At 36.4% G+C, this 121896-nt stretch overlaps 10 protein-coding genes, 1 long non-coding RNA gene and 1 pseudogene across 12 annotated transcripts; 10 read left to right on the top strand and 2 right to left on the bottom strand.

The window, feature by feature from the left end:
* Window positions 1–1316: 1316 nt before the first annotated feature.
* LOC106448373 lies at window positions 1317–3566 on the top strand (annotated as a pseudogene).
* A 1962-nt stretch (window positions 3567–5528) lies between these two features.
* Window positions 5529–7606, top strand: LOC106454760 (F-box/kelch-repeat protein At2g22050-like). Its single transcript, XM_013896873.3, has one exon. It carries the CDS (start codon window positions 6331–6333, stop codon window positions 7516–7518), a length of 1188 nt encoding a protein of 395 aa, XP_013752327.2. The 5' UTR covers window positions 5529–6330; the 3' UTR covers window positions 7519–7606.
* A 9054-nt stretch (window positions 7607–16660) lies between these two features.
* On the top strand, window positions 16661–19039 carry LOC106453530 (putative F-box/kelch-repeat protein At2g41360). Its single transcript, XM_013895771.2, has one exon. It carries the CDS (start codon window positions 16733–16735, stop codon window positions 17228–17230), a length of 498 nt encoding a protein of 165 aa, XP_013751225.2. The 5' UTR covers window positions 16661–16732; the 3' UTR covers window positions 17231–19039.
* Window positions 19040–21294: 2255 nt separating this feature from the next.
* On the top strand, window positions 21295–23540 carry LOC106454761 (F-box/kelch-repeat protein At2g22050-like). The gene has a single exon (XM_013896874.3). It carries the CDS (start codon window positions 22318–22320, stop codon window positions 23467–23469), a length of 1152 nt encoding a protein of 383 aa, XP_013752328.2. The 5' UTR covers window positions 21295–22317; the 3' UTR covers window positions 23470–23540.
* A 934-nt stretch (window positions 23541–24474) lies between these two features.
* Window positions 24475–25905, top strand: LOC106454762 (F-box/kelch-repeat protein At2g22050-like). Its single transcript, XM_048741002.1, has one exon. It carries the CDS (start codon window positions 24707–24709, stop codon window positions 25817–25819), a length of 1113 nt encoding a protein of 370 aa, XP_048596959.1. The 5' UTR covers window positions 24475–24706; the 3' UTR covers window positions 25820–25905.
* Window positions 25906–26104: 199 nt separating this feature from the next.
* On the top strand, window positions 26105–31071 carry LOC125578403 (protein PHLOEM PROTEIN 2-LIKE A10-like). Its single transcript, XM_048741003.1, has 3 exons — window positions 26105–30442; window positions 30557–30662; window positions 30745–31071. Exon 1 carries the CDS (start codon window positions 27226–27228, stop codon window positions 28249–28251), a length of 1026 nt encoding a protein of 341 aa, XP_048596960.1. The 5' UTR covers window positions 26105–27225; the 3' UTR covers window positions 28252–30442; window positions 30557–30662; window positions 30745–31071.
* A 1107-nt stretch (window positions 31072–32178) lies between these two features.
* Window positions 32179–35824, bottom strand: LOC106454766 (phytosulfokines 3). Of its 2 annotated transcripts, XM_048741004.1 has the most exons (3): window positions 33653–35824; window positions 32943–33071; window positions 32179–32376 (listed from the first exon to the last, which is right to left on the bottom strand). In XM_048741004.1, the coding sequence occupies exons 1-2, from the start codon at window positions 33767–33769 to the stop codon at window positions 32949–32951; spliced, it is 240 nt and encodes a 79-aa protein (XP_048596961.1). In that variant the 5' UTR covers window positions 33770–35824; the 3' UTR covers window positions 32179–32376; window positions 32943–32948. The 2 variants fall into 2 exon arrangements, with proteins under 2 accessions (XP_048596961.1, XP_013752329.1); XM_013896875.3 differs by having other exon boundaries at window positions 32221–33071; window positions 33653–33844.
* Window positions 35825–55804: 19980 nt separating this feature from the next.
* LOC106453531 (basic leucine zipper 4-like) lies at window positions 55805–57971 on the top strand. The gene has a single exon (XM_013895772.3). The coding sequence runs from the start codon at window positions 57078–57080 to the stop codon at window positions 57648–57650; it is 573 nt and encodes a 190-aa protein (XP_013751226.2). The 5' UTR covers window positions 55805–57077; the 3' UTR covers window positions 57651–57971.
* A 133-nt stretch (window positions 57972–58104) lies between these two features.
* Window positions 58105–64165, top strand: LOC125578402 (actin cytoskeleton-regulatory complex protein PAN1-like). Its single transcript, XM_048741000.1, has 2 exons — window positions 58105–58453; window positions 58725–64165. Exon 2 carries the CDS (start codon window positions 60718–60720, stop codon window positions 62782–62784), a length of 2067 nt encoding a protein of 688 aa, XP_048596957.1. The 5' UTR covers window positions 58105–58453; window positions 58725–60717; the 3' UTR covers window positions 62785–64165.
* Window positions 64166–64280: 115 nt separating this feature from the next.
* Window positions 64281–66728, top strand: LOC125578172. Its single transcript, XM_048740507.1, has one exon. It carries the CDS (start codon window positions 64281–64283, stop codon window positions 66726–66728), a length of 2448 nt encoding a protein of 815 aa, XP_048596464.1.
* An 11241-nt stretch (window positions 66729–77969) lies between these two features.
* Window positions 77970–79668, bottom strand: LOC125578401. Its single transcript, XR_007316503.1, has 3 exons — window positions 78968–79668; window positions 78729–78850; window positions 77970–78276 (listed from the first exon to the last, which is right to left on the bottom strand). It is a non-coding gene; the product is annotated as an uncharacterized LOC125578401 (long non-coding RNA).
* Window positions 79669–115200: 35532 nt separating this feature from the next.
* LOC106399326 (ethylene-responsive transcription factor ERF012-like) lies at window positions 115201–116295 on the top strand. Its single transcript, XM_013839799.3, has one exon. The coding sequence runs from the start codon at window positions 115368–115370 to the stop codon at window positions 116079–116081; it is 714 nt and encodes a 237-aa protein (XP_013695253.2). The 5' UTR covers window positions 115201–115367; the 3' UTR covers window positions 116082–116295.
* The last annotated feature ends 5601 nt before the right edge of the window (window positions 116296–121896 follow it).

The raw sequence follows: 121896 nt of genomic DNA, 5'->3' as shown, positions 1-121896 counted from the left end.
GTTTGGAATTCATGGAAGTCTTCTGACGAAGTCTCCCTTTCATAATAGATCTGAGCGTTTTGGTAAGTTCTTATGTTTGATTTTTCTTCATTTGGTAACTTCTTGTTGTATAAAGTTCTTACTTTTTTCCCAAACTAAAACTCTCCAAACCCACTCTAATCTCTTTGACTTAAAAACACCAAACTTTATATGAATTTTTCAGTTTTGTCTCATGACTTTCTTACTAATCTATCTTTTTTGCAGGTTTTTAATTAGATGGTACTCATCTTCCACTAATTTAAAGGTAGATCTATTATTTTTAGATATGTATTTTTGTGTGTTCTGTAAAGGTAGATTTATCTAATCTTCCACTCATTTTTTCTGTTTTTAAGCCATTTGAACGTTTTTGGATATGCAGGTTTTTCAGATCTGGATTTGATATGCAGGTTTTTCAGATCTGGAAGACTTCTAGGACGACTTACTTGTTAGTCGTCTGGAAGTCGTCTGGATTTCTTGGAAGTCTTCTGACAAAGTCGTATAGACTTCCTGGAAATCGATTTTAGAATCGTTAGCTTCTATGCTTCTGACCCACCCAGAATCGTTAGCTTCTATGACTCTATGAACCATAAAAATTTTAGAATCAAAATCTTGGGTTTTTTAGCTCATTGTGGAGAGAAAGTGAGAGATATGTTGTGTTTAGTTCACAAGAATGGAAAAAGAAGAAGGGTAAATCGATTTTGGGAGCATTAAGAGCTTCAAATTGGTTGTTCATGGTGGTTGTGGTATTGATGACAATGGCAATCTTGTAATTACTTAAAGATGATGAGGGTGAGAGAGTAAAAATGTCATTTTCGAAAAAAAAAAAAATTGATGGCATTTTCGTAAATTATATGAACTTATGGGGTGAATAGGGCAAAACCAATTTTCAAAAAAAAGGAGGTTAGTTTTGTGTTTGACTTTAAGTTGTAGGTCAATTCTGCAAAAAGCTCGGATATATATGTTCAAATCAAAATAATAATTTAAAATTTATTTATATCAAAAATTAATTCAAAAATATACATATATTCAAAATTTGATTTTTACTAACATATTTTTCAATAACTATTATAAAAATGTTTTCAATATATATAATAAAAATACAATACAAAACCCAATTTCAAACACCAACTTAAATTATGGTTTTTATATTTCACATTAAATTTTAAAATATAATATATTTGATTATTTATATGATTGTACGTATAAAATATTATTAATTATAAGAAAACTTATTTGATGGTACGTATAAAATACGATTAATTATATGATAACACATATTTTGTAACCTATGATGATACATATATGATATATATATATATATATATATATATAATGATTAGGGGTGGGCGTTTGAGTTCGTTTTCAGGTCTTTTGGGATTTTGTGTTCAGTTTAGATTTTTCAGGATTTGGTTCGGATTTGGATAATCAATTTAAATAGATTTGGTTTAAATATTTAGATAGAGAATTAATAATTATTTTAGTATTTTTGGAGTTTTGAGTATTTTTAACTATTTAAGATATTTACGTTTAATTATTTGTATATATTTTCAAGCATTTATGCGAACTTAAAAGTATCATATATATTCTCGATGTTTTTATATATATTAAATCTAAAAATAATTAATATATATAAGTATATAAATCTATTTTGGATACACAAAATACTTCGGTTCGGATCGGATTAAGTTTCAGTTCTTCAAATACCAAAATTTTGAATAATTCAGATATTTAATCAATTCCGGTTAGGATTTAGTACTATTTATTCGGATTGAGATCGGTTCGATTCTTCGAATTTGAGTTTTTTGTCCAACCCTAATGAACGTTGTTTTATCACACAACATGCCGTTTCTTCTCGCAGTTCCGTAGTTTTTTTCTTTCTAATTTTACAAACCAGTGAACATCATGCTGTTTATCCCCGAACATCTTGCCGGTCTAGGGCTTGTTTGATTTTCATCATCTTAAATCTTAACGCAAGACCGAACTTTTTCAGTCTCTCATGTTGAAACAATGTCTAACTCCAAACACAATAACCATCTTCCTCCTCCTCCTCCACCGCCGTCGCATTTTTCATTACCTGAAGAAATCGTTTTGAGTTGCTTGGCCCGCGTCCCCAAAATCTATCACCAAAACCTCTCATGTGTCTCAAAAAACCTAAGAGCCCTTGTTCGCTCCCTGCCTGAGCTCAAAGGACTAGGATCCGTCCCCCACAAGAGCTCCCTCTATGTATGTTTCCGTGAAGACGACAACTCATCCTTCCACTGGCTTACCCTCACAACCACAACAACGGAGGACCATGGCTTAGTTCTGAACCCAACTCCCTTCCCTTCTCATCCTAAGTACCGTTCTTCAACTGTAGCAGTTGGGTCAAAGATCTTCTTCATCGGCGAACCTTCCACGGATCTATGGATCCTAGATACCCGATCTGGTAACATGACTCAGGGACCGAGCATGAGCGTCCCTCGAGTAGGTCGCCATGCAGCTGTGGGAGTAATCGACGGAAAGATATACGTCATCGGAGGCGGAGGGTTTCATGATGAGATCGAAGTTGAAGTTTTTGATCCAAAGTCGGAGACATGGGAACTTGCGGGGGTGGAGTACGGACGTAAAGCCTGACGGTGTAGTGCCTCGGTGGAGGGGAAGGTGTATATGGTGGAGAACAACGAGATAGATGTGTACAACCCGCGAGAAGGTTAAAGAGAACGTATGGTTCATATGGTAAGCAAGACACTGGCGGAAGGCGGAAGAAAGGATAGGTTAAAAAATGTTACGGTGGGTTGCGTGTGTGTGGTGGAGGATGTTCTCTTTGTTTTCTTTGACTGGAATGGGATTATGTGGTTCGACACAAAGCGCAATGTCTGGAGGAGATTGGTCGGTGGTTGGGAGAAACGGTTATTCTTTTCTGTCAAGGCCCTGGCGGAACACGACGGAAAGCTAGCGGTTTTGTATCTGTATCATAGATATGAAATGGATTCAACCATTACCGAGGGTGTTTGGTGTGAGATGGTCTCATTGCATAGAGCTGGAGACGGGATTTGTTGGACGGTCGATTGGTCTGGTATTGCTGGTACAGTCCCGTCTTCGTTTCGTTTTCTGCATTGTTTAGCTGTTTCCAATTAATTGCTCATAGTATATTATATTATTATTATTATGTGTTCTTGAAAGCATGTGTTTGTAAAACTCATTAGTGGGGTTACTGTAAGAAAGTGATAGGTGATCTCTTGTTTGTTCCTCAGTTTGGTGTCATCTTCTGTTAATCTAAATTGATTTTCACATCATTGATAACACACCTGGAGGAAGATATTGATATTCAGGAGTTTAACTTGAGTTTCAAGTCAATGATGACAACATTCCTACAAAGTTACAAGAGTCTCAACTTTTGATTGTTTTGTGGAATGATGAAGGGAATGCATCAGAATCGTATAGTTGTGTTGTCCTTGGCGGCTTCTTCTTGATTCCTACAAAGATCATTTACGAAATAAAGAGCTAGTTCTTTTAAGAACATTACAAATACAGACAGAGGTTATGAGACTAGACCCCTATAGATTTAAAATGTAATCAAAATGAAGCCAAAAACCTTTACCAAGAGAAAAGAAGTGACCGTAGTAGCATGGTTTGAGTCGGAGCTACAATTTATCATTTTTATCAGCTTTTAACATCCCAATAAACGAGTCCATTTTTGACTCTTCCATTGGCATATTCGAACTCAAAAATTAAAATTCTAAAAATTTCTTTTACCAACATTCCAAATCGGTAATCTTTCGAATACATTTCTATCTATTATCTACATAAAATTTTCTCTTTTTGACTATGACAAAGTAGTAATTTGTTAGGAGTCTGACGACCAGCCAACATCGAGTTTAAAGCGATTTTGGTAAGTTTTTCGGTGAGCCTGCCCAACGAACTACTTGCAGGTTCCAAACTAGTTTTCGTCAGGTTCAAGATGAGTTCGACGAATTCCACATGAGTTTCTGTGATCATGAGTTCCTACAAGTCTTCCGGAATATTTTGTTAGCCTTCTAGTAATTTATCGCATCTTTCTCTTTCCATTATATTGGTTTTGGTTAGCTTGTCGGGGTCCGACCCTACTGATTCGGTCGAACTGAGTTGCCATTTCAGGTAGGATTACCAAGTCCTCATCTTCTTCTTCATGTTCCTCTAGGTTAGTCAACATTATGTTTACATGATTTTTGTTTATTTGGCTTTCGCTTGACATCTTGAGTCAATTAGTAAAGACAAACTAAAAAAAGGCAAACTCATAGATTCTCAAAAGGCTAAGTGGAAACTTCATGTAAATTTAGCACTCATGCTCAGGCCCGGGTTTGACCCCATACATGTGATACAAACGTTTGGGGCTAATTCTAAGGCCTATTTTTCATTGTTGTTATTTGTTAATATATCAATGTGTTATGTATATAATGTGTTGTCGGACAAATTAAGAGAGTGATGGGACATCTCTAAAATACAAACACAACTAAATCATATATATCCTTTTGTGTTATGTAATAGAGTGAAATAAAAGGAAAATGACCTATTTAGAATAATTGGCTATGTTATTGATTAAAAAAGATATGATCAAAAACTTTGATTATGAAAATTTGATGGATAATTTTGCAAAAAACATGCAAGAGTATATATATATGAGAACTGATATTCTTTTAATAGTTTTGAGGATATTGCAACTTTTTATTATAAACTTGAGTTTTTATCGATAGAGTTTTTTTTATGTATTATTTAAGGGTCTCATTTGTGTATTTCGTATTGGACTTCAAATTTCTCAAGACTGGCACTGCTCATGCTAGACTGGTATAGTCTTCTCTTCAGGGATGTCTAAGCACACATGCTAGCGTTAATAAAATATCATTAAGGAGGGATTCGTAGATATCCAAAAGAGTTGAGTAATTTGTTGTCCTACATCAACCGGCAAGAAGATAACTGAATCAAAACTGGGAAACACCTTGAGGAGGAGGAGCACCAACGGGATGTTCTTGATCTTGATACATCTTCTTCTCTGCTAAGCTCTTAGAGTCTTATCTAAGGTGTGTCTTTTTATTTATATTGAAATCTCTGGCTTGATTATAAGTACACATTTTCAACAAAAACGAAAACCACAATGTCCTATCTCTTTTTTATTGTGTCTGAGAGAGTATATCATAATTTTAGGTTTGACTAGCTATCGGTTTCTAAGTGCTGTGAGATCAATATAAGTGAAATTGATGATTACACTGTGAGATCAAAGATATAGTGCAATTTTTTGAACGTGTTCAACCAAGTACCACCAACACACTACTAAGGTTTAAATAATTAAGTAGAGGATCTTAATTTCGACTATGTTTCAGATAATTGAAAATGATGATTACACTGCCGCCAAAAAAAAAAATTTGATGATTACACACATGGAGAAAAAGCATAATTTTTTTTGGTCAAATCTTTTTTTTTTTGCCAAAATTTAAACTGAATCCTCTCATTCAAAATCTATTACATTAATACGTACCTGCAAAATCAGCATTGAGAAGTTACGGGGGTGATTGACAGTTGCTGTAGGTGCTGTTCACAGTCCTATTTATTTCTACAGCACCAAATTTAAAGCAATCAAGCTTTAAATTTTTTTTTGAAACCACAGTTCTTGAAATAATCTACAGCTGTACAAGTGTTCTGCAGAGCCAAATATCCAAAGCAATTTTTTAGTGCTTTCCATAAAATTCTACAGCAATAAAATTTAATCCACAGCAAAAAATTTACAGATTTTTTTTTACAACAAAAATTCTTAAGCTACAACAATTACCAATCGGACACATCTAAAACAAAACTGATAATCTGAGATCTTGTTGATATTTTGTTTTGTAAAGTAGCATCTTATTAAAGCCAGAATTAACGGGTCAATTTCAAGATACCATATACGATGTAAGACAAATCCCAAATACAGATTTTTTTTTGAATCTTGTTGATTAACGCTGATTCTTTTAGCATTTTTGAAATTAAGGTTTCAAAAGTAACGTAATATATAAATTATTATTTTTATAAATGCTGTCCATATCTGAATCATAACCTAAACCCAAAATAAGGTGTTTACTTCTCTCTCTAAAAAAAAAGGGGTGTTTACCTTTTTTTTTTGTCACTGAAAAGGGTGTTTACCTTAAGTTAAGAGTCTATACGAGATTGCTGCCGTGTTTGAAACTAATGAACATCTTGCTGTTTTCTCGCACAACATGCCGTTTTGTTGTTTTTTCTTTTACCCTAAAATGCTACTACATGCCTATTTAGGGCATCATCTTAATGCAAAGAGGAACATTTTGAGTTGAAACGTCCCCAACAATGTCTAACTCCAACGCCGTAGAGCCACCGAAAAAACACATTACCCATCCTCCTCCGCCACATTCCCTTTCTTCATTGCCTGATGATATCGTTTTGAGTTGCTTGGCCCGCGTCCCAAGATGCTATCACCTAAACATCTCATGGGTCTCAAAACACCTAAAAGCCCTTGTCCGCTCTCCTGAGCTCAACCTCTTGCGATCCACCCTCCCGAAGAGATCCCTCCATGTATGTTTCGAAGAAGAAGAGGACCATGAAGATGACGAAAACCACTCATCCTTCCACTGGTTTACTATCAACGAAACATCAACTACAGCTAGGACGATGGAGTATGGGTTAGTTCCGAACCCAACTCCTTTCCCTCCTCATCCTAAGTACGGTTCTTCAACCGTGGCAGTGGGGTCAAAGATGTTCTTCATTGGTGGTTCTACAGAACCTTCCAAGGATCTATGGATCCTTGATACACGATCGGGGAACATGACTCAGGGACCAAGCATGACCGTGGCTCGAAAACAGCCCAAAGCAGCTGTGGGAGTGATCGATGGGAAGATATACGTAATCGGAGGTCGAGACTTCTCCTTCTCCAACGGAAGGTTTCATGAAGAGGTCCAAGTTGAAGTTTTTGATCCAGAGTCGGAGACTTGGGAGCTTGCGGGGCAGGAGAGGGTGCGTAAGTTTTCACGGTGTAGTGCCTCCGTGGAGGGGAAGGTTTTTATGGTGGAGTACACGAGGACAAGTGTGTACAATCCGAGAGAAGGTGAAGGAGAACGGATGGTTCATATGGTAAGCAAAACACTCGCGGAAGGCGGAAGAAAGGATAGGTTAAAAAATGTTACGGTGGGTTGCGTGTGTGTGGTGGAGGATGTTCTCTTTGCTTTCTTTAACCCGACTGGGTTGATGTGGTTTGATACAAAGCTTTACGTGTGGAGAAAATTGGTTGGTCGTGATGGGAAGGAACTACCCTTTATCTTACGTGCGGATGCCATGGGGGAATACGAGGGAAGGCTTGTGGTTTTGTATATGTTGGCTGAAAAGGAAGTTCATAACCCCGTTGCCAAGAGTGTTCGGTGTATGTTTGTCTCACTCGACAGAGCTGGAGACATGATTTGTGGGACGATCGATTGGTCTGGTATTGTGGCTACTGTCCCATTTTTGTTTCGTTTTCTTCATTGTTTAGCTGTTTCCGATTGACTGATCACAGTATTTGTGTCTTTGAAGCAATTTATTTGCAAACTATAAAAGATTTATCGTGAAACCAAATAAGGAAACAAACATGTTTTAAAGTTTGTGGAATGAAGGCATATGTTTGTAAAAACTGTGCTTGCTTGTAAGAACCATAGGAACCATCACTGGACGGATCTTCTATCAGATTTAAGCTGATTCTGTTTGTGTGTTTCCGTTGCCCATTCGCCAAAATTAACTGGGTGAACAAAACAACCCCATCACGTACTGTCTCTTGGTAAACTCTTACTTCCTTCTTTCTTCTCCCTTTAGGTGTTTTGAAGGGAATCCATCAGAATCAGATGGTGGTATTGTCCTTGACAGCTTCTTGTTGATTCCTACAAAGACCACTTACGAAATAAAGAGCTAATTCTTTTAAGAACTTTACAAAATGCGTACATGGCTTATTAGTATCGATGAGTTTTAAAAAGCAATTAAAAAGCCAATAACCTTTAGGAAGAGAAGGAGCAAACTTAGTAGCATGGATTAAGCTGGAGCTACAATTATCATTTTCTATCATCTTTTAACATCCATAACCTGATAAAAGAGTACATTGTTTTTACTCTTCCATTCGCCTATTCATACTTTAAAATGAAAAATCTAAAAATTTATTTTACCAAAATTCTAAATCTCTAATCTATAGAATTTACTTTTCTATCTATTCTATACATAAAAATTTATCCTTTTTCCAACAAGACATAGTCGTACTTTTATATGCAATTCATTAAAACTAAATTTAATTTAGAGATGAAATTCATTTTGAAGACAAATATATAAAAAAAAAATGTGTGTATGTTTATATAAAATTTATATGTATGGTAATTATTAATTCATGATTTTAATAGGACCATATATATACTAATATACCTAAGAGTTTTGTAAATATTATTATTTTATTATTTTATCTAATAGTGTCAAACTTTTATACCGGCCCAAGAATTTAGTAGTTTATAGTGTTTGTTAATTTATCGAGTATTAATTTATAGAGTTTTATATTGTATTCAACACATATCAAATAAAAAAATAGTAACATTCAAAAGTTTATAACACTAAAATACTTAATAATGATGATAATCCAAAACTCAAAAATTGTAACCCGTAACACACATGGTATGCATATTGTATACAGAAGAACCTCTATAAATCAATACTTGATAAATTAATAATTTCTATAAATTAATAAAATTGCCGGTCTCAATTTGGATTGGTTCAAAATTTGACACAAATCGATAAAAATAATAAGATAATATTTTTATAGAAAATTCTATGTAATTATATGATCCCACTAAAACTATAAATAAATAATTTATATGTATACATATTTTATATAAATAAGAAGATGTTATTATATTATTTATTTTATATTCACAATGAAATTATCTTTATATATTGTCTTAACACTTAATATATTTTTGATGAGATTTAGTAACATTATATCTAAAATCACATTTAAGTTCTATGCACTTAGTACTTTTTTACACACCAAATAATATAATAAAATTAACATAAATGTCAAATTTCAAAAATAACAATTAATGCCTATACAATAAAATCAAATATTTTTTTATCTTAGAATAAACATATCTTAAAATAAAAAATCTAAATAAAGAAATTTTTGTGAATTAATATTTTTATAAATTAATAAACTTTCAAAACTCCAACATTATTAATTTATAGATGTTCTACTGTACATAAATATTTGTTTAGTTTAGTTTGAATTATGTTTTGGTTATCGGGTTAAACCAAACCAAATCCGATATCCGAAGCATCACAATATGAAACCCGATCGGTAATTTGCTGGATCCGAACCAATACAATACCTTAATTTTTAGTCGGCTTTTGGTTCGGATTTTAATTTTTATGTCGAAAGAGCATACATCTTTGATCAGCTGTTTTCTCGCACATCATGCCGTTTTCTAGCACGTTTCTTTTCCTTTTAGCCTAAAATGCTACACCATGCCGTTTAGAACATCTTCTATCAACGCAACGATGCCGTTGAGCTACGACGCCGACGAGCCACCGGGAAAATAAAGTACACATCCTCTTCCGCCGCCGTAGCTTTCTTCACTACCTGACGATATCGTATTGAGATGCTTGGCCCTTGTCCCAAGAAGCTATCACCTCTCGGTGTGGTGCCTCAGTGGAGGAGAAGCTTTCACTACAAGAAAACATCGGGATACTGAGGGAAAAAATCGTCGGTATGTCGTCGGAATAACGTTATTCCGAGGACATACCGACGAAAAAAGTCCTCGGAAATAACTCCTCGGAAATTCATAATTCCTCGGAATTCCGTCGGAATTTTCCGACGGAATTCCGAGGAAACAAAATTCCGAGGAAACTCCGAGGACACAATGTTCGTCGGAAGGTTCCTCGGAAAATACCGAAGGAATTCCGATGGTCCAATCCTCGGAAGTTTCGACGAAATATTTCTCGGAATATTTATCGGAAAATTCCGAGGGAAGAAAGTTCCTCGGAAAATTCCGAGGAACATTTGTTCCTCGGAAAATTCCGAGGAACTTTCTTCCCTCGGAATTTTCCGAGGGAATTGAGTTTCTCGGAAAATTCCGAGGAATCCTTTCCCTCAGACAATTCCGAGGAACTTAATGTTCGTCGGAATTTACCGAGGGATAAAAGTTCCTCGGAATTATCCGAGGACCTCCATTCCCTCGGAATTTTGAAAAAAATTATTTTTTTAAAAAATATATTTTTTTAAAAAATTATTTTTTTTGGAAAAAAATTAAAATTTTTAAAATTTAAAATTAAAATTGAATAAAACATAAAATAAAACATAGTAGATAATATTCAAATTTAAATAAAACATTCAGAGTTTTTGGAAAAAAAAAAACTACTGGTCTTGAATGTTCGGGAACGTCTCGTTCGGGTACATCCTCTTCATCATGTCCATCATCTGCTCGTTCAGCCTCTTCTGGGTCTCATAGCCCGCCTGTTGAGCTGCCATCTGAGCCTCCAACGCAGATATCCGATCATCCTTGTCCTTCAGCTGAGCCGTAAGAACTTCTGGATCAACATACGCATGTGGTGCAGAAGAAGGAGCAGCCGACCGGGAGCGACGACCCAAACCGACCAAACGTCCCTTTTTCTTTGGAACCGACTGAAATATAAATAAAACGAAGTTAAGATAATTTAAATTGATGATAAAATAAAAATCAAGAAATAATTAAATTGAACTTTTAAAAAAAAAAACTTACCGATTCAACGATTTCGTTGATTCGAACCCGAGACAAGTTGGTCGAGGCCGTCGAATCGTCATCATCGGTTTGAAGCTGAGACACTTCGTCATACACCTGAGTCTGGACCAGGTCGACCACGTCCCTCACAAGACCATCATCAATCTGGCCGGTCTTCTTGTTGGTATACGCCCTTTTCATAAGGGCGAGATCATCAACTGGGTGGCCTTCATTTTCTTCCGCCTTGAAAAAAAATAAATTAGACAAACATTAGAGATTTGAAAATGCAAAAAAAATAAAATTCTGAAACTTAAATAATTGAAGAAAAAGCGGTTGAGCTTACCATGCGATCCGCCAGAGTGGCAATAGATTGAGCACCCAAGTTATGCTTGTAGATGCCCTTTCCTTTACGGTCGCTCCTGCGGTTGTTGGAGTTGGTGGAAGAAGTTTCTTTCGTCTCTTCTTTATCCCAATGCGCACACAACTCCTTCCAGACCGTGCCGTTCATCGACTTTGGGACCTTTTAATTTAAAAAAAAAAAGTTTAATAATTTTAAAAATAGTTTAATAAATTAAAAATTGTTAATAAATTAAAAACTACCTTGTTTACTTCCCACTTCTTCTTCCACTCGTACATCTGCTTCCCATAGTTGTCCATAACTTTATGGACAAAATGGTGATAGATAGAGAGCGTATCATCGGCATTCCAGTTGAATTCTTGCTGAAATAGTTTAAAAATAGTTTTTAAGCACAAAAATATAATAGTTTAAAAATTACAAAAATCGTCGTTTTAATAAATAAAAAATAGTTTAATAATTAAAAAAATAATTTAATAATTACAAAAATAAGTTTTAATAATATTTAAAATGTCTAATAAATATATAAATTAGTTTAATAATTACAAAAATAAGTTTTAATAATATTTAAAATGTCTAATAAATATAGAAAATAGTTTAATAATTACAAAAAATAGTTTTAATAATATAAAAAATATAATTTAAAAATTAGAATACTTACCGCAAACTGCTGAAACCACAGATGCTGCTTCTCGACAGGGAAGTGAGTGAAAGTCGGATGTCCGCTGTCGAGGGCCGAGTACATCATACGGTTGATCCATGCGCTGATCCCGTTCCCGGATCGGTTGAACCTAACAAAAAAAATAAATTATTAATAAAAAAATAGTTTAAAAATTAAAAATAGTTTAAAAAATAAAAGTTTAAATTACCATGTTTGACCATGTCCATGTGGATACTCAGTGAGATAGGGAAGATGGTCACGACCGGGCTGTCGAACCAACTCCGCAACCCTCATCACTCCCAGAGGACCAGGTGCAGCAGCGGGACCAGGAGCGGGTGCAGCAGCGGGAGAGGGAGCAGCAGGAGCGAGTAATGGAGAGGGAGATGTTTGGTATGAGCTGTGGGGCGAAACGGAATCCTGAACATGGCTGGAAGAACCCCGAGACTGGCTCCCCATACCACCCCGGCTACGACGCTGGCGAGGCCGGATCTGATCATCATTAGACCTGTAAATTAAAAAAAAACATATTTAAAAATTAGTTCTAATAATTTTAATTAAAAAAAACAGTTTAAATTAAAAATAGTTTAAAAACATAGTTTTTAATCACAAAAATATAAATAGTTTAATAATTAATAAAAAAAGTTTTAATAAATAAAAAATACTTTAAAAATTTTAAAAATGTTTAATAAATATATAAATTTATATTTTACATATAAAATACAAAAAAAATGTTTTTAAATATTATATAAATGATTTTTAATCTTAATGAAGGTTATATACGTGTTATTCAATCCGTAAAACGTTGTTTTCGATTTAAAACCCCCAGTTCCTCGGATTTTCCTCGGAATATACCGAGGAGATTCCGAGGAAATCCTTATGTTCGTCGGAATTTCCTCGGAATATACCGAGGAGATTCCGAGGAAAAAGAATCTATAATCAAATCCCCATCTCCTCGGAATTTCCTCGGTATTTTCCGAGGAAATTCCGACAAACATAAAGAGTTCCTCGGAATTTCCTCGGAATTTTCCGACAGAATTCCGAGGAACTTGGGGTTTTCAATCGAGAAGATCTATTCCGAGGAAATTCCGAGGAAAACCTATCTGTCCTCGGAATTTCCTCGAAATTTTCCTTTAAAAAAAAAAAAAAAAGGTCGAGGCTAGTCTTCTTCCGAGTCGTCATCACCAGATGAATCTGAATCTGGATCTTGGTGAAACTCTCCAATCACTGGTTCATCCTCTTCGTGAACGGCGGCTTCTTCTCCGAAGTCAGTTAAATCGACTACAAGGCCAACTCCACCTAAATCTTCTGCTGCACTTAAGTTGCCGGATGTGCTTGGTTGTAGTGGGTCTTCCAGCTCAGAACTTCCCTGAACTCGGCCTCTCGGGTTGAGTCTTGTAACAGTAACCCATGGATCATCTCTGTTCCTTACCCGGGGGTACTTGATATAACAAACCTGATCGGCCTGAGAAGCAAGAATGAAAGGATCATAATATTGCAGCTTCCGTCTTGAATTTACTGATGTAACACCAAATGCATCTGTTCTCACACCTCGATCTGGAGTGTTGTCGTGCCAGTCACAATAGAAAACAGTACAGCGCAATCCAACCATGCCCAAATACTTGATTTCCAAAATCTCATTTATGTGTCCGTAGTATACATCATCTCCTGATGCAGAACAAACACCAGCATCGTAAGTCGTACTCGAACGTCTCCTCTTCTGAGTTGTGAATGCATATCCTCGAGTACAAAATCTCGGATATGACTTCACAACAAAGTTTGGTCCAACGACCATCTCGCGTATCCAATCGTCAAATGTTTCACCTCTGGCCAAACCATCACTCACATAGGTAAACATCCATCCACCAAATTCTCTCTGCTTCATTTCTTCTAGTTCGTCCTCTGTGGCGTATCTATATTCTAACCGCTTTTCTGCCATGAAAATCCTTTCATATTGAAGAACATCTTCGCAGTTGGTGAGTAAATATGTTTGCAAATGACTGCGCTCCTGATCAGTAAGTCGACGGTCTTTTGGTTTTCCGCTAAGTCGTCCAACGTCTGTGAAAATGTCTGGAACCTTCCAATGATATGTTGCCCGTTCGCCTCTATCATCATGCCGAGCAGGTCTTCTGTTTTTGGTCTGAACTTCTGCTGGAAAGTAGTACTCGGCAAAGTTTGAAGTTTCTTCATTGATCATCTGTGCGACTATAGACCCTTCCACCCTACTTAAATTTTTCACCATCTTCTTCAAATGGAACATATACCGCTCATACAGATACATCCATCTATACTGCACAGGACCACCAAGCTCCAATTCTCTTACCAGGTGAATAACAAGATGCTCCATAACATCAAAAAATGAGGGAGGAAATATCTTCTCAAGGTTGCACTGAATCACAGCTATGTTAGTCTTCAAATTTTCAATACCTTCAAGAGTCACTGATCTTGTGCATAAATCGCGGAAGAAACCACTTATCCCTGCAATTGCTTCATGAACATTTCGTGGTAATAGTTCCTTGAAGGCAAACGGAAGGAGACGCTGCATCATTACATGGCAATCATGGCTTTTCAAGCCAGTAAACTTTCCTTCCTTTCTGTCGATACAGTTACGCAAATTAGATGCGTAACCGTCTGGAAATTCCACATCGTTTGAAATCCAATCAAAGAACGCATCCTTTCCCGCTGCATCAAGTCGGTATATGGGAAAAGGAGCCCTACCACTCTCATCAACATGAAGTTCTGAACGAGCACATATATCGACTAAATCCAGTCTTGACTTCAAATTATCCTTTGTTTTACCTTGAACATTAAGGATCGTGTTCATCAGGTTGTCAAAAAAGTTCTTCTCGATATGCATGACATCTAAATTATGCCTTAGTAGATGATCCTCCCAGTATGGCAGATCCCAAAAAATACTTTTTTTGTGCCAGTTATGTAGGTTTCCAACACCATCTACCGGAAAATGCTCATGTCCACCGACGTCTGGCGTTCTTTCTGCACCAAAATCTCTAAGTTGTGTCTTCAAATCTTTCCCACGAATTTCCGGAGGTGGACTGTCAAACACCCTCTTGTTCTTCGTAAACAAATTCCTACTTCTACGATATGGATGATCTGGTGGTAGAAATCTCCTGTGACAGTCAAACCAACACGTTTTCCTTCCGTGTTTTAGTTGGAAAGCATCAGTGTTATCTTGACAATATGGACATGATAGCCTTCCATGCGTTGTCCATCCAGATAACATACCATATGCTGGAAAATCACTTATTGTCCACATTAGTACTGCCCGCATTTGAAAGTTTTCTTTATACGAAACATCGTATGTTTCAGCACCTTGAGTCCATAGTTGTTGCAACTCATATATTAGTGGCTGAAGAAACACATCAAGTGATCTCTTAGGATGCTCTGGTCCGGGAACGAGAATCGAGAGGAACAAAAACTCTCGTCGCAAGCACAAGTTTGGGGGTAGGTTGTATGGTGTAAGAATGACTGGCCATAGAGAATACTGTCTTCCACTCTTGCCAAACGGGCTGAAACCATCAGTACATAATCCAAGGTAGACATTTCTTCTCTCATACGCAAAGTCGGGATACTTTGATTGGAAATGCTTCCACGCTTTTGCATCTGAAGGATGTCTGATCTCACCATCTGTTGAGTGCTCCGCATGCCATCTCATTGGTTGCGCTGTGCGTTCAGACAGATACAGCCTCTGCAACCTTTCCGTCAAAGGCAAATACCACATCCTTTTATATGGTACTGGAATTCTTCCACTCGTATCTTTATAACGAGGCTTCCCACAAAATTTGCATGAAACCCGCTGTTCATCCGCCCTCCAATAAATCATGCAGTTGTCTCTGCATACATCTATTACCTGATACGATAAACCAAGACCAGCTACGAGTTTCTGAACCTCGTAGTATGAGCCAGGAGCTACATTATCTTCAGGTAGAATACCTTTTACATAATCAGCAATCGCATCCACACAGTCTTCAGCCAAATTATAATCCGTCTTAATGCCCATCAATCTTGTAGCAGATGATAAAGCTGAATGACCATCTCTGCAACCTTCGTACAATGGTTGCTTTCCAGCATCCAACATATCATAAAATCTCCTAGCTTCGGCATTGGGTAAATCTTCCCCTCTAAAATGATCATTTACCATCTGCTCAGTACCTACACCGTAATCTACATCCGTTCTAATTGGATCTTCTAATCTAACCGGTGGCTGAGGTTCGCTAGTACTACCAAGTTCATAATCAGTTTCTCCATGATGATACCAAATTTTGTAACTTCGTGTAAACCCACTCAAATATAAATGAGTCCAAACATCCCATTCTTTAATAACTTTTTTATTTTTACAATTAGAGCAAGGACATCTTAACATACCTGTTTTTGCTTCCGGTTGTCGGTGAACTAACCCCATGAATTCGGTTATACCTTGTTGGTATTCTTCCGTAAGCAATCTCGTGTTCGGATCCAAATGAGGTCGATCGATCCAAGAACGAAAATAATTGGAAGAAGACATGTTTTTTATGAATCAAATTCGTGTGTAAAGAAAGTGAGAGGGAGGATGAAGATATGGTGTGAATGAAGAGGAAGAGGGGTGCTTGTATTTATAGGTGAAATCCTGCCGACGGTCCGAGGAAATTCCGACGGAATTCCGATGCAAACGGCTAGTTCGTCGGAATTTCCTCGGAATTTTTAAAATCCCCCCAACGGCTCTCCAACGGCTCTCTAACGTCTATAATATTTCCTCGGAATTCATCGGTTTTTTCCGAGGAATACTAGTTTCCTCGGTATTCCGTCGGAATATTCCGACGAAATGTGTTTTCCTCGGAATTCCGTCGGAATATTCCGACGGAATTCCGAGGAAGCAAAATTTTGTATTTCCTCGGAATTGCCTCGGAAATGCCTCGGTATATTCCGAGGAATTCATTTTCCGTCGGATCGTCCGTCAGAATACCGCTGTTTTCTTGTAGTGTTTATATGGTGGAGTACGAGGAGACAAGTGTGTACAACCCGAGGGAATGTGAAGGAGAACGAATGGTTCATATGGTGAGCCAGAGACTCGAGAAAGGTGGAAGAAAGGATAGGTTAAATGATACGGTGGATTGCGTGTGTGTGGTGGATGATGTTCTCTTCGCTTTCGTCAGGTGGAATGGGATCATGTGGTTCGATACAAAGCTCAGTGTGTGGAGAAGATTGGTGGGTCGTGATGGGAAGCAACTACCTTTTGTCTTACACGAGACTGCCATGGCGGAACACGACGGGAGGCTTGTGGTTTTGTGGGACGGCTTGCGGGGTGAAAATGAAGTTGATAATACTTACACCAAGAATGTTCAGTGTATGTTGGTCTCACTCGATAGATCTGGAGACAGGATTTGTGGTGTTGGAACTGTTTTTTGGACAAATGGCTATGGCCAATATTCCGGTAAATTTTTCGAGCAATTTGATTGTCGAAATGACCGGATTGTGGAATCGTAGGATTCATTGTTATGAGCACTATGGTATAGTGTAATCATATATCAAAAACGAAGTTCGTTTGAATGAGAAATGAAAGTCTAAAATAGATTATTTGTAAAATATCTATATTAGAATTGTGAGGTAAGAAACCTCTTGTGTTTAAAATGGAGAAGTTATAACAAAGTTATAAAAAAACTTTATAGACACTTTGGTGTATTATAAAAAGAGATATTTGGGCTGGATCAAGTTTTGGAATTAATCAAATAAGATTAATCTTGTTAGCCCAAATTCATTTGCTAATTATTTAAATAAATAATACAAGCATATTATCTCTTGGTGTAGAGAATGATTCTCACGTTTTTGACCAAGGCTCTTCATTACTACTTGACTAAATCTTTGACCAATGTCAAGTTGATTTTGTGAATTTATTTTCGTAACATATGAAAATCAATCACCTCTTAATAGTCATTATGAAGGAATCAAAAACCACCATCTCCATTTAGTGCTCGCAGTAGCACACGTTAGACTTTATATTCTATATAAAGGTCATGCTCTTCTCATTCTCAAGATATACATCCAATACAAACAAAACCACTTTCTCCTACTTCTTTTTGTTTTGTGTCTGAGAGTATAACATAGAAATAGGTTCGACAGGCTTTGGTTCTCAAGTGCTGTGAGACTGAAGATATAGACAGTTGTATCCTGGGATTCTTAAACGTATCAAACCGGCACACTACGGGCGTTTAAAGGATTAAGGAAAGAGATCTAATCTCGACTCTGCTTCAACCTAGTTCTTTTCCAACTACGGTATTATTTTGTTGTATTTTTATTTATGTTATTTGTAAATTTTTTGCTTTACATATCAAATTTGCCTATCTAGTAAATTTGGTGCCTACATGTGGGACGGTCGATTGGTCTGGTATTGCGGCTACTGTCCCATATTCGTTTCGTTTTCTGCATTGTTTAGCTGTTTCTGATTGATTGATCATAGTATGTGTTCTTGAGAGCAAAGTGTTTGGTAATTAGAAAGGATTAACCAAAGTAAGAAATGAACATGTTTTAAAGTTTGTGCAATGAAATAATATGTTTTGTAAAACTGCTGCTTGCTTGTAAGAACCATCACTGGACGGATCTTCTATCAGATTTAAGCTCCTTTTTTTTGTGGGTTTCCGCTGCCCATTCGCCAAAACTGGGTGAAGAAACCAACTTCCTTCATTATATTTCTTCTCCCTTGTGTTTTGTGGAATGAAGAAGGGAATCTATTAAGGGATATGTATCCCACATTGGAAAATCAATGGGACATTAAATAATATATAAAGGGTTAGGACCAATCCACTCATTACCAATTGGTTTTAAGTTGGAAAGCCCATAATTAACTCGAATCTAACATGGTATCAGAGTCCAGATCCTAATAAGTTCAATACATATTTAATATTAACCCTACCCGACCGAGTATAACTGTATTAAAAAGTTTCTGAGATTTCTGACCGATAAGAGCCATCATCTCGAGAAGAGGTATTAAGGGATATGTATCCCACATTGAAAAATCATTTCGAAAAAAGATATTAAGGGATATGTATCCCACATTAGAAAATCAATGGGACATTAAGTAATATATAAAGGGTTAGGGCCAATCCACTAATTGCCAATTGGTTTTGAGTTGAAAGCTCATAATAAACCTGAATCTAACATGGTATCAGAGCCAGGTTGAGGGAGGGTATTGGGATATCTACAAGATCAATCCAATCCAAGTGGTCAATATTAAGATATACATCAATTTGTCAGAATCCATCACACAGTGGTATTGTCTTTGACAGCTTCTTGTTGCTTCCTACAAAGTAACAAAGACCATTTACGAAATAAAGATCATAAAATGCAACTAAAAGCTGAAAACCTCTAGGAAGAGAAGGAGCGAACATAGTAGCATGGATTAAGCTAGAGCAAAAACTATCATTTTCTATTAGCTTTTAACATCCATAACCCAATAAACAAGTCCATTTTTTTTACTCTTCTATTGGCCCATTCAAACTTAAAAATAAAAATTTATTTTTCCAGAATTCACATTTCTTTCTATTCTTTACATAAAAAATTATCTTGTTTCAACAAGACAAAGTAGTAATTTGTTAGGAGTTAGACAATCAACCAACAGCGATTTAAAATGATTTATAGTTTTTCTTTCGGTGTAATTCTGGGTGAGTTTGGTGAACGAAATTTTGGCAGGTTCCAAACTAATTTTCGGCAGATTATAGATGAATTTTTGGCGAATTCCACACGAGTTTCTGGTGAACTTTTGTAAAATTTCCGGCAATTTTTTAATTAACCTTCTAGTAATTCGTTGCCCATATCTATTTCTGTTATATTTGTTTTTGTCAGCATGTTGGTCCAGCCCGGATCAGCCGGTTGAACTAAGTTGTCCATTTCAGGTAGGATTATCAAGTCATCATCTTCTTCTTCATGTTCCTTTAGGTTGATCGACATTATGTCTACATCATTTATTTTTGAATACTAGGAGGTTCGTGGCCGAAGTCTGTAATATTAGCTTCGTCATGTCAGTCGAACTGAGCACCTCTAACACAACAGTGAGGGTCCTTTTGAGTTGAGCTAATAATATCTGGTTACATGATGTTTGTTTGTTTTGCTTTCGATTGTCATCTTCAGTCAACTAGTAAAGACAAACACACACACAGAAAAAAAAAACTCTTAGATTTTCAAGAGGCTGAGTAGAAACTTCATGTAAATTTACCACTTATGCTAGCTTGGTATAATCTTCTCTTCAGGGAAATCTAAGCACACTTGCTAGTGTTCAAATAGTATTGTTAAGGAGGCCTTCGTAGATATTGAAAAGAGTTGAGTAATCTGTTATCCTACATCATTTGGTAAAGAGAATTGAACAGAACTGGAAACACCTTGAGGAGGAGGAGCACTAAAGGGAGGTTCTTAATTTGATACATCTTCTTCTCTCTAAGCTCTTATCTGAGGCGTATCCCTTTATTTTTATTGAAATACTAGCTCCATTATAAGCACATATTTTCAACAAAAAGCACAATCTCCTATCTTTTCTTTTTATTGTATCTAAGAGTATATCATAGGTTTAAGGTTCAACAAGCGTCGGTTTTTAAGAGCTTCGAGATCAAAGATATTATATCTTGAGATTTTTGAACATATGCAAACTGACACACTACTAACATTTAAAAAATCAAATAGAGAAATCTGAACCTCGACTCTGTTTCTATCCATTTTTTAGTCCGACAATGATATTATAATATTTATTAATCAGTTCTAATTGTACTTATGTTGGTTTACTTTGAGGCTGTTTGTTTCACCATTTGTCATCTTCATCCAAATGATTCATTTGTATTATCTATTCAAATGATCCATTCAGATTTTTGTGATTGTTTGTTTGTCCATCCACATAGTTCATCTAGATGAATAAACTAAATGGATCTTATGTTTGTTTCTTTATTTTCATTTCCATTCAAATGAGTTTAGTAAACAAATTACCAAAATACCCTTTTGTTGATTTAATCATATAAAATATATATATTTTAACTATATTACATTTAATTATTTAGTTTAATATATTTACATTAGAATTATTTCAAAATTAACGAGTTTTGTTTTTCCGGTTTGGGCGAGAAAACAAGATTTTTCGGTTTTAGCGAAAAAACACATTTTTTCTGTTTTCGCGGAAAACAAGATTTTCGGTTATGGCGGAAAAATGAGATTTTTCGGTTTTGGCGGGAAAATACAAATTTTCGGTTTTGGCGAGAAAACAGGTTTTTGCGGTTTTGGCGGGAAAACACGTTTTTGTGGTTTTGGAGGGAACCACGTTTTTGCGATTTTGGCGGGAAAACGCGTTTTTGCGGTTTTGGCAGAAAAAACGCGTTTTTGCGGTTTTGGCAGAAAAACACGTTTTTGGCGCGAAAACGCATTTTTTTGGGTTTTTGGAGGGAAACATGTTTTTTGCGTTTGGCGGGAAAACATGCTTTTGCGGTTTTGGCGGGAAAACGCTTTTTTGCAGTTTTGGCGAGAAAATGCGTTTTTGCGGTTTTGGCGAGAAAACACATTTTTGCGGTTTTGGCAAGAAAACACGTGTTTGGCGGGAACACATTTTTACGGTTTTCGCGGGAAACGAGATTTTTCGGTTTTGGCGGGAAAATAAAAATTTCCGGTTTTGGCGAGAAAACATGTTTTTTTTTTTGTTTTGGCGGGAAAACACGTTTTTGCAATTTTAGCGGGAAACACGTTTTGCGACTTTGGCGGGAAAACACGTTTTTTGTGTTTTGGCGGAAAATATATTTTGGGGTGTTAGCGTGAAAACATTTTTTTGTGATTTTGGCATGAAAACATGTTTTTCGGTTTTTGTGGGAAAACACGTTTTTGCAATTTTGATGGAAAAACATTTTTTTGCAATTTTAGCGGAAAAATGCGTTTTAGGGTTTTGGCGTGAAAAAGTAGTGTTTTGCACGGGAAAAAGTGTTTTTGTAGTTTTGTTAGTTTTCGTTTGTGACAAAAATGATATTATGTTTAGGTTTGTGATATGTGAATTACATTAAGGGTATAATAGACATTATACCATTTTGAATGAACCATTTCCATTCAAATGATCCAAATTGGTTCAGCTAAATGGACTTAAAAATTAAGTCTAAATTTCCAAAAGTCATCCGGATAATCCATCTGAATGAGTTGCACTTTTAGTGTCTAAACAAACAAAACTCTCATCTTCATCCAGATGGTCTATTCAGATGGAAAAACAAACATGCCCTTTACATATTGGATGGACCATCTTATAAAATGGTGTTTACAACTTGTGGAATCATTTATCATTCGTACTAAAAGGCTATAGAAATTTCAACATTAACAAGAAATATGACTTGCAATCTAGTTATTACGTCATACATCATTTTGCATAATTCAAGTTGATATTAATCTATACTCTATATAGTAAGCTTCACATCAAAATAATTAATGACTCTACACCACACGTGGAGAAAAAGCATATATTTGATCATGTTGTTTTCTCGCACAACATGCCGTTTTCTAGCTAGCACGTTCTTTTTCTTTTTTTACCCTAAAATGCTACATTTTTCCATCTAAGGAAGGCAACGATGGCCAAGCCACCGAGAAAACACACTACCCATCATCCTCCGCCACCCTCGCTTTCTTCACTGCCTGAAGAAATCGTTCTGAGATGCTTAGCCCTTGTGCCAAGAAGCTATCACCTAAGCCTCTCATGGGTGTCACAAAACCTAAGATCCCTCGTTCGCTCGCCTGAGCTCAACGGCTTGCGATCCACCCGCCACAAGAGCTCCCTCTATGTATGTTTACGAAATCATTACAACGACACATCCTTCCACTGGTTTACTCTCTGTCCGACTGAGGAAACAGCAACGACGACGACAGAGTATCGATTAGTTCCGAACCCAACTCCCTTCCCTCATCCTAAGCACGGTTCTTTAACCGTTGTAGCGGGATCAAAGATCTTCTTCATCGGCGGCGGATCTAGCGAGCCTTCCTCGGATCTATGGATCCTTGATACACGATCTGGGAACATGACTAAGGGACCAAGCATGAGCGTGCCTCGAGAGAAAGGCGAAGCAGCTGTGGGAGTGATCGACGGGAAGATATACGTCATCGGAGGCGGAGGAGGTTTACAGGAGGAAAGGTTTAACGAAGAGATCCAAGTGGAAGTTTTTGATCTGAAGTCGGAAACGTGGGAGCTTGCAGGGATGGAGAACGTGCGTAAAACCTCACGGTGTAGCGCCTCGGTGGAGGGGAAGGTTTATATGGTGGAGTACGGGGAGATAAATGTGTACAACCCGAGAGAATGTGAGAGGGAACGGATGGTTCGTATGGTAAGCCAGAGACTCGAACGTGGTCGAAAGGATATGTTAAATGATTCAGCGTTTATTGTGTGTGTGGTGGAAGATGTTCTCTATGCTTTCTTTTATCAGAGTGGGGTCATGTGGTTTAATACAAAGCTCAATGTGTGGAGGAGATTGTTGGATCGTGATGGGAAGGAACTACCTTTTATCTTTCATGTGGATGCCATGGCTGAATACGACGATGGTAAGCTAGTGATTTTGTACATGCTGAGTGAAAAGGAAGTTTATCACACTGTTACCAAGAGTATTCGGTGTATGTTGGTCTCACTGCATAGATCTGGAGACATGATTTGTGGGACGGTCGATTGGTCTGGTTCTATGGGTACAGTCCCAGATTCGGTTGATTTTCTGCATTGTTTAGCTGTTTCCGATTGATTGATTGATTGATCATAGTATGTGTCCTTGTCTGTTTCTCGTTGATTCCTGCGAAGACCATTTACTAAATAAAGAGCTAGTTCTTTTATGAACATTACAAAATACGACCAGCGCTTATTAGTAATTAGTAATTAGTATTTGATAAGATTAGATCCCAAGAGATTTAAAAAAATTAAAACGCATTCAAAATGAAGCCAAAAACTTTTAGGAAGAGAACACATGCTGGAGTTTAACTTGAGGACTGTCTGAAGTCTGAACACAGATGCTAGAGTTGATAAACTAGTGAGCTTGGACCAAGAACCACAGTCTCTTGTTAGGAACTATAATTTAATGAAATTTAGGAAAAAATCATGGTAAAAATTAGTTGCAAATAGAGTTGTCAAAATTTGGCCCTGTCTGAAAATATGGTTAGGTAACACCATATTTGCTGTTCTCTCAGAAGTGGATCTCTCGTTTTCTACAGATATGCCTTCAAATCTCGGCAATATGATGAGTATTCGGAATCAAGTTCGTGATCGAACAATACATGAACGATTGAAAGCGGATTTGGTTGAGCATATATGGCAAAAATTTGGAACAAATTAAGATTTCAACTAATCTGTTTTTTCTCGTCTACTGTTTATATTTGTATGTTTAATATGCTCTTATGTCATTTTTAATAAAAATGTTATGTATCAATTTCTTTCATATCATTCAACTTAAAAAAAAAAAAAAAAAAAACTTAAGTACCCCAATGTGGTCCTGCCAATGGAAGATGGAAAAATAAAATAGATTAATAGAGGTACTTAACCTTTCAAATCACTACATTATATATTAATTTAATTTTAAGTACCCATTAGGGGTCCTAATGGATGGAGGTGGTCTAACAAACAAGACAAAGAGAGATGAATGGTATGGAGGCCCAAGTATGAGTTGAAGCCCATCGATAAAGAAACGCTTGCTGCAACTTATCTACATCAACAGCCACCCAAACAAGAAGACAAAAAAAAAACAGAGCAAGTAATGAAAAAGCAGCAGAAGAAAGAAACTGGTACGAAAAAAGCTTACTTAAATCCCAACCACAAAACAGATTTGCTGTTCTCACAGAGGATCAGGATCATGCCATCTGTCTTCTTTACTTTAGGGTATCATTGTGTGTAGGGTTTTTGCATTTATCTATAAATAAATCACAAAGAGAAACTGAATAGTTGAAACAGTTTTCTTACAAATTTTAGAGTCTCTCTTGTTGAACGCAGCAATGTCTAACTCCAACGCCGACAAGCCACTGGAAAACTACACTACCCATCCGTCGCTTTCTTCCCTGCCTGACGAAATCGTTTTGAGATGCTTAGCCCGCGTACCAAGAAGCTATCACCTAAACATCTCATGGGTCTCAAAACACCTAAGAGCTCTTGTCCGCTACGGACTACGATCTATCCGCCACAAGAGCTCCCTCTATGTATGTTTCCAACAAGAATACAACGACTCATCCTTCCACTGGTTTACTCTCAGCGAAACATCAACGACGACGACAACAGAGTATGGGTTAGTTCCGAACCCAACGACCTTCCCTCCTCACAAGTACGGTTCTTCAACCGTGGCAGTGGGTTCGAACATCTTCTTCATCGGCCGATCTAGAAGACCTTCCTCGGATCTATGGATCCTTGACACCCGATCCGGGAACATGACTCAGGGACCAAGCATGAGCGTGCCTCGAAACGTGGAAGAAGCAGCTGTGGGTGTAATAGACGGGAAGATATACGTCATCGGAGGCGGAGGGTATCAGGAAGAGATCCAAGTTGAAGTTTTCGACCCAAAGTCGGAGACTTGGGAGCTTGCGGGGGCAGAGAACGTGCGTACGATTCCACGGTCTAGCGCCTCCGTGGAGGGGAAGGTTTACATAGTGGAGTACGAGAAGACGAGCGTGTACAACCCGAGGGAGTGTGAAGGAGAACGGTTGGTTAAGATTGTAAGCGAGAGACTCTCGGAACGTGGAAGAAAGGAGACGGTGCCTGATACTGTGGAGCGCGTGTGCGTGGTGGAGGATGTTCTCTTTGCTTGCTTTAAGCGGCTTGGGGTGATGTGGTTTGATACAAAGATTGACGTGTGGAGAAGATTGGTGGGTCTCGATGGGAAGGAGATGTTTATCTTTCATGCGGATGCCATGTCGGAATACGAGGGAAAGCTTGTGGTTTTGTACATGTGGGGTGAGAGTAGAGTTGATGATAGTGTTACCAAGAGTGTTCGGTGTAAGTTGGTCTCAGTGCATAGAGCTGGAGACAGGATTTGTGGGACGATTGATTGGTCTGGTGTTGTGGGTACAGTTCCGTCGTCGTTTTGTTTTCTGCATTGTTTAGCTGTTTCTGAGTGATTTGAGAGAGCAAGTTGGTTGGTTGCTAGCTAGAAAGGATTTATCATGGAATCATATTTGGAAGGAAATTAACATGTTTTTAAGTTTGTGGACTGAAAGGTATATGTTTTTGTGAAGCTCGGGGAGTATTTCACATATGTTGGTTATAACCATCGCACACTAAAAATGAAAACTTTCACGTGAACCAATCAAAACTCAAAACCATCTCTGTGGAAACACAACAGTCTTAGTGAAACATCGGAGTTTCAGAAGGTGAAGCGCCCAATCGAGAGCAAGTGCAAACAAGTTGTTGACAAGCCTCTGATCAAATTTGAAAGACCAGCACCAGCGCGCCATGACATGATGACAAGCCCGTGCACTGGTTCTTCACCTAGACTTATTTACGTTCAAGTATGCTGATGATTGGTTGAAGGATGAAGATAATGCAGGAAATGTTAGCTACACCGTACATCTTGTCAATGAGGATGAAGTTGTATATCGTTCTGTGATCTTGAACAAGATGACGACGATGTGCCTGTGAGTTACAACTAACATGAAATGATCCCTGAATCTTCAGACCAAAGAACTAAACTTTTGCATTCTGTTTAAAGTAAACTGATGAGCTTTAATGTTGCTGAAGAACATTGTGGATAGCTTTTGCACAATGTCTTCTAGGAAAGTGCCTGATTATGTAAATATGATCGGTCTTAGGCAAAATCTAATAGAACATTAGTCTTGGTTCTCAAATTTGAAAAGACAATATACATAGCTTTCAAAGTTTTCAGTTCAGAGATTTTTGATAAAAAAAAAAAATTCTGGGGTGAACAAAAAAAAAAAGTTGTTTAGATCATTTACATTTTTCTTCTAAATTTAATTCCACAATGTTATGTTTTTTTTTTTACTTTCAAAGAAAAATAGAAGTTTAAGATGATTTTGTCACCTTCTATGATGTGTGCAGCGTATCGCATATCATTTGGCCTAAAACAAATTTGTACACGGTTGACTGAGGCATGACCATTCACGTTACTGATAAGGGTTTTAAATGACCTGGTATTATTACTTTTCTGAAGTAGGTGTTGAACTTTAAAAACTCCATAACTGACTTTATCATCATCATCATCTAACAACCCATGCTCTGAACTTCCAATAAAAAGACCCCAATCGATTTCTTCTTGTATTACACGCATGTATATATACACACCTTTGCCTACATCATATCTACTTGATAGATCAGTTATCTGCAGCACATTTATAATACAATCTCTCTCTCTCTTGTTACATACAATTCTGTTATTGGCTTGACGTCATGATTTGAATTCTTATCCAATTCAAAGAACTTTTTTTCTCATTCCTCCAAGAATCTTGATTTCTCACTTCCTTTTATACTTTTGCTCTGTTTTAACAATAAAGATTGGTTCTGTGGTTATATGGATTTAGCATTAGGCAAAAAGGGTTTTGATTTTGGTCTAAGAAACAAGAAGTGGATTCTACTTGCACTAAGTGGTTATGGCGCTTTCAGAGTTTATCATTCTCCTTCCATTTCCCAGAAAAGGAAACAAATCTCTAAGCTCCTTAACCTCGTCGAAGCAGCAACACATTCCGCCGAAGCGGTTAACATAATCCCAAAGGATCTAACGGCGTTTCTCGGCTCCGATTCGAATCAAATCCCAAACAGCTTGAAACAGATTTCCAAACTCGCCAAATCGGATGAGCTCAATTCTTCTTTGACCAGATTCACACAAACCGTAACCGTTGGCTTACTCAGAGGATACCGGTCAGATTCCGGTTCGGGTTTCACGGACCGGGTTATCGATAAGCTGTTCACGAAATCAGGGTCCGGTTTCGCGTCTGCGGTCGTTGGTAGCTTCGCTAGAAACTTAGTCGTCGCGCTCTTTTCCTCCCGCGAATTCTCTGATTCGAAATTGCTCGACGCGGTTTGCTCCGACGACGGGAGAAATCTAATCGGCGATTGCGTTCAGCGTTTCGTGAGCACCGCGGTTTCGGTTTATCTCGATAAGACGACGGAAGTCAACGTCTTTAACGATCTCTTCGCCGGTTTAACCAATCCGAAACACGAACACAAGGTTAAGCAAACGTTACTAACGGTCTGTAACGGTGCGGTTGAAACGTTCGTGAGAGAGTCAGCAGACCGATCGTTATTTCAAACGTTGACCGTCGGATCAAAACCGGCGTGGTTCGATCGGGTTTCGTTGGCTGTACCGAGTAACCGGGAATACGTGGTGGATTTAACCGGGAGGGTGGCGTTTGAGACGGTTAGGTCGTTGTTAGAAGTGTTGGTCGAGAGAGCGAATGGTAAAGTGGAGAGTTACGTGGAGAAAGTTAGAGAGAGAGGAAACGAAACGAGGAGATTGGTGAGAGTTAAATCATCTCTACTACATAGTTTGTGTTTACAGATTGTCGAAGCTCCTTGGATACTCACTCCAAGAAACTGATCAGGCTATAAGACAAGACACAGTTTTTTTTTTAATTTCAAAACTAACACTGGACTTGTGTTTTGTTTGGGTGATTCTTGGATTCAATCAAAACTTTTGTTTTTTTTTCTCTCTTCAATTTGAGAAGCAAATGATTGTTTTGTCCTTTTTTTTTTCTCTGTGTGATTCTGAATGGGTGTGGGGTTACTTTGTTTGAATGTTTTGGATTTGTATATTTCGATATTTGTGTGACATTATTTGTTATACACTTGTATGTGTTTTGTGGATAAATATGGTATGGAACGGTGGTCGGTGATGTGGATGAAACGAGACCCATATATGAATATGATGAGAGCATTGAGAGGTTTTCATATATGTTCTTTTTTGGTCAAAATAAGCAAACAAAGTTGATAACTCTGTCGTCCTGATTTGATCTCATTGATCTTTAGCTTCAGTTGAACTTGCACTTAATATACTTTCCTCAAATTGCAACATCTAGTATGCGACGCCAACATGGCATTTTCTGGTCGCAAAGATCGCATGGTCAACAATATTAAAAAGTTTCAAAATTTTTATAGGTGTTGGAGATGGGTCTGGCACTGGACCTAGCATAGAGCCCAAAGAAATGTTAGACCTAAAATCGTGTTCCGCCCACGTAAGAAAACATAACATACTCTATCAAATCATACTTTTATAAAGATGATACAATTCATTAAGGATATGCTAACTCGTTCATATACACGCTTTCACAAAGATGATCATCCACATTTCGAAATCGTCACCGTAGATCACTACCTCAAATCTTATTAAAGAGATCTTGTTTTTTTTTTAACACTAATTTATTATGATCTTACAATTATAATATAAGAAATATTACATAGACGATTCGACAACCGACAATACTACCTGCCTTATGAAGATCTACGCCTAACTGCATCACCTGAGCCATCCTATGAAAATCCACGTCTGGCCAGATTTACTTGCACCATGTTGAAGATCCCTTGCAAGTCTTTCCTTTGTAGTCTGCATAATTGTTTAATAAACCGCTCTCTTAGGGACTTGAAACCTGAATTTCCTGTAATCTGCAATAAATTGCATAGTCTGGGATTTGAACTCTAGACCTGGGTGTAGAAGCCTTTAAACCTTAACCAAAATAGGCTACGGTGCAATAAAGAGATCTTGTTTAGACAACTTTTTTTAGTTTTTCTTATCGCCGAGTTATTTTGTATTTCTGATTATTCGTATGAAAATGTCCAAACCATTCAAACCCAAAAATATACTTTTTACCGATCAACTATGCAATCAACAATAGAGTAAGTGTTAACTCTACTCTAATACCATTAATTACTAGCTTTTTTTCACTAAATTGTGAATATCATTAAAATGAAATGTTGAGGATTGCAAAAGCCTAATTAGGTGTTTCCTTGGCAAAAAAAGAAATAGAAATCAAGGAATACGTACACAGGGAATTGAATTAAATGAAGAAGTTATCTAATCCATAATGACATAAGAAAGTTAAAATTTCTTCTATCCCTCGTAGCCGAGATGGTGTTACATGTCCCTGTCGATGATCTGTCGATGATTCTGAAGGTGGTCTTAGTCGAGGTGAAGCCACTGAGGTGAATAGCTGAGTTGCGGCCTCCACACGTTATATACACTCCAAGAACTCAAGTTCTAGTTAATTCCTAGCCTAACTCACATCGACAATCTTCTTTAATTCCACAATCAGTTTCCAGTCTTGCCACCAGACGCAAATCATCTAACCAAAGACCATGAACTCGAGTTCAAGTTTTTTAAATATAATTATTTTCAGAATGGTGAAGTTTTTATCTTCTTTCCGATGTGTTTGAGGGCCTTAGAGCAAGTCCATCAGGAGTGTCTAACAATAGGTTCCTAACAAAAGTTGAATAAAAATAAATAAAAAAACCTAAAATACTGAAGAATCGCTGCTTAAATTGGGCTTTCTAGAGAAGCTAAGAAGCCCTAACGTGGCAGTTTGTGATTCGACCGCATATCCATCGCTCTCTCTCTCCTTCGTCGTGAGAAAGCCGAAGGACTTTCGGTTTCATTCTCGACATCTCCGTCTTCTCTCTCGTGTCGATTCTCGTAGTCTCTCTTGAATCTCGTCGTCTCTCTCGTCTCGAATCTCGTCGTCACGCTTGTGCTCTTGTCAAAGCTAACAATCGTGAACATGTTGTTGAAGTCATTCAAGGTTCTGTCGAAGATATCTCTTTGCCTGAGAAAGGTATTGTTTTCAATTTGGTTTTGAGTATTAGACATTACATGAATCTGATATGTTGTTATATGTATTCAATTTAATGAGCAGTTGATGTGATTATCTCGGAGTGGATGGGATACTTTCTTCTGCGTGAGTCCATGTTTGATTCTGTGATTTGTGCTCGTGACCGTTGGTTGAAGCCCACCGGTGTCATGTAAGTTGATTTCTGTTAATTTAAATATGCATCATATTTTGGTTTTGTTGTTGTTGTGAACTATTAATGTTGTTACCAATAGGTATCCTAGTCATGCTCGCATGTGGTTTGCACCTATCAAATCCAACATGGCAGATCGGAAGAAGAATGACTTGGATGGGGCAATGGTTCATTGGGATAACTTTTCAGATGAGATCAAAACCTACTACGGCGTTGATCTGAGCGTTTTAACAAAAGCCTTTTGCTGAAGAGCAAGAAAAGTATTATATACATGTAGGTCACTTTTGTAACTCTTTTTGCTGCAATGTTTTGGTTTTAAAGACTTGATATAAGGTCCCTAGGTGTCTGATGAACAATTAGTAAACTCAACATTTTTTCTCTGTAATTTGAATGAAAACTCTTTTTTTTTTTTGTTGTGGGGGGGGGGGGGGGGGGGGGGGGGGGGACGGGAATGTGGAATGACTTGAATCCACTTCAAGTGATAGGCACACCTACAATTGTCAAAGATATGGATTGTTTGACAGCTACCTTAAGTGAGATCTAGGAAGTCAGATGTAATGTAACGTCAGTCATCAATGGACAGAACACAAGGCTATGTGGTTTTGGTGGATGGTTTGATGTTCACTTCCGGATTAGTTCATTTACATATTCTTTGTGTTGGCGTCACATTATGTGTTGTTTTGGTGGATGGTTGGATGCTTTTATTTTAAATCATTCTAGTTTTAGAGGAGGAAAAAACTAATTGCACTAACTAAGGTTCTTAAATGTTCAAATCATCTGATTAACTATTAATTTTATCTTAAGAGTCCATTTAAGGTTCTAATTGATGGAGGTGCTCTTAGTCCATAAATAACATATCGTAACCTACTACTCTGTTCGCCATGTCCGAACTTTCCAAGTCTAATACAAGAAGTGTAAGAACATGTTTATTGCAGGTCTCTTAGGTTGGGGTTCTTAACGTAATATAAGATACAATATCTTAGTTTTTAACTAAAAAAAGTAATTAACAGACGTTTTTTATATCTCTTATTTAAGAGACGTTTCTTAGTTTTTTTAGTTAAAAGCTAAGAAATCATATCTTATATTACGCTAAGAACCTCAATCTAAGAATCTGCAATAAACATGCTCTAATAAAAGGAAGTAGTCTTCACTCTAAAAGTCAACTAACTTTTTCAATGTCAACTCGTCTAATATTAAGACAAAATACAGCTGGTGGTTACAACCAAACTCGAAATGGAATAAACATATTTGTTGTGACTTTGCGATTTTTTAATACTCTCTCTATTTCATAAAAAATGTTATTTTGTTTTTTTTTTATTAAAAAAAATTCATTTTACATTTGTAATGTGAATTTCATATTAAGTATATTTCTTACCAATAAATATTTAATTAAATTATTTTTATTTAAATGACCGTACAATAAATAAAAATATATTAGTATATTTTACTTTTTTTATAGCCTCGCGAAATATGTCTAAATTAACACTCTTTATGCATACCAGCCTTACAAAATAAATACGGAAAGCTATTTTAAAACCCATGATTATGCAAACGAATGTGAATAATAATCTCTCTTAGTAATATAACAGAAATAGTAATATAACAGAAATGAAAATAGCAACAACGAAATTCAAAAATGGAAAAAGGACAGAGAACCGAAAGTATAGGGATAGAGTTTAATAATGTTACTAGTTAACTATATGGCTTAATACATATAGACAGTGCCGTGCGAAGGTTTAATGGAGCTTGGGGCGACTATAAAAATGGGGCCTCTTATAAAAAAATTTTTCTGTCAAAAGTATAATATATATCTGAAAACATAAAAAAAAAACTAAAACAATAACTTGAAAATACTAAGACATAATTTTTCTTCCTTCTTTTTCCATAAATTGTTTTACCAAAGTTTCATAATCTAGATTCCTAAGTAAATCTCTTTCTATAGATATGATTGCTAAGCCATTTAGCCTTTCTTGTGACATGGTTGATCGTAGATAAGACTTTATTAACTTTAGCTTGGAAAAGCTTCTTTCAGCAGTGGCGACTGAAACCGGAATCGTCAATAATATTTGGTAAGCAATCCATGAGTTTGGATAACACACTTCTCTTCCCTTTAAGAAGTTCAAAACTTCAAGAGGTCTCTTGCAATCTTGTGGGTAAACAATTAAATAAAACCAATATGTTACTAAATATTTTTAGAAATCTGGGGGCCCTAAAAAATTATTTATTTTGGGGGTCAGGGGCAAAAGCCCTTTTGATAACACTTGAGGCACGGCACTGCATATAGATCTAGTGCTTGTGATTCTGGGTGTAAATGTAATCGGTGTGAGCAACAAGAGTTCGTCTAATCAAACACTCTTCTTCTCCAATTCCTTTGCAGTTTTCTTCTGCAGCTTTAACTCCTTCAGTTTCCTACACATAAATAGCATAATTTGCACGTCAGTGATAACTTTAAACTTCTTTAGATTTTTTTGTCAAACAGTATAGAATCAGTTACGCGAAACAAATTGGGAGAATGTTATATGGACCATGCATGCAAACTTTCTTGGGTTTCCTTCTTGTACGTATTTAGAATCTTAGAAGTAACTCGTAAGCTTATATAGACTAATCTAACTATATGCAGTTTATATATATATGAATTCTATAATCGATCTTGCACTCTTTTTCTTGCTATTTGCTAATTAATTCGTATAATACATGCAAGTTAATTTCATCGTTACAGGTGCTTTAACCCTTAAACGCTTGAATCTGCTCTCAATTTGGACTCCACATACATATGTAGCTTCCAAATACTAGTTTCAACTTATCAAAGTAATAATAATAGAAAAAAACTGTTTTCTAAAGTAATTCAGACTTTTGAGTTTTGACCCATAATATTTCGGAATATTAACCTATAATACATGTTTACAACGGAGCCTTCAATTTTGCAAATATGTTTTGAGTTCCAATATTATGAGACAAAAAAAAAACAAAGAAGGTAGTAGTTAACGAACCTTGACGGAGTCTTCTCTGGAAGAGGAGGTGGTTGTCATCGGAGTCAGCCGGGCTGCGTATGTTAGCGTTGAGCAGAGAAGGAGGGCCATGATAAAAATGGTTGTGAACTTAGCCATATTGATTTGCAGAGATGCGAAGAAAAGGAAAAACGAGATATTAAATATTGTTAGATGTGAGGATGAAGAGATGATGAATCATTAGTTATTATTTATAGAGAACACGATTGAGTTGACAAACAGCGAGATGCCGCCAAATGTGAACCATAGAAACTTCTAAAAGGTAAAGTTATCTACTTTATGACGTCGTAAAACAATTTCGTATAAATCGCTAATATTGACTGAATTTAGTTTTATGTTTGTTAGTGTTAATTAAACAAGAAGATGCTCTTTCTTTTTATCATATCCATGCCGTATCAGATCATTTTATGGCCCTACTAAATAATTTGATGTTGTGGTGTGTGAATGATTGCTCAAAAAAAATTGTAAAGCATCATGTGAGCAGGCAAAAAAGGTGACCGGTGGATGAGATCAAAGACTACATTTTTTTTAAAGACTATACATTTTTATTTAATCTGAAATTTATTATTCCAAATTGATACACATAAAGCAAATAATGGATTAATAAAACGTATAAAAATGTTTTTTTACTTTTTTTTATTAACTTTTGCTTACATAAATGTTTCAACACAAGCAAAGACTTTTCCAATATTTAAATTGTAGTTTTCCTCTTTTTTTTTGTCTCTCTTTCCTTTTGAAATCTAAAAAATAATTGCATTTTGCTCCGCGACCGTATGGTTTTCTTCTTCTTCTTCTTCTCCTCTTTTTATCTTTTACTTTGTTCATCAATTATGTTCCTGGTGGGTCAACCGACAACGGCTCTTCTCGAGAGGAAATGCATTTAAGTTTGGTTTCAGGTATGTGACGGAGTCTTGGCGCGGTGTGTGTAGAAAGTGTCGTCGGCGGGGTCAGTTTTTCAGGGTTTTGCAGGCGGTTCCTTAAACTGCTTGGAGAGGTGGTGGCTTGTGAAGGTGGGGGAAGGTTGTCTCTTGTTGCATTCCAATGAGCATTCTTTCTCATATGCTTCTCTCGGCTGGCAGCTTTGCGCGGCACTTATGGGGTTGTTGGTTCTGCTTTGGCGTCTTGGTGAGACACGACTGTTTCGGAAACTGTCTTGATTTCTTATGAATTTTCTTTTGTTCGGAAGCGTTCTCTATTTTAGGAATCGACGTGTGTTGATTTTTCTGGTGGTGGTTCATTTTATCTTTGATCTAGCTCAATCAACTTTCCTCTTCCGGCTCTCAATACGGTTCCATCTTTGGATCTTTGTCGACTATGTCCCTGATGTTTAGCTTTTGCAGTTTACTGTGTTGGGTAGATCTGGTGTCACCAGTTCTTACCTTCAGACAGCTTAAATTATATTTCTTTAGTTCTTAAATGAGGTGATTCGCGGAAGTCATGGAGAGTTCAGCTAGTCAGTTGGATTTTCTGCTCCTTGGTAACTCCTTTCGGCAGGGTGATTTGTTAGAATTGAGTTAATTATGGGCTTCCAACTTAAAACCAATTGACAATTAGTGGATTGGCCCAAGTCTCTTATATATTACTCAAGTTCCTTTCATATTTCCAATGTGGGATCTTCTCTCCAATACCCTCCCTCGAGATAATGGTGCGTATAACCATTAATCTCGCAGAATCCATCATACTTCCTCTGAAATCATGCTTTATGTTTTAGCGATCTCGGTGAAACTGAGCCTTCTATGGGCCATCAACTAATGGGATGATCGGGCCACTGTCCGGGCCGTATTAATGGATCAGGGTATTGGGCCCGCTCTGATACCATGTTAGAATTGAGTTAATTATGGGCTTCCAACTTAAAACCAATTGGCAATTAGTGGATTGGCCCAAGTCTCTTATATATTACTCAAGTCCCTTTTATATTTTCGATGTGGGATCTTCTCTCCAATACCATGACAAATTCTAGTTTGGGATCAAAGAAAGTTATGTTTTATTGATCAGAAAGCTTGGTTTATATACCAAGTTAAGTAAAACAACAATTCGAGTTTATTATGGGCTTCCAACTCAAAACCAATTGGTAATTAGTGGATTGGCCCTAGCCTTTTATATATTACTTAATGTCCCATTTATTTTCCAATGTGGGATACATATCCCTTAATACCCCTCCTCCAGATGATGGCTCATATCGGCCAGAAATCTCGGAAACTTTTTAAGACAGTTATACTCGGTCGAGCGAGTCAATTACGACCTATATACTTGGTCGGGTAGGGTTAATATTAATTAGAGGTTTAACTTATTAGGATCTGGGCTCTGATACCATGTTAGATTCGGGTTTAGTATGGGCTTCCAACTCAAAACCAGTTGGCAATTAGTGGATTGGCCCTAACCCTTTATATATTACTTAATGTCCCTTTGATTTTCCAATGTGGGATACATATTCCTTAATAATTTATCCCAATACTGGGGGCAGTCAATTGGTTGCTTGGTGGAGTAACCATGCTAATAATTTTTGTAGGTCTAAAAATTTCTCCGGGTTTAGTTGCAGCTGCTTTCTCACACCCGTTTTTCTGCATTCCGGTTATTGGCTTAGGATTCCTTTACGATTTCTTGTCCCTTACCGGTCCTTAACGTTGGAACCAAGTAGGAACGATCGGGTTTTAGAGTTCACTCTGGTAAGTGGTTTTGACCATCCTTTCCTCTTTTACGTCTTACGCTTTAGTGACGGCTATAAGTGCAAACTTAGACGAACTCCTCGATATCTAGATAGTCTGGACGAAACGGGAAGGCCCCGACATCCAAGAAAATTAGGTGAATTTCTTGTTTTCACGATCATCGTCAAAGGTGGAGAACGGTTACTGATACATAAGGACATTAAATTCGTTTTAGTAGAACACGCCAGGAAAATGGGTTGAGCGAACTTAGAGTGAAAATAGTTGAATTGTGTAATTTTGTGTGAATCAATTTGTATTCGGATCCTTGTGTTTGTTTTCAGATTTATTTTAATATATTTGATTTTTTTCTAAAAGAAAGAATATATTATCCGATGTTTTACCAAAGAAGAAAAATGTTATATCCGATGTTTCAACGCAGGCAAAGTTTTTATCCGTTTTGTGCGCAAAGTTTTTAATGCAATTTTTGTATAGCAACAGCCGACCTAAGATGTATCGTATATACTTTGAGAATTTTGATCAGAGTCAAATCACATATCCAAGTAATATAATGTAAAGCTATTGGAGAAAAGATCTCACATCGGAAATATGAAAGAAACTTGAGTAATATATAAGGGACTTGAGCCAATCCACTAATTGTTGGAGAGAAAATCCCATATTGGAAATATGAAAGAGACTTGAGTAATATATAAAGGAATTGGGCTTCCAACTTAAAAACTAATTGGCAATTAGTGAATTAACCCAAGTTCCTTATATATTACTCAAGTCTCTTTTATATTTCCAACGTGGTATCTTCTCCGATAAAAGTATCATAAAACAAAATAATTCTCGACGGTTGCTTAAAGTTGTGTGTTTATATGAATAAAAGATTCACCTACTGATTCTCACGTGCAGTTGAATGGAAAGAAGACTTGGGAAAATTTGCTAAAATAAAATAAAATGGTGTAAGAATATTGGAACAAGACTTTCACATTCATAGAGTAGTTTCGGAAGTTTTCTAGAATGGCGTAGAAGTCATAACCTCATCTCTTGTCATTGGTTGAATCGCTGTTGTGTTTGTTTTTATTATTTTTTTTTTGCTAAATTGTAAATATCATTAACTAAATAATGAAAGTTTGATTACAATAGAAATTAAAATCTAAGATTGCTCAAAGAGCTGATCTGATCCTAGAGACCGCAAAAAAAAAAAAAAACCTATAGCATCCATAAAAATCTAAAGATATTGCAACAATACACTTAGAATTAAAGTTTAACAACAAATATCAACTAATTTCCTAACTCAAGCGCTTCCTAAACTCTTTGCTGAACGAAACCTGCAGAGAGAGGAGTTTGGCTAAACGGGGACGGCAAGGTCTCTCAAGTTGCGACGACGGAGATCCTGGCTTACACTCCGGTGCTAGCTGAGGAGGAACTTCGTTGAAACCAAACCCAATGCCACTCGGAAAGTAGCTGTCTAACTTGCCAAGATGTCTTCACTTGAAATAGAGCACATGAAACGATGGTCAAGCGTAATCGGTATAATGCACCCCAATCCGACTACGCGACCCAAGAGATAAACTAACACATCACAGCTATCGGAAAGACAAACCGGAGCTTGAAAAAGGAGATGAAGAACAGGAGAAGTCCGAAGACCCTCAAAACAGGCTAGTCCCACCAATGGCAAGTCTCAGTCGTGGGATATCAAGAGGTAGAGGCATCGGGACTGTCCTCAGAGAACCCTAAACATCCAACCACCCTAAACTCAACAGAGAGAGACCTGAACCAAGTTGACAGGAGAGAGCCATGGTAATGATACCTGAAACTAGATTCAGAGACCCTCAACGGAGACCACAACTCCGCCGCTCTCTGAGGACGAATCCCCTGAGGAGAGGCTCTACACCTTTTGAAGCTTCATAGCCCTAGAACTCGTCGGGAGGCTGGTCGGAGAAAGGAGGAGAGGTAGCTACTTTCTCAACCTAAAACTCGATGACTAGCGATTCAGATCTGACCCAGATCCAACGCCTACGCACTAAAGAGTCAGAAGATCAAGGCCACCGGTGGTTTCAAACGCTCGCGACCTCGCCGCGCTCCAGGAAAGAGAAGCACACACTTCTACTTTCGTTTAAGTCTGAAAAAACAGAGATCTAGAGACACGGGAACAAGAAGGAAGCGACGCCGTAAGATAGGATCGGTGGGTGTGGCTAGAACAAGAAGAAACCGGTGGGGCAGGAGACCAACGGTGAAAACTGTGTCGTCGGCCTCCTTGCAAACGAACGGCAGAGATAGAGGAACTAGGGTTTGACGGCAGAGTGGGGAGAGACACCAGAGAGAAAAACGTTCTCTCTCTCTCTTTTTATTACCTAAAGTAGATGTAACTAATATGAAAATATTGTATCCAGATTATACAATTTATTTATCGTGATAAACAAACAGTTTAATATATATATTGAAAATAAATAATTTATTTTAGTTGTTCTTCTTTTTATCAACATTCTTTTTACATGATCATCATTTAGCATATTCTAATTTACATGATATCATACTATCAGGTTAGAATAGTATATCATATGATCATCATTTAGCATATTCACCCCCAAAACTTATTTACATAAGTGATATACTTAATCTCTGCTCTATATCAAGAATTTTAATTTTCGTGTATTTATCATAGTAAATATATAAATAATAATGTGATGTCTTACTAACCAAAAAATATATAAAGTTTGATAAAATATTGTCATGATTTAATGAAGAACTAGATTTAACCCGCAAGTCCGTGCAAAATTTTTTTATTTTATAAATGTATTTGATATTATTACAAATTTTTTAAATATATAATTTTTATTTTAGTATTATATATTGTGTAACTTTATAATATTATTGTTTATAATTTTTTATTAGGTATTATTAATATATAGTGATATGTTTAATACATTTTACTTTGTTATTATTTTTTATTACTTAGTAATATATTTTTGAGTTAGGTACAATAAAATAACAATATAAAATAATCAAATAGATAACCTCTTTCAAAATATGTTTTTTCCTTTAATTTATACATTTTGCTATAATAATTTTTTTAAATTTATTTATTTATATTATAGAAAAGAAATATGCTTAACACAGTTTATATTTACATGTTGTGTTGAAAAAATATGCTTTACAATATATTATTTTAGTATTTTACAGAATATATAAATAAAAAAATTGTTTTGCTTAAATAATATTGTCCTATTCTTTTAGTAAATTTTATACATAGTAGCATCTATCATATTATTTTAGTAAATTTTATTGATATATAATATTTTTTTGGATGTTATGAAATGAAGTTTTCTTTTTATTTTTAATTAGGATTTCGAAATATTAGATTGCTTTAAATTTTATAACATATACAGTTTTTTGGGTTATTTGCAAAAATGACCTAACACGCAAAGTCAAACCTAAAACTAACCCATGTTTTTTTGGATTTTTTTTTTGCCCTATTCACCCACAAGTTCATATTATTCACGAAAATGCTATTAATTTTTTTTCTTTCAAAAATGGTCTTTTTACTCTCTCAACCTCATCATCTTCAAGCATTTACAAGATTACCATTACCATCAGTACATTAACCACCATGAACAATCAATTTGAAGCTTTGAATGCACCTCAAATCGATTTACATGGAAGTCGTTCAGGTATAACAACATATTGATCTTTTAAATTTCTCATGGACGACTTATGTGTAAGTCGTCGAGGAAAAGTGAAATTTCTAACACAATCCGGTCAAATGCAAAACTAACCCGTTTACCCTAGACGACTTACATGGAAGTCGTCTCGAATTTTTTTTTAACAAACAAAGATGGACGACTTCCATGTAAATCGTCTAAGTTAAAAATCAATTGCAAAACTAACCTAAATAGACGACTTCCTAGAATTCTACCAGACGACCTCCGTGGATGTCGTATGCGTCAATGTTTAATAAACTTTCATTTTCTCTAAGACTATAAAGACTTTTTAATTTTTTTCTTGCTAATTAATGTATATTACTCGATATTTGAGTTCCTGAATGAAATTCATAACTTAATTGGTTTTAGTTATGAGTTTACCAACATTCATGTCGTATGCGTCATGGAAGTCTTTTATGTTAGTTTTTTAAAATTTGTTAAGTAACTTTAAGATATATTTATTTAATTTTTAAAAGTGTTAAGTAACTTCATGAATATCAAGTAACATGGTTTAATGTGTCTTCTTAGATCATAAGATACACTTTTTAACTTTCATGAAATTTGAAATTTCAATTTTCACTTAAAATTTTGAGTTTTCCGCTTAAATTTGCCGCTTATATAATTTCTCGCTTTAAATTTAAGTCTTTCGAGACGACTTCCCAGAAGACTTCTAATGAAAGTGTTCTATCTTTGAACTTATGTAATGTTTTATCTTTTGTGAATTTAACTAAGTTTTCTGAGGAATTCTTCTCCCTTATTTGTAATAAATTTGATTAATTTTTTGTGTTGTTGTGTTTTGCTATTGAAGTTGTATCAGTAACATCAATTATATCAAGTAATTTTGGCAAGATAATATTGTCGAAAATGAACACATTTATCAAAAAAATTTCATTAATATCTCTTCAAATTTACAAAATAAATCACACTAAAAGAATACACATGCAAATCACAAAACAGATCACAAACAAAACTATTATAGATCGTTCATTTAGAAAGACAAGTTTGGACTCCACTTCATATGGAAGAAGACTTCCAAGAAGTCATTTGGAAGACTTTCTGGAAGTCGTCTAGCACATTATATTTTAGAAAATGTCTGAGAAGGCTTCCCAGAAGTGTTTCAGATCTGAAAAATCTGCATATCCAAATCAAGATCTGAAAAATCTGATTATCAAAAAACGTTAAAATGGCTTAAAAACAGATAAAATGAGTAGAAGATTATATAGATATACTTTTATAGAACACACAACGTTCATATCCAAGTGGAAGATGAAAACCATCTGATTAAAAATATGCAACAAAAAAATAGATTAGTAAGAAAGACATGAGACAAAAATGAAAAATACATATAAAATTTGGTGTTATCAAATCAAAGAGATTAGAGTGGTTTTGGAGAGTTTTAGTTTGGGAAAAATATAAGAACTTTATGCAAAAGGAGGTTACCAAATGAAGAAAAACCAGACATAAAAAATTACCAAAACGCTCAGATCTGTTATGAAAAGGAGACATGAGAGAAGACTCTGTCAGAAGACTTCCTGGAAGACTTCTTCGAAGTCTTCTAGCACATTATATATTAGAAGACTTCCGAGAAGACTTCCTAAAAGTCTTCCAGATCTGAAAAACCTTCATATCCAAAAACGTTCAAATGGCTTAAAAGAGAGAAAATGAGTGGAAAATTTGATAGAATTACCTGTATAGAACACACAAAAAAATACATATCTAAAATTAAGAGATATACCTTTAAATAAGTGGAAAATGAGAACCATGTGATGAAAAACTTGAAAAAACAAGATAAATTAGTGAGAAAGACATGAGACAAAACAATAAATTGATATAAAGTTTAGTGTTTAGATGTTCAAAGAAATTAGAGAGAGGTTGGAAAGTCTTAGAATGAGGAACATTACATTTTTGTTGCAGCCATTTGAGAGTAGTAGAGAGAATATGTAAATTTTGCTTTATATATGAAAAAAAAATCTAATTAGGTTAAATATTTTCGATTCAGAAGACTTTTAAGTAAGTCTTCGAATAGAAGACTTCCTAGACGACTTACTTATAAGTCGTCCGAAAAACTTCAATATTTTTACCCGGAAACAAAAATAGTTTTAGCGGGAGTTCGAAGACTTTCAAAGAAGTCTTCTAACCGATAATACTAATCGCCAGACGACTTACCTGTTAGTCGTCTAGACCCTAATCATAACCCCTTAAACTAAATTAACTAACTAAACACTTCATACAATCAAATTAAACTTAAAAAATGTTTACTATATACAAAAAATAAACACATATATGTAAAAAATTAATTTTTCAAAAAAACATTTCTTTCCAAAATCTAACCCTAAGAATACATACAATATTACAACATATGTTGTGAGACCATAAACCAAAGAATATCATGAGTCACTACTTTCACTCATCTATGTTGAACACAATTCAAATTTATTATATCTTAATTTATATCAGTTAAAATTTTTTATAATTACATGATTTTATTTTTTCACTTGTCAAAATATTTTTTTAAAAATTTAAAAATTATTTTTAAAACCAACTACACAAGAAGACTTTCCTGGAAGTCGTTTAGACGACTTACAATGTCTCAGAAGACTCAGCCGACTTTCCGGGGATATATTCGTAAAAATGAATTATGTTTTTTTTATTTGATCACAAGGGACTGCGTGTAATTTCACAAGGTTTTTAGGTTAGTTTTGCATTTAAAATCATGTTTTGAGTCATATTTGACAAATTCTCCCTGGTTTTTTCGTGGTGCATTTCAAAAAAATATTTTTATTATCTGATTTTATATTTTGTAAAATTTGAAATATTATCATTTTTAGTTTGAATAATTATTTTCAAAATTTTATATTTTGTCAAAAAATCATTGAAAAGTTACACTGCAACTTTGAGTTTGGAAGAATACATGAATTTTGAATTTGTTTTTGTTAATACATTAATACATTATTTTATATAAAATATTTGAATTTTGGTTATATCTTATACAGTTTTCTCAACATATTTTGTTATAATTAAAATAAAAATTATAATAAAATTTGATTTGTCATTAATATTTCAAATGAATTACTAAAATTTCATAGTTTTCTATTAACATTTTTTTATAAAGTATATGAGCTAAAGGTTATTATATACTATTATATTTTTGTATATAAAAATTTAAAAAATATATTTTTGAGAGTTTCAAAATAAATAAATAGATAATATATAGTTCTATATATAAAATTTTAGCCTATGTTGATAAAATTATTTTTATATAAAAATATTATATAGTTTACGAATTTTAACCTATTTTAATGATGAGTGATACTTTATTTAAATAAAACAATTTAAAAAATAAAATTTTAATTTACCTATTTATTAGAATTTTGTCATATTTAATTAATATAGCATTTCTATTTTTATGTAGCATAAAATCTAATTATAAAAAATGGTATATACTTTTTATTTTCTTGTTTTATAAAATTTAGTTAATTAAAAATATTTGTTAAGACTTTGTTAGATTAATTAATTTGTTATTTTATAAAAATATTTAAAAATAATTTTGGTTTAAGGTTTACGGTTTGGGTTTAGGATCTAGGACTTGGGTTTAGGGTATATAGTTTAGGTTTATAGTCTATCTTTTGGGTATAGGGTTTAGGGTATAGGGTTTGGGTATAGGGTTTGGATTTGGGTTTAGAATTTAGGGTATAGGGTTTATAATTTAAAATTTAGGGTTTAGAGTTTAGCTTGAAGCGTTAACGTCGTTAAAATTAGCGTTTTTATTTTTTGTAACTATTTTTTATTTAATTTAATATTTTTTAATTAATAATCTATGTGTCATTTTGATTAGTTTTAAAGGGTGGAGTAAATTTAAATATTCACCCTAAGGAATGAACCTAAGTTCTGTCCTTATTAAAACATAGAACTTAAAGCCTTAACTGCAAGTTTATGTTTGATAGATAGACTTTCTTTTTCTTATATATCACCAATAAATCCAGATAAATCATTAACTAGGTGAATTATTGTTTACAATTTTTACAAACAACAATGTAAAAAATAACTTACATAAGATTAAGATATACGGATGTTAAGATGAAAATATCAAAGGTAAAAGTCATTTATGTACTTGGTTTGTATACATATATGATATATCCAATCTCTAGAGATTTATTTTTTCAGAATTAATTTATAAAGCCTACAGAATGTAAATTCTTCTTGAAGAAGATCATATTTTAAAATGTAAATATTTTAGTGATTTCTCCTCCACTTCACAAATAACACAGGTGGCAGATCCTGAGCTTATTAGTGGATAAGAAAAACTATTCATAAAACATTACAGAATTCTAGTTTATATATCTTCTACACCGTAATGAAGAAAACTGGAAATGTGAATTTGCGTGTGAAATAAGACTTTTGCTGTCTTCTCAACCATGATAAATCTTTTCCGTTTAAGATACTCTTAAATGTTTTGAGGAAAACAAAGATGTTATCTTTAAGAAGTGAGAATTGGGCCAAATGGCCATAGTTCACTGGCATAAGATACCCCTATGTAAGATGAGTTTTAAGATGATCCACAAATATTCTGTGACCAAACCAGAAAAAAAAAATTATTCAAAAAAAAAACAGAAAAGAATGGGCTGAAAAGGGAAAACCCTAACTTACGTAATGATATCTAAGTCGATATTATTGTATCAAACTTTGTTTGTTTTTGAACTTCCGGGTCTTCATTTCCTTAACGCCCAATAACACAAACACATGGGCTAACATTGTGTCTTATTGTTTTCTTTTTGGTTGACACTGAGTATTTTTATTGTATCAAACTTTAGTTTCAGCCTAAAAATTAGTAAGTGCTTTTGCTTAACATTTGTTTTCTTTTGTTCATTGTCTGCGTTCCCACTATATAACTATTGGTCAGCTCTTTTAAAGAAAGTTGTAACATTGGTTGCAAATAACTTTAAATTAGCTTCTTTGAAATTTTAAAATAAAAAGGTTAAAGTGGTCGTGCACATGAACATGATCTCCAACAAACTCGAAACAAAGGCTATAAAGTTGGAAGAGTTTGATAATGAAGCCATGCTTTTTAGTTGTATTGTTGTATTCCTTAAGAACGGCTTCTTTTAACCAGCTTTGCTGTTAAGAAAACTACGTACCATGAAGAATATTCTCTCTCTCTCTCCGCCTCTCGTCCTTTATTTTAGTATTAATAATCTGTGACGATCAATGATAGTAATCATATATAAAATTAGTTCCTCTGTGAAGTTAAGCGCGCTCGCGTAATTAAGCTTCAATATAGCTGAGTCCATCGCAACTAATGTTTTGAAAGGCATATCGTTACACCAGTATCGATAAAGAAAATCTTCGGACCGTCGATTTCTTAAACTAAATATGCTAACTTGTCCAAATGCATTATGCATCTATAAAATAAGACGTATACGTAGTAAGTAGTAACATCAAGTATAGCATATTAACTTAAAGTTAAAATTCAAGATAACCTATTATATATAAATTTCAAGGTAACTTTACTTAATTAATAGATAGATCTCTAGGTCTCAAGCATCGACGGTTCTTCACAGAGTCATCTCTGCGACTTTCCCACTGGAACTGTTATCTTCTATGGAGTTTCCCGGAACTCTTGCTTTCAAAACCCATTAGTTGGGCTATTCAACGTCGATTTCGACTTATGTGCGTTTCTTCGAACGCGAGCTTTAGGACTACAAGTAAAGTGTTTCTATGGGTCTCTTCTCTCCTTAGCCACATCTATCTTTCGACATGTTTTTGTTATTTTTGTCTATCAGTTTATCGTCGAGAATCTCTCCAGTTGTAACCGACTTAGCCCATTGGGTCTTTAATTTTAATATAAGTATTTCGTGTTCAAAAAAAAAAAAAAGATCTCTAGGTCTTTGTCTTCTCCCACTAGTAACAATTAATTATATATATGTCACCTACAATAACCTATCATTTTGATTTAATTACAAAGTTTATATCCTTGCATATCATACCTAATGTATATATACATATATATCTTCTATGTTGTATGCTATATGATACTTTTTCATTGTGTCTGGTCCATGACTTTATCTTTGTCTCAAAACGTAGATTTCACTAACTATATTAATATATTGCTGTTACATATACCAGAAAGAAAGGAATCTTAACGAAACCAAAAAACATATACGTTACATTCAACTTTAATATATAACGAGATTTATACATGCACATATAAAAACAAAAGACTACGGATAAAAACATTTATAATAATTTAATATACAACAATATATATTACTACAACCCTTTTGTCAATATATATATATATTACTACAAGAATTTGACTAATTGAACTATTACGAAAGTAAAACATTTGTTTTAGTTTTTTTTCATCTGTTTTAGTTTTTAAATTTGTTTTAGTTTTTTAATTTACCAATCAATATTTAGAAAGTACAAAACATTTGACTAAAACTCTATCACACAGCAAAATATTTAGAAAGTACAAAACATTTGGAACTAAATTTTAAGAAATATTAAATTTTAAATTTAAGTTTAAGATTTGTTGTTTAACTTTGAAAATATTAGATTTAATGTCTAGATTAGTGATTTGAGATATATATTTTATATAGAGAGTTTAGGGCTTGGAATGTAGTGTTTGAGTTTAGATTTAAAATTTGAGATTAGATTTAAAATTATTAAATTTGAGTTGAATTTTAAGATTTTGACGTTATAATATGAAAAATAAGAATTTAAGGTTTATTTTTAGGGTTTAGGAGTTAAAAACATATTTAGGGTATATGATTTTAAATAGCCACAAATTTTTCGTAGCAAAATCGTAACAAATTATGCTGCGAAATTGATATGAATTGCTACGTTTTGCATTTCGTAGCAAATTCGCAACAAATTCATGGCTTTTTCAATTTTGCTACGAAATTTATAGATATGGCCATGTTTTTTACTCGTGACTTCGCCTCTTTCTCTTTGGAACTATAAATCTTTAATAAAATTTCAAAATGAAAGCTATACATCTTTATTCTCTCTTACTATAAATGCTTAAAACACACTAACAAAAATCTATCCTCTAAGCATCTCAGATCATCTTCACAGATCAAACCATATGTTCATAGACAACCTAGATCAATGTTAAATATTCATCATTGTTCCTCTTATTCAACTTTCCCTCTCAATCTCATCATCTCCATCTACACTCACTAAATACCCTTGAGTCTTTGTACATGTTGCATTAGTCTAACACCATTATATTTGCTTTGATGTTTCAAGTTATCAATCCAAAGTCTTCATAAACATTGATAATTACATATTTTCTCAACCCATGCATTTTGTATTTGCCACCATTGAGATTTGATAAAATACATTTAGTAAAAAAGATTTGATAAAACTAAATCGTTTTGGGCTAGCGGTAAAAAGATTCCAACTGGAACTTCTACTATATATTAGATATGTTTTGGCAACATAACGGTATCGTATTGATGGATTATTGAATACCCAGATACAAGACCTCGTGGGTTTAGTTTTCAAGTCTAGAAAGTTTTTGGAATCTCCCATCCTACTATATAAAAGCAACTAATTTTGAGGCATCTTATGAGTGCCACAAAGGACAAAATATTCCCCACCAATCAAACTGCCACGTCATCAAGAATGTTTAGATGATGGGTCTCGAACCATCCAAACCCATCAAAATAGTCAGTCCATTGTATAACTTATAGGGTCCTTTTCCTTAGCCTCTTGCCTCAGACGTCTCCAGCGACTCCAAATCTGTTCGTCTATCCAACTTCACCGGTGTAACTCCTACGACTACAACAATGGCACTTCAATGCTCCCTAATAACTCATCAAGTGAAGACTCTTTGTACCTCTCCACATCCCTCCTCTCAATCAAAGATATCTATGCCTCTTCAAGAAACCATCATTACTTACTCAGTTGAAACGCATCACCGTATACAGTATAACCTCTATAAATTAATAATGTTGGGACTTTGAAATTTTATTAATTTATAGAGAAATTAATTTACAATTTTTTCTTTTTTAGTTTTTTTTCTATTTTTTCTATTTTTATTTATAAATTAAAAATATATTTTATTTTACCGTATATACATTAATTTTTTTTTTAGAAATTTGACTTTCACATTGTTTTTATTATATTACTTGATTTATATTTTTATGTTTCATAGAATTTATATGTGGTTTTTTATATAATTTTACTAAATATATCAAAATATATTGAAATGTTAAGAAAAAATATAGGTATTTTCAATGGAAATATAAAACCAACAATATAACGTTTAGTTTGTATTTATATGAAATGTATCTTACAATATGTTTAGTTATCGATTCAGAATACTGAAAATATATGGGCTCGAGAACTATTTTTCTGCAGCATTTAAAATGAAGAGTTTTGACTGTTGATGGTTACTCTGAGTTTGGCTAATCTATTGATTTACTAAATGTACTTTACTTAACCTGCTATTGATATATAAGCTTGTATATGATACTACATTTGTTTAGCTTAAAAGAAGTGCATTATGATACTGTTTACTTTACAGTCAGGAAAAGGAAGTGCAACCAAACAACCTCAAAGGATATGGGGAACGGCTAATGCAAAGGTGGATGAATGGGTGAAGACTACAGTTATAACTTCATTAACAAATTGATGTTGAGCTTTTTGTTATCACATACAAGTTGGGAACGTCCAATTGACGGTATGGTGAAGTGCAACTATGATACTGCTTCCAATACTAACGATGGATGGGTTTTACGGGATCGTCTTGACTGAGGTCATCTCTTTTAGGGATGGCATGACCGAATTTAGAGGCAGAAGCAATGGTACCAAGCACATGCTTATGAGATCATGGATGTAAGCAACAATATCAAATGGTGGGCTTCGAAAAATAGTTTACATAATTCATTTGTCTTGCTTTTTGTTCTCTCAATCACATAGGACATGATAGCATATCTGCACCATATAATTTTTTCAGATTATCATCTATCATAAATCAAGTTAACAAAACAAATCGATGGGCCATATAGACCTATTAGTTTTCAGTCGTAATAATATTATAATTTTTTTTTATTTTTAAATTATGTATTGTAAGAAATTAAACATGGCTGATTTGAATATAAGTATTAAAACTAAAGTTTCGTTTAATAATATTAAAAATTTGAAATTCTATCATTATTTAAGTTTTATATTCTAATATTTTTAACATTATTTTTATAATATATTTTTGTATACAATCACAAACCATTTGACATCTTTAATCTTGAATGAGACCATCTTCTCTTTTTTTTGGACAAATAGACCATCTTCTCTCTATTTCCAAGTTTAATCTTGCAAAATTCACCTATATCAAATAACGTACACTTCTTCTATGGCGAAGCTGTTACTGTTACTATTAACTACATGAAATTGATTTAGTGAAAAAAACTAATGGAATCATTAATTTGATTTGTCACAAAAAGTCAGTGCATCATATAGTTTTTGAGATTCAAATAATATACAAACATATGAAATAAATTACTCCAAATTGTTATAAAATAAATAGTAACGTGTTAACTAAAAGATAACTTAAATTATATCCCCAAACTAAAACTGAATTTATACTCTCAAAATTTTAGTGATACAATTAATTAAAAATAAATCAAACTATTAATTAAAACAGTTTGTTTTATGGGGCTTGAGAGGAGTAACAATTTTGGAACAAAAGAAAAATCAAGTTATTGTTTATTTTAATATTTGATGATTACAAGTGTTTTGGATCAAAAAAGTTCAAATACTATTACAATAATATTTTTCATATATTAAATTAGTGTACAGATTAATAATTAACACTACTTTAAATAAGAACTGATTAGAAAAAGTTACAAAAATTTAATATGAGACAAAATAATGAAAACAATGTGAAGTTCTTCAATTCAAGAAATTGCAATGAAAAAAATTAAAGTTATCATCTGTTTTATTATCTTTTATATTCTATGATTTATAAGAGAAATACTATAAAAATTCCAAATATAAAAATACTATAAAATTTATAATACACACGCGCGGACAAAAGGATCTAGTAGTTGTAAAAGAAATGTTTAAGTAACTGTCATTCACTTAAATATGTTAGCTAGACGTCTATTATGTTACTCATAACTTATAAAAATATAATTTTAAAAAATAATAAATTTTTGGCGAACTTAGAGTAATTAAAAAAAAAAGAAATATTCAATTGAGAAAATGAAGCCTGGCACACTAATTTACTTTTGAGCAAGATATAATCATACAATCGACACGTGTCCCCACTCCTGATGCGACGCACTTTTTTTCTTTTGGTCTTTCTCTGAAAAAATGAAAAAGAGGGAAAATTAGGAAAAAGCCCCATCTGTTAAGAACAATATGGATAGCTGGTAACCAAGCCAAGGAAGAACGGACCGCGTCCAGGTCCAAGACCAAGACCGCGTCCAAGAGAGAAAGAGAGAGAGGCGGCCAATGCATTGGACCGACCTTAAACCTTAGATTTAGGACTTTCCCTTTCTCTTCACGTTTATCTATAAGAGGTTTTCCTTTTTACTTTAGGATAAGGATATGTATAATTTCCTTTTATCCATATCTTGTAATCCCCTATATAAGGGAACACTTTGATTAATGAATAACACACGAATTCCCCTATTGTTCACAACACGTTATCAGCACGATAGCCTCTAATCAACTGAAACCAAAATCGATACCTAAAAGCCTATCACCGGCGACTCAAAGCTAAACCCTAGACGTTCTCCATTGTTCCAAAAGCTTGACATCCTCAAGACCGAACGTCCTCAGCTTCCTGATCGCGTCCTCAGCTCGCACACAAGAAGAACGCATCCGTCCAGCAACTAGCTCGCAGCTCGCGTCCGTTCCCAGCTCGCATCCGACTACATCAGCGACCCGATAGGAGGCAGCAAGCGTTCTTTCTCAACAGCTCGAGGTTCTCAGGTGATCCGGTTCTTTACCTCTACAAAACTAAGGTATGAACACAATCTGAGAACATAGAATAAGATCGAAACCCTAATCCATCATTATGGAAATCTTATTCTTGTTGAAACCTTAAAAGAAAAGTACAAGATCAAAATCGACAAAGTCTTAGAACTAGAAAGTTAAAATCGATTCCAAAACTAGAACTTGATTGTATGATGATTGATTGAATCTGAAACCTGATAAACCCTAATGAAGGAATCGAAACCCTAAAACCCTAAAAGATAGAAATCGATTGTATGATTGATATTGCTTGTTTGATTTCTTGCTTATTTTTGAAGTTTAGGAAAGTTAGATTGTTCTTCTTGAAATAATCTAACTAAGAACACAAAATACTTAAGGCCTTGAAACCTTAACATAAGGTTGATAAGAATTCATAGATTGGAAACCCTAGGTGTTATGAGAAGTAAAATAAGGTAGATTGCTTACATGAATCCGAACATGGTAATGCATTCATAATTGATTGAAACAAGATCGACCAGCATATAGATCATACGAGTTTAGGTTGTTAGAAAGCCTATAGAACCGTGCGGTTCATGATTGATAGCACCATGGTCGATTAGAATTGTTTGAATACCATAAATGCATAAGACGTGTTGTGGCCGAGCTTGCTTATATCCTGCGGCCACGTGAATCACATTGTGAACCTAATACCTTACATGATGATGTGGTTCAGATGTCGAAAATAGCAAACAGAGACTATGCACCCCTCAATCTCTCCGGAGACAATTACTTACAGTGGGCACTAGACACAAGGATTAGTCTAAAGTCCAAAGGACTCGGTGATACTATCATCGAAGACAACAATGAGAATGAGAAGAACCGATACAGAGCCTTAGGCCTTATGCGGCATCATCTCATTGATGGTCTTAAAGATCAGTACATGACAATCGAGAATCCACTAGATCTTTGGATGGCTTTAAAGAATAGATATGATCACCACAGGATGGTGTTGCTTCCTAAAGCAAGGCATGATTGGATGCATCTAAGATTCTTAGACTATAAGTCGGTGGATGATTACAATTCAGCTCTATTCAAGATTGTCTCAATACTAAAGTTGTGTGGTGAAGAGGTAACCGATAGCATGATGCTTGAAAAGACTTATACTACCTTTAATCACTCGAATTCTGTGTTGCAAGAGCAATACAGGACGAAGGGTTTTGCCACATACACTGATCTGATCTCATGTCTACTCCTGGCCGAGGCAAACAATGAACTCCTACTAAAGAGTAACGGAGTTAGACCGGCCGGGACAGCACCACCACCCGAAGCCCATGAGGTTGAGAAGAAGGATCCCAATGAGACATACTTTGTCCAAGACAACAAGAAACCATACGGCAATAGCCGTGGTGGATTCAAGAGGCGTGGACGTGATAACTCAAACGGCCGAGATGGCTACTCAACTGGCCGGAAAGGAAACCACAATAACCGTGGTCGTGGTTCCAATTACGGCCGGGGTCGAGGCAGCTACGGCCGCGGACGAGGTGGCATATCCAAACCATCTTACACGTCCAACAAGTCTCTATGCCATAGATGCGGCAGTGACAATCATTGGGCAAAGAATTGTAGAACTCCGAAACACTTGTGCGACCTCTACCAAGAGAGCATCAAGAACAAGAACCCGGAGGCAAACATGATCCAAGAAAACACCCATGAGGACAAGGGATATGGGTATGATGCTGACAATGAATCCGACAAGGACAAACAAGATGACCTAATGGATTATGAGACATCCGATTGTCTCAAGGACTAGTTTTCGAGTCACATTGTCTTATTGCTTTATGTTTTGATTTGGTGTTTTTATTTTATGTAATGGAATTTTAATAAGAAGAGTTTTAAACATCTTATGAAGTCTCTAAAGTTTAGAAAATTTTGTTTATAGAATGAATGATGAGATGAGTGTACTTGTGGTGGATAGTGGCACAAGTCACACAATACTTAGAGACAAAAGGTACTTTATAAATCTCATAATGAAAAGTGTAAAGGTACACACCATTGCGGGTGAGGCTAGCCTGATTGAAGGTCACGGCCAAGCCTATGTGATGATGCCTAAGGGCACTCACCTAGAGATCAAAACCGCCTTGTATTCCCCAAGCTCTAGAAGAAGCTTATTGAGCTTCAAGGACATAAGGTTAAACGGTTTTCACCTTGAAACATGGGAAGAAGGAAACAAAGAATTCCTTAACATAACCTTGATCACCAAAGGCAATAAAAAGATCCTAGAGACAATGCCCGCAATGACCACTGGTCTGTACTATGCAAGGATCAGTATGATCGAGGCAAATGCCTCCGAACTATTCACTTTATGGCATAACCGGCTTGGCCATCCCGGAACAGGAATGATGCGAAAACTGATGATGAATTCACAAGGGCACACATTCAAAGGAGTTATCCCACGAAATCTCACATGTGCAGCATGTGCACAAGGGAAACTCATAATCAGGCCATCACCAGCTAAGGTTCACAAAGAAACCTTAAACTTTCTGGAAAGGATTCAAGGAGACATATGTGGACCAATACACCCACCTTGTGGGACGTTTAGATACTTCATGGTCCTCATTGATGCATCGACCAGATGGTCACATGTCTGCCTACTATCCACTAGGAACCTAGCCTTTGCACGGCTGCTTGCCCAAATGATAAGGCTGAGAGCACACTTTCCAGATTTCCCTCTTAAGACTATACGTCTAGACAATGCTGGTGAATTCACGTCCCAAGCGTTTAATGAATACTGTATGTCCATGGGGGTAAGAGTAGAGCACTCCCTGGCACATGTCCATACACAGAACGGCTTGGCCGAATCATTCATTAAATGGATCCAGCTGATAGCCCGGCCACTGCTTATGAAGTCTCAACTTCCGGTATCAGCATGGGGACATGCGGTTTTACATGCAACGGAACTGATTCGCATCAGGCCATCTAGTGAACATATATATTCACCATCCCAATTACTCACGGGTCAAGAGCCAGACGTGTCCCACATCAAGACATTCGGATGTGCCGTCTACGTTCCAATTGCTCCACCACAGAGAACTAAGATGGGACCACAAAGGAGGATGGGAATATACGTAGGATATGACTCCCCAAGTATCATAAAGTATCTTGAGCCAACAACCGGTGATTTGTTTAAGGCCAGATACGAAGACTCACAGTTTGATGAGTCCAAATATCCGTCCTTAGGAGGAGATAACAGCCGGTTGATTTCAAAAGATTTAGAATGGTTTAGACCATCAATATCTTGGCAAGATCCTCGGACTAGAGAGTGTGATCTAGAAGTCCAGAAGATAATACATCTACAAGAGCTAGCTAACAAGTTGCCAGATACATTTGCTGACCCCAATAGAGTAACAATGTCACACAACCCGGCTTGTAATGCACCCATAAGATTGAACGTCCAAGATGGACAATGTCAAGTGGCTACAGAGTCTAAGCAACGTTTAAAACGTGGTAGACCAATTGGTTCCAAAGATAAACAGCCTCGGAAGTCCAAGAGAGGTGCTGGATCCGAGAGCATCAAAGAAACCGTCCAGGACATTGATGGACCGGTCGAGCCATGCGTACCGGCCACACCCGATGATCCGGCCGTTCCTCAAAGTGAGGTCCGGGACGCTGGGCTTCACGGGACAGAAGAGCCGGACAACCAAGAGATCTCTATAGACCATGTAATGTCTGGAAAACAATGGAACAGAAAAGATATCAACGTTGATGATTTATTTGCATACAAGGTAGCACTTGAGATCATGGATAAAGATGAGGATCTAGAACCCACGTCCATACAAGAATGCATGCTAAGATCAGATTGGATCAAATGGAAAGAAGCTATAAACGTGGAGTTAGAATCATTGAGAAAGAGAGGCGTTTTTGGCCCTATAAGATTGACACCAAGAGATGTCAAACCAGTGGGATACAAATGGGTCTTTGTAAGGAAGAGAAACGAGAAAGGAGAAGTAGTGAGATACAAAGCACGGCTTGTAGCACAAGGATTCTCCCAAAGACCTGGAATAGATTATGAGGAGACTTACTCCCCTGTGGTGGATGCAACTACACTAAGATATCTAATCAGTCTGGCAGTGAAAGAAAACATTGACTTACGCCTAATGGATGTAGTAACTGCATACCTATACGGACCACTGGATAATGAAATACACATGAAAGTTCCAGAGGGCATTGAGCTCAAAGATAAGAAAGGTTCTCGAGAACAACATTGCATAAAGTTGAACAAAGCTTTATATGGTTTAAAGCAATCAGGTCGAATGTGGTACAACAGATTATCCGAGTACCTAGTGAAAGAGGGTTATAAGAATGATCCAATAAGTCCATGTATATTCATAAAGAAGTTTGACAGCAAGGGCTACGTGATCATGTCTGTCTATGTGGACGACCTGAATATTATAGGAACCTCTGGAGAGATTTCCCAAACAGTTGAATGTCTAAAGAAAGAATTCGAGATGAAAGACTTAGGGAAGACTAAGTTTTGTTTGGGATTACAGTTTGAGTATAAAGATAATGGCATCCTTGTGCACCAAGAAACTTATACAGAAAAGATACTCAAGCAATTCTATATGGACAAGGCTCATCCCTTGCCATGTCCTATGGTCGTAAGGGCCTTAGACCTTGAGAAGGACCCATTCGGACCAAAGAAGCCGGACGAGGAAGCACTCGGACCGGAAGTGCCTTACCTAAGTGCCATTGGGGCCTTAATGTACTTGGCTAGTCATACTAGACCGGACATAAGCTTTGCCGTGAGCTTACTATCAAGATTTGGTTCTTGTCCAACCTTAAGGCACTGGAACGGAGTGAAACATCTGTTCAGATATCTGCAAGGAACAAAGGATCTCGGTTTGTTCTACACCAACCGGCCAGGAGAGAGCTTGGTTGGATATGCAGATGCTGGGTATTTATCTGACCCACACCAGGCTAGATCTCAAACGGGATATGTATTCACACATAGTGGAGCCGCAATAAGCTGGCGTTCTACCAAGCAGTCCTTAGTAGCCACATCATCCAATCATGCCGAGATCATAGCCATGTATGAGGCAAGCCGGGAGCTTGTCTGGTTGAGGAACATGACCGGCCATGTCTTAAGAGAGAGTGGTCTGGCCGTGGGACAAGAGAAGGAGGAACCAACGATCATCTACGAAGACAATGCGGCGTGCATTGCTCAGCTCAAGGAAGGATACATCAAGGGAGACAGGACCAAGCACATCCTGCCCAAGTTCTTCTTCACCCACGACTTGCAGAAGACAGAGGAGGTTCAAGTAGTTCAAGTTCGATCAAGCGACAACTCAGCCGACCTTTTCACCAAGTCTCTGCCGACCTCAACGTTCAGGAAGCTGGTTCATCAGATAGGGATGCGCCGGCTGAAGGATCTTCAATGATGCCTTCATCAGGGGGAGTATCATGCGTTGTACTCTTTTTCCTGTCTATGGTTTCCATTTTTCCCACCTTGGGTTTTTGGTTTTCCTAGAGAGGTTTTAACGAGGCAACATCGTGCATGGTACGAGCCCATATGGTTACAGCATCCAAGGGGGAGTGTTAAGAACAATATGGATAGCTGGTAACCAAGCCAAGGAAGAACGGACCGCGTCCAGGCCCAAGACCAAGACCGCGTCCAAGAGAGAAAGAGAGAGAGGCGGCCAATGCATTGGACCGACCTTAAACCTTAGATTTAGGACTTTCCTTTTCTCTTCATGTTTATCTATAAGAGGTTTTCCTTTTTACTTTAGAATAAGGATATGTAATATTTCCTTTTATCCATATCTTGTAATCCCCTATATAAGGGAACACTTTGATTAATGAATAACACACGAATTCCCCTATATCTTGTAATCCCCTATATAAGGGAACACTTTTTTTCTTTTGGTCTTTCTCTGAAAAAATGAAAAAGAGGGAAAATTAGGAAAAAGCCCCATCGATATTTTACTAATATCTGACCAGAATAACCTCATGTGAGTCCCATTACCCGTCCATAAATATGGGCTTCCAACAATGCAATTCTTCCCTTTTCTCCTTCTAATCTCACTCTTTATATATTTGGAAGATTTTTTTTATTCTTTTTTTTTTGGTTAAGCCAGGATGTCTACAATTCATCCGGTTTTATCATGTGAACCGGGTCAAACAACCCATGTCCCAGCTTTCGAAACCGGGTTCACTCCATGGGACAACTCACACCTCTTCTCGGTCTTCGACTCATCAATGAATAAAATAACTCACTCGGTTCATGAGTACCTAAGCCCTGATTCGGTAAACCGGTCTGGTCCAGACGTTGTTGCAACAGATAGTTATACAGATGAGCGGAGAAAGAAACGGAAGTTATCGAACCGGGAATCGGCTAAGCGGTCAAGGGTGAAGAAACAAAAGCACTTGGAGGAGATGAATATCCAGCTAAACCAGCTCAAGATTGAGAACCGGGAATTAGAAAACCAGATCCGGTACGTTATACAGCATTTTCAACGAACAGAGACGGAGAATAATCGTCTGCGTCTTGAACAACGTTTGCTCCATAGTACGTTGTTGAACATCAGACAAGTTTGGATGTTACATCAGATCGACCGGAGCTCAGACTATGTCACATGGCCTTACGATGAAAATACTCGTGTTACGGTCCAACATGATCCATCGGTCATAACAAATCATATCATCTTATAGTTTGTGATTTCTGAAATTGATTTCGACTTTAGTAAAACGAGAATACCTTTGTAAAAAAGTTTTTATAAAAAATGCATGCATGATCTCTCTTGTAACGTTAACAAATTAAATCTCGTTTTCTTTAATATGTTTTCCATTTCATTACATAATTATTTAATCTTGTCGTGTTTGAACTTTTTGATAAAGAAAAAGGTTACTGGTGTAGTGTTACAAAAAAAAAAGAAGGTTACTGGTAGAATGTGTCGCGCGCGCGAACCTTTTCATTCAACTGGTTCTTTTTTTTTTGTAACTTACATTCAACGATTTCTTTTCATTCTAAATATTGCGGGGTTGATCTAGTGGTTCATGAAAGTTCGGGTCATTAGGTTCAATTCTTGCTGGAAGGGGATTAAACAACCGGTTCTTGTTTCCATCCGTTAACATTACTTGTTTTTTTTGTACATCCCGAACACTACAAGAAAACAATGCCAACTCCGACAAAAGTTTCTGAGAAAGTGAATTATCAGAAGATTTGCTTGGTCTTTGTGAGAAATTGCCGAGAAAATATCAATTGTATCAGAAAGTTCTCGGTAAATTCCGATGAACAGAACTTGTCGGAATTTTGTCAGTTCATATCGTCGGAATTTTGTGGGTATAAAAGAAAAAAGTTTCCGAGAACTTTCATCCCTCGGAGAATTGTTGATATCCTCTCGGAAATCACCGACGACAAGGAAGCCTCAAAAATTTGTCGGAGAAATTGACGGTAAACCATCGTAATAGTTTCCGAGACGAGATCGACGACAACCAATCCCACTAATTTCTCGGTATGTGATAGTTTTGTTGGTTTTCGAGTTCATTCATTTCTTAAATCTCCCTTCTCCAGTAAGTTTCTGTATGGAAACTGTTGTATTTTAGCTCAGGACCTGTTTGTATCTCTTCTCGTTCTTACTCTCGAACTCTCTTTTTCTCTGTTTTTGTTTCTCTGTTTTGTTGTTCTGACTTGTGTCTTCTTCTTCTTCTTCCACTTACAACTTTGATTATCTTCGTCTTATTTCGTTGTTCTTATTCTGACTGATTCATCTTCTTCACTTGCAGGACTTACTCAAGGAATCAACTCTCAACAGAAATATAAATTTGTTTGGCAGATCTGACGAGTTTGGGGATGTTTGTTGATGGAGGAAACCGGCGGCTCTGTTGTAGGAATGGGTTGGCTTGCAAAATTGTCTCCTCCACCACGAACTATTCTCCTAGCAGCGTTGATTCCGGCGGCGGCTAGAGCTTCACGGCGGCAGATCTGGTGGACGACGACATTTTCTTCTTCGGTGGCTAAGGTCTTGTAGGTATCCGGTTTTGTTTTGGTTTTTTGAATTCCAATTTTTGTAAACCGATTCTAATCTCCAATAAGGGTGGTATATATGTATAATGTATTATATATAGTTTGTATACACATGTTCTTTTTTTGAACATATATATAGTTATATACACATGTATATGCTGCCACAGTCATGGTTAGGAAACTAAACCGGGACTTTGGTGTGGTTTAGTTGAGCTAGGCTTCGGCTCGGCTCCGATATATTTTTTTTTTAATAATTTTTTTTTGGATTTGTCGGCAAGTTCTCGGAGATCACCGTCAACATTTTGACAACCCTGTTTGTCGATGATAACATAGTCGGAAACGCCTCGTCTCTTTCCGACAACCATTTCCGAGATTAATCCGAGAGAAGAATTTCATCGCTAAGTTTCCGACAAACTGACGATGAACGTCATTTTCCGACGCTCAAACTCCGACCAATTATTTATTGTCGGAAACGTCTCGGAAATCATGAACTCCGACGAATTTCCAATAAATTTTGCTGTCGGCATAGAGACTTTTTCTTGTAGTGGAATGACTTGACTTATAAACACTTTGTTTGAATATCATTTTTATATTTTCAAAAATAGCACAAATAATTTAAATGACAATAATTTTAAACATTTTTATAAGACTGATAATCAATTACAGTGTACCGCATTAAGGTGTCGTCAACTCTTGATCACCAACAAGTTGATTTCGAGTCTTTAAAGACTAGTCGAAACCCTAAAGAGAACTATGCTAACATAATAATTAGCCATTTTTCAAGCATGAAATCCAAAACAACGTCACACAAGAAACATTGAGTTGGCTTACATGAGATGCCACAGCTAGCTTTCTAGTGATTAAGAAAATAGAACAATTCCCGGAAAAGGATTAAACGACGCGTGCATGGAAAAATAGATGGGTCTTTGGGTCCTATATGGAGTATAACTTTTGTCCCAATTTATATAATAGTTTCTGGAATTCAAATTCTTAGTCGTCTAGTCCTAAACACATTTAATGTCCTAAACACCTTTAATGACATATATGGATTACTGTTTTGGTCTTTCTTAATGCATAGGTTTAATGCTTTTCATAATCAGCTTGGTAATCCTAATAGCAATATCTGTACTTTGAACATTATACGCCTCGAAAATGATTTCTATGATGTATTTCGGTCCATCTAATTAAGCCAATAAAAGGAAAACAAATAGGCGTTATTATTAATAATTAAGATCACATGACAAATTTTCACTACATGTTATTTACATCGCGACGAATAAGTAGGTGGCTGATAAGGATAGTGTGATGCCCAAATTGATCCATTAATCATGCACTTAATCGTGCACAAATGGAAATCAAACAATGGAGCGGCTAGGGTTTTGCGACGCAAAAGGCGATTTCGAGATCTGGCCTTCCTCCACCACCGAAGGGCTCTCACCTCCGCTCTAAGAATCCTCTGCGACTCCCACATCACACAAGGGAGACTTCCCACACTCCTTGTGTTGTGTTTCCCATTTCTCTTCGTGTTTCGAAAGTTACTTCTCTGGCTTCACTGCCAAGCAACGTAATATTCTCTCTCATAAATTGCGTGTCCGTTAAGGTAATATCCTTTCATCAGATCTAGTCCAAACCCTAGTGCTACCACATCTACTTAAGTACCTCTCTAGCCCTCTGCCCCCAAACCTACCCTCTCAACAGCTCTTGCCCTCAAACCTCTCTAGCTTTTGCTAAGTTTTGAAACCTAATCTCAAGATGAGCCAATCATCCCTGATCGCGCGCAAAGGAGGTCCCTCCAATGGAGATCGCCGACAAGCAAACACGGAAGATGACATCATCCCCATTCCAGACTGTGACATTAACGATGTAAAAGAGCGGTTCCGTCTCACCCTCATCGGACGAGTCTTCCACCTCCGAGGACGCAGTACTGAGGCCCTGATCCATCTTCTTCCCAGGCCGAGGATCTGGAACGTTGAAGGTAGAGTACGTGGACTCAACCTTGGTAACGGGCGTTTCCAATTTGATTTTAACAATGAAACGGATCTCCAGATGGTACTGAATAAACGACCTTGCCACTTCAACCAATGGAGCTTCGCCTTGGAACGTTGGGAACCCCTCACGAGTGAAAATTTTCCAAATACTATTCCGTTCTGGATAACCGTTACAGGAGTCCCAGTTCACTTCTGGAATGACAAAACTTTTACGCAGATTGCAAATGCACTGGGGAAAAAGCTCAGCATCGACTCGACGAAGGCGAGAATTCATGTCTCCATTGAGGCTGACAAACCCCTTCAGTTTGAGCGCAGGATTGACTTCCCGAATGGAGATATCGGCAAAGTCACTCTCACCTATGAAGGTCTACATCGCTACTGTTTCACATGTAAGCACATCTCTCACGATGAGAACTCCTGCCCTCTACTTACTCCAGAAGAACGTGATCTCAAAAGGAAGCAGAGAGCAGAAAGTTATGCCAATGATGACTATGCGCGACTCCCTAGTCAGAGTACTCAAGGTTACAACTCGCGGAGCTCACTCAAGAGACCCCGATCCCCACCCTCTGGGAGACATCTCAGCCCTCCGTCATCTCCAAGGAATAACCGCAAGCTCCACGATGATAAGAGAAGAAAGAGCATTACCTCTTCTTTCTCAACCCACCAAACAAGAGCCTCTGAATACTCGAACAAGGACCGTACAAACTCTGGCCGGCTTGAAAACCGTCAACCTCACGATAGCAACGAAGTTTGGAGCAGATTGGCCCTTCCATATAGGAGAGAAGGAACCGACAGACGCAGAAACGATCAGCTTTACTCTAGGAGCAAATCGCATCATGAAAACTCTCAGAAGGGAAGAAACTCAACTTACGAATGGCGTCCAAGACGCCATAATGAGACACCAAGAAATCGCGCCCCGACAACACGCGAACCTCATTCCGGCCCCTATGATCGTGAGGAAAAGTCCAGAGCCACCTATGACTCACAGAAAACTATATCGGACAACCGTGTATCCCTGGAATCAGGAGAGATCGACACAAACCGAAGGCACGAAGCGGCAACGGCAACCACAGAAAGGGAAACAGAAGAGGAACGAACCCGTCGTCTTAAGGGGAAAGCCATCGCAACTGGCTCTCCCTCCCCCCAAGAGAAAGCTGCGCATCTTGCCTCACTAGCGGCACGGGGTACCAGTCTGATGATCAGGGAAGCTCCTGCTGCACCAACCCACCGAACCCCATACACAAGCCCAAGGTATGACAGTAATCAAACAAAACAGGCGGACAAGCCCTTAGACAATGAGTTTGGTCTTGATCTGGATTTAGATATGCCCATGACTGATCTTGAATTAGCTGAGGTAGATAACCTAGTCCTAGAAACTGAACGTTTAGAGATGGACGAGAACATGATGGATAATGATGATCTTCTCGGAGATAGTCCTGCTTATGATGCAGAGCAAATCGAGGCTATTTCTCAGCTTTCTCCAGCAATTACTGGGTCACCAAGAGCTCCTCCATCCGCCTCTCTTGCTCCACCAGCGGCCTCTGTCCCAAAGACAGCAGCAAGAGCTCAACCAAATCCATATATCCCAAAAGGCCTGCTCAAGAAGAAAGCTCCCCGTTCCCCAGACATCAAAGGAGCAAATGCATCAAAAAAGCTGCTCTCACTTAAAAGCCGTGCTTCCCCAAAGAAAAAGGCAACATCGGGTAAATACCAAGCGGCTTCCTCAACTATGGTCCCTCGCACTGAGGTGTTTCCTTCTGCACTAAGCAAAAAATCTGTGTCTCTTTCAGGTTCGATGGTGTCCCAGAAACCATCCAGTAAGAAGATATGAGTGCAATCGCCTGGAATTGTCAGGGGGCGGGAGCGTACCTGACTAAGCAACACCTTCGAGAGTTGCACCGTTTTTTTACTCCTTCTTTTCTTTTCCTTTCAGAAACAAAAAACAATTCTACTTTTCTGCAAGATTTTCAGTTTGAATTTGGTTATAATAAACTGTTCACCGTTGATCCAGTGGGGAGAAGCGGTGGACTAGCTCTTTTTTATTTAGATTCTTATGAAGTTACTATTTTGTACTCCGACAATCGTATGATTGACATCGAGGCTGTCATAGATGGACACAAAGTTCATATCACTTTTGTCTATGGCGATCCGGTCATTGAGTACCGAGAATATGTATGGGAGAGGCTAACTCGCATGAGTTTGAACAGAACAGGGGCCTGGCTCATGCTAGGAGACTTCAACGAGATTACATGCCACTCAGAGAAAAAAGGAGGTAGAAAGCGAACTGATTCCTCCTTCCTCCCCTTTAAGACTATGCTTGCGAACTGTGGTATGCTTGAGTTTCCTTTTAAAGGGAACTCTCTTTCTTGGGTTGGAAACCGAAGGTCCGGGAAAGTACAGTGCAGACTCGATCGTGCAGTAGGCAACGAAGACTGGCACCAAGAATTTTCCCACACAAATGTGGAGTACCTTAAACTCTGGGGCTCAGACCACAGGCCCATTTTCACTAGATTCCTTTCAAAACGAGCACCAAAGAGGAAAGGATTTCGCTTTGACAAGAGATGGCTTGGAAAAGATGGTCTTCGTGAAGCAATCCTAGATGGATGGACGAACACAGAGGCCTGCACGCAAAATGATCTCCACGGAAGGATCGAAATGTGTAGGAAATCCATTGCTAGATGGAAACGAGCAAACCCCTTAAACTCAAAGAAAAAGATTGAAGAAATAAAGGAACAGCTCGAAAAGGCGCAACTTGACGACTCCTTCACAAATGAAGCGATTCTAAACCTGAAGTGGAACCTCTGCCAAGCTTTTAGAGATGAGGAACTATACTGGAAACAGAAAAGCAGAGCCAACTGGTTGAGAGAAGGAGATCGAAACACCAAGTTTTTCCATGCGACTACAAAACAGAGAAGAGCGAGGAACCGGATCACCAAACTCAAAAAAGAAAATGGTAGCTGGGCTGAAAAAGATGAAGAAGTTGAAGAAGTAGCTTCACACTACTTTCAGAACCTTTTTACGTCATCCAACCCAGGAGATTTTGAGGACTCGCTCCGCTTTATCACCGCAAAGGTCACGCCTACGATGAACGACTCACTCACAAAAATTCCCTCGGATGAGGAGATCAAGAAAGCCGCTTTTGACATTCACCCGGAGAAGGCACCAGGACCAGACGGCATGACGGGACTCTTCTTTCAGAAGTTCTAAGGAGATACGGCAAAGGAAATTTGCGCCACAGTAAAAGACTTCTTCACGACTAGCTCCTTTGACCCAAGGCTAAACCAGACGAACATCTGTCTCATCCCAAAGAATGATCGACCTTCTGAGATGTCTGAATTTCGGCCCATCAGTCTCTGCAATGTGAGCTATAAGATCATCTCTAAGATCATGAGCAGCCGTTTGAAGCGATTCCTCCCAACACTTATATCAGAAACACAATCCGCTTTCGTGGCGAAGAGGCTTATCACCGATAATATTCTGGTAGCTCATGAAGTTTTCCACGCGCTACGCACTAACGCAAGCTGTAAATCTAAATTCGTGGCTATCAAGACTGACATGAGCAAAGCTTTTGATAGAGTTGAATGGGGATTCCTCGAAGCTCTTATGCTGAAAATGGGATTCTCAGCACAATGGGTGTCCTGGATATACTTCTGTCTCTCCTCGGTAACCTACCAGATCCTTATCAATGGTGAAGCAAAAGGCCACATAGCCCCGTCACGAGGTATAAGGCAAGGAGATCCCCTCTCTCCGTTTCTATTCATAATTCTAACAGAAGCTCTAATCAGCCAAATACAAGGTGCAGAACGAGAAGGAAGGATCACAGGCCTCAAGATCGCAAGAGGAAGCCCCCCGATATCGCACCTCCTCTTTGCTGACGACAGTTTGTTTTTCTGTAAAGCTGATATCCTTCAATGTGCAGAGCTAATGAAGATCATAAATGACTATGGTAAAGCCTCAGGACAGCAACTCAACATCTCAAAATCCTCCATCCTCTTCGGAACCAAAGTTCCACAGGAAACGAAGGCAGACATAAAGCAAGCACTGGGAATTACGAAGGAAGGAGGCATGGGCGTGTATCTAGGCCTACCAGAGAAAATATGTGGCTCGAAACGCCAGGCGTTCGCCTATATACAAGATCGACTTAACTCCCGCGTCAACTCGTGGTCAGCCAAACTCCTCTCAAAAGGTGGCAAAGAAGTCTTGTTAAAGTCGGTGGCTCAAGCCCTCCCTACCTACGTCATGTCCTGTTTTCTACTGCCCCAGGATATCATTAGGAAGCTTACAAGCTCAATCTCAAGGTTTTGGTGGAGCTCTAAGCAAAATAGCCGAGGACTCCACTGGATAGCCTGGCATAAAATCTGCAAACCTAAAGATAAGGGAGGCCTAGGATTTCGAGACCTTAAAAACTTCAATCTCGCCCTTCTTGCGAAGCAGTTATGGAGAATTCTCCATCATCCGACCTCTCTCCTAGCAAGAGTTTTGAAAGGCCGCTATTTCCGAGCCACAGATCCCATCTTGGCAAGCAAAGCGAACTCCCCCTCTTATGTATGGAGAAGCCTTATGGCAGCTAAACCACTACTACAGGCCGGACTGAGAAGAACGATATGCTCAGGAGCAAACACAAAAGTTTGGTCTGCCAATTGGTTACCAACCACCCCGCCACGTCCACCCCTATGCATAAGGCCTTCTTTTAACCCGGATCTAAAAGTCGCAGAACTCTTCATGCCACACTCGAGGACTTGGAATTTGGATTCTCTGCGTAGCTTTTTTGCGACTGAAGATATCTCTCTCATATGCAGCATCAAACCGAGACCAAATAGCCAAAACGATGATTACTGCTGGAGTCATACAAATAATGGCATATACTCGGTCAAAACAGGGTATGACCTCGCAATGGAGATGCAAGATTTGTCAGAAGAAACCACATATACAGAGCCTAGTACGACACAGCTACAAGAAAAGGTCTGGAAAGTAAAAGCCCCTAGCAAGATTAAACACTTCGTGTGGAAGGCCCTATCAAATTGCGTACCCGTATGCGATCAGTTAGTCAACCGGCACTGTGGTAGAGACCGATCTTGCGCTCGCTGTGGTGCTGAGGCTGAGACGATAAATCACATGCTGTTCGAATGCCCTCCTGCTGTACAGACCTGGGCTCTCACTGATGTACCCTTCACTCCGGGAATATTCCCGTGTACCTCAACTTTCAGTAATATTGATCACCTCTTATGGAGAATAACAGAGCAAAGCGGCCCCGAACCTCTAACTTTCAGAGTCCCATGGATCCTCTGGTACCTCTGGAAAGCTCGAAACGATAAGGTATTCAATGGCAAGGACGTTTCTCCTCTCGACACACTCCAGCTAGCTACAAGCGAGGCTGACATTTGGAAACTCGCTCAGATCGTTCCAACGATACAGGAGGAGGTAGCTACCAATCGATCACCAACTGAATTTGAACCTACCGGACCTCACTGCAAGGTCGACGCCTCATGGCAAAAACATGCCCTTTTCTTCGGAGGAGGCTTCTCACTCAAAGATGGAGAAGGGAGAGATTTCTCTGGTTCATTCGCTAGTAACCAAACGATCTCTCCCATACAGGCGGAATTTCGTACCCTCTTATGGGCTATGAACTCCACCCTGCTCCTAGGCTTTCAAGCCATGTCATTTGAGTCCGACTGCCACCAACTCGTGAAACTCCTCAACAATGAAGAAATGGAAGAATGGCCAGCTTTAATGGCCGAATCAGATGAATTTCTACAGCTTTTTTCTAAGTTTTAATTCTGTTCTATCAGTTTCATTCCCAGAACTTTAAACTCCCGTGCGGACTCTCTTGCAAAAGAAGCCCGATTTCGCAATGCTGTATTTTCCCATGTTCAGGTTCCGAATAGGTTGGCCCTAGCCAACCTCTTAGAACCAAGATAATAAAATATGGTGCTTTCGACGTTAAAAAAAAAAAATCATGCACTTAATCAAACCCTAATTAGCTAAATTATATATTCTTAATAAATACACAAGGCACGCATATATGTATATATACATTCAGGAGCGGAAGTTTTAGGCTCTATCTAACCTTTCACGATATATGGAGACATTTTTTTTTTTTTTTTGTCATCAAAAGCTTTATTTCAAACTTAAACCGGTCCTATCGTACTAGCCTCGTGAGCTAGCGGAATAGAGACCATACTGTCAACCAACATGTAGTGTAAATCACGTGATCGGGCCTCTTTTGCAAGAGCATCCGCACGGAAGTTCAAAGAACGAGGTATAAAACTCAGCGAAAAGGAAATAAAAGAAGTTCTCAGTGCCTCAATGGCATCAAGCTCTGGATCAAGTGCTGGCCACTTCTTAGAGAAGTTGATGATGTGTACCAGCTGTTGACAGTCTGATTCCAAGCGTACCTGCTGGAACCCACGGCTACTAAGCTCCTCCATAGCCCACACTAAACTCTCCGCTTCCGCATGTAGTGGGGATGGGACGTTGATTAGTTTCCTTTGCCCTCGCATTACCTCCATGTCGCCATCGAACACAATAAAACTCAGCCCCACTCCAGTATCTTCTAGGACCCAAGACGCGTCGAGCTGGCATCTCCATCGTCCCACCCTTTCTTGTTCCTCCACTTCCGCTATCCTCTCATTCCCGTCGTCTGCTGCTTCCAAGATGTCCGGCAGGATCTGCGCTAGCTTCCATGTTGTAGCTTCCGAAACCGCTAGTTGCAGGGTATCCACAGGTGATGTATCCTTGTTATTAAAACATTTATCGTTTCGTGCCTTCCATAAGTACCAGATCAACCATGGAAAGAAGGCCGTGCTCTCAGCTCTGCTAGGATCTGTTTGCAAATTCAGTAGCATATCAAAGTTAACAAAGATTGAGGAACTCGGGAAGACCCCCGGAGACGTCGGGACTGTCGATAATGCCCAACTTTGAATCGCTGGCGGGCATTCAAAGATGATATGGTTAATCGTTTCATTCTCCGCACCACAGCGTTGACAGACCGAGTCGTTACCGCAATGTCTTTCTTTTAGCTTGCTCGCTGAGGCGACATATCCAGACAGAGCTTGCCACAGAAAATGCTTGATTTTCCGCGGCGCCTTAAGTCTCCAAACCTTCTTCTTTAAACCATTGCAACTCGGTCCCAGGCTTATGTCCCCACGCAGCTTTTTCCGTTGTTCAACTGCAATGGTGTACCCAGACCTCACTGTGTATACCCCCGACTTTGTATGCTTCCAGCTGTAGCCGTCCTTGCGTCCCGTTTTGCTGATCCTAAGTGTGAGAATACGAGATACATCATCGGCAGCAATAAATTCATTTATAACGCCAACATTCCATTCAGCCTTGTCGACATCAATAAGGTGGTGGACTTTAAGATCAGTATCCATGATCACTGTCTTTGGTTTCGCCGCGCGAGCAGGTTCCGTAGGGATCCATGCGTCTTCCCAAACTTTCGTGTCTGCCCCTGTTCCTATCGTCCTCTTGATTCCACCGATGAGAATCGGTCTAGCTGCCATCAAGCTGTTCCACCCAAAAGATGGGGAATTTGCTTTACCTATTACAAGTGGATTCGAGTGTCTGTAGTATCTACCTTTAAGAACTCTTGCTAGAAGGGACTCGGGATGTGTAAGCAGACGCCATACTTGTTTAGCGAGAAGGGCCAGGTTGAAATCTCGGAAATCTCGGAAGCCCAAGCCTCCTTCCTCTACTGGTACACAGATTTTGTCCCATGCCACCCAATGCATCCCCCGATTGTTATTGCTTGTACTCCACCAGAAACGCGCCACTGCGGCGGATAGTTTGTTACAGATCTCTAAAGGTATCAAGTAACACGACATCACATAAGTCGGTACTGACTGGGCCACTGATTTGATTTGCACCTCTTTACCACCCTTTGATAATAGTTTACCTGACCAAGAGTTGATCTTTCCATTCATCCTCTCTTGAACGAAAGAAAAAACTTGTTTCTTTGATCCACAAATCTTTTCCGGCATTCCCAGGTACATTCCCATTCCTCCTTCGTTGTTAATATTGAGTGATCTTTTCAGATCGGTTTTTGTGGACGCTATGACCTTAGAACCGAACAGAACTGAAGATTTAGACTTGTTCAGTTGTTGTCCTGAGGCTTTCCCATAGACGTCAATGATGCGAACCAGTTCCCTGCATTGAGATTGCTCCGCTTTGCAGAAGAAGAGGCTGTCATCGGCGAAGAGTAAATGAGAGATGGCGGGGCTCCCTCTAGCAATCTTGATACCCGTAATAGTTTGATCTCTCTCCGCTTGTTTTATATGCGAGATCAGAACTTCCGTGCATAAAATAAATAGGAACGGAGACAGCGGATCGCCCTGTCGGAGACCCCGGGACGGCACGATCCTCCCTTTGGCCTCTCCGTTTATCAAGACTTGGTACGAGACGGAGGTAATGCATTTCATTATCCTTGCCACCCATATATGATCGAAGCCAAATTTTAGAAGTAGGGCTTCCATAAACCTCCATTCTACGCGATCGTAAGCTTTACTCATATCAGTTTTGATCGCCACGAACTTCCCTTTGCAGCTAGGATTTGTACGAAGCGCGTGAAACATTTCTTGGGCCACAAGGATATTATCAGTGATGAGCCTCTCTGCCACAAACGCAGATTGCGTCTCTGAAATGATCTTCGGCAGGATACTTTTCAGCCTAGATGATAAGATTTTTGAGATGATCTTATATCCCACATTGCAGAGACTGATCGGCCTAAATTCAGTCATCGCCTCCGGTCTTTCAGTCTTTGGTATTAGACATATATTAGTCATGTTTAGTCTCTCATCAAGCTCCCCCGTATCAAAGAAACCCCTGACCATATTGCAGACATCCTTCCCAACCGAGCTCCAAAAGCGTTGGTAAAAGAGGCTAGTCATGCCGTCTGGACCAGGCGCCTTCTCCGGGTTAATCGCAAAAGTAGCATTTTTAATCTCCTCATCTTGAGGGATACGAAGTAGATTCTGATTCATGTCCTCTGAGACTGTCGCGGTAATAAACCGGAGGGATTCTTCAATGGTGTCTGGGTTTGTCGTAGTGAACAACGTCTGGAAATAGTCAACAGCGACTGCCTCTATATCGTCCTCTTTGTAAACCCATTGATTCATCGAGTTTCTCAGGCGAGTAATTCTGTTGCGTGCTCGTCTTTGTTTGGTCTTCGCATGAAAATATCTTGTGTTCCTATCTCCTTCTCGCAGCCATATAACTCGACTTTTCTGCTTCCAATAAAGCTCCTCTTCCCTATATGCTTCACAGAGTTTCCACTTCAATTCCAGTTCTTCTTCGCTTGAGATCATCTCGTCGTTTTGCACTTGATCTAGTTTTTGCTTTAAGCTTTCAATAAGCTTTGCGCTGTTGGTGGGATTCCGTTTCTTCCACCTTGAGATGGACCTGCGAGTCCTACAGATTTTGTCATAAAGCTCCAGGTCGGGTTCCATCTTTAGTGCCTCCCATTCTCCCTTAACAGTGTCGATGAAACCTTCTTTACCAAACCAGTTACGGTCGAAACGAAAGTTTCTTTTTCCGCGAGCCCCTCTGTTTTGAAACCTCGCTAAGATGGGCCGGTGGTCAGATCCCCAGCGCAACAAATACTCCACATAAGTGTGGGAAAATACATTATGCCAATCTTCATTTCCGACGGCTCTGTCCAGCCTACATTGCACCCGTCCTGCTCTGGTTCTTCCTGCCCATGAAAAAATGTTCCCTTTAGATGGAAACTCAATCATCCCGCACCCTGCAAGCATGTTTTTAAACGGCAGGAAAGAGCTTTCTGGTCGTTTTCGCCCCCCTCTTTTCTCCAAATTGCTTGTGATCTCATTGAAATCCCCCATCAAGAGCCATGCTCCTGTCCTGTTTGCACTCATCCGCAGCAACCTTTCCCATACATACTCACGGTATTCCACCACCGGATCTCCATACAAGAACGTGATAAACACTTCCTGTCCGTCTATCTGCGCTTTTATATCAATCATACGATCATTATAGAAAATAATATCCACCGCAGAGTCCTCCATGTAAAACAAAGCCAATCCACCGCCCCTACCAACAGGGTCCACGGTGAACAATTTATCATAACCAAATTCAAACTTAAAGTCTTGCATAAAAGAAAAATTGTTTTTTGTTTCTGAAAGAAAAAGAAAGCTAGGTTTAAAACAGCGATGCAACTCCCGGAGGTGTTGCTTGGTCAGGTAGGCTCCGGCCCCCTGACAGTTCCAGGCGATTGCACTCATATCTGAGTACTGGGTGGTTTCTGGGACCCCACCGAACCTGATGCAGCAGTAGATTTTCGGCCTTTGGTAACCGAAGGATACACCTCAACACGAGGGACCACCTTTGAGCCTGGGTCTTTCGTCATGAAGAGACGCCCCTGTTTGGCCAGCTTGCCTTTTGGTGATGCTCGACCTCTATTCGCAAGCTTCCTGGATGCAGCTAAACCTTTTGTGTCTGGGCTTCGCGTACCCCTGCGCTTATTTAAGTTTGCCGGGGGGAGAGGGTTCTTTTGCATCCTCCTGCCCTGTTCCGACATCCTTCTTGGAGGTAGGTTGTTCCTACTTTGTTCTCTTTTCTCTTTTCCCTCTCCTCCTAAGACTCTTCCATCTTCGTGTTGTTTCTCCAAGTTTTTAGTACCTGCGGTTTGATATTCTGGAGCCATCGTCTCTTCCACCATCGTCTCTTCCACCCTAGTTTCATCAAGCAGGTCATCATTGTCTAACATTTCCTCATCCATTTCAAGTTGTACGCTGGCATATTGTTCCTCAAATTCTTTCAACTCCTCCTCCGTCATCTCCTGCTCATTATCTGTTGGCTTGTCCAGTTCTTCTAGATTTGGCCTGTTAAGGGATGGAGCACCCGTCTCAATAGGACTTCGCAATGATATCACTCTTTCTGGAGAGGTCACAAATTCCTTTTCTTTCTCCGTAATCACCTGATTACCAGGGAACTCAGTTTGAACTGTATCAAAAATCTTCAAGATTCCACTTGCCGCACGGACTGTATCCAGATTTGTTTCTTTATCTCCTGCGTTCGCTTCAATAGCCTTCCCCTTAAGCATGCGTCTTCTTTCATCTTCGGTTTCCCTTGCTATCTCTCTCACATTCCTTTGGTTAGGGGAGAGAGCCATTTGTTCATCTCTCCTTTTCCCTGGCTCTCGAGTCGGTCGCCATTCCATTCGCGGCTGCTGTCTAGGCGAGTGGTATCGTCTTCCTGCGCCATCCCCTCTGTCATATCTATGACTTTCAGAGATAGTCCTCTGGGAATCTGGTGAGTTCCTAGTTGATTTTGATGAGAGATCCATTCTTCTGTGCTCATAATGCTGGTCTTTATTCGTTTGGTCCAGGTTGCGACCCCTGGTGTCAGGACTGGAACCTTTAATTCTCCAGCTCGAGGATGAGACCGAGTCACCGTGGTGGCCCCTCACAGAACGATTTCCAGAATCTCTGCTGCTGTGCTTCGACTCCTCATATTTATCCCTGTTGTAAGGATGATATCTCTCCCGATCACGGGGATTTCTTCCTCCATAGCTATGATCAATTCTATTCCAAACATTCTTTGCAATGTCTTCTCTTTTGCTTAGAATCTTTGATCTTAAATCACCATGCTCTGTCCTCTGTGCTTGTCCTGGTCTGGCTCGCTCCTCTCTTCTTTGTGGGTGTTCCTGACGTCTCTTATCTGATTCCATCTCACGGGAAAATCTAGGATGGTTGTCGGTGTTCCACGCGTGGTTCTCGAAACCCCTGTGCAGATCGCGGCCTCTAAATGGTGCAGAGAAAGCTTCTCTGGCCGCCAGCTCCTCTTTCTCCTTACTTTCCAAACGAACTAAACGGTTAGCTTCTCTTTGTTCTGGGGACAGCTCAGGGCATGTACCTTCTTCATGCGATATTCTTTTGCAGGTAAAGCAATATCGGTGTAGCTCTTCATAAGACAAAGATACTTTGATGATATCACCATTCGCATATCCAGCCTTCCTCTCAAATTGCAAAGGTTCATCAGCATTAACAACAACTCGAACCCTTCCATTTTCGACATCTACCGTATCCACCTCTCCCAAAGCCCGGCCAATGCTCCTATATGATTCATCTTTTTTGTAATGTGTCGGTACTCCGGTGATATTCACCCACAAGAGTAAGGAGTTTGGATAGTCCTCCTTTATCGTTGGTATCCACCTTTCTAAGGAGAAGGTCCACTTATTAAAATGACATGGTCTACGGAGAAGTACTTTTTGGAGATCCTCCTCCTTATCGAAATCAAATTGGAATTTGTTATTCCCAAGGTTTGTTCCTCGTACCCTGCCTTCCACGTCCCAGATACTTCGTTTCGGCATATGTTTGATTAAAGCATCAACACTTCTACCATCCCGATGGAACATCCTTCCAACAAGGGATAGTTTATACTTCTCGACAAGATCAGTGTAATCGAATTCTGGAACTTTTATGATCTCTTCCTTGTCTTGGCTACGTCTGCGGTCATGTCGAGTACTCCCGACTCTGGTTCGATCCTTCCTTTCCCGATACATCGTAACAGCGGGGACCGGTAAGGATGAGACAGCGCCCTATTAGAGGGGAATAGAACTATTAACGTAATGTCGTTTACTTGATGCTCACGAAACCGGGAACCAAGGTATTACGCTACGAAAACAGAAGATAAAACACTGCAAGGGGCAGGAAAATTTAGGAACGAGAGGAGTGTGGTGTAGTCTCCCTCTCTCCTAGACCGCCGGTAAGAAACTAGGTCCTCCGCCTGAGACGGGGTTCAGATCTCGAAATCGCCTTGATATATATGGAGACATGATATATAGTTTCAGTGTTATTAAATTAAAAAATTAAAATCAATAATACAAAACTAAAGTTATACTGTCGTCGATTTTTTTTTTGACATCCGTCGATTTGTTTAAATGCATAGGAATATCAAATATGACTCTAAATCAATTAAAGTTGCGGCCATTATTTAGATTAGATAAATAAAGATTACGGTGTAAATTAGGACAAGTGTTAGATGCCACGCGCAACTTTTTCCCTACTTTTTGCACCCCAAATGTTGGGCGTCCACGATTAGACCTTGAAGTCGGCTTGATTATAAACATTAGCTAACTTTTTAAGCCATAAACAAATTATTGAAATGTTTTCGGTAACATTTGTTATAATGTGTTTCTGTCTTGAATTAAGTCATGGGGTTCTTGTGATATACTATATAGTTAAGGTCTTCGTATGCATTAAATTTAGGGGAGAAAAAAGCCTTATTATGTTGCTACATATGTATAATTTAGCAACGTGCATGAAACAAAAAAAATTAATACGCAAAGATCAAATGTTTTATAGAACAAGTACAAATGTAGTTCAAACGATCAGTCATAATCAACATAAACATAATACATACAACAACAGTTTAACTACAACTGTTGAGTGCTGAAGAATCTATCAAGAAAAAAGTTCATTTGAGTTTTTCTTTAACTTTGTAATTTTATTGGCCGTCTCTTTTGATCTTTTCTCTTTGGAGGAAGAAAAGAAAGATTAAAAGTGTAATAAAAATCTGATTTTGATCTTTAGATATTTTACTTACGAGAACTTTGGTACCTTTTCATGATCTTGTAATTTTATGACAGATGGAAAATCAAGAACTAGAAAGTTCAACAATGCGAAATTTTTAAGGTTCATGATAAGATGCTTTATTATTCATGATATATTCACATATAATTAAAAAACATATAAAAATAGAATAGAAGTGAAATAAACATCTTAATATTGAATATATAAAATGATTGAAAAAATTGTCTTTAACACAAGGAGCTTCAAGAAAGTAGAGACTTAAGGCTATTCTTTCTTGTAGACACACAACCTTGTCATCGGCTGAACGCTTCTTCTTTTTTTTGATAAATCATCTGAACGCTTTTTCATCCCAATAATACCATATATGATAGTTTCAGAAAAAAAAAACCATATATGATATCACACGGTCTTATTAGGTTTCGAATGGAGGTGCGGTTGAGACAAGACAAAAGCATGAACAATATAGCAAAAACAGTTAAGGAGGAGACATGTTAACGTTTGTTAGCTTTATGCTTATTGAAATAATGTTTCCACTACAAAAAGGGGGATATTGTTACAATTTTTTGAGACTAAAATTTTCAATCACATATTTATGACATAATAAAACTATTTTGTTACTTATATTTTACGTTACAAAAAGTAGCTTTTTTGTCACAATATATCGTGACTAGTTGTTATGTAACAAAGCCGCAATTAGTGACATATATATATATATAAGACGAAAATAAATGTAACAATTTCTTTACATTTTTACCAAAAAATAAATAAATATAACATGTCGTGACAAAATTGTGACAACGTTTACTGTTATTAATACTAGAATCGTTATCCGCGCTACGCGCGGAAAATACTTTTAAATATGTTAATTTTAAGATTTTAAGATGGAAATCTCTTAAAATAATGGAAATATAATTTCTAATATTAATTAAGATTTGATTGGATGTTGATGAAGATAGATTTAGTGCACTTATTATATCCAAAGGCATAATACAATAATTTGCTAGGATACTATAAAGAAACATAAATAGGTTGGAGAGTGTATTTTTTTCTCTATTGATTTAATTTGTCTTGATGTTTTTGTTTCGTTGAATAGGTGAAGTTGCTCTTGAGTTCATTATTTGGTTGACTTCTTGTTCGTTCTTTGAAGTGCTTAACATATTTGATTGAGCTGTTAAAGTAAAGTCTTGTTGCTAGTGATGAAGCGAGTTGAAATTTTTCTGTAATAGTCAGTGTATTATTTGTATGAACAAAAAATTAAATATAGATCGTTTACCTTTAGATAGTCATGGGATGATGCTTGTGATGATAACAACTTAAAATTTATGAGCTTGTGATGATAAAATTATTTAAGGTAATTCTTTCAATTAGATCATTTTAAGTTTTATCACAAAAATAAATTTCAAAAACTAAAATGATCAAAATAGTTTTTTTTGTGAATTTTTTTTAAATTTGAAATCATATTCTTAAAACCCCACTCTTCAACTCTAAATCTCAAACCTTAAACTCTAAACCCTAAACCTTAAACCCTAAAACATATCCCTTAACTCTAAACCCTAATGTCTAGATTAATTAACTCTAGGGATATAAGTGTATATTTACTTATTTTGATAAAATATTTAAGTCTATTTTGTTCATTTTTATTTTTAAGGTTTATATTTGTGACAAATACTTTTTAGGTATATCTTAGGGAATTTCTCAATTAGTTATTTAAATATTATTCTCACATATTAGTGATTTTTTATGTCAAATTTGTATTTTGTATATTTAATAACACCTTCTTGTGTGTCATTCTTTGGTTTTAATAAAGATTATTCTTGGGTCTACCCCTACCAATGTCGTTATTTCATTTTCGATATTTTTAGAAAAATAAAATAAAATAAAATATTGTCAAGTTATATTATATTTTTAAAATAAAAAAGATAAAAATTAAAAAATAAAAGTAATTACAAAAAAACAGAATTTACAAAAAAAAAAATATTTTTAACATCGTCAGCAAAATACTAAACTCTAAACCTTAAATTCTAAACCCTTAGGTAAATCATAAATCCTTGGAGAAATCCTAAACTATAAATCAAAACACTAAACCTTAATTCCTAAACACTAAATTTTAACCCTAAACCTTAAATCTTAAATTTTAAACTCTTGAGTATTTAGTGTTAAGTGTTTTTTTATTTAAATAATTAGGATTTGTTCAAAGGTATAGGGTTTACCTAAAGATTAAAAAATATTTTTCAAATTTTGTTTTTATAACTTCTACTATTTTTTTTCATTTTTACCTTTTATTTTTAAAACATAATATAAATTGACAATATTTTGTTTTTTTTTTTAATATATCCAATATGAAATAACAAATTTTATTGGTTGATTAACCTAGATGTTCACTCTAGGGATAAAACCAAAAATAAGTCTTCAATAAATGTGTTTGTCATTTCATTTTATTGCTACCAACATGATTTTTTTAGTGATCGATGATAATGCAACTTTAACATTATATATTATATTTTATCTTATATTTTGTATTTAGATTTTCCAATCTTCATGTTGTCATTTATTTTAGAATCATTTTCAATAGGTAATAGGTTTAAAAGATGTAAATAATACTATGTTGTAAATTTAGACTTTTTAGCGCAACTGAACGCTATAAATTATGAAAATTATAAATTAAAATAGATTGTTTAATGATTTTATTTTACTAAATATTTTTCTGTGTTTATTTGTTGTTTTATTTCATATTTTTAAAATTTTATTGCTTTATTCTTTAATTGCAGAGAATTGCTATTTCCAATTTTTGTACCTTCTTTCTATCTTTTTTTTTTGTTATTATTTAAAGGATCTAATAATTTTTAGTAGTGTATATGATATATACAAATTTGTTTACTATTTTGCTATGATGGAAAAAATGTTATGAAAATATTAATGTGACTGAAAATATATATCAAAACTATATTATTTATTTTGATGACATATGAAAATTTATTTGTAAATAAGTTGTATGTTGCTATCTGTATATATCATGTATTCACTCGTTAATGATTTGATATTTATTTATTATTTGGACTTCATTTCTATTGCTTTCTTGAACTAACTATTAGTGATGACTCATTTTTCAGAACTTCTTTTTTGAACGAAGGCATCATTTTCTTAAAACTTTCATTATGTTCTTCTTAATTAAACAAATCTTTTATTATATTTTTAGCTTCCATTTCTTTCTTCTTCCCTCAACACTGATTACATCATTTTGTCTCTTTAGCTAAAAAAAAAATCTAGAATTCCACCGATTCTAGATCAGCGTGAGGTTCGATTGTGGTTCCAAAACCTAGAGTTCCTGAGATTCAGACGAAGTGATAATATGTAAGGCGAAGCCTCGGATCTGTAACCACCAGTCATCCATAACACGCAACGAATGATTCTGCAATTTGAAAGGTCTCCTTTGTGTCTACTAATCTAAAGATCCGAGTCTGAGATATGTGAAAAAGGACGATGATGAGCTTACGTTAACCCTGAAGTTGAGATTCAATCATTCTAAAAATTCCAACTATACATACAAAAGGAAAGTTCTTCCATGAGATTATTTAATAAAGGAAAGATGTAAAATGATTCTCACATTTCCTTCGGTTTCAGAACCTTCATAGCTTGACAGACTGTAGAGAAGGACCATGACTTGCCTTTTTGATCAGTTCTTTGTATTCCTAGAGAACAACATATTGATGGAGTGATATATTCTTGGTCTTGTTCCTTTTGATCTTATCTTCCACTGAATCTCCTCTTTAATGAATCTGACAAACATTAAAAAACAGGCAACGAAGTTGACTTTTGTTTTCGGTCTTAGTGGTTCGATCCGATAGCTATTAAACTTAAGCGGCATTCCTCTAAAATACATAAGATGAGACTTTGTTTAACTGAAGAAGATGATGTCCTGATGACATAAACTTAACACGTTTTACATAGTATTTTTTAGATTATCACGTCGGAACTATCAAATGATGCCTTAGAGAATTACCATAATATCACATCAATATCTCAGTCACAAATCTAAACACATCAAGGAGATCCTATGTTAATTCACATTTAGTTTGAGAGTTCATTTTAAGACTAAGAACGCAATAACTGAATCAGTATCCATATTACTGATTCAATACTCCTAAAACACGTACAGTAGGTAAAGGATACAGTGATCTAGGAAAATAATTTATGGTGGATCCAGAAAGAAGGAGATCAAAGAACGAACCAGAGTTAGCGTTGTACTAATAGTGATGATCATGATAGCAGGAAGTGATTGTATTTTGTTGTGTAGGCTGAGGCTGAGAAGTACCCTGACAGGCACCTTCGTAAGGCGCAGATTGGTAATACCTAATCAATTTGATCACCAGGAAAAAAAGAGATTTAGAGTCGTGCCAGAAGATCAAAAGGTTCATTCTACCGCAAGGAATCCAAACAAAATAAGAAGTCTTTTACAATATTACATACCTGGAGGAGGATACGATTCATGCGCTTTAGCTTTGGAACTGTTAGGCTTACATCGCCATTACTTCAGTTCAGGGGATCTTCAGGTTTATTTGGAAGTAAGTTTATAAAGGAGGAGAAAGAAAGGGAGGTGAGACGAATTCATTAAGAGGGAGTGAAGAACATAATTGATTGTTGAAGAGAGTAATGGAGATTTATTGCCTGCTATAGGAAACGGAGAAGACGGAGTCTCTATGGAAGAAACAATCAACGCTTCATTAGGAATTTAGAATTTTGAGATGTGGGCTCGATCTGGGCCAATCTTTAATATTGTAAACCCACACGGAGAAGTTTATTGTTATTCATTTTTAGACTGATATGACGTGTCAAAAAATATGTTCTTCATTGGTAGATTTTTTAGTCCTACGTGGAGGGGCTGAGAAGGGAGGATATCCCCCTTTTAGTATAGGATAGATGACGAATATGTGACTGAATCTTGTGTGGCCAGTTTATGACGATTGAAGGACTAAATGTATGTCACGAATTTCTACGAAACAATGACAAAAAAGAAATTGTTGTGAGTTGTGACTTTAAAATATAACAATTACGTTACAATAGTTGGTTTCGCTAAACTATGCAAGCGGCTCGTTTGATGGCATGGTCTCTCATCTTGTTCAAGATGTCAAGGATAAAGAAACACTTGTCTAGCATTGTGTTTTGAGTCTGTGTTATTACACACTTTTCACTTCCCCCACAGTATCTTGTTTGAGGTTACATGAAAGAACACTTGATTGACTGCTGCGTTTTTTATCAGTGCATAAGCCGATGAAGAGTAAGTTTTTTTAGTGACAATATTAGTTAAGTTTAGGAATCATTAATTTAGTATATTCTCTTTTTTTTTAAAGAATATTAAGTTTATTCATCTCAAAAACATTTTTACAAAATTAATGCATCTTAGTTCAAGAGTTTTGGAAACTAAAACTTCATGATCACTAACACATAGAAATATCACCGTGTGCTAAACCACATCTCCATTGCCTTATCATATCCTCCTTGCCCTCGTAAAGAAGTGATTTGATTACGGATTTGCTTGTCAAGAAAGCGAATAAGTGAAGAAGTTGCAACCATCGTAAAGAAGTTTTCTATTACGGACAGAGAACTTCTGGACGCTGTAACCATCGAGTCGAGGAAGTTGGATTTGGAAATCTCTGTGTAAGTTGAGGGCTGAAGCGAGACCTTTTATTCATTGTCAGATTGGTTAGGGGATTACAGCAAGCTTCTCGTTGGATAATTGGACCTCCCTTGGCCTCCTTATTGATTTGGTTGGCGAGAGAGGACCAGTTGTGACTGGCATTAGTTTAAATGCGGTGGTGGCAGACGCATTAACGAGCGAGGGGTGGTGCTTTGAGAGGAGTAGAAGTAGGAATTCGATCATTACTTTCCTGAGGGATAATCTGCCTGAGTCATCACCAATTATGGCCTCAGAAGTTGATGATCAATACGTTTGGAGTATTAATGGGCAGAATGGTTCAGAGATTTTCTCTACCAGTGGGAGAGCCCTATTTCCCTGCATGTTGGAGGTGTTCTGGCACGATGTGGTATGGTTCTCGGGGAGGATTCCTAAGCATGCTTTCTTATCTTGGGTGGCAGCAAGAGATAGGATGGTAACGAGAGATAGACTTCTACGATGGGGATTGATAGTACCACCATCTTGCGTGCTGTGCGTGGGTCATAATGAGTGCATACAACATTTGTTTTTTGATTGCGAGTTCAGTGAGCAAGTGTGGTCGTTTTTCACAACGAGACTCCACCTTATTTCTCCTCGGTTGTTTGAAAATAGGTTGAGATGGTTGAAGGCTCCTGCAAGAGATAAGAATGTGAAGTTGATTGTGAGGTTGATTTATCAATCTTACGTGTGCTTGATTTGGAAAGAGAGGAACTCCAGAATACACACTGATACTGCTCGGCCCCCTGAAACCATCATTGCAGAGATAAAGCAAACGATTTGGTTGAGGTTGGATCCCTTAGCTCGTGCACAAGTTCTGGGACTAGGAGAAAGTTCAGTTCTTGCTGTTTGGCTCTCGATTTTTTAATTGCCTTAGGAGTTTTTATTGCCTTGGTTTGGGCCTTTGTTAGGTGGGGTTAGACTTGTGTTAGATCCAGTATAGATACTGTAGTGGGTTTTAATTGTAACCCAAAATTAAATAAATAAATAAGAAGGGATTTAAAAAAAAAAAGAATAAGTGAAGAAGAAGTTGCTGCCACCTCTCCATGTCGTCGTCTATTACGCTCTCGCCATAAGGAATGTACAGTGGCCTGACAAACATAGCAGAAAAGGAAAATATTAGTCCAATCTTGCTAGCTCACCAAAATTTCTACTTTTACTACTTATTACTTTGAACCACATATCAAGACAAAAAAGCCGTAGAGAAGATCGACACTATAATGGATGTAGGCTAGATACAAACTAGAACCACGAGAATATGATTAAATTTGGCGTTATAGTTTTATATTTTATATAATTGACATAGTTTTATGGTGTTGGTTTTGGAACTAAATTTAAACTGCTTTTCACTAATTTTTTGGTTATAATAGGTTACAAAATTAAGATTTTAAATTAGTCATGAATAATGACGGTTAGGAACAATATATGATGTCAGAATTTGTGACGGTAAAAAGGCTATACCGTCCTCTATATTAGTGACATTTTGTGCAATAGATCCACCACTACAAGTGACAGGTGTCACATTAAACAGTCACAAATTAAGACAGTTTGAGACAATTTGATAAGTAAGAAATTATAACAGTTTTGTTACCAATATACAACGTAACAATGTGTGACGATTTGGCACAAAACATTTAGTGGCAAGAAATTGTGACGTTATTGTTTTTCCAGAACATTTGTGACACACGTATTGCAACAATTAATAATTGGTCACAAAAACGTAACAATGATGATATTGTTATGCCTTCTAGTGATTCGGTTCTTCCGGTTAGCTCTGAGGATGTAGTGGGCGTGGTGTGGAGTTTGCTGCTGCCTTCAGCCCGAAGAAAGGAGGATTTTACGACGGCGGATGCAGCTGAGGCAGAGAGAGCATTTTAGAACGGGTTTAAACGGAGCTTGTTCAGCGGATGCAGCTGAGGCAGAGAGAGCGCCTTTGAACAGGTTTAATGGAGCTGTGTTGTTTGAGCTGTTGGGCTATTGCAGTGGAGTAATCTGTGAGATTGTAGAGAGAGAGAGAGAGAGAGAGAGAGAGAGAGAGAGAGAGAGAGAGAGAGAGAGAGAGAGAGAGAGAGAGAGAGAGAGAGAGAGAGAGAGAGAGGGGTAAGGGTAGACATGTCAATTAGCGCCGAAGTCCGCAGTCCGAACCTGCTCAGCCCTAAAAATTACCGGACTTGAGCTTAGTTTTATAAACCTACAAAAATTGGGCCTTTCTTGCTAAGCCCATTTGGGCTTTGGGTATTTTGGATTTAAGCCCGTTTGGGCTAAGATCTACCCGAAAATCCAAAATTTTATATTTTAGCTTAAATATTATCATTCTTTCTTGTAATCGAAACTATTATTAGTATTGACATAGTATTTTAGTATTTTTATTCAAACTCTAATAAAGCAACTATAAAAGTTGTTAATGCATTTTATTGTTTCATCGTTACAAGTGTTACATTTAAATTTTGCAAATGTACCTTCTTCTTTTATGTATTATGATATATGATGTTTATTTCCTGTAAAGGAGATATATAGACTTGTCACGAAAAGTGATTAACCCATTCAAATATGACTATTCAGTGCGTAGATTAAACTCTTAGATGGTTGTCGTAATTAAGGAATCAATTAGTTCAACGCACAAACGAGTAGGTTCTACCATCTATCTATATATATATAAAGTAATATTCTTCTCTCCTGTGAGAGCGCCACGTCATCAAATACTATCACCATAAGCTGACACCTGTCCGCCTAATTTAAACGGTGTGTTTCGCCTTTGGTTACGGTCTCATGTTTGGGCTTCATATTCCATGAAATCCAGCCCGTTTTGCGTGAAGCAGTGATATTATTGATACGCAACGTTTCGTTGATTACGGTTACACGGTACAGGGTTCCACCACAATCGTCACAATCTGCCATTAGAGAGACTGAGGTGCAGAAGTCGGTGTGACGATTCAATTTGTTGGTTTCGATAAGGTCCTTTCGCCTTCTTTCCATCAATCGAAATGAGGTAGCTTCCAGATCCATCGCATTAAACATGTTATTAACTCTTTCGGCCACGATCTACACTTAATGTGTGTTAATCTTCTTAGACGCGGTGCTTTCACGGTATAAATAGGTATGTTTGGCTCCTCTTCAGATTATCTTTGCCGGCTTTCATGGCCAAATAAGAGGAGATCGAGAAGAAGAAGAGAGAGGTTTGGAAAAGGAATTATAATATTTTTTGTTGTGTCGAAGAAGAGACCGGTCGATTGGTAAGGTGTATATAATTCTATCATCCTCATCAGAATCTTATTTATTGAACACAAAAACTTCCCTTCTAGATTTTGTTTCTGTAAAAGATCAGAATTTAATGATATAGTATGTTTTTTTGGCGCTTATATGAGTTATCTATACTATATTAAAAGGGTTATATGAGCTTCATACAGCATGTCCACGTCGGATTAAAAATTCATCCAATCAAAAGTTTATGTTTTGACACGTCATTTTTCATTCACTTGAAATTATACGCTTCATCTTCCTCCAACTCGCGGAGCAAACCTCCGTTCCAACACTTCTGATTCTCTTTTGCCGTTTCATAAATTTCATGTGTTATCATAACCCAAACGACATATATCTCCCTTTTTTCTTCTCCCCTTCACTCTCTATCCATCCATCAAAATCTACGGCCAAAGACGAATCAGAATCGCTCTGGCCCCCACAAGCCACCTTCGTCGCAACATGCATCATCGGCGACCTTAACGCCAACGACATCAGAGGCTGAACAGCAAGAACGTAATTTTCTCTTATGTTAAATATCAAAAAGTCAAAGACTTTTTCATGCTCATATGAAATAAAAAAAGGAAATCTTTTTGTTCAAAGAATCATAACTTCGACAAAAGTATTGAACTTTGTGACGATTGAGCGAAGATGGAGAGACTGAGAGATTGTATAAAGGAGCTTAGAGCTTACCGGAGATTTCTGCTCCGGTCTTCTCTCCGGCGACTCGCTTCTTCACGCCGGTGATGGTATCGAACCTCTTTTCCAAAACCCATTTGTTTTCTGTTCGAGTTTCATTGAATCGGTCTGTGTTTTTGTGGACGCAGAGACTGTAGAAGCATTTGCAGGTGTTCCTGAGTATCCTCTGTACAAGCGTCTAGCTTTAAGCCTATTGAAATCGATTGCTTCTGGTTGTTTCTGTGGGAGTTTTGAGAAGGTTTCGTTGGGGAAAGAGGTTACCTGGTTGAAGGCGAAAGAGGAGGAGTGGAGCAACATGATAACCCAAAAGGGTTCTGAGTTAGTCAACGTGAGTTTGATCAAGAGTCATCAATGCTTATTAGAGTTTTTGTTTGATTTTGACTGTTCCTTTTGCAATAATCTTAACAGGCCTTGAAGTATATAGCTTGTGAGCTTCAAGTTCAAGAGCCCTTATTCTCCCTCGAAAGGTACAATCTTGTCTGAAAATGTTATGTGTGTTTGTCAATGTCAACAACATCAAGTTCTTGATTAGAGTTTGTGTTGCTTAATTTGAATTGGATACATTAGATGGTGTCAAAACAGTTGAGGCGAGGTGTTTTGAAGCGGAGTATGATAGGTAATGAGAAGTGAAAAGTTACTGAGCATGATTCCAAACCTTTGTGAATGTTGTGTGTTCACAAGTGTTGTTTGCATTCTTCAGAGTTCAACAGAGAGGCTCTCTGGTTATGATAAATAAATGTCTCCTGTTTGAAGTTATGGTAAGATTATATTTCTTTTGCTTTCATGTTTTTGCAATAGATATCTTGTGATAGATCCTCCTCTTCTAAATATATAGGAAATGCACAAATATTCATCTTTCTACGAGCTGTTAAAAGCTGAGAGTCCAGAGAAAGTCTTCCCTGGAACCAATTCACTTGAAGAAGGTAAGCTTCTTTCTTTATCTCAATCCCTAGCCATTACCTTCTGTGTAAGTTAATTTCTCTAATGGTTTTCACATTCTTAGGTATGCAAATGTTCAAGAAGTTGTGTGATGTTGTTGATCAAGAGAAGAAGAACAACGGTGTTGTTGCAATCCATCTTAGTAAATCAGTTTCTCAGCCTTGTGTAGCTTTGTCTCACATACTCTCTGTACGTTCTAGCTTTTTCCATGTCTCTACTTCTGTTGTTCATATGATTCATTCTCTTATGCTTCTTCCAAAAACTACAGGGGTTAGGAAAGCTAGAAAACTAACCTTTACAGATATTGAGTGTGAACTTCTTCATGTTATTATCGTGTCACACTATACTGTATTTGCAGCACTGTTTGTATAAAGTTACAAGAATATAGTACTGCTAAAAGAGCTAGAAAAAGGCGTTGCAGTTGCACCTAATGAATCAAAGTTTAAGATGATGGTAGATGAATGCAATTGAAGGTAACTATTAAATTTATAAAAAAAAATAATGTTTATGTACACCATGTACATATACAAACAACCTCACAAAAAAAAATTGATTTCAATTTTATATTTTATAAAATGATCATTAAACTATGTCGACTTACTTTTAATTTTCATAGTTTTAATTTTCATAGAACTAAAACTGTAAAAAATTAAAAGCAATAATAATGACAGGTATATGAATAGCTATTAATTCATCAGTCTCTGCGACCCGAAGACGTTCAAAATACCATAATCATAAATTACTAAATGAATTATACAGTAATTCAAAAAATAATTGACAATTATTACACCATTGATTCCAATCATGGGTAAGGAACTAAGGATTCATCGAGTAGAGTTTGAAAGTATGCTTCACATTCTTTGTCTCAATTCAAGGAGTGTCCTATTTGTTGATATTCGAATATATGATCACTTATGCATGTTTTGTGGAAACTAAGTTTCCCAAATTGAATCAGTAAAATATGCTACATATTTTTATCGGTTTAACTTCTAAGGCATCCGTTTTGATGATATTGAAATATATTAGATCCCTTACGTATCTTATTTATTTTGATTAATAATATCCACTTGGTTTTTCTTTATTAAAGATTCAGTGTACGAAAACAAGTTCACTTTTTGATTAAGATCATTGTGAATTGATGAGATGTGGCTATCCATTATCAATGTACAACTCCTTTCAAATGTAAGAACATAATATCTCTTTTGTGGTCAAATGAACATAATATCTTTTTTTTAAACACAAATGAACATAATATCTATTATGATAATTTTTCATAAAGTAACATATATTCAGACAAAAGGTTATAAAATATTATTCTATAAATGGTTAATTAATGCATAAGTTAATATTCACTTTCTTTAAAATGATTTCAGGACCAATTATTTTATAAATGGTTAATTAATTTATGCATAAGTTAAAATTCACTTTCTTTACAATGATTTCAGGATCATTGGTGTAGAAAGTGAAATAAATTATATCTACATACTTTTGATAAATATTTTAAGCCAGGGAATTATTCAAAACTAGAAAAGTATATTTAGTTTTTATTCAAATCTACAATATTTTTTATTTTATTTGAAATTATTTATTTTCTTCAAAGAATTTTTTTCAATAATATAAATATATTTCCTTATTCTAATTATTGAGCAGAGATATAAATAATTTTAATAAGGAAATATATTTATTACATTGGTTAAGTCTTTACTAAACAATATGAACATATTTTCTCAAAATATGGGAAAATAATTGTACGAAAATTAAGTTTTATTTTTTCATAAGCTTATGTTTCAAAATATATATTAAACTATAATAGTTTTTACTTTTTAAAATTTGAAAAAAAAATATTTAGAATATAATCCGCAAAACCACAATCAGACTTGAGATCAAGGTATTGTTTTACTATATCCATGTTGTATTTTGGAGATTTCTTTTAGATCATTCACTATGATTTTCACTGTTTTTAATGATTCAATGTATGTTTTTTATTTTGAATCAGAAAGAACTAGCTCAAAGATTTGAGAGAGTAAAGTCTATTGATCTGCATCTTAAATAGAACCATGGTAATTTCAAGCATTTGATTGTGCTCCCATGCAACTTAGTTGTAGTGATTGAAAGACAACTTTAGACCACTTGGTATCATTAATTTTGTGGAGTACCAACATATTTTTTGCTTTTATAGTTCTTACCTTTATTTTATGACCGGAACCGATATCACATTATTTAGCAGGTTTCTAGAAAGTTTATGTTCTAGAATTTTGTGTATTTGGAACTATCTGACACATGTGGATGAATAGTTTTATTTTCTTTATCTGTTTTCATATGCACTAATATTCAATGAAAAAAATTTGTGATGAGTAATGACCAAAAGTGCAATTGGAAGATTATTTTTATGTATTCTATGAGGTTCCATAAAAGAAAAGACTAAGATTTTTGAGAAGAGGCTAAAATTCTTAGTTTAGAGTCATTGTTGGTTTGTATGATTTAAATATCAAGTTCGGGTAGATTTAAATATCATAGTTGTATGTTTGTTAGTTTTTACTCTTCCTATATATGATTTCCAGTAATAAAAAACAAAAATTGTGAATTCAAATTATTTTAAATTTGTTAGACACAAATCGATGAATAAATACAAACAAATTTTAAAATTTCTACCAATTTAATAGTTTAAAATCGATTGTATTATATATTCACGAAATATGGTCATATATAAGTGTCAATTTTTTAAGTTAACTAAAAACTATACGAATACCCCGGGCGTAGCCCGGAAAAATCTCTAGTGTTGATAAAAGCTCTTTCCTTTTTATGAGAAGAACCATTTGCTTATTCTCAGTAATTTTATGCTTGATGACTAAGAAGCTTAGTGGTGGAATTACATATCAGGAATTTAAAGGTTTAGCTGACCCCATGAGGAAAGAAGTTGCTTTGGTCAGGAAGGAGATTGATTCTGTCAACAAATAATTAAAGCCATTGGCAACGTAAGCTCTCTCTCCATCAACGTAAGCTCTCTCTCAACGTAAGCCATTTCATCTTTCAATCTGCCATTGATAGATTTGTGTGTCAGGTTGTTTGAAGCTTCTGCCTCCTGAAGAGCTTGAGCATCTTGATATCTTAGAGCGCAAAGAGTCAAGCTCCCCTGTTAAGAAACTTGTGTACCTAACCGGTACAGATTCAAGCTCTCATGTTCGTGGGAACGGGACACGTTTTAATTTGTTTACTGGGAACGGGGAACCAGACTTTTGCTGAGAGAGAGAATAGTTTTCAGGTCATCACTTAGTAACTCTTACAATGCTAATAAATTGAGTTTCCTTATCATTCTATGGTTCTTGATTGCTGCGTGCTGTTTTGTTGTGATCAGGTGAGTGAGACAGTTTGTGGGTTTTTCAACGTGAATGGAGGGTTTAGGATTTCAGATGAGGATAAGATATGCGAAGTTGCCAAATTGTAGTCTCCACATGTGCTTTTGGTGGGGGAGATAACCTTTACCAACCTATTGGAATGTCTAAGGCATCAACTCAAAAGGTTTGTCACTCTGATTCTCTTGAACTGTTTTTATTTTTGAACACATCTTTAGTTCTTTTGTTGAACTATTCTGTCTGCGGCATTCATTCCTATGTTGAAGTTTTTTTATTGTGAATTCAGGTTTGCTACGTTACGTTTTGGGACGATGTTACACACGCAACGCAGGAAGCAGAGGGTCATAAGATTGGCGAGAATTCTCTTTTAATAAAGGCCTGGATAATATCAAAAGTTTCATTAAAGCAAAAGCAACATTTCATAAGCCATTATAGTAAATATCAAAATCAGTAGAAGCGAAGATAACATTTGATATAAATTTTGTTGATGTGCCAAGCTCTCACATGCAATATGTAGATGGTATTATTCATCTTCGACAGCCAGAAAATTGCATTGTAATAAACTTAAAGAACCTTATTTGTTTGATTTTCTGAACTGGAGAACCTTATGTGTTACTAATCACACCCTCTCTACATAAGTTTAATAAATTTACACAAAAATCGAAAAGCAAATGATAGTTTGTTATACTAATAACTTGAGCATTTTAAGAGAAACACACATCAAACACAAACAACGAGACATGAAATAAAAATTGAATACAAAAAAAAAATTGAATGCAAATAAAAAACAAAAAGATAATATGTTTATAAGCTCTTTTGAAAAACCAATATCTTATAAGTTAAATCACAACCGCTCATATACGAAGTATATATTAAATTTAATTTGCATGTACTCCCTCCATTTGGTGAATGTATATGTTTTAGAATTTTTTATGTATAGTTTCTATAAAAAAATTTAGTTGATAATAAAAAATAATTAAACTACAAAAAATAATTAGACCTATTTAAAATTCATATATGGCTATTACTTCTTATATAAGTTTAAAAAAAACTCTAAATTAGTCAACAATAAATTTTAAAATCACTCAACAAAAGGTAATTTTATTATCAAAAATAATTTTAATAATAAATGTTACATAACGTAAAGGAAGTGGTTTAATATGGGGATTGCCAACAATAGTCTGCCATATTTGGTTGTGGAAACGAAAGTGAAAACACGATCAATACATATTTTAATAGCTTAGCTTGGGTGTCTATATTGTTTTGTTTAAAGAGGAAAGACCTCAGTTTTACATATCCGTGCATTATCATGTGATGTCACAACTATAATATATAAAAACCACAACACGAAATTTGTTATGCTTTGGTAATAACTATTTTGGTCAACAGCCATTTTAAAATAACAATATGATTATGGTCATTGCTCAAAATTGATTATATAAAAAGATGGTGTAGGACAAAGTGGAACAAAAAAGTTTAAAAAGGTAAATTTTCAAACATCTATGAAAGTTATGAAATCAATGGTTCTAAAACTAAAAAAAAATTTATTGGTTGTCTATTTAACAATATTTAACCCAAAAACTTATATAAGTGAGATTAAAGAATATTTAGATCATGGGTCCGATTAGTTGGGTTATAAATCAAGAAACTTTGATGAAAAAAAATTAGTCTGTAATTTTTAGTGAAATGATTGTAAGTGTTTTTATGTAAAAAATAATATAACATTTAAACCGTTGATTTTAAAAAAAAAACATTAAGTAAGGTTGTAGATCTAAAAGGGGAGAATCCATTAAATTATTTAGAGACTAATTGGAAACATAAGATAGTTGTAAGTGAAATGATACATATTTATAGTCCAACCAATCAAACACCATAACTAAAATTTAATTAATATTAGTTCATTTTGCATATCACCTTATATATATTTTTCAATAAAAAATTGGGACTGAAATTTTAAATCCATAAAACAACAGAAATTAAAATTAAAATAATTTGATAATTATATAACTACTTTTTTTATAATATATTATACTTAAATAAACATACAAAATATATAATCAAAATTAAAATTTAAACAAAAAACCCGGGCGTAGCCCGGGCCGATCCTAGTTTGCTATTAAAAATATGTTTTCTTTCTTTTACTCACTCGTAGATCCAGATGGGTCATAAATCTATGGATATCGCTCGTGGATCAAGATGGGCCAAAAAACTCTGGATCTGGTTCAATTGAGGTTGTGGCTATGAATAGAAGTGAGCTTTTATGGAGTTTTAAAATGACTAAAATTGTTATTTCGAACCGGTTTGAATAAGAAAATCTGGTTCAATGGAGGTTGTGGCTGTGAATAGAAGTGAATTTTAATGGAATTTTAAAATGACTAAGATTGTTATTTCGAACCAGTTTTAATAAGAAAAACAAGGTGTACTAACTCACCCACCCGTAAACACGAACACAAACAATCAAGGCGTAAAACACAACCCCTCACTTATCTTCGTTTGGTATGGTGATATGATATAGCGAATAGCCATACAAAAAGTCAGTCTGTTTAGTGAACAAAATGTGGTGAATGCAGTCGCCTAGATTGATGAAAACCAAAATAAGCATTCACAACCTAAAGCTCAGGATACAGCTCAAGCGTAAATAAATGAGAAATCTTCTCCCCATTCTATCACAAAATTACACAGACTATGTTTGTGAAAATCCGTCCCGCTCACTCAGAACCCGGCTTACAGCTCTGCATGGCACCGACCCCAACTCCTCACTTATGAACATTCATTGGCTCCATAATAAGATTGTTGATGTGCTTGGTGTTTTTCGAACTCAAAACCTCACATTTTAACAACATTCCCACAGGACGAGCTGTCACCAATGATCTACAGGTCAATTGGTAACAACTTGTTCTGTGGGAGTGTTGTTAAAGGGTGATGTCTTGGGTTCAAGGAATACCAAGCGCATCGACAACCTAAGAGAATCTCCAATGTATTACTCTATTTTCTACTCCAAAATTGAGTTAAGTTTTACTCCTATGTATTACTCCATTTTTTACTTCAAAATAGAATATTCCTAATATATTATTTTTTTATTTTTTTTAATTAGTAATATCACATTTCATTTATACTATTTGAAAAACAGTCCATTTACTACATTACATAGCTTAAACACAATAATAAATCAACTTAAATTATTCATTAGAATTAGTATAATTTTCCCACAAATGAAAAATGAACTTCTTTATTTTTTATTTTTTATATGTATGATCTATTAGTTTTTATATTATATATATTTTGTTGCATAAAATAGTTCATTAGATGGCTATATATAATCAAGAAATATTAACAGTAAACTTTATAATATATATAGTAAAATTATTATTATTATTACTTATTTATAAAAAATTATTGAAAACGAAAATATGTATATGTGGAGGACTATTTTATAATAAAAAAAAAGTTCAACGCCATTTTGGAGTAATGAGTTGGTTTACTCCATATTTGGAGTAATCATGTCTATTACTCCATTTTAGAGTGGGTTTTGGAGTGGGGTTGGAGATGATTTTACTACAAAATGGAGTTTGGAATGAGTTTTGCAGTGGGGTTGGAGATGCTCTAATTATGGAGCCAGTGAGGGCTCATAAGTGAGGGGTTGAGATCGGTGCCATGCAGGGCTGTGAGCCGGGTTTTGAGTGAGCGGGACGAGTTGTCACATAAAAGTCGACTTTTATGTGACAACCCGTCCCGTGGACCCCAAGCTGGCTCTGCAGAGCATCAACCCCAACCCCTCACTTATGAGTCCTCACTGACTTCATAATTAGGTTGTTGGTATGTTTGGTGTTACTCGAACCTAAGGCTTCACCCTTTAACAACTCTTCCACAGGCATGGGGTCCACGGGACTGGTTGTCACAAATTGTAACATCTCGAGTTGTGATATATAGAAAGGTTTAAGAGAATTGATTTGGCTACTTGTGTCACCAAAGTTGACTTATCTTTTCTGTCACACATCCGTTTAGAACTCAAGAGTTAAGCATGCTTGGGCTGGAGGAGTGAAAGGATGGGTGATCTATCGGGAAGTTATTCGTGATATCGTGCGAGTAAGGTCAAAGCATGGGAAAAGGTTGGTTGGTGATTGCAGGGTCAGTAAACACTGATTTCGAGCCTTCATTAAAAGTAACGCACCGACCGTTGAAATGGGATGGGCCCACAGGCCGAGAGAGCGGGCATGTGTGGCCTATTAGCCGTGGGCGGTCGGGGCATTACAAGTGGTATCAGAGCTGGTTAGCCAGCTCGGTTCTGACCCGAGAGACGCCTTGAGACCTGTCGTGGGGCGCAATGAGGACGTTGCGTTCTTTGAGAGGAGGTGAATTGTGACATCTTGAGTTGTGATATATGGAAAGGCTTAAGAGAAATGATTTGGCTGCCTATGTCACCAAAGTTGACTTACCTTTTCCGTCACATCCGTTTAGAACTCTAGAGTTAAGCGTGCTTGGGCTGGAGTAGTGAAAGTATGGGTAACCTATCGGAAAGTGATTCACGATATCGTAAAAACACGGAAAAAGGTCGGATGGTGATTGCAGGGTCAGTAAATAATGATTTCGAACCTTCGGAAAAATTAACGCACCAATCGTTGGAATGGGATGGGACTCACAGGTTAAAAGAACAGGTGTGTGGTCTATTAGTCGTGGACGGTCAGGACATTATAATATTGTGCGCTTTTGTTTGCATTTTTTCACCTGGCTGAGGAATCTTGTGTGGGTATCAAGAATTTAAAATAGGTTTATGTATTTCATTTTACATTGTGGAAACCAAGTAACCCTTTAAAGGCCCATACGTTATATTCACGAAGGCCATTTTCTCAAATTGTTTTGGATTTTCAGTCTCTACAAAACATCGTTCAAATTGCAAATTTTTAAGACTTGATTGATGCATGAGTTGGCTTGGCTCAGACAATAATTTCACTAAGTCCAACTTTTTTCTAAAAACCGAATTGGAAATCGCATTAAATAAATTAGGTGACCCGTATAACGAGATGCCTACCGAGAATCAGCCAGCAGGTGGAATCACTTTTGAACCCTACGAGATGCCAACCGAGAATCAGCCAGCAGGTGGAATCACTTTTGAACCCTGTTCATAATCGCGCTAGGCGTAACACGTATGATGAGGTACCACCTAGCGTCTAATCTATTATTCAGGGATTATACGGAAATTAATTATAGGGTTTTTATACAATTTCAATGGCTATATATTTAAATATGGGAAGTTAACATGTTGTTCTGATCGGTCTAGTGGTTTATCTTGGCTTTAATGACGAAGAGTTGGGCGGTTTGAGTCCAGGGGACTATATATGTTTTGATCTTTTTTTTTTTCATTTTAAGGGTTAATGAGTAAAATGACCACATCCCTCGTCTTCAACCTTTGTTTTCTGAAGCTGCAGCTGTTTTACGTTTTATTTTTTTTTTGACGATTTCAAGGTTTTTTCTCTTTAATCTTCTAAGATTTAATCGAAATTCATCAGGTCTCTAACATATCATGTTATTTTAACATTGAAATCTTCAAAATCGTGAACTGTTTACACAGCCTGAGTAATACACCGAACATGGTCAACTCGCAACGGTTGATGTCTGTGTAACAGATTTGCGGCGATTAAACGTCCACCTAGAACACATTTTTGAACAAGGCTTTTGAGTAGATAGATAGAATATCTTTTCCAAGGGGATACACACAAACCACATTCAGACAAAATCAACCGCTCGAAACGCTCCTCCACAGATAGTCACAACGCACCAAACGCATTTCATGAATCTCACTCACGTGAAGCATGTAAACTTACCTAAAGACATCTCCAATGGGACACAAAAATGTTTTCTATATTTCATTCTAAAATAGAGTAACTCTATTACAGAGTTAGATTTGATCTAATAGTTCATTTTATAATAGAGTTAAAGTGGAATATTGAGTAGTATTGTTTTTTACTCTATATTTGGAGTGAAAACAACATTAATCTATATTTCACTCTATTATATTATTTGGTGTATATAAAATATGTTTCATAAAATTAAAATTTTGTTTTAGATATAATTTTACTAAAGGTCACCAAAAATATATTTAAGTACTAAAAACAATGATGAATTTTACTGTGAATATAAAATACAATACAATTTTTTGTACATATATAAACTATATATATATATAATTATTGATTTATGATTACAATGAGACCATATATTTACATAGGACTTTCTACAAAAATATACTTTATTATTTTATCGATTTGTATCTTGGGACCGTAGAAATTTATTAATTAATTGTGTGTTTATTAATTGGCAGAGTTTCTACTGTATATATGTAAGCAGTCTAAATAAATTTTTAAATCTTCACATTATTTATATATCAAAATTAAACCAATTATGTTTTGTATTTGGTTGAAGTTGAACTAGGTGTTATGGCTGACCGGTGTTGGCACAATATTTTTATTTAATTCAAAACCGATTATTAGCTCAACTTGGATTCGGTTAATTAAGAGACACCATTGGTACAATCTGGCTAATCGACTTCGCTTTGATTTCAAAATACTGTTTAAATTAACATCATAATAATATTTTTTAATATGATTCTGATAAAGAAAAAAAAACAAATCTTCCGGTTTTTAAAGCGCCAAACAAAATCTAGTTGAAATTTTAAATTAGACCTATGACTAATCATTTGGTACAAAACATTCGTAAATGGGCTTGCAATGCCTTCTCAACTATCTTTTGTCAAACGATCTTTGAACAATCACAATATAAAGCCTTTTTATATACGGAAAGAGAAAGATATCATTCTTTTCTTTTCTTTTTGCTAGAGAGAACAAATATGTATGAGCTGAGTCTTCTTTTTTAAATATACCAAATGACAATTAATATGTATGTAGTATAACCTATTTCATGTCCCCACTTGAATGTTAACTTTATCAAAACCGACTAAATCATAGATTTGGATATACAAAAAAAGATTTGGTGGTTGAAACTAGTTCACTGGATCCATTATACATGGCTGAACCTTCAACGTACATGGTACATATTTAATGAAAAGAAAAATAAATTAAAGGCATTCAACGTAATTTCTTTTATAAAAAAGTTTCGTCTTCCTCGAAATTTCCTAGCCATGCTGTAACATACTAATCCTCCGAGTTTGTTATAAAGATATAGACACAAAAAAAATTAATGTAAAACTTATTGAGGTCGAGATTGTGTTGTAGTGATCTCTTTAAGTCCGTGTTGAGAGTAGGTACGAAAGCAGTACGGTGCCAGTTAATTCATGGGTCATCAAGATAACATTTGTTTTCTGACTCATAACTCAGATAGTGTTGTTTTCACATTTCAGAATTAATATACCAGTTGTGTATCATTGACAAGTTTCTAGATTCTTGTTCAATTCTAAAATTTCACTGAAATAAATGTCAGAGGACCAGAAAAATGGGCAAGTGTTACAACTCAAAAGTGAAACTGAAAGAAGCCACGATCCAGATGCTTCTTTTCTCTTCATGCAAACGCATATTGTTTTCTGGAAAGCTGACAAAATACGCCCATATTCTTTCATACGCTCTGACATTTGCTGAGTTTTGCGTAAGACCGAAGTGTGAAATCTCAAGACGAAGACAACAAAGTACCATCCCATGATTAGTCGTAAGCTTCGTGAGAAAGTCAAGGCTAACATGTCATCTATCATCTTTTCCTACATATGATCATGTGCATATCTTTGCGTGTCTTAAAGCTACATGATGCTTTTTACTCTCATTTAGTTGTTTATATCAAATCTTAGCATATACATATTTGTTCGCATAAATTTATATATATTGCTGTGGATTATGAATGGACAGAAATTTAGTTGGAAACTTAAATAATGCTATACCAGTTTGAAAATCTTCCAAAAAGAACGAATTATATCTATTTCTTATGAAAAAGAAAAAAAAATCAGACAAATTTCTATATACTCCTTTTTAAAATAACACAAATTGTGGAGAAACAATTATTTTGGTTAAAAGATGATTACGAGTGAGTGTGACGAGAGAAAACGCGGTTTGGGTTTGGGTAGCAACTAGCAAAGAGACAGAGTGAGAACAGCTGTAATTTGAAGTCACTCTCTTATCAATTCAGGCATCATCACCACCTTCTCTCGCACTCTTCTGACTTCACTCTTCACTATTTTGGTTTATCCTTTTCATTTATCTACCATATTTTGTGATATTTATTTCATAATATCTACTGTTCTATGTGTCTACTTATGTGCGGAAACGCAGTATCACTCTTGCTAGTTAATACTCCATATGTTTCAAATATAGATGTTGTCTAAAGTTTTTGTACTGAAAATACAAAATTTTATACAATTAATTTAGCGTACATAAAAATATCATTAAATAAAATTAGGTCAACCACTAAAAAATACAATATTGTGTAATTAGACGCAACTTTCAAATAACAGTAAATTTTATCTATAATAGTGAAAACATCAATTATTTTAAAACAAAAATATTTTCTTTAAATATCAAATAAATTAAAACAGAGGAAATATTCGTTAATGTTGTTTATATAAGCAAAACGTTTCTATGTTTTATTATAACTAGATCCTTTCTCCGCGCTACGCGCGGATAATATATTTAAATTTGTTACATTTATCATTTTTATTTGTATGTAAATTTTTCTATATTAAATTATATATAATCAATTTTTAAATTTGATTTTTTTTTATATTTTTAGTTTGAAGTAAATATTTCTATTATATGTAACACAATTAACTAATAAAATATGAAGAATCAAGTCCGAGATTTTAGAGTTATGTAAAAAAAATATAATTTTGTATAGAACACAAATTATCTTAATTTAAAAGATCAGAATCTCATCTCGAATAAATTTACGAAAAGAAAAATCCAATAACCTACTTAAAATATAAAACTACCTTTTAAAAAAAGCGTACTTAATAATATTTTTTTATGTATAAATAGTTGAAGACTGACAATTGAATATCGATCTAGAATATTATTTTAATATATCTAATGTAAAATATTAATTGTAATAAAAAAATTTTAAATTTTGTAATATTACATGAATTAGAAGTCTTTAAAATCTAAAATCTATTTTATTAACATACTATATTTTTTATTCATTTATTATTTTGACGTTACAAAATATTGCTTTAGTTTTATTTGTATATTATTTTTTTGAATAATTTAGTTTCTTTTTAAGTAATTTTAAAATTATCAAGAATATAATATATTTAAAATTATTTATTTAAATATATCCTAATATGATGTCTCATTTTTATGTGTGTTTGCGTTGAGCATATTTAATTTGTAATTTGTATATTTAATAACACCTTATTGTGTGTCGTTCTATGGTTTTAATAAATGTGTTGTCATCTCATTTTTATTACTACTAACATGATTTTTTAGTGATCAGTGATAATGTATTTTTAACGTTATGTATTATATTTTATTGTATATTTCTTAACTCTTCGTGCTGGCACTTTTTTTAAAATCATTTTAATTAGATAATAGGTTTCAAAATGTAAATAAAACTGTATATGTTGTAAATTTAGACTTATTATTGTAGCTGAGCACTATCAATTGGAAATTATATTATGATTTTATTTTATTAAATCTTTCTTTCTGTGTATTTTTTTGTTTTATTTTGTATTTTTACAATTTTATTGCATTATTCTTTAAATGCAGAGAATTGATATTTCCAATTTTTGTTTCATATACCTTAAAAGTCTTCGGTTGATTTTTGTTTGTTTTCTTTCTCCAATTATAATGTAGAGTTCGACCGTTTCTTTTTTTTTTTGATCAGACTACTAATATCATCAGATAGAAAAACTTAAACTCTAAGAATGGAGTGAGTGTTTGTCAAACTGATTTAACCAATAATATAGAGAGATATTATAATATTAGAAGGTATGTAAACTCTTCTATGTTGTCCTACGCTGGACATAATTATGTTGTTGTCAATTGATTCTATATTTGTGATAACTGGAAATACATCTTTTTGTCTTCCTTACATCATTCTTAATTGGTTTACGGTTCGACTATTTCTAATATACTGAGAGTAACATAAAATTAGATGTTGATTATCTCCTCCCAATTAGGAATGCACAGAATGAGAGAAATTCAAGATCAGACCAGTTTACAATTTTGTCCTTATATCTATATAGAGTTAGTTTATAGATTACTCTATTTGTTTCAAAATATAATCAATTTTAATTAAAATATGTAATATTTAAAAGTTATTACTTTAGAAAACTGTCATTTAACATATAAATTTAATCGATTACACAGTAATTTACATAATTTAATTGGCTACACAATATCCAATAAATATAAAGTTACATTGAAATATAAAAACAATTTATATAGTGAAACAAAAAATACTTTTAAACTATTATAGTATAAAACAAAGAGAATATTCAAATTATGTTGAACATTAGAATAGTAAAAATCAGAAAAGCTGAAATCTCAATGTCGATCATTTACGTTGGCTATGTTATTAACTTTGAAGATAACGTGAATGATCAAGAACAAAAAGATTAATTTTAGCTTCATTCTTTTTTTTTAATCATTTTACCAAAAAGAAAAAAATAACAGGAAGATGACTAATAAAAAAAGATACAAACAGAGTACTGTAAAAAGATGTTGTTCACAATATCAAACATTATAGTCTCAAAAATAGTCAACTTTGTATTAAATATTAGTCAAAATAATAAAATACATAATATTAATAAATTTCATTTTAAATATAATTTAATTTTTAAAAAATTTATCATTGCACATGGTGCAGAAAACTACCTAGTATTATTTGAATTTCAAAAACTATCTGATGCACTAACTTTTTGTGACAAATCAAATTTAAGGAACTGGGCAAGAAATTAAGAAGAGGGATATGGAGAGGTATAAAGAGTCTTCACTTGATGAGTTATAATGGAGCATTGAAGTGTCATTGTTGTAGTCGTGGAGTTACACTGGTGAAGTTGGGTAGACGAACAGATTTGGAGTTGCTGGAGACGTCTGAGGCAAGTAGGCTAAAGAAAAGGAAGCTATAAGTTATACAATGGGCTTGGATGGTTCGAGACCCATCATCTTAACATTCGCGATGATGTGGTAGTTTGATTGGTAGAGAATATTTTATCCTATGTGGCACTCTTAAGAAGCCTCAAAATTAGTAGCTTTTATATAGTAGGATTTATATATTACAAATGGTTATAAATATAGGGTCCCATAAATATATGAAACGTTGTGGAAGCACCGTAGCCTATTGGTTAAGGTTTAAAGGCTTCTACACCCAGGTCTGGGGTTCGAATCCCAGACTATGCAATTTATTGCAGATTACAGGAAATCCAGGTTTCAAGTCTCGGAGAGAGCGGTTTATTAAAAACAATTATGCAGACTACAGAGGAAAGGCTTGCAAGGGATCTTCAACATGGTGCAAGTAAATCTGGTCAGGCGTGGATCTTCATAGGACGGCTCAAGTGATGCAGTTAGGCGTAGGTCTTCATAAGGCAGGTAGTATTGTCGGTTGTCGAATCGTCTATATAATCTTTCCTATATCATAATTGTAAAATCATAATAAATCAGCGTTAAAAAAAAAATATATCAAACGTACGATGTCTCTATATTGTAAACGCGTAAGTTACTCACACACAGATTCACAGCTCACAAGCCAAGATAATAAGCTAATTAAATATAATATACCAAGTTGCTATGCAGATCTAAATCATACCTTCTTCGGACTTTGATACCAAGCAGACGTCAATCTAATAAACACAATCAAGGTAAATCAATACTAATAAACATAGGAAACTATTACACGGAATAACATGTATGTGCACGTACGTAAACTATTTTGTTTCAAAATAACATGATACGATGAATTAGAGAGTATACCTAAAAATAAAGGAAATTCTCGCAAATACCACATTTATAGTACTATTTTTCATTTTTACATTCATTACTTTTATCGTCAATTTTAATGAAAAGGAAAAGACACTTATACTCATAGGGTTAACTAATCTAGACTAAAGGTTTTGAGTTGAAAGGGTGAAGTAAGATTTTTGGAATGTGAAATTTAGGATTCTAATAAATATATAAATAAATAATTTTTTTAAAAAAAAATTCAAACATAAATTCTGATTTTTAAAAAGAGATTTTGAAAAAAAAAAAGTAATTCGAAAAAAAAAATTAGAAAAAATGTTCGAATTTAAAAAGTAATTCGAAAACATAAAAAAAAAAATAATTTTTATTTATTTTTTATTTATTTAAATAATAATTTATTATATATATATATATAACAAATGTATAAGAGTTTTTTGCCACTTAATAAAGAATATATTTTTAAAAATAATTTTTTTTGTGACGGTAAAGATGAAAAGTTGTAGTATACAAGTGGTAAATATGAAATTTTCTCGCAATAGTTTAATCGGTAAAGAATAAACATAGTCCAATAACTAACCATTCTCTTTCTCGGAAATATCATATACGACTTAACGCGTTAAGACATAGCTGTAATTTGTAATCTCCTTCCTGACACTGATGATAGCTACGTATATTATATAGAGGAAAATTTGATATTTCAATATAAGATTATTGTACTCAGAATCTCTCCTCGTTTTGCTCACCAAGTCGCTTCCGTACAGCTAGCTACTGTATACGCTTACCAATCAACTATTCCAATGGGTAAAATACAAACTGTAAAATTACATATAGAAAAGTGTTGAGAAATTAGTAAAGAAGATTAAGATAAAAAGCAAGCTTAAGCGTGGAGGGAAAATTAAAGAGGTCAAAGTACAATTCACATGACTTACTGGAACTGCGGGACCACAAGTAGAGATGTCAAAGAGGTTTTGCTCATCCCGTTCTGTCCAGTACCGCAGTAGGTTAGTCATCAAACGGGACACAGCGAGTCGGTCCCGTGCGAGCTGCGGTCCTCGGATTGCCGGCCCAAATCTGTACCGCATAACATATATGCTTTCGCGGGCCATCCTGCGAGATGCCTCCTTATCAAACCGCCTACTACAACTTCCTCCATGAATGTTCAAGTGGAAGAGTTTTGTGAGAGAGTTGAATAGAGTTCATTAAGCTTCACCAAATTCTTTTCGAAATCAATGCCATAAAACTCTGTTTGTGCTTGCGTTCTTGAGTTAAAAGCTTTTTTTTTTTGTTATCAGCATATGATTTATTAAGTTTGAATCCGATTGAGTAGTTGTCTTTGTAATAACTTGGCTCAAAGTGTTGTACGTATTCATCAAACCATCTCCTTTTGTAATTCTTTGGATTTCAAAAAATATCGTGAATCACTTTGTCAAATTATACAAATGACATGATATACAACTAACTTTTCTCTTAAACAACATCATTGTAACCAAATTCAATTTAAGAAAAATGCCATTTCACATTACTGAAAACTAAACCAATCAACTTAAACAAGAAATCCTAGCTCATATTGTAATAAAGCAATTCATAGTTGTGTGTAATAAAAAGAAAAACCAAATCAAACCACCACCAGCTCGAATCGTCATCGCTGGAGTCGTCATCACCGGATCTCGAATCATCATCACCTGAGCTCGAATCATCATCGCCGGAACTCCTTATGTTTTCTTGGGGGGGGGAAATCACAAGAATCGTTTTCTTCTCACTCTCTCTCTCTCGTTTTTTCCAGGTAAAATAAGAAATGAAAAAATGCGGGTCCATGTTGTAACAGCCCGATCCCCCGGCGTCCGACCGGGGTTATTGAAGGAGCGTTATGGACACGTGTCTACTCATTTAGACAACCCTACGTGTCCCATTACTGGTCCCGAGAGACGAGCGCATAACCTTCTTTGAAATACCGTCACACCCACATCCATATACTTCTACTTACAGTCCTGCGCACAGGGAAAAATGGAAATGGAGGGAGGGTGAGCAACAAGTTACTCAGTGAAGTGACTCTAGACCAGCCTGCCCGCATGACACTCTATACTACTCTATGCGGGAACTAGGACCGACTAGCCACTACAATCAGTTAATGCATTTTTATCATTTCCTATCACCATCTGTAATTTCTACACACACTTCCATTCATTTCTAACAACCTAGTAATCAATCAATACAATGATCTCACTCATTGCCACACACGCCAACCCTAGACCTAACCGACTCATCTTACCAGTCCGACTCGATCCTATGACTTCTTTAACTTCCTGTTACCCGACCATGAGCTAAAACCCTACAATGCACATCCTTTTCATCTTTTCATCCTTTTCATCTTTTCCTCAGTGGGTAGCCCCCCACTAGGCTTCTACCCCATATTCATGTGGATTGGCCACATCTCCTATGGGTGCTTCCATATTCATGTGGATTCGCCACATCTCCTATGGATACCTAGCGTGGACTACTACCCCACCTACTTTCCTTAGACTCTCTATATGCTTTCCCACCCATGCTTAACCTTAACAACATTCTTTCATACTTTTACTTATCCTTTCACTTCCTTATCGTTTTCACTTAACCCTTCCCATTCCCAATTACCTCCCTTTTCATTCCTACTTGAACTTGGACTCAATCACTAGACGCCACCCGTTATCAGTGTCACCCACAATACACATCGCATTCAAGTTCTACCTCAAATACTTCGATAATCATTGCTCATCTATCATCCCAGCATTTATTTCTCTCTAGCATCCTAACTTCAATCACAACCACACATGGGACAACACAACCTAACAGACAAGTATCAACTACCAATCAACCATTACCACAACAATTCAATTCAGTTCATCAAGTCCCATTTATCAATATGAGAGTTCTTATGCATCATGATCCATTCATCTATCATCCTAGCAATACCATGTACTATCAACCTAACTCCCAAACAGGGCCTAATCAAACCTAACTCCAACATATAGGAGTATACAGAACCATGAAAGAAGGTTGGGTTCGAAACACTCCACCTTAGTCTAGATCTGGATCTGGATCTGGAAACAAGGATGAGGAGATCTGAACAGATCTGGAACAAGTAAACAAGAGAGAGACGAGAGATCTGGTCACCACCACCACGGCACCGGCGAGGAGGAGGGAGAGAGAAGAGAGATCACGGAGAGGGAGAGAAGAAGAAGAGAGAGACGGTGCAGGAGGGAGAGAGGTCGACGGCTAGGGTTTTCGGCCTCCGGGAATTCTCTGCAGAGCTTCGCTTCAGATTTGTGATGAGACAAAAGAAGGTGGCTGCAGCTCCTTTTATAGGATGGAAGGAAGAAACCCTAGGTTTTTTGTCAAACGGGCCGTAGAGAAGCCCATTTCTTTATAAAAGTTTTTGGGCCAGGAACCGGGCCGTTACAATTCTCCCCCACTTGAATGGAATTCGTCCCCGAATTCCGTGTGTCGATACTCCAACTCTAACATCCCGAACCCAAATGGGTAAACAACTCGTCCTTTGAAATCTAATGGTTCATGCAACAGACCAGGTTCCATATTGCTCACGGAGATCCAACGTCCTCTTAAATCCCAAATCGATTCTCCAACAGCGTTCTCATCCCTAGATTGCTTTCATCTCATATGCATTTCTATATCACCACCTCTCTTGTCGACGTAATTCTCTGATGGTCATGTACCTCTTCTATCCTTTCATAAAATAGCTCATCATCAACAATTATATCTGCTAAGCGGTTTCCTGGATCATCTCAGGCTCGAGATTCTGATCTCCCCCACTTTGGTCCAACATAAGGGATTCAACATGGTTGTTCCTACAATTCTCATAGGGGATATCCATTTGCTCGAGTCGTAACTAATGTCTTGCATGGATTCAACTAATATCATATCCATTAACCAACTTCCTCTCTAAGCTCAACACACATGTACACCACATAGGTTGATTGCCATGTCCTTGGCGACCCAACAACAAAAATATATTGTTATCATATTCCATTTCCATTTTGACACATACAACTCTTGCATCAATCATATACGGCCTCACACCCCACTGTTCTCAACTAAAAAAAAGAAAGATCTCAACTGCAAAGCTCCATTAAAATTCTCTTTATCTTTACCCATGGCAGTTCCTCTTCGAATTCTGATAAATCTGTTTGATGCCCAATATAATGCCCATTGCGACCAATAAACTTGTCCCATGATCTTCCTTCACCGTTGCGTGGTACCCAACCACATCTCCGTTGATTAACTTAGCGAGCACTTCATCTTACGAAACTTAACAAGCTACTCCCAAGTACCATCACACTTTTCTGGTGGAATAGAATATTGTGTCTTCGATCATCACTACTGCGTGCTGATCTTAATACGCTTGCGGCATCGTACATCCACTTCTACAACTGGTAATGTCCATTACCAACTCGTAATGTTGTCTTCTGGATATTTTTCTTTGATATCAGAATCTGGCAATACCGTAATGTCAAATCGCTCTTAGTGAACTCCAAAACTACTTGTTGTAGGTTCCGACAACTCAACGAATTATATGGTGCTAACCGATATGGTTCCTTTGACTAGACGATGTTCTGTATTTCTGCTCTATGGTGTATGCACTCTCTCAGTTCCATGGGTCCTTAAAAAATGCTCAAAAGCGTCTGCATACCCGGCTACTTCAGCAATGGTATCCAATATTTAAAGCTTTCACTTCCAAATACAAATCATTCTCCTTTCCACTTAACTCTTCAGCTTTCAACATCAAGATAGCTTATATCCATATCCTAATCCTTATTCCATTAAGGACTACTCTCCTCTCCTATCGAGGATTATGAGTACATGCCAATACAATACATTAACTCCACATGCTTGGTCTCGGTCTGCTTTCCTAGCTCTCTTCCTATTCATTAATCTTTGACCTCCGTATAGATTCTCGCTAAGTCCCGATGCTATCCCTAACACACTGCAACATCCCCGAACACTGGTACACCTTTAAATACGCATCCCAAAATTCTATCAGTTTATATCATTCCAAACTCCAACCCCAACAGATCTCCATGTAGGTTCACACCGTCGAGAGATATTAACACTACCACATACACTCTATGGTCATCATTCTCTATACTCCCTCGGTCCTAATCCAGGTAGCCCCAATTGAAGTTTCCCTTGCCGGGACCGGTAGTTAGGATAACACTTCAACCGTGGATCCTACTAGTTGAGTCCATCAGCCCCGACTTGGTGTTTAGCTACTCCACACCGAACATATCCTCGTCCTCTGAGTCCTTCGGTCTAACCATGTTTTCCTTGATGAACGAACCTCCTATCATAGCCCTACTGATTGTACTGGTAGTATGCTCCCATCCATTATATCATAGTGTGGTTCTTCTCGCACTTCCGCTCTTGTCACAACGAAACCGCCTTGTGGTAATGGTGATGTCGCAAGTTCCCCTTGGGCTCTGAGTATGTGATGCTTGGTTAGCCTATGATCTTCTTACAACCAAAACTATAGCTCTGCACCCTTCTAGATTAGCTCATGATCCCAGTAATCTTGTACGTTACAACTATTCTTCAGATCGGTTCTCATTTCCTTCAGGAAGCGGTGAATCAGTTCTCGCCCCCTTAGAGAGTGCCCGACAAATCTTCTTAGGGGGTTACATCCTTATTGTATTCCCTTACAATCATGTCTCTTTGGCGGATATCCTAGAACTAGCCCTCTATTAGATATATGTCCTTCCTCGGGAAATACCTTCATTGACTTATGACCTCAACTTGTTTCACTGCACCTCTAATGTTCCTCCAAACCCATGATATCCGCCACAACCTTCACGCTCTCGGTAGTTACATTAGTCGGGTTTCCATCTCTGGCTTTCCTCCAACCACTCCAACTCATGTGTCTGGCGATGGAACTTCATTAATGGGCGTCACCGATGGGGTACCACCTTTCTCTTTATGATGCGCTGAGTCCGAGTGTAGTTCGGGTTCCACCATGCAGGTCCACGATACCCGTAATTATCGAAGACATCCTTCAAGTAGACATCCGATCAGAACCATAATAGAAGCATAGATATAGTGGATGGTTTTGAAATCGTTCACAACTTTCAGAAAAATCAAAACTTTCACACGCTCTTTTCTTTTAGTGAAAACAAGTTTTTTTTTTTTTTTTTTGAAAACGTCGGAAATGCCGATCCCTTAGGACAGAACTAAGGGATCTTAACCCGCTCTGATACCAATTGTAACAGCCCGATCCCCCGGCGTCCGACCGGGGTTATTGAAGGGGCGTTATGGACACGTGTCTACTCATTTAGACAACCCTACGTGTCCCGTTACTGGTCCCGAGAGACGAGCGCATAACCTTCTTTGAAATACCGTCACACCCACATCCATATACTTCTACTTACAGTTCTGCGCACAGGGAAAAATGGAAATGGAGGGAGGGTGAGCAACAAGTTACTCAGTGAAGTGACTCTAGACCAGCCTGCCCGCATGACACTCTATACTACTCTATGCGGAACTAGGACCGACTAGCCACTACAATCAGTTAATGCATTTTTATCATTTCCTATCACCATCTGTAATTTCTACACACACTTCCATTCATTTCTAACAACCTAGTAATCAATCAATACAATGATCTCACTCATTGCCACACACGCCAACCCTAGACCTAACCGAATCATCTTACCAGTCCGACTCGATCCTATGACTTCTTTAACTTCCTGTTACCCGACCATGAGCTAAAACCCTACAATGCACATCCTTTTCATCTTTTCATCCTTTTCATCTTTTCCTCAGTGGGTAGCCCCCCCACTAGGCTTCTACCCCATATTCATGTGGATTGGCCACATCTCCTATGGGTGCTTCCATATTCATGTGGATTCGCCACATCTCCTATGGATACCTAGCGTGGACTACTACCCCACCTACTTTCCTTAGACTCTCTATATGCTTTCCCACCCATGCTTAACCTTAACAACATTCTTTCATACTTTTACTTATCCTTTCACTTCCTTATCGTTTTCACTTAACCCTTCCCATTCCCAATTACCTCCCTTTTCATTCCTACTTGAACTTGGACTCAATCACTAGACGCCACCCGTTATCAGTGTCACCCACAATACACATTGCATTCAAGTTCTACCTCAAATACTTCGATAATCATTGCTCATCTATCATCCCAGCATTTATTTCTCTCTAGCATCCTAACTTCAATCACAACCACACATGGGACAACATAACCTAACAGACAAGTATCAACTACCAATCAACCATTACCACAACAATTCAATTCAGTTCATCAAGTCCCATTTATCAATATGAGAGTTCTTATGCATCATGATCCATTCATCTATCATCCTAGCAATACCATGTACTATCAACCTAACTCCCAAACAGGGCCTAATCAAACCTAACTCCAACATATAGGAGTATACAGAACCATGAAAGAAGGTTGGGTTCGAAACACTCCACCTTAGTCTAGATCTGGATCTGGATCTGGAAACAAGGATGAGGAGATCTGAACAGATCTGGAACAAGTAAACAAGAGAGAGACGAGATCTGGTCACCACCACCACGGCACCGGCGAGGAGGAGGGAGAGAGAAGAGAGATCACGGAGAGGGAGAGAAGAAGAAGAGAGAGACGGCGCAGGAGGGAGAGTGGTCGACGGTTAGGGTTTTCGGCCTCCGGGAATTCTCTGCAGAGCTTCGCTTCAGATTTGTGATGAGACAAAAGAAGGTGGCTGCAGCTCCTTTTATAGGATGGAAGGAAGAAACCCTAGGTTTTTTGTCAAACGGGCCGTAGAGAAGCCCATTTCTTTATAAAAGTTTTTGGGCCAGGAACCGGGCCGTTACACATGTAATCTCGCATGACCCGATTCGGCCTGTCCCGCAAAAGGTCCAGTCTTGCAAATTTACGGGCCTAGAAAACTTCATCCCAATACTGTCTCGCGATAATTCTTTATGGACCAGACCCGCGGTCCAAGTCCATGATTGCCATTACTAACCACAAGAAGAACTGTTTGTCTGTATCTGATAAAGCAAAACAAAACAACAGTTTGTCGGCTTCTGTACAAGAAGTTAACATTGTGTATTTAATGAACTGTACGGATGAGCATGCTTAGCTGGTGCAACCCGGAGGTGCTTTAGGTCAAGTGGGAGTTGTATTTAAAGCAGACATTGTAGAGAGAGATTAGTGTTGAGTTTGCAGGTCAACCTGCCCCGCTCCGAGCGGGTTGAATCATTTTTTCGATTCAAAAATTCTACCTGCATAATACGCAAACAAAAAATTTTCTACCCGCACCCGCCCAGCAAAAACTAGCGGGTACACCGCCAAAACCCGCGGTAATATTAATTATATTAAAAAATTTAAATTAATTAAAAATAATTATTTTAATTAAAAATTCCATTAAAATAATATATTTATAATTAAAATTATAATTAAATATTTAGGATATTTATATATTTTTACAAAAAAAAACATTTCTAAAAAAAAATATTTCTTTAAAAAAAAATTTGCGGGTTAATCGGTACCATCGACTTCAACTGACGCGTACCCGTCCCGCTTAAAATGATCTTGACCCGCACCGGTAATTGAAAATTTTCAAATTGTTCGACTTGCACCTGCCCTGCAGCGGATCAAACGGGGTGGGGACCGCGGGCAATGACTAAAATTCCCAGCTCTAAGAGAGATAGGTGTAAGCAAAAAGAGAGAGCATTTTTCAAAGTATAAGCTTGTGAGTGTTCTTGAGAGATTAGAAGCTAAGTTTAAACCAAGACAGATACTGCAAAGATCTTGAGGTTAAAATACACTTGTAATCTCTAATATTTAGTGGATTCCGGGAGACAGTTCCAGGCCCAGACTAACACCCTCTTTAACAGGTGTAATTGAGTTAACAATGTTGTGTGTTGCTCTGTTTACTATGTTCTGATGTTCTATTCTTGAAGCTTCATAACTATTAGCATCTCAAGTCTTGATCAGGTCAGAGTAAAGCTTGCATCTTGGTGTGTGTTGAAATCTACAACAAGGAGAAGTCCCGAAGTTGAGAGATTCTTCACATAGCTCAGGTTCTGAGTGTGGTTTTTTCGGGGAAATCATGTCTTCATCAAGAGTGGAGCTGGAGAAGTTTGATGGTCATGGATATTACATGTTATGGAAGGATAAGCTCTTGGCTCAGATGGATCTTCAAGGGCTGAGGAAAGCTTTAGAAGAATTTGATAAAGTCAAAGAGAAAGTTAGAGATCTAGATAAAACACCTGAAGAAAAGAAGGTAGCTGAAGAAAAGGAAGAAGCTTTACCTGAAAAAATCAAGAAGGTCAAGAGTACAATTGTTCTGAGCGTAACTAACAGAGTTCTGAGGAAGATAAGAAAAGAGGAAACCGCTGCAAGGATGCTTAAGGCATTAGACATGTTGTATCTTGCCAAAGCACTCCCAAATCGTTTCTATCTCAAGCAGAAACTCTATGGATTCAAGATGTCTGGAAGTATGTCCACTGAAAGCAACATTGATGAGTTTCTACATCTCATAACAGATCTAGAGAACATTGATGTTCAAGTACCAGATGAAGACCAAGCTATATTGCTTCTCATGTCTCTCCCAAGACAGTTTGACCAACTGAGTGACACGTTGAGATATGGTACATGAAGAACAACTCTCACTCTGGATGAAGTTGTTGCTGCAATATACGCAAAGGAACTTGAGACTAGGTCAAATTCAAGAGGGTCAAAAGGTCAAGCATAAAGCTTATATGCAAGATAGAAAAGAGATCAACGTGGAAGATCAGACAGTAGAGACATAAACTCCAGACATTCTAAATCACACTCAAAGTCTAGAGGCAGGAAAGTTTGCTGGTCTTGTGGTGAAGAGGGGCTTCAAGGGTTCTTGTCCAAACAAACGCAAGTCTCTAAACAAACCAAAGCACCAAGGAAACAGTTCTTGTCCAAACAAAGGCAAGTCTCTAAGCAAACCAAAGCACCAGGGAAACAAAAGCAGAGGAGAGGCTGCAATGGTGAAAGACAACAAGAATGAAGCTGCATGATTATATGTACTAGAAGCTCTTTATTCAACAGACAAAAATCTTGAGAATGAATAGGGTTTTGGACACTGGTTGCAGCTATCATATGACGTACAAGAAGAAGTGGTTTGAAACACTCAGGGACGTCAATGGAGGCTCAGTACGCATGGGAAACAAAACAACATCAAAGGTCAGAGGAGTTGGGACTGTAAGGATCAAGAATGAAGATGGCTCCATGTTTCTATTAACTGGAGTCAGATACATCCGTGAAATGGACCAGAACTTGTTGTCAGTAGGAACTATGGAAGAGTTAGGATACATTTTTTGAGTCTAAAGAAGGAATCTTGAGTATCCATAAAGATAACAAGATTGTCTTGAAGGGAAAATACATGATAAATTGTATCTTCTACAAGGTAAACCAGAGATTGGTCAGTCCTATGCTACTGAGAAGAGAAACGATGACACTGTCCTATGGAATAGAAGATTAGGACACCCAAAAGAATCTCAGTCTACTAGTGAAGAAAGTTTTACTTGATAAGAAGAAGGTCTCAGTGCTTGATATGTGTGAAGATTGTGTTTATGGAAGAGCGAAGAATGTCAATTTCTCTGTTGCAACTCATGATACAAAGGACAAACTGGACTATGTCCAGTCAGACCTATGGGGAGCACTTAGTGTTCTATTCTCTCTTGGAAAATGCCAATATTTCATCTCATTTATAGACGACTGTACAAGAAAGACATGGGTCTATTTCTTGAAGCACAAGGATGAATCATTTGGTACTTTTGCGAAATGGTGTATCATGGTCGAGAATCAAACTGATAAGAAGCTGAAGGTGTTGAGAACCGACAACGGTCTTGAGTTCTGTAACGCAAGATTTGATAACTTTTGAAAAGAAAAGGGAACCGTAAGGAATAGAACATGTGCCTATCCACCTCAGCAAAACAGTGTGGCTGAGAAAATGAACCGAACCATACTGGAGAAACTCCGGAACATGCTAAGTGATTCAGGTCTACCTAGAAGGTTTTGGGCAGAAGCTACTCAAATTGCAGTCACACTGATCAACAAGAAACCTTCCTCTGCAATTAAATTTGAAATACCAGACAAGAAGTGGACATGAAGATCACCAGTAAATAGCTATCTGAGAAGGTTTGGCTGTGTATGTTTCAGTCACACAGATGAAGGGAAGCTCAGTCCAAGAGCAAAGAAGGCAGTTCAAGATAGGACAAGTTTGCTTGTTGAACAAAGCCTTGTACGGGTTAAAACAGACACCAAGAAAATGGAACCAGAAGTTTGATGGATTCATGGCGGAACTAAACTTTGTAAGAAGTTACAGAGACAGTTGTGTATATGTCAAGATGGTTCAAAGGTTTACTTGTTAATCTATATCGATGACATGTTGGTGGCTGCTAAAGACAAAAGGTTAATCTTAGAGTTGAAGGAGCAACTCAGTATGAAGTTGAGATGAAGGATCTCGGTCCAAAAAGAAAATTTTTGGGATTGAGATCACGAGGGACAAAGCAAATGGGAAGTTGTGGCTATCTCAGGAAGGTTACATGGAGAAGGTTTTGGAACTGTACAAGATGAAACAAGTCAAAGAAGTTGTAACACCTTTGGGAGCTCACATGAGATTTTGCACTGCAACAAAAGATTAGCTAAGTGATGATGAAGAATACATGAAGATTCTTCCATACGCAAATGCAGCTGGAAGCTTGAAGTATTATATGATCTGTACTAGGCCGGACCTGGCCTACCATGTGGGAATCGTCAGTAGATTAATGGGAAATCCTATCAAGGATCATTGGTTGGGAGTAGTGTTGGGTTTGCGGATCAACCCGTCCTGACCCACCCCGCCCCGCTGCGGGTTGAATCATTTTTTTGATTCAAAAAATTGACCCGCACAACCCGCAAACAAAAACTTTTCTACCCGTCCCCGCCCCGCATAAACCCGCAGATAACCCGCCAAACCCACGGGTAATATTAATTATATTAAAAATAATTATTTTGATTAAAAATAATTATTATATAGTTAAAAATTATTATTTTAAAAATATATATATTAAAATAATATATTTATAATTAAAATTATATAAATATTTACGAGATTTTATATATTTTTATAAAAAAAACATTTTTTTAAAAATAATCTTTTTTTTTTAATTTGCGGGTTAGTGAGTATCCGCGACTCAAATTCGACTGACCCGCCCCCGCTTCTCTTAAAATAATCTTGACTCGCACCCGCACCTGCCATTGAAAATTTTCAAATTGTTCGACCTGCACCCGCCCCGCAGCGGGTCAAACAGGGCGGGGCCCGCAGGCATTGATTCAAATTCCCAGCTCTAGGAGTAAAGTGGATCATGAAATACATCAGAGGATCAATGAATACAAAACTTTGTTACAGGAAAGGTTCAGAGTTTGTATTGAAGGGGTATTGTGATTCAGATTATGTTGTGGATCGTGATAAGAAAAGATCAATCAGTGGAGTTGTGTTTACTCTCAGGGAAAGATTATAAGTTGGAGATCAAAGTTACATGAGGTTGTGAAACTCTCCACTACTGAAGCTGAATATGTGGCGATGAATGATGCAGACAAGGAAGCTTTGTGGCTTAAAGGTTTGCTAATGGATTTTGGATATGAATAGAGATGTGTTGAGATATTTTTCGACTCTCAGAGTGCCATTGCTCTATCCAACGACAACGTGTATCATGAGAGAACGAAACACGTTGATTCCAAGTATCAAAAGATCAGAGAGATCATAGAGAAGGGTCTTGTGAAAGTTACAAAGATATCCACACTAATCAATCCAGTTGATATCTTCACAAAGATAGTACTAGTCAGTAAGTTCAGAGTTGCAATGAACTTACAGATGGTCAAGTCTGAGTAACCTAGCTCAGGCTCCGGGAACAAGAATCTAAGAAACTAGATAATGATCATCTATCTCTATTTCTCAAGTTAAAATCGCTTACTAAGGTTTTGTTGATCTGTTTTACTAGGTGGAGATCTGTTGAGAAATTAGTAAAGAAGATCAAGATAAAAAGGCAAGCTTAAGCGTGGAGGAAAAGCTAAAGATGTCAAGGTACAACTCACGTGACTCATTGGGATTGCAGGATTACAAGGAGAGTCGTTTGTCTCAGTCTGATAAAGCAAAAGAAAACAACAGTTTGTCTCGGCTTCTGTACAAGAAGTTAACGTTGTGTCTTTAATGAACCGTACGAATGAGGCATGCTTAGCTGGTGCAATCCGAAGGTGCTTTAGGTCAAGTGTGAGTTGTATTTAAAGCAGACATTGTAGAGAGAGATAGGTGTGAGCAAAAAGGGAGAGCCTTTTTCAAAGTATAAGTTTGTGAGTGTTCTTGAGAGAGTAGAATCTAAATTTAAATCAAGACAGATACTACAAAGATCTCGAGGTTAAAATACACTTGTAATCTCTGATATCTAATGGGTTTTGGAAGACAGTTCCCGACCCAGACTAACACTCTCTTTAACGGATGTAACTGGGTTAACAATCTTGTGTGTTGCTCTGTTTACTCTGTTCTGGTGTTATGTTCTTGAGGCTTCATAACTATTAGCATCTCAAATTTTGATCAGGTCAATGTAAAGTTTGCATTTTGGTGTGTGTGTGTTGAAGTCTACAACAAGGAGACGTCCTGAAGTTGAGAGATGTTTTACAAGAAGAATTTAATAGTGAAAATATGAAATATTCACATGGCAGAATAACAAAATAATTTAATATAATGGTTTTCACTAAACCTACGAATTCAAAACACTTAAATTGTTTTATTAAAAATATTTACGTGATGCCATTTAACCGATTGGCATCTTTATATATTTTTCCTCTAAATTCCAAGATTATTAGTTATTATATTTTACATTGATATTCAGATTTTAGTGAGAAGATGAAAAAAACTAGCAAAAGGTTAAAAGAAGGCCATGTTCATGTTCATTGTTCGACCACTTGAGTGAAGCCTTAACATCCATCCAAACTCCAATTAATAATTAGATTCGAAAGATATAAATTTATTTCTGTTTTAAATGAGAAAGAAACAATATTGTATTAATGACAATTGCCATTTTGCTATTATAAAAAAACACCTGTCATGCACCAAAATGTCACATTCATACACAATAAACCATACTATATTACATTTGACCCTATTTTAGATTTATATATGTCAATAAAATAGGACTTATTCTTGGGTTCACTCCCTAGGGTGAACCTGTACGCTCACCAACTAATAAAATTATGTTATTTCAAATTTGATATCTTTTATAAAAGGAAACAAAATATTGTCAAGTTATATTATGTTTTTAAAATAAAAAGATAAAAATTAAAAATAAAAATTGTAGTAATTACAAAAAATATTTTTAACGTCGTCAGAAAAAAACTAAACCCTAAATCCTAATCCCTAAACCCTAAATTCGAAACCCTAAACCCTTGGATAAACCCTAAACCCTTGGATAAATCATAAACACTAAATCAAAAACACTAAACACTAAAACATTCAAGGGTTTAGGATTTTTGTGTTTAGTGTTTTTGATTTAGAGTTTATGATTTATCCAAGGGTTTAGGATTTACCCAAGGATTTATGATTTACCCAAGGGTTTAGGGTTTCGGATTTAGGATTTAGGGATTAGGATTTAGGGTTTAGTGTTTTGCTGACGACGTTAACAATATTTTTTAAAAAAAACTTTTTTTTTGGTAACTATTATTTTTTTTACCTTTTTATTTTAAAAACGTAATATAACTTAACAATATTTTGTTTCCTTTTTTAGAAGATATCAAATTTGAAATAATGAAATCTTATTGGTTGGTGAACCTAAAGGTTCACCTTAGGGGGTGAACCCAAGAATTACTCATAAAATAGTATTTCATCCCTTCCTCACCCATACCCCTTCTATTTCAATCCTTCGCTATATATAATCTCCCCACCTCACATTAACACTCAACTCATCCAAAACTATCTATCCATCACAAAAACAACACAAACTCAAGAACAATATCTTTTCACTTGATCATTTACCACATTGCCCAGTCAATATACACAGCAACATTAAGTACCATGGTGAAACAAGAACCCAAGATTCAAACCAGCAGCAAGAAAGAAATGTCTCTGTCTTCACCATATCGTTCTTCATCATTATCTTCCTCTTCCCCTAAGATCAAGAACAAGAACAAGAAGAGTAAGATTAAGAAGTACAAAGGAGTGAGGATGAGAAGTTGGGGATCATGGGTTTCTGAGATTAGGGCACCAAATCAAAAGACAAGGATTTGGTTAGGCTCTTACTCAACAGCTGAGGCAGCAGCTAGGGCTTATGATGTTGCACTCTTGTGTCTCAAAGGCCCTCGAGCCAATCTCAACTTCCCTACTTCATCTTCTTATTCTCTTTCTCAACATCTTCTTGATGAAAATACCATTTTGTCCCCAAAATCCATCCAAAGAGTCGCCGCACAAGCTGCCAACAGCTCATTTGACCTTTTATCCCCTTCTTCCTCAACTTCTTCTTCATCTGCTACCTCGTCACCGTCGGATCAAGAACAGCATCATGATGAAAATGATGATGATGGGATGCAATCTTTGATAGGGTCTTTCGTCGATAACCATGTGTCTTTGATGGATCCATCATCGTCATGGTATGGTGATGAACATAATGGGATGTTCTCCTTCGATGATGTAGCTCCGTTCAATTACTCTCCTCAGTTGAACTCGATGACAAATATGGTCGATGAGTACTATTACGAAGATGCTTATATTCCCCTTTGGAGTTTCAGTTGATCCGACGGTCCAGAATACATACTTTATATATATGTATCATTTTAAAAATTCTTTTAATATGTTTATTAATTTACCCTTGTCGTAATTTTTTTCCAAGTTTTTTGTTGCTCGGAGAAAATTGACGACGAGATAACTGACTGTAATATTATTCAAGGTTTTATATACTGTACTGGGACCTATATATGAAGATTTCAATACGCTGGGATTTAATTTATATATGTGCTTGGAAGAGCACATGAATAAGAGGCCCTTTTTGTCACTTCTTTGACTTTTTCAAATCAATTTTATCAAGAAGAAATAATAATAGTGTTGTACTGAAAACATATATTTTGCAGTATGTTTGTGAAAGAAATCTGATGTTAATACTTGATCTGATTTTGTTTCACATTTGAAAGGATTCACGTGTACATATGTCATATGTGCCGAGTAGCTAACAAAATGTAATGATTTTGAAATCCAGCGCATTACCTTTGCTTTGAATTTCTTATTTTGGTAAGTGGTAAACGCAATGATATATATAATTAAACGCAATAATATATATATATTGTTCAAAAAAAAATTAAACATCATTATTTACAAGACATGGTTGGTAATGGTAAATTTCTTTAGAATGTAAGATAGCAATTATCAACTATATACAACTAATTGCTATAGTTAGCTGTGAGCAACTTTCCGATCTATCTTCCTAATTAATTCATTAGTTGATTAATTAAACACTATTATGCATAGTACTATATTCAGAGGAATCTTACTGTTTCATGTGCCGTGGAAAAGTTTGGTATGGCTAATAATGCATACATTGCTTGGGGACAAAGTTCATATCTTGGAAACTTGAACTACTGTATACATATGTATCTTTTTTTTTTTAAATAATTTGTCTCGTTTTGTTTTCGTTTTCCTCTTTCATGGAGGTACAACAGAGCTGCAGTTAAGAGATAAGACAAACATACTTATTTATATGATATTACTATATATAATCACTGCTTCAAACTGATTTTAAATGTTTCAGAGAAAGCTAGATTAATTTGAATCATGAAATTAAACTGATTACAATTCAAGTAAACTTAATAGTAAAATTTATTTTCGTAACTACTGTCATTTTGGTTTTACCAACAAAATATTACAAGTTAGCTAGGAATACCCGTTCTTTTCATAGATCATTGTGTTTTGTTGGTTGTTCTATTCCGGTCTGGTTACCTAAGTTTGAGTAATGGAATAGCCGTTTTTTACCAAAAAAAAATATATATTACAAGCTTATTACAAAAAGTCAACCGATCGCAAGTTATAAAATCGACATCGAATTGTGATAATTTTCAAAAATTGAGATTTGAGTTTTAGTTTATGTAAAGTTGTTGAAAGAATAGGACAAACAGATCATTCAAGCCATATTGTTTTATTACCCTTTAACTGGATAGTGCATGCAGGGCCGGCTAATTAGGGGGACAAGCGGTGCGACCGCTCCGGATACAAACCCGTATTTATCCGTAAATTAATAGTTAAGGGGTCTAATTTAATTTTTTTTCTAAATCTATATTTTCGTACAGAAAATAAAAATAAAAACTACAGTTGAAAAGGGCCCAAAAATATTTGATATATACATAGTTTTATTTTCATCACAAAATATATAAAATATTATTGATTAAATTTTAAAAATATATTAAACATTATATAAATATAAATTTTAAAGGGCGAAAAAAAAGTTTCATCCTAGGACCCATAACAGTATTAAGCCAGCTCTGGTTGCATGTTGTCTAATAATGTGTCGTATCATAGTATTTTGAAGGTTTGCTATCCATAGTATCAAGTGCAATAACTAATGAATTTTGAATTAAGTTTGTATTGAGTTTCAGTTTGCACCTTACCAATTATCAAATTTTCTCAAACCTCTACACTCATACTAACATGGTTCTAAGAAGAAAAAAAGACATGGTTCTTGTTCCCAGTGTGTGGGTATAAGGATTTCGATATTATTTTCTGTGTAGAGGAGAAGTAGTTGGTCTAATCGTTAAGTATTCCGATCATATTCCATGAATCTAGATTATACGAATATCAAATACATGTATAAATAATAAGTTGTTTGAGTAAAGTATGATATATTGGTCTTAGCATAACAAAAATCTTGAAAGATATTATAGACTAATGCCCTTTCTCACAAAAAAAAAAAAAGATATTAAAGACTATATAACATAGAAGGACATGGTTATATGGGACCCCATACTTAAGAGGATAAAGTATTTTGATAAGACATTCATATGATTCATACCGCTTCAACTTGTATATTAGTTTGTAGATTGTAGTCTTCTGAGCATTTATTTGTCAAAGGGGCATTTAAACTCCATTACTTGGCATTAAACATTGAAGCCACATGACTTGTCTCCTGCTCAACTTCTTTGGTGATATGGGCTGCAGCGTCCATGGCCTTTTAAAGGCCCAGTTTTTTATTCACCCTCCCACCTTTTCAATTTGAACTACAAGCATACACGCTAACTGAGTTCGGTTAGAGATTTTTGTAAAAAGCCTTTTATAAACTGGACGGAATTATTAATTTCCAGTTTCCAGTTACCAATAAATATGCAATGATCTGATCTACTAGTTTTCGAATTTTAGTGGACTACGATGCACAACATAAGAGCTTCAGTTTTCGAATTCAAATATATACAGTGTTTAATAAAGTCATCGATAACAAGTAGCAAAGTAAATATATAGTCGACTGGATTAGGTTTTAATTATCTTTTTCTTAATCACTGTTTTTAAAAGGCTCGACCAAAATTTTCCTACTTCAGTTCAAAAAAAAAAAAAAAAAAAAATTCCTACTTCTACTTACCCTGATTCTGAAAATTGGCTGCAGATGACAGATTTATTATTTACTTGACGTATTGAATAAGAAAAAATCGTCTTTTGTTATCATATAACTATGACATGGTATTGATTTTTTTTTCTTTGGTCGCTTTCGAGAATCAGTAGCTACCAAACATGCGATGCCAAGCTTAGCAGGCAAACAGTTTCGTATTTAGAAAAGAGACTTTGTAGCAAAGAATTGTTTGCTAGTAAAATTAAGATAGTTTTATATTCATGTATAACTGGATTAAAGTTAGAGGTCATGTCATGTGCTTTGTCTTTTTACAGAAGTTCGTTGTCCATTTCCTTTTGTTGCTTATAAGTCATATCAACCTTCCTTCCAAAAAAACTTACGAGTCATATGGTAATTAAGTGCTCAAAAGAGTTTTTTTTTTTTTTTTTGATGAAATGTTAAATTTATTGATCACTTTAAAAAGAATATATGTACAGCTATATTGAGTTCAAAAGAGTAAACTTAGAAAGGAAACTGAAATATGAAACTAGAACCTTTAAAAAAGGAACTTGAAACTACGCAGACTAAGTTGTAGTGTGGTGTGCTTCAAACCATCTAATCATCAAGCCCCGCAATCGCGGGTTGCAGGCATACTTGAGGGAAGTGATACGATTCCTTACGGTTTTGTCAATCACCTTAGCTAGCTGATCCACTGACTTGTAGCTGGTGTTGTGCTTTCTTTCATTACGCTCACGCCAGATTAGGTAAACAGACACTTGGAAAACCAGTCTAAGAAGGATAAATGTGAGTCGATCGTACGAACCAGTGCGCAGACGCGTCATCGTTATGTCCCAATCAGGATCAGGGTCCAAGCCAAAAAGATTCCCTGTTACTTTCAACCAAACCATGAACGTATAGGGGCAAGCGAAATATATGTGATCTCTAGTCTCATCTGGTTCCATACAAAATATGCAGCTCTGCGGCTGCCCCCAACTGCTTGTACGTCGACCTGTGGAAAGCCTATCACGGATGGCTAGCCAGGTGATGAAAGCATATCGAGGAATCCCTTGCGAGAACCAGACCAACTTACTCCAATTCAGAAGAGATTTTGCTATGACGAGAAATAAAAAATTAAACTAAAGGCGTGACAGGATCTTAAACCATAATGTCCAACATAAAATCATAAACCTATAGTATATAGGGTAATTCTCGTAAATAGACATTTTTCAAGTTTTTGTCACAAAAATATACCACAAGAAAGAAAATGACCAAAATGTTTCATTTAATAGGTAAAATAATACAAATACCCTAGATATATATATAAAAAAAGATAAAAAATTAAAAAAATATTTTTTTAATAGTTTTAGATTATATTTTTTTCAAATTCAAAGATTTTTATAATTTTCTTTTTTTGAATTTTTTTTTATTTTTTTTCAAGTTTTCTTTTTATATTTCGAAAATACTTTTTGAAACTATTTTTAAAATTTTTAATATTTATTTTCTATTTTATATTTAGGCCACCAAATTTATGGGACGGCACTGCAAGTACCATTGTACCTTTCATTTTATTAATCTAACCTAGATCTATTTTTCCTCCAAATCTCTGTCACAAGATCAGTTTGAGATGAGCTCCGACGACATCTCCGGCGAACTCGGCCATCTCTGACGAACTTCCGGTGAATTCGGCGAGATAAAAACCACATTTTTTGAACAACCATCATTATCGTGTTTTTTGATGAACTGTTTGAGACTCCGAGCAAGAATGAGAAAGTGATAGTCATGGAGATTAGCAAGGACGAAGACGGCTTCACATCTATTGAAACCATAACTCTTTAATCAAAGATCAATTCTTTTCATCTGTCTCTTATCGAAAAGTTTCATTCTTTCTCTCTTTCTCTCTCTTTGTCTCGCTACATTTAATAAGTTCTCTCAATTGAGTCTTTTCAAATCTTACTGTTGATCTGTTTAGGAATCAAAAGACATAGATATTAACATATATTTAATTCATGAGAAAGTACTAACCTTTTTTTTTTTTAACACTGAATGTTATAAAGCCACCAAGGCAAAAGTTGCATAATGTTGCTACAAAAACTCAAAACACACCAATAGGCATGATAAGAAAATAGCCAGTACATAGAGGCTATTTAGCCAGACAATAGTACACGAAGACAAACCGTACACACCCCCAATAGGTGGAATCCGGTGGTGTACCTTTTCCAGATCATGTAATCAGTGATACATCTTCTGCAGAGATTAAAGGGAGGACCTAGTGAGGACCATTGTTGGCGATGTAGATTGGTACCTTTAGTCAATGGCAACACTCTGCAATGTTCACAGCTATCACATTCCTACTTGCTTGCGCATATCCAGCGACCAAGCATTCAAACTATCACAAACAAAGGTTTCTTGAGATACAAATGAGACTGCACTGTGCAAAGTTCATTTTACTTCACAAATGGATGCTCTGCTTTTATCTACACTAGTAGCTTGAGTAGAGCTCAGCTTGATATGAAGAAAACTCTGTCACCAGAAACATGTCTTAATTCAATGAAGATAGTCTTCTCTATCCTCTGCTGTTGAAATCTGAAGTTGAGGAAACCAAAACACTTTCTCAGTGGGAAACAGAGAGGAAAGTGTAATCCAAAACAAAGTTTCACCACCACTTGAAATTTCCAAAAGCACCATGAAGCAGAACCATAGCTAGCTTAATCAACCAAAAACCATTTGATAAAACATTAAACCAAGCACATACAGACCTGAGCCGGTGAAACCGAAGCAAGGGCGCAAACATAACCTCAAACCGGAGAGAGGTCTCGCAAACGCCACATCACAGTTTGTCGCATCACAACAAATCTAAACACCAAAATCGCAAAGCTGGAAGATTCAGCTCTGAGGCATGTGCTCAAGAGCACCAACAACCTTCTACAACACTCTAGACGATGCCAAACTTCCACAGAGTAAACACCACCCAAGCCTCATCCAAAGCGTCACCACCCAGAGTAAGATTACTTCTTGGTTGATTTG

The sequence above is a fragment of the Brassica napus genome, chromosome A9 (assembly GCF_020379485.1).
Source record: "Brassica napus cultivar Da-Ae chromosome A9, Da-Ae, whole genome shotgun sequence".
NCBI classification, from domain to species: domain Eukaryota; kingdom Viridiplantae; phylum Streptophyta; class Magnoliopsida; order Brassicales; family Brassicaceae; genus Brassica; species Brassica napus.
This window is presented reverse-complemented; position numbering and strand designations above follow the sequence as displayed.

Excerpts from the sequence above, each read along its gene's own strand:
- LOC125578172 (XM_048740507.1), top strand. The coding sequence starts at position 64,281 with ATGTCTGAATTTCGGCCCATCAGTCTCTGCAATGTGAGCTATAAGATC.
- LOC125578403 (XM_048741003.1), top strand. The coding sequence starts at position 27,226 with ATGGATTTAGCATTAGGCAAAAAGGGTTTTGATTTTGGTCTAAGAAAC.
- LOC106454760 (XM_013896873.3), top strand. The coding sequence starts at position 6,331 with ATGTCTAACTCCAACGCCGTAGAGCCACCGAAAAAACACATTACCCAT.
- LOC106454762 (XM_048741002.1), top strand. The coding sequence starts at position 24,707 with ATGTCTAACTCCAACGCCGACAAGCCACTGGAAAACTACACTACCCAT.
- LOC125578402 (XM_048741000.1), top strand. The coding sequence starts at position 60,718 with ATGAGCCAATCATCCCTGATCGCGCGCAAAGGAGGTCCCTCCAATGGA.
- LOC106399326 (XM_013839799.3), top strand. The coding sequence starts at position 115,368 with ATGGTGAAACAAGAACCCAAGATTCAAACCAGCAGCAAGAAAGAAATG.
- LOC106453531 (XM_013895772.3), top strand. The coding sequence starts at position 57,078 with ATGTCTACAATTCATCCGGTTTTATCATGTGAACCGGGTCAAACAACC.
- LOC106454766 (XM_048741004.1), bottom strand. The coding sequence starts at position 33,769 with ATGGCTAAGTTCACAACCATTTTTATCATGGCCCTCCTTCTCTGCTCA. Across the intron at positions 33,072-33,652 it reads CCAGAGAAGACTCCGTCAAG|GAAACTGAAGGAGTTAAAGC; the intron begins GTTCGTTAACTA and ends ATTTATGTGTAG.
- LOC106453530 (XM_013895771.2), top strand. The coding sequence starts at position 16,733 with ATGGTGGAGTACGAGGAGACAAGTGTGTACAACCCGAGGGAATGTGAA.
- LOC106454761 (XM_013896874.3), top strand. The coding sequence starts at position 22,318 with ATGGCCAAGCCACCGAGAAAACACACTACCCATCATCCTCCGCCACCC.